Source organism: Pinus tabuliformis, chromosome 8 (assembly GCF_031772625.1).
Source record: "Pinus tabuliformis cultivar Carrire ecotype Pingquan chromosome 8, CPIR1, whole genome shotgun sequence".
Lineage (NCBI taxonomy): Eukaryota > Viridiplantae > Streptophyta > Pinopsida > Pinales > Pinaceae > Pinus > Pinus tabuliformis.
This window is the reverse complement of record NC_142294.1, coordinates 1,436,105,859-1,436,221,878: the sequence shown is the minus strand read 5'-3', so window position 1 is coordinate 1,436,221,878 and position 116,020 is coordinate 1,436,105,859. Positions and strand designations below refer to the sequence as shown.

At 40.3% G+C, this 116,020-nt stretch overlaps 1 pseudogene; it reads left to right on the top strand.

Moving 5' to 3' along the window:
* Positions 1 to 17,375: 17,375 nt before the first annotated feature.
* Positions 17,376 to 98,190, top strand: LOC149241071 (uncharacterized protein At4g18257-like; annotated as a pseudogene).
* The last annotated feature ends 17,830 nt before the right edge of the window (positions 98,191 to 116,020 follow it).

The following is a 116,020-nucleotide window of genomic DNA, read 5'->3' as shown; positions in this document are numbered from 1 at the left end:
CCCAACCAAACTCCCTTCAGACATTCCAAAATTCGAAGGGAAGAGTGGTGAGGATCCGGGCGACCACGTAACCACATTCCATCTGTGGTGCTCATCCAACTCCCTCATCGAGGATTCGATTAGGTTGAGACTCTTTCAGCGCACCTTGACTGGTAATGCGGCCAAGTGGTATATAGAGTTGCCAGGGGGCAGCTTTACATCGTTCGCCGACTTAGCCAATATTTTCTTAAATCACTTTCAGTTGCCTGTCCGCTATGACGCCGGAACTGAACTTCTGGCCACCTTTCGTCAGGATAAGGCTACTCACATTTCCGATCACATTCAGGAATGGAGACGGAGAAAGAGGCTCATTAAAGCCGAAATTCCTCCGGAGTACCGTCTCGAGTGGTTTTTGAAGTCTTTACAACCCGAGATCTCCAAGGATGTCTCCATGTCTGGGGTCTATTCTGAGGAGCAAGCCATTTTTAGGGCCCAGCAATTAGAATTGATCTACTCTCAGTCTGGGATCCTACAAAAGTACTTGCCAGATGCTCCTGGATCTAAGGTTGATTTAGCTAAGCCGAAGCCAGGTCCGCACGCGGATGGTATCGTTGGGTCAGTAGACACATCTACAGTGAACTTGTTGAATCAATTGTAGCAGTTGTCTTTGAAAACTGCTTCTAACAACCAAGTCACATTGTCTAATCCTCCCGCTTCCCAAACTTCTTCAATTAATGCCGTCCAATCCGATAACCCCAAAGGAAATCAAAGTTCCAATGGGAAAAAGAAAGGACGTGGTAAGAAGAAGAACTTAGATGGGAAGCCCGATGCAAATAAATCCGGTAACAACGCTGGTGGTGGTAAAGGTGAGTCGAGAAAGAAAGTTAAGTTTCCTTGCAAGTTATGCAAAGGAGACCATCTAACTCATCTTTTCCCGAGGATTGAAGACGCTCAGCGCTTGTTAGGACAGTAAGGGACTTCTAGTTCGCAAGCTGTGTTAACTAACCCGTTTCCCCAAGGGCAGCAACTTCTTGCTGGCGCGAGTTCAAATCCTGGGACCTCCTCAGGGGGCAACCAGGAAGGGGAAAAAGCATCAAATGTTTTTATGATGGGTTCAAATGTCCATGTGTCTACTCGGTCATGTGATTATGGTGAAGCCGAAACATCTAAGGATAAAACTGTTCCCGGAAGTACTGACCTTCAGATTGAGCAACCCCCTGTTGAGACTATACCTCGGGTGCCGAAAGGTTCCGCTAAACGCGCGACTATCAACCCTAATATTAGGGCAGCCCAGAATTACTCCATTGTGGAGGATCTGGCTCAGAGTCCATGTGCTATGTGCGCGTTAGAGGTTCTCCAGTCATTGCCTGCTCAACGAAGTGCCTTGCTATCAGCAATGGGGGCAGTGGATCCAAGTAACTCCTTAGCTCTCACTTTTGATATGAGTAATGTCAAAAAGAGACTTCCTCATCACATGGCTTTCCAGATAAAGTCTACCTACCAGAAAACGAATATTTTTTGGACGGTTGTAGATGAGGGAGCTTCCACGTGTGTCATGTCTATGTCATGCTGGAAGGCCATTGGATCACCGTCGGTTGTTCCTTCACCCACCCTATTGACAGCATTTGATGGTCATTCTCATAGGCCATACGGGATTATCCCGGCTTTTCCTGTATGTGTTGGAGGAAAGGTCGTTAATATTGAAGTAGAGGTCATAGACGCTAACCTAGACTATAATCTCCTATTAGGAAGGAACTGGGTATACGAGATGGAAGCCGTGGTTTCGACTCTGTTTCGTGTCATTTGCTTTCCTCATGAGGGGAAAATCGTTAAGGTTGACCAATTGGATTATTGTCCAGTTGATCCTCAAGCAAACTCTGACTCTACTATTCCTTTAGTGGGTAACCCCCGTCCGCCTACCGAGAGTCTAGGAGTCGGGATGTACTCTTCATTGATGGGTACGTTTAATCTTCCCCCTCCTACAGCTGGTATAGATACAATTTCATCCTCCAAGGATCCTTTACGGAGGGAGTTTGTCCAAACTCCTTATTCTTCGAATCCTGGAACCTTAGCTTCATCTGCGACCACATCAGGTGACGACAAGGTGGGTGGAATAGAATCTCTTATATCTACAGTAGAACCTAGATGTGAATCTATCGATAACTCTGTAGATAACCATTCTACTATTTCCTCTGGGAAAGAAATAGATGGTGATGTGGCTCATTTTCGGACCCTTGATTCCACCTCTGCATTGGATTGCGCGGATATTGTTTTTCCATCGGATGAAGTGGTATTCGAAGCAATGACGGCCGTAGATCGACCTTTCGAATATTTACATCGTCGGTTACACTTTCATTCCCCTGTGCATGAAGTAGAATCTCAGTCCTCCAGTTCGACTAGTGATGTTTGTACGGTCCCTTTGGCTCCAACACATTCATTTGCCGAAGAGAGTATATTGATTGGTTCGATCGTCGTACCTATAAACATCCCTAGGAGTAAGTTGGCGGAGCCCCCTGACGGGCTCTACCTCAAGAAGTACTTTGCTTAGTTTTACCAGGCAATGACTTCTTTGTACTTTATGTATATATTTATACATATATCGTCGAGCGTTTTCTGATATCAGTGCTTTTTGGTCTGCTGTGATAGGTGCTGATGGATGATTTGGTCTATTTTGGGTTCGCCGATGGTGCTAGTCGACACACCCGGAATCTTGCTTCCGCAGCTTGGGTACTTTATTATCCAACTGGTCAATTGATGGTATCGAGAGGCGTGTGTATCGGTCCTGCTTCAAACAATATGGCCGAGTATACAGCTGTTATCAATTTATTATCCGAGGCAATCTCTTATGGGATTGACTCGTTGGTAGTATATCTTGATTCTCAATTGATAGTGTCTCAATTAAATTACATTTATCGGGTTAGGGATCCATTATTATATCGTCAATATTTAAGGGTGAAGTTGTTGCAAAGATCATTTATTTACATTAATTATTTGCACATTCCAAGATCTCAGAATTGGTTAGCTGATTCTATCGCTAATCAAGCATTAGACTGGCATATCAATCATTCATCATCATAAAATCATACATCAAAAAGTCAAACTTTATATATATATATATATATATATATATATATATATATATATATATATATATATATATATATATATATATATCATAAAACGCCTCGAGTGTACATATGTGTCCAAAAATATACAAAATTGGGACTCAAATGCCCATAATCATGTCAGGCATATCTAACGCCTCGGCTCAGGATGAGTGTCTAAGTATGTCACTATAGCGTTGGCCACGCGCCGAAAGACGCGAACCCAGTCACGTGGCATGCCAACCACATGACGCTGCATATCCGGAGGAAGGTCCTCTATCTCAGCCATCGGTACTCGGCAGCTCAGTCTCGCCAAGTGTCATTGGACGTTGTTCAGGGTCCGTTCCGTATCCGCAGCCGCCTCTTCGGCTCCTCGGCCACGCCGTCCATGCCGCGGGAATCCATCTGGTCGTACAGGCCCAATGTCTGGAACATGATCATCATATTAGTCATTTGAATCTCATCAAAAAATATTTTTCAAAATTCATCATTATATTTGAAAAATCCAAAAAATCATAAAATAATAAAAAATTCTTACCAATCTCGCCCCATGCTGCATCCGGTGGTAACACTAGATCAGGATCTCCTCGGAAATCCAGCCCAGCATAGGGGTAATCATCTATGGCGATGATTTTATGCTCCCACCAGGTAAAGAAGTCATCGTCAAATGCATGCCTTGGGACTTCCCCACCCCCCAGACGTTTCATCAGGTCAGCCCACCGGCCCATGCGTGGATCACGTGGACTACTGATGGCAACTGCTACCCTAGGGCGGAGTGCGGGAACCTTCTCGAAGAAGAAAGTGCACAAGATGGTTCCGAACCCAAAGTTCTTGGTCTATCCCCTCCTGATAGAAGTGAGTTGTTCCTTTATGTTAGTAAGGAGAGGAGTACACCAGTCAAACACAGTAGTGAGACAGTCCACTGCCACGCTCATGTTTACCCGTGACGCCTGATGTAGTGAGGATGATCCGTTCACTCGAGCTATGGTGAACAAGATTATCCTGAGTGACAAACTCGCCACATGTGGGATAGAGATCTGGCTCCCGACCTTCCGATGACCCGGGCAGTAAATCTGTACATAGTCATCTACACTGAGGCTATTTCGTGTCCTGCCCCGGGAATGTACTACCTCTCCCCTTCGGGAAAGGCCCGTGATAAAATATATGTCTTCCACTTCTATCCTGAGCGGCATCTGATCAATTATGAATGCTTCCTCATCGACATCCCAATAATCAATGAGCCTCTCGAGCAGACGCGTGTTTGCTTTCATATTTGGCAATTTGAAGAATTTAAGCAACCCGCATCCCCGTAGGGCATCTAATGCCTCATCATTGCCCATAACTTCATTATCCACGGCTGAGTGCTCTCTTTCACGCCATGCGATAGTCATCCTGGAAGAAAAAATCATTTTCATCCGTTAGTTTTGTTTATAAAAATAGTTCGCTGCGCACACGCGGGTTCATATATACACAGTCGCGTGTAGGGCCGTCGTATACGCGAGTTAAATATTGCCAACCCGCGTGTACGCCGCGAAAGAATTTTTTGCAAAAATCCAACGGTAAAACATCAACTAAAATTCCTAAAAACTATCACAATTAATTACAAGACAAGTTTGAGGCTTACCTGGAAGTTTTCGGCAAGTTTGAACGGTTGAATTGGTCACAGGGAAGTTTGCTCCTTTTGCTCCACAATTTTTGCTCTCCAAGTCAAATGGTGAAAATGGTGAGTCAAAAATGCCTTTTATAAGTTTTGAAAATGCAAAATTTTTTCAAAATTTTATTTTATTTTGCCTCATGTGACTTTTAACTTGGGAGCTTGGAATGCCAAGCTTGGTTTGTTTTTCAGGACATTTTGGACATTTTTCGACAGTTCGAGACGGTTCCATGACCGCTGACCCGTCATGGCAGGTATCGTGTTTTCACTGGCATATAGGTTAGGGACACCATTTTTTCCGTTGCATTATGCATACTAGCCTCCATTTGACCGATACATCTGCCATAGGGTCCACCCCATCGTGTTATGGTTCGTAAGCCATTTTCACTCGCCGATTCTTTAAATCATGACATGATGGTAGAGCCATCCCTTTACATGGGCATCGTAGTTAGCACCTCACTGACATTTGTTGCCCATGCTGCTTCATTTTGAGTAGGCTCGGGAGTCCTCTGTAGTCCCACCATGACTTATGCGTTGAAGACTCATTCCCCTTTGCTTCTTCGCTTCGTTCTGGCCTTATACCCTAGAGGCTCCTATGTGTGTTGAGTTGTACTTCTGCATTGCATGTTGACCATTCGCACCTTTTGGCCTAGAGCCGGCTTCACTTGGACTCGTGTTTAAGCCAACTTTTGACCATGACATCTGCAAAATCAACCTTGCATACCCTTGACTTCTGTAGCTTGACATACCCAGATCCGTGGAAAGAACATACCTCTGAGTGTCACTGACCAGTTTTCACCTCCCTGCATTGAGCATAGGAATGTTCCCTTCCCAGGAACTAGATCATCTGTTTCACTGACACTCGTTATTTCCACTGTACCATAGCATTCTTTTATTCTTTTTCCGGCTTAACAGAAAAAGACAAAAAAATTAAATATTCCAAAAAAGAGCGGGAACAGGGACATTATTTCCATTTATTGTTGGAAGCTACAGTCAGTCGTGTCGCCCTTGAACAAAGCACTCAAAACAAAGTCTCCTCCGCATGGGTGGGATTTAGTTTAACTTAGGTATGCCATAACCTTGTTATTGAGTCAGTTCTCCCCCGATTGGTTATCTCTTCCAATCATATGGAGGGTTCGTTCGTGCCTCCTGCATGGCGAACTTATACAGAGTCATCATATGCTGCCACATAGTCACATTGAGTCATGCTTTTGTTCAAGGGAAGTTAGCCTAAGTCAGCCTCTCTGCGGTGTCTCTTGACTCATTTTCAGTCGGCCATCCCTGGTTGTCAGTATCATGTCTATCATCACATCATTTATATTGGTCCTTTACTCGTGCCGGTTTGAGAAGGTCCCCATTGACTTCTTGCTGGTGGGTCTTGTCCTTATCGACGACGACACCTTGCTCTGAGGACAGGCCTAGAGCCACACCCTGGCCCTATTTTCATTATTGATAGGTCACCTTGTGCTCAGCATCGATCAGTATCATGGGTCTTTGACTGAGTGGTTTCCCTTGTGTTCGACATCAGCATACATTATCACACATTGGGATTTGTGCAGTACCTTGGTTTCCATTTGACCCTATTGGTGGATACCTCGCCTCTGTGTCAGCTTTCATTATTGGTTGGTTCAAAGGGTTTCTGCCGTGCGCTAGTCACATCTTGTGTACGCCGGAAACGTACTTCGGTTGGGTTACTACATCTTTTTCGTCCGATTCCTTCCACATTATTGGCCTACGGGTTACACTCGCGCTAGATTGATGGAGGATGCCTTAATGCCTTCCTTCTAGCAGATCTTTCCCTATCGACTCCGACTCATTGCTCTGGGGCAAAGATCTAGAGTCCATTTGGCAGTACCTTGGGGTTTGCAGTCATTAGTGGCAGATTCCTCGCTATCGACAGTGGGAAACCATCATTGTCTCCTGATCGATAGATTCTTACAGGTGTTCGACTTCAGCTCATCTATTCACACTTGTTAGATTGTACTGGGTACCTTGACGCTCATTATCATTATCGGTGAGTAGTCTCGCGTTTGTTAACGGTATACATCAATGACCGGTAATCAAATGATTTCTCACATGGTCGACTTCAGATCATTTATTCCCATGGTGTAGAAATGTACCACGGCGGTCGGTGAAGACCTCAGGTTGTATCAGCATTCATTGGTTCACTTGACAGTTGCTCCTGTTGCTGCTAGTTGACACCACTCCACCTTATATGTTGCAGTCAGTCATGGCGACATTCTATATGCTGGCACCTGAGTTTGCAGTGTAGTACCATCCTATTCCATCACGTTCAGTTGGTACCTTTTGGGATCAGTCTTTGATATCAGTGATCCGTTGCATCTTTCAGCATCATTGACAGTCTTATATGTGATATTCAGACATGTACTTGCTCATTATGATCAGATGATCCATTATGTATCTTCCAGTCATTTATACTTGTATACTTAGTGGATCCGCTTGTACTTGATATGCGGACATGCTTTACTTTTTCTGAGCATGGGTATGCCCGCCTTAGACAGTGTTTCTTTCTGATCTCCTTTTGGTGGCTTGGCAGGCTGAATTCTGGTGAAGTCCTCCTCAGGTTTCTCGATAGACTTCCTTTCCATGTTCTTACATAATATATTTCGGCCATCATGTTCCCCTTCTGACCTCATATATTAAGGGGCATCTGTTATAGCTCCAAATCTCACTCTTATGGTTTGTGATGCTGCACTCATGGCCTAGGGCAACCCCTCCTTCCAGACCTGGTCCTAAAATTTAAAAAACAGTGTTTTATCCCTTATACGCGATATTGCCCTAAGTTAAACGCGTGTACACGCGGGTCTGTGTATACCCAACCCGCGTGTATGTATTAAAACACTTAAAAAAATAAATAATTCCTTATTTTCGGGCGGAGATCGTGGGTTTTACCTGCTGATCACCTGTTAGTGCCCGTGGCCCAACTGTTCCCAACCAACTCCTAACTAAAAAACTACTTTGGAGATGGTATAAAAAGACATCAAAGGGAAGGCCTAAGAGAGAGAGAAAAGAAGAGCGAGATTATTATTCTAAGATTTTCCCCTTAGACCAGGTCTGAAGTCCTTGGTGCCTTCTGCACTTCCCCCATTTTGCATAGGAAACCCTTGTTTCCATGTGTATTGGTGATCATTCATCCTTTATATCACCATTGAGTAAGGCTTGGAAGGAGCTCTTGTTGGAGGCTTGAGGCTGGAACGAATCCAGGAGGAAGCTTTGCTTGGAGCCTGCTGAAGGTGTTTCAGGTGAAATCTTTCTGTTATATGTACTTTACTTGCCTTTATATAAAGAAACACGTCTTGGTTCCCGAAACAATCTTTCTTTGTCCTTATGAGATTCTTGTCTTGAATTCTTATGCAAGTAGTTACTTAAAGATTTTTATAACTAACTTTATAGCATGAAGATGGTTTTCATTAAGTATTTGTCCATGTACTGTTGTGTTCTTTGATTTGTTTGTTTTACAGGTCAAAGGAGAAGAAGGGAACTCCAAGAAGGGTTTGGACCCTAAAGGCCTTCTCAAATGTAGGACCTTAGGTACGTACCCTAAAACATTAGAATTTGCTTATAGTAAAGATAATGGCTGTGTGTGTGTTTCTTTGAATAAGCAATTTTCAGTCTGGTAGAGTCTTAACCCAAAGGACCCTAGGGGTACTTTCCCCAGTGGTGTTGTGGGGAAAAATGCCTATGCAAGACGATCCTATCCACCTAAGGTGTGACAGTGCCTTAGCAACAAACAGAGACAGCTATTCTAGTATTCTTCCTTTATGAATTAAGAATGAGGAGAGATGGATGGACTAACCGGTGTCTTCCGTTTGTCCCTCGATCTAGTTTCTCTTCTCTTGGAGAGTTCCCAGCTACTTGCCTTCTCGCTCGCCCAGCTTCAACAGGTTTCTGCAAGATCACAAGAGAAGAACACTACACAAGACATAGATTCATATTCATAACTAGTTCAGGATTAGAAGTAAACTAAACATACTAATGCAATCATACATCAAAGATACATCAGTATATAGGAGAAACCAAGATAGCTTTATTGATGAATAACAAGGTTCAGGAAGAGATACAACCCAGAGGGCTCCAATCCAGCATCTCCTTCCCAGCAAAATGGAATTCCTATCTTCACCTCCCTTCAAAGCATTAAGCACCCAATGATTCTGATCTCAAACCAACAGCAATTCTTTGCAATAACAAAATTCCAGCCTGTAGATCTCATGGAGGAGAGATCCATATATAGATGTTTGGAGAGAGGATGAGTCAGCTTGAGATCTGACTAGTGTCCTCTCCCTCTATCAGTTCTTGATTCCACTTGGAGGTTCTTGCTTCCACTTGGAGATTTGGAACCTCTTACTCATCACCAGTCGAATTCCCTGAGGCAAGTGTCATTGAGGAAGATTTTGGAAGCTTCCTGGGATCTGACACCTCGTGGAATGAACTTGCCACATGTCAACTCTCGCTCAGCGCAGGTAGCCAGTGTTGCCTTTGACATTCAGCGCAGGTAGCCAGTGTTGCCTTTGACATTCAGCGCAAACAGCTAGTGGAGCCACTGAATTGATCCTGAATTGACTTGTTTTTGAGCAGTTTCTGGTGGAGAACTTCTATGAATTGCTGTGGTTTGTTAGCCTTGTTCCTCTAGGGGTAGGAACAACATGTTTAGGGACTTTGGATCCCTTAGATTATGGACATTTTATGCTCAATGCTGTAAGGCACAAAAATGTCTATAACAGTTGCCCCCTAAAGTATGAGGCTGTTTATCGGGTGAAATGCTTTATCAGGGGGATCCAAAGTTCATCCAATGTTGGGAGGAGACCTGTAATAAGATACAATACAATACATTATTTTTCATACTGCTTTCATGATCTAGCTGAGGCGGGCATTCCCATGCTCAGCTTTATAAATTCATTTTTCTGTACATAGAACAGACAATCGTCTGATGGTAGACTGATAATTTTGATGAAATTATCATCCTTTGAGTAGGATGATTATCTGCTGCAATGATGTACATGTCAATGTCTTTATTTTTCCTGAATATATATCACAGCCCGGATGGATGAAACTAGATCCGGGGTCTTCAAACTCGTTCAATCTTCACTCTAAGTACAAGTCGATCCATGTGAGAAATGTTCTGAAGTCGAACATGGAAAGACATCGCTTGATTACCGGTCAATGAGGTAAACCCTTAACAAGCGCGAGAGGAATCACCGATAATGATAATGACCCTCAAGGTACTGCAGTACAATTCACGTGGTGTGAATAAAGGACTTGGCGTCGAACACCACGCAAAATCTTTCGGTCGAAGGTCATTGATGTATACCTGTCGCCGGAAGTGAGAAACTTGCCATTGAGGCATGCAAGCTTCAAAGTACTGAAGGGGTTGTTCCTAGATCAACTTCTTGGATAATGAGCTGATGTCGACAAGAAGCGATCCGTCAAAGGAGGGCCTTAATGAATCCCACATCAGTGACACGGAACGGAGCTAATGATTTTGCTGGAGGTGAAAACGATCTGTGATATATGATTTAGGGTGGCGGTCATGAAAGGATGAAGGATAATGTATGGTAGTGGATGGGACACGGTTGACTTTTCTGAACGACTTCTCTTGAACATATGGCGACACTGATGCGATGGATCGGTAGCATTACCCCAAATATGGATGGTATGGCGAGACCATGGTGATGTGACCGGTGAATGAAACAACCCAACCCGATTGTGGTACGGAGGAAAAGTGTCATGTTCAAGAGCGACTTGCTACCATCAAAGTTTTCTTTAGTTTCTCCCAATTTTTCCCCAGTCATTGCTGACCAGTACCTCTTTATTTTTGTCAAGCTTGAGGAGGATAACATATGCTTGTTCTATAACTTGCCCTTTGGGCAAGCCCATCGCTATGTTTTAACGAGCCTAGCGATAGTGAAACTCGTTCTCGTCTAAAGACAAGTTTGTCGCTATTTAATGATTTTAACGTGTCTAACGACAAAGACAACTCGGTCCCTTTTCATTTTTAGAGAGTCTGAAAAGGTACGTAAAGATAACTCCAAAAGTCCTTTTTCGTCATCTAATCCCTTAAGTCCGAAAAAGTATAAAACAATATAGAAGGGATGAGTTTTCGATAGTTTTAACGAGCCGAACAAAACAAGCGCTCGATCTTTTTGTGCAATAATCCCTCAGGTCCAAAAAGATTAAAATCTAGAGGAGGGATAGCACTTCCTGTCCCTTTAACGAGCTGGAAGGCCAAGGACTCGGCAATCTTTTCATATTTTACGAGTCAGATGAAAAGAGCTTAAAGAAGACTCGTCTTTTGAGGAACGAGTGATGAAACGGGTTAGCAGCTGATTCCAGGTACAGGTTGGAATTTTCCAATCACGGCAGTGTCACAAGGATGGCTAGTGAAATCACTCTTCGCAGCTGTTCCTCAAAATGGGTAAACAAACATATGGAGGTGAATGATCGGCCAAATGAAAAGTGGAGGTGACGGTGCAAACACGACCAAGGCTTTAATGGCGGATAATGTTACATTCACAGATGGTTATTTACTAGAAATTGGTTCATTTTTTATTTTAAAATGAGCTTAAACGCTGGTGGAAACACTTGCTCATTGCTTATGCTTATTTTTTAACGAGCATGAATTCCGCGTTAAAACTGCTCGGATCTTGCATTTATCTTTTAACGAGCATGAACTTTGTGCTAAAACTGCTCGATTAATCCAGTCATATGATAAGAGTGTCTCATTGAAGATGCTATTTTTTAGGGAGCTTAGATCTTACGTAAGCTTTGCTCCGGATCCTTTCGTTATGCAAGTTCGGAAACGACTAATCCTACGAGTTTAAAGGGTTAGAGGTCCTAAAAATTTAAAAAATAAATAGCCGCCCCTTGCTTGCACTCCAAAAGGTTTGCATGCCCCCAGGCATAAAGTATGATTTCAAGGTTACCTCTACTTCATTTCCATCAAAACATTCGTTTCACCGAGAGAGGCCTACCTCTTTCAGGTTACCCAAAGATTGTCTCGTTAATCTTTCAAACAAAACACTTCCTCGGCAATGTCTACCGAAATAGACAAAGGTGAGCGACGTAGCCCGCCAACTCACATAACTTTGACAAAAGAATCTTATTCTAGAATAACCCCTCTTCCTAGACGGACGGGGTACAAACTAGTCATATTCTCCCGCGGAAACCTACTCTATACCCAAAGTTTCCCTGCCGAAGCAGACCAGGACGCATGCCCCCTGGGTTCCAGTCATATCCTCCTGGATTACTCGCGCTCATCAGGAGGACGGACCGTGGGTTGAGACACTTCTTGCGTGAATAGACCATTTAGGGATGGTACATGACTATTTGCGATGCGTGATCCGGGAAATGAAAGTTGGTCCACGAGCTTGACCACTCTTCCTTCGTGCGGAAAACACATTACTCTAAAGAGTGAGGAGACGACAACTCCCATGCAATATATATAGTCGCGTCCAAGGAGTAGGTTATAATCCAAGGGTCCTTGAACGACCATCACGTTCATTTGAACGGTCTTCCCTTTCAATGTTATGGGCACATTGGGGAGGATCCCTAAAGGTCGACTGGTTCCTTTATCAAAGCCTGATAGATTTCTCATTTCAGGCAAAAGCGCTGGCAAACCAAGCGCTTTCCAAGAAATAGAGGAAAGGATACTCACAGATGCCCCCTCATCAATGATGGTGCCAGCCATTACTATTATGTATATTTGAACGATAATTCGGAATGGTATGCTGGCTGGCAAGCGGGGTCTGCCTAGTTGGTTCCAGTCTAAGGACACAACCAGGTTGCTTGGTGGTGGGACCGAATAGATGGTCGGATATCGCTCTGACGAACTTCCTTCCTGCGATAAAGGAATGGGTGCATTGCCCCCTTGTTCGTCGGAGTCTGTGTTGATGAAGAGAATTTGGACGGTGTCGTCTTTATTCTCCTCTGTGATGGTATCATTCGAAGATAGAGCCTCTGAAGGCAAAACCAGGTCAACTGCTGTTTCAACCTTTTGACTTTCGTCAGGTATTGATTCAGACGATTCATCCTCAATGATAGGTGCTTCGGTTGACCACTTGAGCGGGCCAGCCGGGTTCTCAACTAGTGAAGGACTTGGCAGGAGTTTTTGATATCCAGGAGGAAGTTGCGCTCGTAAAATCGAGCGATCTTCCAAAACTCTTTTAGCCTCGTCTAATAAGGGACAATGGTGGATGGCATGGTCGCCTTCACACAGTTTGCAGGGAAATCTAGCTTTCCCTCTCTGTCCTGGGGCTTCACTTCCACTAGTTGACGGTGTGCAGTCAACATGGCTATCAGAGGTTGATGCCACCGAATTGTGCAAATGGGGAGACCAGTCCCTTAGTATCCGAGGGATTCAGGGACAATCTCTGTGGAAGTGGTCTCCCTTGCATATGACGCATGGCGATTTAGGCCTTGCCAATGCTGTGTGTGGATTTTTGTCAAACGACACTTGTTTGCCCCCAGCCGCTTTTGGCTCCTTCTTCTTCTTTTCCTTCTTCTCCTTAGGAACTTGGTTTTTTGTTTTACCAGTTCCGTTAAGCGAAGATGAAGGAGGAGAGGAAGACTTAGATGAAGTAGAAGGTTGGTGGGCGACTCTGGTCTGGTCTAACTGTTGACTCGACTGTTCAGGAATAGTGGTGTTCTGAACGACATTGGTTGAAAAGAGCCAGACCGGCAGGCCAATTGTCAGTCCTGGAAGCGACAATGTGGCCATATGGGGCGCACCAACATGTCCCCAAGAGGAGAAGGGACTAGGATTTCCACCAAGGGGAATTCCTTGGTTGGTGGGCTCCATTTTTTCAACCTAAAGATCAACGCAAGAATAAAGGGTGATTGTTCCGTTTAAAATAAATTTTTAACGACGCTTAGACACAACTTGCTTTTTCAATTTTAAAGAGTCGGGAAAAAGCTAAAGATGACTCTAGTCCCCTTCGATGTTTTAACGAGCCCGAAGTGACAAATGCTCAGCTGGACTTTTTCTGTTATAGAGTCTGAAAAAGGCCAAAAGAAACTGCTCTGGAGTTCTAGGCAGAGGGTGTGCCAAACTTTTCGCAAAACCGCAGAATACTTTTTAAGGTACGGGCGGTCAATCTTCCTGAATGCTATGTTCAGTGCATTGCGATCAGTAGGGCGGCTGACACGGCTTCCTAAGGATAAAGGTTATATTCCTATAGGGGTCTCCCAATATATACGCGACGGTACGTGGGAGCACAATCCGTACTGGCGCTATCGTCCCTCAGGAGGAATCACCCACCTTCAACGAGATCGACAGTCACCAGGCTTTACGACGCCGGAACACGTCTCTAGCCTAGACCTCTATGTTGTGCGTTATGTTGCAAAGCGTTGTTAAGTTCATTCAGTTTATTTTAAGTTGATCTTTTTTAGAAGTTTGCCTTTCTGGATCACCACGAGATGTATGGTACAATTCCTAAATGCAGTCTAAAGATGATAAACAAGCTTTATATCTTTTCAACTTTGAAAATCCTAGCTACAAAGGGAAAAGAAAGACACCATCTTTTCTCAAAGAGCAATCAACACACTCTAATGCACTTTTCCTAAATCAAGCATGCAAACTATCAAAATGCAAATGCACAATGCAGGTGTTTGTTTTCCGCTTTCTTAGTATTGATGCCTACAAAGAAAGCTTTTTGTACAACTTTGAATTTGCTTTTAAATGACAAATACAAACAAGTTTACTTTTTCGAAATCAGAAAGGGTAGAAGAGATTACAACACTTTACGACTTTCGAAATGAACACTTGTTTCGACACTTAAAAGAGACAAACTCAAACCAATAAGCAAAAGTAAATGTATAATCAACTGTAAACAGCCAATGAACTCTCTCCTAAGATCACAATGAACAGATCTGAATCAAGGGATACAGGATGATTATTTCACTCATGCAAAGGAAAACTGTAAATGACGCCACAAACACATAAAAACACTCACAGTCTTTTTGTACAAAAGGAGGCGGAATTTAAGCAGAGAAAAGGAGTTATCAGACTGGTACCTATGCTGGTTACAGGCTGCAAAAATCAGAGATCAAAACAGGGCAAAACAGAGCAGAGAACCCCAGCTGCACAAGGCCAAACTGGATCAGCGCAACCTCAACACAGGGGTTTTGACATTCAGCGCAGGTAGCCTTCACGGGACCTGCGTTGAAATGCAGAACCTCTTCACAGGGTTCGCGCTGAAGGAGAAATGAGAGTTTCTCACTGGGTTCTGGGTCACAGATTGCTGATTAATCAACGGTTTCAGGCCAAATAAAAGCAACAAGCAAGGTACAATCAAAGGGATGCTTTGAGGGAGTACTAAGATCTATCACAAAGGATCATCAAATCATTTGTGAGTCCATTGTTCAGATCATAGACAAATCCAGTGATTGGATCAAAGTAGCAACTGTCTACTTTGCATCTGAGAATAGTAGAAGCAGTTCGATTGTTGCTATTGAGTCTATGAAACAAACAATGATAGAGACACAAATAAAATGACTAAACAGATCTCCCCAGCGGAGTCGCCAATTTGTTGTGGGGAAAAATGCCTATGCAGGACGATCCTATCCACCTAAGGTGTGACAGTGCCTTAGCAACAAACAGAGACAGCTATTCTAGTATTCTTCCTTTATGAATTAAGAATGAGGAGAGATGGATGGACTAACCAGTGTCTTCCGTTTGTCCCTCGATCTAGTTTCTCTTCTCTTGGAGAGTTCCCAGCTACTTGCCTTCTCGCTCGCCCAGCTTCAACAGGTTTCTGCAAGATCACAAGAGAAGAACACTACACAAGACATAGATTCATATTCATAACTAGTTCAGGATTAGAAGTAAACTAAACATACTAATGCAATCATACATCAAAGATACATCAGTATATAGGAGAAACCAAGATAGCTTTATTGATGAATAACAAGGTTCAGGAAGAGATACAACCCAGAGGGCTCCAATCCAGCATCTCCTTCCCAGCAAAATGGAATTCCTATTTTCACCTCCCTTCAAAGCATTAAGCACCCAATGATTCTGATCTCAAACCAACAACAATTCTTTGCAATAACAAAATTCCAGCCTGTAGATCTCATGGAGGAGAGATCCATAAATAGATGTTTGGAGAGAGGATGAGTCAGCTTGAGATCTGACTAGTGTCCTCTCCCTCTGTCAGTTCTTGATTCCACTAGGAGGTTCTTGCTTCCACTTGGAGATTTGGAACCTCTTACTCATCACTAGTCGAATTCCCTGAGGCAAGTGTCATTGAGGAAGATTTTGGAAGCTTCTTGGGATCTGACACCTCGTGGAATGAACTTGCCACATGTCAACTCTCGCTCAGCGCAGGTAGCCAGTGTTTCCTTTGACATTCAGCGCAGGTAGCCAGTGTTGGCTTTGACATTCAGCGCAAACAGCTAGTGGAGCCATTGAATTGATCCTGAATTGACTTGTTTTTGAGCAGTTTCTGGTGGAGAACTTCTGTGAATTGCTGTGGTTTGTTAGCCTTGTTCCTCTAGGGGTAGGAACAACATGTTTAGGGACTTTGGATCCCTTAGATTATGGACATTTTATGCTCAATTCTGTAAGGCACAAAAATGTCTATAACAAGTGGAGTCGCCAATTCTGGTTGAGGGGAAAGTACCCCTAGGGTCCTTTGGGTTAAGACTCTACCAGACTGAAAATTGCTTATTCAAAGAAACACACACACAGCCATTATCTTTACTATAAGCAAATTCTAATGTTTTAGGGTACGTACCTAAGGTCCTACGTTTGAGAAGGCCTTTAGGGTCCAAACCCTTCTTGGAGTTCCCTTCTTCTCCTTTGACCTGTAAAACAAACAAATCAAAGAACACAACAGTACATGGACAAATACTTATATGAAAACCATCTTCATGCTATAAAGTTAGTTATAAAAATCTTTAAGTAACTACTTGCATAAGAATTCAAGACAAGAATCTCATAAGCACAAAGAAAGATTGTTTCGGGAACCAAGACGTGTTTCTTTATATAAAGGCAAGTAAAGTACATATAATGGAAAGATTTCACCTGAAACACCTTCAGCAGGCTCCAAGCAAAGCTTCCTCCCGGATTCGTTCCAGCCTCAAGCCTCCAACAAGAGCTCCTTCCAAGCCTTACTCAATGGTGATATAAAGGATGAATGATCACCAATACACATGGAAACAAGGGTTTCCTATGCAAAATGGGGGAAGTGCAGAAGGCACCAAGGACTTTAGACCTAGTCTAAGGGGAAAATCTCAACATAATAATCTTGCTCTTCTTTTTTCTCTCTCTTAGGCCTTCCCTTTGATGTCTTTTTATACCATCTCCAAAGTAGTTTTTTAGTTAGGAGTTGGTTGGGAACAGTTGGGCCACGGGCACTAACAGGTGATCAGCAGGTAAAACCCGCGATCTCCGCCCGAAAATAAGGAATTATTTATTTTTTTAAGTGTTTTAATACATACACGCGGGTTGGGTATACACAGACCCGCGTGTACACGCGTTTAACTCAGGGCAATATCGCGTATAAGGGATAAAACACTGTTTTTTAAATTTTAGGACCAGGTCTGGAAGGAGGGGTTGCCCTAGGCCATGAGTGCAGCATCACAAACCATAAGAGTGAGATTTGGAGCTATAATAGGAACCGATGAACCAACGCCTTACAGACCTCCCTGAGTTGGTACAGGAACCCCAAGAGAATCTACCACTCTAAGTTCCCAACCCCTGAGTTAACCTAGCCTTCCAATGAATTAAACCCCCAGTCGCTCCCATGACATGGGCATGCATGTGACTGGGACCCTCTAGTGTCTCCCACAATGCCTACAAGGGAGAGACTGTAGTATTTTTCAGCTAATTCTGTTCCAGAGACTGCGAGATTTAAGCCACTTTTTTAAGGATAGTCTCCAAACCACTGCCTGAAACTTCATGATACTTACCAAGGCAATAAATGACACTAAGACAAAGGCTCTAACATAAAACTTGATAAAAGGCTTTACCTAACCAAGCATAACCATGACAGACATTCCGTAGAACACATTGTGCACACGTAATCTACAGGTCATAACAACATATCTGAGCATAGGGGTGTCATACTTATCTGAGATTCATAAGAAAGCATTGATGCATTATCACATTAGCTGCATTATCATTTATTAGGTCATATAATCATTGTTCATTCATTTACAAATCAAAACATGATGAGAGGCATACATCATCATTGTCATAAAACATACTCATAACCAACATATAACCGATAAAAATAACAAGGATACAATAACCTTAAATACCACATATGAACTAGTACATTTACACATGAAATACCAAGGGGAAGGAACTCTTATTAATGAATCAAAAGGCTAACCGGGTATGGGACTTTTGCGAACTAGCCAACCATAGATTAGCTTAACCAAAATTTTCTTCTAGTGAATCACCCCCGTTCCATATTCCAAGCATGAATGTGGGACTCATAACCAAAACTCAACCAGTTCTTCCCGAGGCTACACAACCTCACCCTCATCACTAGATCCAGGATTTACCACAATCCTCACTAGATCACTATGCCAAAACAATAAACATACAATACCAGGATTTACCACAATCCCCACTAAATCACTAGGCCCTAAATAAGCACGAATGCCACCAAATTTCCCCACCTAAACCGTGAGGAATTTTCTTATGTCCTAGTCTCTAGGCTTTACCACAATCCACAATCTGATCCCAGGATCACTAGGTCATAATCAAGACACCAGCCTCTAGGATTTACCATATATCTGCCAAAACTAGAAAGGAAACCATACATGCAACAGAATGCCTGCAAATAATCTCATTGTAGCCGCTTGATCCTGCTCTTCTTTTCTTGATCGTTACTTCCTCTTGCCTTATTTTCTTTTCTTGATCCAATGTTGAAGTGTTCCAAGAAAACTCTAAGTGTCGAAGAGTGTGTAAGAGAGAGAATAGAGAGAGAGATCTAAAACTAAACTAACAAAAATATATGAACTGGTCCTCAGAAGCCTTTTTATCAATGAGGCCTCTATTTTCTTCATTTTCCATTATTTTCATTCATTTTCCTCCTCGCATGCAACTTGTGACCGTTAACCTTTGTTTTGTCCTAATTTCCATTATTTTCATAAATAAAATTCCAATTATTGTTATTTTCCCTTTCCAAAGCCTTTGAGATTTCCTTTTCCATTTTCCTTTAGCCATAATAACCGAAATGAACACCCACTAGGATGTTCTCCCAACATTAAGTGTGGAATACGTGTCCCATGACCTTGGTCATATATATTTTTTTACATGAATTTTTACTAGGGTTGTTACAATGGGTTGCTGGGATGATAGACAAAGTCAGGGGTGATGCCTAAGAAATAGAAGGTCATAAAAGGGGTGAGTGTATCTTTGTTGTTAGGATAGAGGGCTATGCCCTACAGAACCCAAGAGGAGGCCAAGTCAAACAAGGATGTTGCCCCTAAAATTGATTTGCATCGTGCAAGGAAGAGGAACAATTCTCCTCATAATATCTTCTTCAAAAAGAACTCTGGCATTGAATATCAATCTCATAGGGATAAACTTCAACTAAACTTTGAAAATGATGGATTAGTTAGCTATGTAGCGTTGAAGAAGAAAGTAGAACTTTATGCAAAACTTGTGTGTGGAGAGCTTCCAATTGATGAAGAAAATGAGAAATTTTATGTGTATTTCCTTCGTAAGGGTACTTTATAGGATGATATTGAAGGGTTGAAAGGTATATATTTTAGGGTTTTAGAACCTCACGATGAAGATAAATTCACATTTGGCTGGTTGCATATGACAACGACAAAAACATGGTAGTGATAAAGAGTTGCTAAAGTTGAATCCTAGAGAAGCTACAAAGAGAATCACAATTGTGTTTGGTGTGAAGTTGATCCCCCAATTCAAAGAAAATATGGATCCAAGATTTAAAGCTTGAATACGATAATGTGAACATTATTTGAGGGTTGGGAAAGGGATCAAATCATATTTCTATTTCAATAAAAATTTGTTAGAATCCTTGGGAAGTAAAGTAATTTGTGTGCTTGATATTATTTAGAGTTTTTAAAAAACGCATATTGAGCATAATCAAATCAATATGTGGGTGTATGTTTGTTAGAATTGACTATAACAATTTCCTAAAGTATGGAACTCCAGGATGAAAATTGAACCAATATGCAAATAAAGATGTCTAAGATGAAACATTGAGATTCCTAGTGTGTGAATGATTGTAGAAAAATATGGTAATCTTATCACTATGTATTTTATCTCTTTCTAATAATTTGTAGCATTGTAATCATTCATGAATCTAGATAGTAAATAAATGGCATAGCCAAAAGGGAGTTCTACCTATGTGTTTTACTCCTTAAATTGATAGTTGAATTTTCCACTATAAGTCCAAAATGGAAGGTGCAAAAAATGCAAGATTGAGTTAGATAAATCCCATATGTAGACTACTTTCCTAAATAATTAGCGAGTACAATGGATGGCACCCATGTATCTTCATAGATGGAAGTAGGTCCATGGCTAAATAATTAGCGAGTACAGTGGATGGCACCCATGTATCTTCATAGATGGAAGTAGGTCCATGGGTGGCCAATTACTCAATCTTCATGGTCAGTTGATGTTAGGCCCTAAAGTACAATAAGTTTCAATTCAATTTAAGGTATTAATGCTATGAATGATTTCGAGCTAGTACGTGGTGACAATTCTTCAGGTGAAGGAAGGAGCATGGACACTTTTTGAGGTGGAAGTGAGTTGCATTTTTCTTTCCTAGGAAAACCAAGTGTTGATTGCAAGTTGACTTTTTTGGAGTGAAATGACGAGTTTGCAACAAGGAGGACACAGAGGTTCTTGATACAACAAAGAGATCTTTGGAGCTTGGTCCAAGAAAAGTAGGTGATAGTGTTTATGGAAGCATCATGGTAGCAAAGGATATTAGTTGTGGCAACAATAGAGATTAGATTATGACGGACAAATAAGGTAAATTTGTGTGAGTTGAATAGTAACACACATGAATATATTGTAATGTGAACCACACATCGTAGTTGTAGCAAGTCTACATATATTGTTTTGTTTTGATTTAGTGGTCCTTGAAAATTTTGTACCTAATGTCGGTCGGATGAGTCATTCTTGCGGACAAGACCGACCTCCCTAGTATCTAATGATATCTAGCGACAAGCAAACCAAACAAATTCTATCTTTCTCTAAATATGCAATTTATAAATAAAGGTAAACAAGTGTTTTAGGCCTACCTTGGGTCCAGTGCTAGTTTGTGGAAGCCACGCTCCGTTGATCCAAATGAGCTCCCTTGTGAAGAATCTGCAAACACAAACAAGCACACACATTAAATAGCACCTGAAAAGCCAATATAATAAAGCATATTTATCATGATGATCAAGGAATTCATGAAACAAATCACATAAGACAATTTGTTGAGAAAAATGAATCTGATTGTATTAACTTAAATCAAAGAAGAACTTTACAACCAGCCCAATGCCTTAATTTATAGTGCAATGGAGGGAAGTTACTAGGTCCACCTTCAAAGGGATAAGGCCCTCCTTCAAAGGGATAAGCTCCTCTCATCAAGGGATTAGCTCCTTCAGTTTTGGGATGCATGAACCACTTAGGAGCGAACCATCCACGTCAAGATTCCTTCTAAAATCATCTAGAATTAACCACAAGTGAGCTTTTAAGAATAAACTTGCACCTTTTTTACTTTCACAGGGGTCCGCACCCACTCCTTTAGAGACAGAGTGGGCAGGTCCGCAGGTAACATGATCAAGGGGTGCGGGACCGCAGGCAACAATGAGAGAAAGTGCGGAACCAGAGCTTTATTGATTTTTAAGGTCTTTCTCTCATTTTCAAAGCTTGACATGAAGAGCTGAGGTTTGAGACTTGCTAATGAGGACAGTATGAATGATGATAGACCCATACTAACTGCAAATAGTCATGGTGACAATATTTTGTGTAACAGATTGCCCCCTAAAGTGCGAAGTCTATAGTAGATGAGGATTTCATTTATCATCTAAGAAGAGTGAAGTACTTTATCATTTCGAGGATCATCTTGTGGAGAGCCTGGTTGGAACCTGTAAAAACATTCAATGCAAAATATATATATGAGATCATATCATCGCTGAGGTAGGCATTCCCATACTCAGATCAAAACTAACTAGAAAACTAACTACTGCTCTGATATAGGAATTATATTGTAATACATCACAAGTACAGACACATGTAGACATAGTAAGGACGCAGCCATCTGTTTATGAATAGTCCATTGTATAATGGATACAAAATTCCTCGCAGCCTGGATGGTGGAAACTAGATCGAGGGTCTTGATTTCTACTTCCCGAAATAGTACGATTCTATCCATGTGAATGAATGTGTCGAAGTCGAACATGGTAGAAACCACTTGATTACCAATCAATGATGCAAACTGTTAACAAGTGTGAGAGAAACCACCAGTAATGTCAATGGCTCTCAAAGTACTCAATACAATCCACGAGATGTGAATAGATGTGTTGATGTCGAACATGTCACGGAATCCTTTGATCGAAGGTCAATGATGCAACCTATCGTCGAAGGCGAGAAACCTGCCATTGAGGCATGCAGATCCCAAGGTACTGACAATTTCTAGATCATCTTTCTAGATAATGAGCTGAAGTCGATAGAAAGCGATTCGTCATAGGCAAGCCCACAACACGAAATCATAGATCAAGTTTGAAGAAATTTAGCTACAAGGACTGACTCAGGGATGGTCAAGATGGGTGACAGATATTTTGCAGATGAATGGTTTATTTGCACTGACCTCTTGAACACATAACAACACAGCAAATGGTTTGGTAACAATTGACCCAAAGTTAATACCCAGAAACCGGCTGAAGACTTGCAATATGGTTTAATCAACTGTTAGGAAAAGGATATCCCAACCCAGGTGAATAAAAAGTGTCGTGTTCAAGAGTGGTTAAAAAGTATGACAAACAGGCTCATTTTTCTCTCTTTTCCCCCATCATTTTTGGAAAGTACCTCTTTATTTTTGACAAGCTTGAGGAGGATAACATTTGCTTGATTATAAGCTCATCCTTCGGATGAGTCCAACTTAGTTTAAATTCGAACCCTAATAAGGAGTGGTCCATTCCTATTTGTAACTGAACAGGTCCTTTACTGTTAAATTTTAACGAGCCCAGTATAGGAAAAACGCGGTGTTTTTCAATTTTAGAGAGTCTGAAAAAACTTAAGAAAACTCCATGGTTGTCCTTTTTCGTAAATTTGTGTCTCCCAAGCCCGAAAAAGTATAAAATAATACTTGAGAGAACCGCTTGACCATTACGATCAAGGAGTACTTTTCATAATTAGTGCCTCTGATCCGAAAAAGTAAAAAAGTGATCAATGACACATCGTTTTATAACCAATATCGAATTTGAAATGACAAAAATCCGGCAATCTTTTCATGTTTTTACGGTCAGAAAAGGGTTGTAAGTGGACTGTCTTTTTAATTCCGTTTTAACGAGCTTAAAAAGAAAAAGTCGGCAATCTTCATGTTTTAGGAGTCAGAAAAGAGCTTAAAGGTGGCTCTAATGTTTCACTTTTTTGTAAGTTTTAACGAGTTCGAAAAAATGATAAAATGTACTCATGGTTTTCACTTTTTCGTAAGTTTTAATAAGTTCGAAAAAATGATAAAAATGTACTCATATGGCCGACTTTCAATTTAATTTACGAGCAGGAAAAGACGGAAAGAACTCGACATTTTCATTTGTTTTACGAGAATGAAAGATAGCAAAATAATCTTGGGATTTTCATGAGTTTAACGAGTCTTGAAAATAACTGAAATTGACTCGAGATAGGTTTCATTTTTACAAAAGCTTGAAACAAAGAAAAACTATGCTTCAAAGTAGTTTCATTTTTACACAAGCTTGAAAAAGAGAGAAAACTGTGCTTGATGCCCCCTAAGCATAACTGCTAGAGTGCCGCCATTTTGTCGGCCCAGATAAGTCGTTCTTGCGGACAAGACCGACCTCCCTAGTATCTAATGATATCTAGCGACAAGCAAACCAAACAAATTCTATCTTTCTCTAAATATGCAATTTATAAATAAAGGCAAACAAGTGTTTTAGGCCTACCTTGGGTCCAATGCTAGTTTGTGGAAGCCACGCTCCGTTGATCCAAATGAGCTCCCTTGTGAAGAAGCTGCAAACACAAACAAGCACACACATTAAATAGCACCTGAAAAGCCAATATAATAAAGCATATTTATCATGATGATCAAGGAATTCATGAAACAAATCACATAAGACAATTTGTTGAGAAAAATGAATCTGATTGTATTAACTTAAATCAAAGAAGAACTTTACAACCAGCCCAATGCCTTAATTTATAGTGCAATGGAGGGAAGTTACTAGGTCCACCTTCAAAGGGATAAGGCCCTCCTTCAAAGGGATAAGCTCCTCTCATCAAGGCATTAGCTCCTTCAGTTTTGGAATGCATGAACCACTTAGGAGCGAACCATCCACGTCAAGATTCCTTCTAGAATCATCTAGAATTAACCACAAGTGAGCTTTTAAGAATAAACTTGCACCTTTTTTACTTTCACAGGGGTCCGCACCCACTCCTTTAGAGACAGAGTGGGCAGGTCTGTCGATAACATGATCAAGGGGTGCGGGACCGCAGGCAACAGTGAGAGAAAGTGCGGAACCAGAGCTTTATTGATTTTTAAGGTCTTTCTCTCATTTTCAAAGCTTGACATGAAGAGCTGAGGTTTGAGACTTGCTAAGGAGGACAGTATGAATGATGATAGACCCATACTAACTGCAAATAGTCATGGTGATAATATTTTGTGTAACAGATTGCCCCCTAAAGTGTGAAGTCTATAGTAGATAAGGATTTCATTTATCATCTAAGAATAGTGAAGTACTTTATCATTTCGAGGATCATCTTGTGGAGAGCCTGGTTGGAACCTGTAAAAACATTCAATGCAAAATATATATATGAGATCATATCATCGCTGAGGTAGGCATTCCCATACTCAGATCAAAACTAACTAGAAAACTAACTACTGCTCTGATATAGGAATTATATTGTAGTACATCACAAGTATAGACACATGTAGACACAGTATGGACGCAACCATCTGTTTATGAATAGTCCACTGTATAATGAATACAAAATTCCTCGCAGCCTGGATGGTGGAAACTAGATCCAGGGTCTTGATTTCTACTTCCCGAAATAGTACGATTCTATCCATGTGAATGAATGTGTCGAAGTCGAACATGGTAGAAACCACTTGATTACCAGTCAATGATGCAAACTGTTAACAAGTGTGAGAGAAACCACCAGTAATGTCAATGGCTCTCAAAGTACTCAATAAAATCCACGAGATGTGAATAGATGTGTTGATGTCGAACATGTCACGGAATCCTTTGATCGAAGGTCAATGATGCAACCTATCGTCGAAGGCGAGAAACCTGCCATTGAGGCATGCAGATCCCAAGGTACTGACGATTTCTAGATCATCTTTCTAGATAATGAGCTAAAGTCGATAGAAAGCGATCCGTCATGGGCAAGCCCACAACACGAAATCATAGATCAAGTTTGAAGAAATTTAGCTACAAGGACTGACTCAGGGATGGTCAAGATGGATGACAGATATTTTGCAGATGAATGGTTTATTTGCACTGACCTCTTGAACACATAACAACACAGCAAATGGTTTGGTAACAATTGACCCAAAGTTAATAGCCAGAAACCGGCTGAAGACTTTCAATATGGTTTAATCAACTGTTAGGAAAAGGATATCCCAACCCAGGTGAATAAAAAGAGTCGTGTTCAAGAGTGGTTACAAAGTATGACAAACAGGCTCATTTTTCTCTCTTTTCCCCCACCATTTCTGGAAAGTACCTCTTTATTTTTGACAAGCTTGAGGAGGATAACATTTTCTTGATTATAAGCTCATCCTTCGGATGAGTCCAACTTAGTTTAAATTCAAACCCTAAGAAGGAGTGGTCCGTTCCTATTTGTAATTGAACAGGTCCTTTACTGTTAAATTTTAACGAGTCCAGTATAGGAAAAACGTGGTGTTTTTCAATTTTAGAGAGTCTGAAAAAACTTAAGAAAACTCCATGGTTGTCCTTTTTCATAAATTTGTGTCTCTCAAGCCCGCAAAAGTATAAAATAATACTTGAGAGAACCGCTTGACCATTACGATCAAGGAGTACTTTTCATAATTAGTGCCTCTTATCCAAAAAAGTAAAAAAGTGATCAATGACACATCGTTTTATAACCAATATCGAATTTGAAACGACAAAAATCCGGCAATCTTTTCATGTTTTTACGGTCAGAAAAGGGTTGTAAGTGGACTGTCTTTTTAATTCCGTTTTAACAAGCTTAAAAAGAAAAACTCGGCAAACTTTTCATGTTTTAGGAGTCAGAAAAGAGCTTAAAGGTGACTCTAATGTTTCACTTTTTTGTAAGTTTTAACGAGTTCGAAAAAATGATAAAAATGTACTCATGGTTTTCACTTTTTCGTAAGTTTTAATGAGTTCGAAAAAATGATAAAAATGTACTCATATGGCCGACTTTCAATTTAATTTACGAGCAGGAAAAGACAGAAAGAACTCGACATTTTCATTTGTTTTACGAGAATGAAAGATAGCAAAATAATCTCGGGATTTTCATGAGTTTAACGAGTCTTGAAAATAACTAAAATTGACTCGAGATAGGTTTCATTTTTACAAAAGCTTGAAACAGAGAAAAACTATGCTTCAAAGTAGTTTCATTTTTACACAAGCTTGAAATAGAGAGAAAACTGTGCTTGATGCCCCATAAGCATAACTGCTAGAGCGCCGCCAATTTGTCAGCCCGGATAAGTCGTTCTTGCGGACAAGACCGACCTCCCTATTATCTAATGATATCTAGCAACAAGCAAACCAAACAAATTCTATCTTTCTCTAAATATGCAATTTATAAATAAAGGCAAACAAGTGTTTTAGGCCTACCTTGGGTCCAGTGCTAGTTTGTGGAAGCCACGCTCCATTGATCCAAATGAGCTCCCTTGTGAAGAATCTGCAAACACAAACAAGCACACACATTAAATAGCACCTGAAAAGCCAATATAATAAAGCATATTTATCATGATGATCAAGGAATTCATGAAACAAATCACATAAGACAATTTGTTGAGAAAAATGAATCTGATTGTATTACCTTAAATCAAAGAATAACTTTACAACCTGTGCCTTGATGCTGTACAAGCTCCTCCCAGGGTCTAGCAAGAAGTTTCCTCTACTTTGACAAGTTTCAATCTCTTCCCAATGAAGCCAAAAGGTATGTAATCTCTCCTCTCAAGCTTAACTAGGAAGTCTCCATTCCACCAGCATTTACCCTAAAAAATGTTCAGCTTCTAACCTCCCTAGCAACCAGCCAAATGCCTTAATTTATAGTGCAATGGAGGGAAGTTACTAGGTCCAACTTCAAAGGGATAAGGCCCTCCTTCAAATGGATTAGCTCCTTCATTTTTGGGATGCATGAACCACCTAGGAGCGAACCATCCACGTGAGTTTTTAATAATAAACTTGCGCCTTTTTGACTTTCACAGGGGTCCGCACCCACTCCTTTAGAGACAGAGCGGTCAGGTCCGCAGGTAACATGATCAAGGGATGCGGGACCGCAGGCAACAGTGAGAGAAAGTGCGGAACTAGAGCTTTATTGATTTTTAAGGTCTTTCTCTCATTTTCAAAGCTTGACATGAAGAACTGAGGTTTGAGACTTGCTAAGGAGGACAGTATGAATGATGATAGACCCATACTAACTGCAAATAGTCATGGTGACAATATTTTGTGTAACAGATTGCCCCCTAAAGTGCGAAGTCTGTAGTAGATGAGGATTTCATTTATCATCTAAGAAGAGTGAAGTACTTTATCATTTCGAGGATCATCTTGTGGAGAGCCTGGTTGGAACCTGTAAAAACATTCAATGCAAAATATATATATGAGATCATATCATCGCTGAGGTAGGCATTCCCATACTCAGATCAAAACTAACTAGAAAACTAACTACTGCTCTGATATAGGAATGATCTTGTAATACATCACAAGTATAGACACATGTAGACACAGTATGGACGCAGCCATCTGTTTATGAATAGTCCACTGTATAATGAATACAAAATTCCTCGCAGCCTGGATGGTGGAAACTAGATCCAGGGTCTTGATTTCTACTTCCCGAAATAGTATGATTCTATCCATGTGAATGAATGTGTCGAAGTTGAACATGGTAGAAACCACTTGATTACCAGTCAATGATGTAAACTATTAACAAGTGTGAGAGAAACCACCAGTAATGTCAATGGCTCTCAAAGTACTCAGTACAATCCATGAGATGTGAATAGATGTGTTGATGTCGAACATGTCACGGAATCCTTTGATCGAAGGTCAATGATGCAACCTATCGTCGAAGGCGAGAAACCTGCCATTGAGGCATGCAGATCCCAAGGTACTGATAATTTCTAGATCATCTTTCTAGATAATGAGCTGAAGTCGATAGAAAGCGATCCGTCGTAGGCAAGCCCACAACACGAAATCATAGATCAAGTTTGAAGAAATTTAGCTGCAAGGACTGACTCAGGGATGGTCAAGATGGATGACATATATTTTGTAGATGAATGGTTTATTTGCACTGACCTCTTGAACACATAACGACACAGCAGATGGTTTGGTAACAATTGACCCAAAGTTAATACCTAGAAACCAGCTGAAGACTTTCAATATGGTTTGATCAACTATTAGGCAAAGGATTTCCCAACCCAGGTGAATAAAAAGTGTCGTGTTCAAGAGTGGTTACAAAGTATGAAAAACAGGCTCATTTTTCTCTCTTTTCCCCCACCATTTCTGGCATGTACCTCTTTATTTTTGACAAGCTTGAGGAGGATAACATTTGCTTGATTATAAGCTCATCCTTCGGATGAGTCCAACTTAGTTTAAATTCGACCCTTAAGAAGGAGTGGTCCATTCTTGTTTTTAATTGAACAGGTCCTTTACTGTTAAATTTTAACGAGTCCAGTATAGGAAAAAGTCGGTGTTTTCCAATTTTAGAGAGTCTGAAAAAACTTAAGAAAACTCCATGGTTGTCCTTTTTCGTAAATTTGTGTCTCCCAAGCCCGAAAAAGTATAAAATAATACTTGAGAGAACCACTTGACTATTACAATCAAGGAGTACTTTTCATAATTAGTGCCTCTGATCCGAAAAAGTAAAAAAGCGATCAATGACACGTCGTTTTATAACCAATATCGAATTTGAAACGACAAAAATCCGGCAATATTTTCATGTTTTTACGGTCAGAAAAGGGTTGTAAGTGATCCGGATTTAAACAGGAACGCAATAAAATACAGAGATAACCATAAATACAAATATGCAGTGGAAATAATACTTCATTTCATTACTGTAAAATACTGAAATATGCTTACAAATAGAAATGGAAATAACCCAGCTAGGGTGATGGTAGCTTATCTCTGAGAAGAGATGTGTCGGCTACATGCCTCTAAACTGTTCTCCAAAAACTGTGTTACAATGAGGCTCGAGGGCCTATTTATTGTTGAGAAACAATGGAAAACCCTTCACATTCCAAAACCTAACCCTAGAAGATGAAACGCCAAATTGTGGGCCCCGTTTTTGGGTAAGTTGGTACATCAACTTCCCGTGGTCGCAAATTGGTCGTACTATCTCCGTTTGACGCGCATGATAGCCCGTTGGAAAGATCTCTCTGAGGACTACGACGAAAAAGCTGATTTTTAGACAGAAAAATCATTGGCGATGGATTTCCCAAAAAACGTCGTTTAGGGCCTCAAAACGGCTCCGGAAGTTTAGGACCCGAAAAACTGCTAAAAATAGTAAACTGTGCTATAATTAAGGAAACAGAAAAACTGAAAGAGACAGTTGTGGGGGTCCAAATGGGATAGGTGGGTGGCCACCAACATCCACCTGGATCATTCCTCGCCCCTTAGGAAGCAATGGTCCCCATTGCGTTGAGTTCCTCCCTGAGATGAAGAAGCTTCTGCTGAGCTGGGTCTCTGGTGAGCTGTTCTGCAATCTCTTATGTGTCCAGAAATGGTGGGGAGCATGGTCAGCGACGGTCCACATTGAACACTCGGTGCAAGCGAAGGAATGGAGGAATGCTGTGCTTCAAAGCATTGTTTCCTGTAGCCTTGTTACTGGTGTAAGGACCATGTCGAAGTCGTCTGAGTTTCTGATGGGTTCTGGTAAGGCGCTCCCTCTGCAAATGTAACCAAACTTTGTCGCCCACCTGAAACTTGTGTGGTACCCCTCCAGGTAAGGAGAAGTTGTTCCTGTGTTCTGTCACGACTATATCCCTCTGTTGCTGCTGCTGTGTGGAGGAACCCTTCGCGGGGGTCATGGATGAAGCAACGATCTTCCCCTTACTTTGGGAGCGAACCAGACGAAAAATAAATTTCCTAGTCTGTGAGATGAGCTTGCTACCTTTCTTAGCAGTGATCAAAGAGGTGGCGGTAGGTGGGGCTATCTCCGGTATCCTGTATAATGAATTATCCAAAGAAATGATGACAGTGCGAGGCCTTGACTCATACACAGCATGTCACCTCCACAAGTATGGCTGGCCTAATAGTACATCACAAACATCCAGAGGTGTAACATCACACAATACCTCGTCTGTGAAGGGCTTGATGCTGTAGGGAAGGCAGCACTGCTGGCAAACTTTGAGATCTCATCCTTCGTGAAGCCAACTGATACTGTACGGCTGTGGGTGTGGTGTAGTTGGTAGGCCCAACCGCTTCACGACCTCTGCTGAAATGAGGTTATTTTGGCTGCCACTGTCGACAATGAATTGCAGCGGCGAACCCTTCACCCACATCTGTGAGTGGAAAAGACATTCCCCCTCCTCTGGATCTTCGGGCTCATTTTTCTGGATCTTGGCAGTAGCAACAGTGGCGCTGGGATCTGCATCAATGATCTGCTTCCCTTTGTCATTCCCCTTGTCGGGTTCTGACTCAGAGTCGGAACATGCATCTGATTCGGAAGCCTTCAACTCGGCCACCAGCAACTGCTTGGTCCGACACTCACTTGTGTTATGAGTGGGACTCTTGTGGAACTCACACCACTTTCCTGTGTCCTTCTTCGGCTTCGTGGTGTTGTTCTTTTCTTGCGGCTTTGACGGGTTGTCTTGGGTCACCCCGCCTTGGCTTTGTGCTTTGGGCTTTGGATTTGCAGATCCAAAGTCTCGCTTCTTCTGTTTGAACTTTTGCTCGATTTTGACAGCGTATCGGTATGCTGTGCCAAGTGAGGAGATGTTCAAGAACTCTATCTCTTCCTGGATGTATCTGTGTAGGCAGCCGCGGTATTTGAGTACCAGATGCAACTCAGAATCTTTGATACCCAATTGTGTGCGAAGGGTATGAAAAATGTTTGTGAACTCCGGCACATCTTGGTCTCGTCCCTGCCGCAGTGTGGTCCATTTGATGTATTTGTCCTGATAGCTTTTGACAGGGTAGTACTGCTCCTTGATGGCATCCCGAAATTCATTCCAAGTGGGTGCGGCTGAAAACAGTGAGCCTGCACTTTCATCCTTCTGTTCGCAGTAGGTTTCCCACTAGTCCTTGACGTGGGGGGCTGCTTTGAGAAGAGCGAAAACAATCTTTTCCCGGCTTGAAAATTCATGAACAGAAAAATACCCATCGAGCAGATTTAACCATTTATCTACGGCATCTGCGTCTATTTGACCCTCGAAGATGAAACGCCAAATTGTGGGCCCCGTTTTTGGGTAAGTTGGTACATCAACTTCCTGGGGTCGCGAATTGGTCGTACTATCTCCGTTTGACGCGCATGATAGCCCGTTGGAAAGATCTCTCTAAGGACTACGATGAAAAAGATGATTTTTAAAAAGAAAAATCGCTGGCGGTGGATTTCCCAAAAAATATCGTTTAGGGCCTCAAACGGCTCCGGAAGTTTAGGACCCGAAAAACTGCTAAAAATAGTAAATTGTGCTATAATTAATGAAACAGAAAAACTGAAAGAGACGGTTGTGGGGGTCCAAATGGGATAGGTGGGTGGCCACCAACATCGCCAGCAATTTTTCTGTCTAAAAATCGTCTTTTCCGTCGTAGTCCTCGGAGAGATCTTTCCAACGTGCTATCATGCGCATCAAACGGAGATAGTACGACCAATTCACGACCCCGGGAAGTTGATGTACCAACTTACCCAAAAACGGGGCCCACAATTTGGTGTTTCATCTTCTAGGGTTAGGTTTTGGAATGTGAAGGGTTTTCCATTGTTTCTCAACAATAAATAGGCCCTCGAGCCTCATTGTAACACAGTTTTTGGAGAACAGTTCAAAGGCATGTAGCCGACACATCTCTTCTCAGAGATAAGCTACCATCACCCTAGCTGGGTTATTTCCATTTCTATTTGTAAGCATATTTCAGTATTTTACAGTAATTAAATGAAGTATTATTTCCACTGCATATTTTTCTTTATGGTTATCTCTGTATTTTATTGCGTTCCTATTTAAATCTGGATCAGTGGTATCAGAGCGGTTTGCTTTTTCTCTGTTTTTCTTTGCACGTCCCCAACGAGGTCGAGATATAAGGAGTTAGGTCTGGAACTGGTCGAACCTTTGTAAGACCAACCTCGCAAATCTTGACGACCTCCCATGGCGAATGAGAAGAAAAACGAGGGGGCAGGAGATCCTATCAAAATCTTGCTCGAAGAAGCCCTCGAGCGACAAAGGAACGCAATAAAATATAGAGATAACCATAAAGACAAATATGCAGTGGAAATAATACTTCATTTCATTACTGTAAAATATTGAAATATGCTTACAAATAGAAATGGAAATAACCCAGCTAGGGTGATGGTAGCTTATCTCTGAGAAGTGATGTGTCGGCTACATGCCTCTGAACTGTTCTCCAAAAACTATGTTACAATGAGGCTCGAGGGCCTATTTATTGTTGAGAAACAATGGAAAACCCTTCACATTCCAAAACCTAACCCTAGAAGATGAAACGCCAAATTGTGGGCCCCGTTTTTGGGTAAGTTGGTACATCAACTTCCCGGGGTCGCGAATTGGTCGTACTATCTCCGTTTGACCCGCATGATAGCCCGTTGGAAAGATCTCTACGAGGACTATGACGAAAAAGATTATTTTTAGGCAAAAATATCGCTGGCGGTGGATTTCCCAAAAAATGTCGTTTAGGGCCTCAAAATGGCTCCGGAAGTTTAGGACCCGAAAAGCTGCTAAAAATAGTAAACTGTGCTATAATTAAGGAAACAGAAAAACTGAAAGAGACAATTGTGGGGGTCCAAATGGGATAGGTGGGTGGCCACCAACATCCACCTGGATCAGTAAGTGGACCGTCTTTTTAATTCCGTTTTAACGAGCTTAAAAAGAAAAACTCGACAATCTTTTCATGTTTTAGGAGTCAGAAAAGAGCTTAAAGGTGACTCTAATGTTTCACTTTTTCGTAAGTTTTAACGAGTTCGAAAAAATGATAAAAATGTACTCATGGTTTTCACTTTTTCATAAGTTTTAATGAGTTCGAAAAAATGATAAAAATGTACTCATATGGCTGACTTTCAATTTAATTTACGAGCAGGAAAAGACGGAAAGAACTCGGCATTTTCATTTGTTTTACGAGAATGAAAGATAGCAAAATAATCTCGGGATTTTCATGAGTTTAACGAGTCTTGAAAATAACTGAAATTGACTCGAGATAGGTTTCATTTTTACAAAAGCTTGAAACAGAGAAAAACTATGCTTCAAAGTAGTTTCATTTTTACACAAGCTTGAAACAGAGAGAAAACTGTGCTTGATGCCCCCTAAGCATAACTTCTAGAGCGCATGCCCCCCAGCTTCATTTCATTCAACTAAGTACACTGTTGGTAAGTAATAGCTGGATGGAATGAAGGTTCATTTACGAGATCATATGAAAGACCCGACCTAAAACTATAAGAAAATTATGCAAAAAACTGAAATAACTAACCTAAATATACAACTTAACATTTATGAGATCTAGTCAAACTCTCGACTCAATTAGAGGAGGATTTGTTTCATTTTTTAACGAGCTTGACACAGGAAAAGAACTATGCTCGGATCCAGTTTCATGTTTACGCAAGCTTGAAACGAAAAACTATGCTTGTTATAAGTTCGCATGCCCCCAGCATAATGACGCAAATCGAGGTACATGCCCCCCAAGCTTCATTACATTCAACTAGGTGGATGAAATGAAGGTTTACTTTCGAAATCTTGGAAAGACTCGTGGGAGTTGTTTCATTTTTTAGTGAGGTTGACACAGGAAAAGAACTATCCTCAAAACCCTTGTTTCATTTTTTAAACGAGCTTGACACAAGATAAGGAACTATGCTCATAACTACTCTCTACAATCTACCTAACAAGGAACTATACTCTAAAAACCTTGATTCATTTTTTAATGAGCTTGACACAAGACAAGGAACTATGCTATAAAAACCTTGATTTATTTTTTAATGAGCTTCACACAAGAAAAGGAACTATGCTCTAAAAACCTTGATTCATTTTTTAATGAGCTTGACACAAGACAAGGAACTATGCTCTAAAATCCTTGATTCATTTTTTAACGAGCTTGACACAAGACAAGGAACTATGCTCATGACTAACTGATTCATTTTTTAACGAGGTTGACACAGTAAAAGGAACTTTCCTTGAACAACTGATTCATTTTTTAACGAGGTTGACACAGGAAAAGAACTGTCCTCATACTCACTGATTCATTTTTTAACAAGGTGGACACAGTAAAAGGAACTTTCCTCGAAACATCCAATTTCATTTTTTAACGAGGTTGAGACAGGAACAAACTATCCTCACGGACACCTATTTCATTTTTTAACGAGGTTGGCACAGGAAAAGGAACTATCCTCGCACTCACTGATTATGGCTTCCAACTGGAAGAAAGACATGTCAATGGACACACCTTGATCATGGCTTCTAAGAGGTCTTCATCAGAAGGAAGAATAGTTCTCTGAAAGGAACACATGTCAAGGGACTCAAAAGGGATAAGAACATCGCGTTCAAGTAATCCCATAGAGTTTTCCATGTCAATTACCAGATCTAAATCAAAGGAAGATGAGCAAACAGTGAGAGGCTCACTTACATCGGTAACTGAAAACATGGGACCAATTGCCACATAATTAACCCGTGGCAGGGTAGATACCACTTTAGAATCAGGAACATTTAGGGGTGTCATGTTATTGGTAGTTGAAACAAGACTAGGGAACGAAAGCTGGTCTACAGTCACAATATTTGCATTGTGAGGGAAAGACATCACGCGAAAGAGTGTCGATACGACAGCTTTCATTGCATAAACATAGTCTCGCCCAAGGAGTAAATTGAAATCCAAGGGACCTCGAACTACCATAAGATCAATATAGATAGTTTTACCTTCCAAGGTAAGAGAAAACTTAGGAAGGATCCCTAAAGGTTCACTAACGGTTCTGTTAAAAGCTTTCAAATTTTGCGTAATAGGTGCAAGCTGAGGGGAACCCAAAGCTTTCCAAGCAGTTGAGGATAAAATACTAACAGAAGCACCTTCATCTACCTGTGTGCGGTGCATGTCCCTACCACCAACCTTGACAATGATTTGGAAAGGGATGGAGGAAGAAAGACGAGGTTCTGTCAGTCTATTCCAATCAAAGGAAAAGACCTCAGTACTTAGAGGGGGTTCTGTAGAAACAGGTGAAATGCCCCCCGGCGTAGAGGAATCTGATGTAACAAAAAGAACCTGAGCGGTATGAAGTTCACTCTCTAAAGGGAGAGTGGGATCGACCGAATGTGAAATTGAATCGACCACTTGATCAACTAATGGATCATCAACCTGAGTGATATGAGTTTCACTCTCCAATGGAGGAGTGTGATCGACTGTACTTGAAATTATATCAATCACTTTGTCAGTTGACGGTAGGTTGGGAGAAAGTTTACGGTAACCAGTTGGAAATTCTGGCTGTGGAACAGTAAGGTTTTCCAACAATTTTGAGTCTTCATCCATGTGAGGGCAAATGTGAGTTTGATGACTCCCTTTGCATAACTTACAAGGAAACCTAACTTTACCCTTTTTCACAGGAACCTGACTATCACTGGTTGATGGATCAATGGACAGTTGACGAGATTTCTCTGACCATACTTCCAAAACCTTTGGAATACCAGGACAATTGATAAGGAAGTGGTCACCCTTACAAAGCCTACAAGGGTATTTTGGTTTATGATGCATGTTGGAGGTTTCCTCGACACAACTAACACTTACAGCCATGGTTGGTTGGTTGACCTCTTTCTTATCTTGCTTCTTCTTCTTCTTCTTCTTCTTCTTCCCTTTCTTCTTCTTCTTAGCCACCTAGTTACTAGCGTCAAGGCTTTTACCAAGCGAAGAGGAAGAAATGGAGGAAGAAAAATTAGGCAAAGAAGGTAAAGGGTCAACAGAAGGTTGGTGATGTTGAGATGGTGAACTCTGTTGAGGTGAAGCATTCAGTTGAGGTGGAGCAATTGGAGTATTTGGGGCCAACGAAGTTGAAAATAACCATATCGGTAAACCTATTGTAAATCCAAGTAATGACAAAGTAGCCATATAAGGAGGACCAACATTTCCAAAGAAAGGAAAAGTACTAGGATCCTCATTAAGAGGGGTTCCTTGGTCGGTAAATTCCGGAACAGTTGCCATTATATTTAACTTTAGTGAATTTTATTAACAATTTAAAACTAAAATTAACAATTCACAATTCACACCTAACAATTAAAATTCACAATTCACACCTATGGTCTCTAAAAGTAAAAACAAACAAATTAACACGCGCTATCAAATCTAGGAGTCAAACCACACACAAACAGTAACTTTCCGTACTAAAAACACTAGTTGGTGATGAAATCCAACGTCGCAGAATTCAATACAGAAATGGTGGTTGGAACAGTTACCCCGACAACCTGCTTAATGAATAGACTGGCACAAGTTTCTCCACTAAACCGTCTCGAGTGAAGAGAACCCCCCAGAAAATCCAAGTGAGTCTAGTCGATGTCTGCTCCAGGTACAGTGGGATCTTCCCTCCACCGTCACCTTAGGAAAGAATCCTATAGATTATGGTCACTATGGTTACCAATAGAAACAAATATACCTGGGGGAACAGTCTGTGATCCGACACACACGCAAGGGCAGAGTAGCAAGCTCAATCCCCTTGAAGGCTCCTTGACATAATCCAAGGTTTACCAACAAGTGACCCCAGGCTCCTCGACAATGGTTAATCCGAGGTTTACCATTTTTAATACGTGTATATCTTCTATTGTTCCCAATGAGGAAGGATTGATTACCTCACTGGTTCAGATATGATCTCGTGCTTCTCCTTTAAGAGGAGCTTTCCCAGAGCATAGATGTAACAATTGGAATTTCTCCCTACCGCAAGATCAACTACTTGTTTGTTTTACTGTCTTGGAGAGTTAACTAAAACCTATTCCAAGACACTAGCCTAAGCTAGATTGGTGGAAAGAGCCCTAAAAATGTAAAAATTACTAGATGAGTTTTAATTAAGCGTTGTGTTATTTAGGCTGTTATTACTCAAAAGGGTAAATGGATATGAAACCAATGGTGTTATGACCCGACCCAAAACTGAATGCAATCGAATATGATAATGTAATCTTTTCAATTCGATGAATCCTAACTAAAGTAAGGAGAGAGTTTCCATTCACTTCCAACAATGCAAAAAATTGATCACTAAGAGAAAATATAACAAATTCTCTAATGCACTAATTTCATCAAGAAAAACTAATGCAAATCAATTCCAAAACAGTTTTTATTTTTATTTTTGTGTGTTTAAAACAAGAATAAAAATATGTAAATTCAAATCAAAGAAAGTTGATCTAAATCTACGATTGATTTTTCAGAATGTAAACTATGCAATTGTAATCTATGCACAATTCATTTGAAAAGTATGCAAATGTAATCTATGCACATTTTCATTCATATTCTGAAAATGAGAATTCTAATTATGCAAATGTGATCTATGCAAGAGAATTCTCAAACACAAAATGATTCTAATGTAATCTAAGAACCAATCAAGTGCAAGTCAAGAAAATTGGGTGAGAGTTCCAAAGATCAAAAAATAAAAACACTCAAAGGCGATTAACACTCATACACAATTTACCCCCCCCCCCCCAATGAGGGGGAAATTTTTTTGCAAAAACAAAAGCAAAAAGATGCAAAATTGTGAAAAGACTGAGACAAACCTCCAAGTAATGACCAAAGGAAATCAAATTAAGAATTTCTCAAAAAAGAGACTCAAAACACCCAATTGATAAAAGCTTAAAACAAGAATGCCAATGGAATTAACATAAGAAAAGTTCCTGACAAGTCACGTGCAGATCTGGTCAGAGGCTAAAAACACATAAACAAATCCTAAGCTGGCTAAAAGAGAAAATCTTAAGTTTTTCAAAATTTTGACAGGGTCCGCAGGCCCCCAGTATACCCAAGTGCGGTACCACTCTGTTTGTAAAGCAAAAGTGCGGGTATGTTCGCACTGTGTTACAAGAAGAGGGTGCGGTCCTCTTCCAAAAGTATGAAAAACAAAAATAATTCAAGATCTACTAAACTTACCCAATCCCACACACATCAAGCCAAAAACAGAAACAAAAACACAGTTTCTCAAGTCAAAGTAAAAGCAAGGAAAAAATCAAAAATTCAAGTCCCCAGTGGAGTCGCCATTTTGTCGGCCGGATAAGTCGTTCTTGCGGACAAGACCGACCTCCCTAGTATCTAATGATATCTAGCGACAATCAAACCAAACAAATTCTATCTTTCTCTAAATATGCAATTTATAAATAAAGGCAAACAAGTGTTTTAGGCCTACCTTAGGTCCAGTGCTAGTTTGTGGAAGCCACGCTCCGTTGATCCAAATGAGCTCCCTTGTGAAGAATCTGCAAACACAAACAAACACACACATTAAATAGCACCTGAAAAGCCAATATAATAAAGCATATTTATCATGATGATCAAGGAATTCATGAAACAAATCACATAAGACAATTTGTTGAGAAAAATGAATCTGATTGTATTAACTTAAATCAAAGAAGAACTTTACAACCAGCCCAATGCCTTAATTTATAGTGCAATGGAGGGAAGTTACTAGGTCCACCTTCAAAGGGATAAGGCCCTCCTTCAAAGGGATAAGCTCCTCTCATCAAGGGATTAGCTCCTTCAGTTTTGGGATGCATGAACCACCTAGGAGCAAACCATCCACGTCAAGATTCCTTCTAGAATCATCTAGAATTAACCACAAGTGAGTTTTTAATAATAAACTTTCACCTTTTTGACTTTCACAGGGGTCCGCACCCACTCCTTTAGAGACAGAGCAGGCATGTCCGCAGGTAACATGATCAAGGGGTACGGGACCGTAGGCAACAGTGAGAGAAAGTGCGGAATCAGAGCTTTATTTATTTTTAAGGTCTTTCTCTCATTTTCAAAGCTTGACATGAAGAGCTGAGGTTTGAGACTTGCTAAGGAGGACAGTATGAATGATGATAAACCCATACTAACTGCAAATAGTCATGGTGACAATATTTTGTGTAACACCTAATATATCCATTAGATGGAGTGTTTTGTACCCATATCTATGTAACATGAAAAAGGCATGTCGTTATTAGACCTAGAGAGGCATGCATACCCGTTTATTGTGTGTTCCCTAATGACTGGATTGCTTCTATAGTTTAGTTCAATGACCTCTATTAGGGAGTTCTTTAACACTTTGAGGAGTAGGCCATGTGTGGCTAGATATGATATGGTGGGCCATATTGTTAGTTTTAGACTCTAGGAGGTGAAGTTTTACATTCAAGGGGTATTCATCAGGAAGTTGAATGAACCATGTACGTGAAGGGATATTCTACTATACCAACACTTGTAATTATTATATAACCATGCATTCTGGTGAATGGTTATTTATTTATAAGGACATTAATATTTTGGTGATGTGTACATGATCGAGGTATAAAGTGAAAGTGCCAGATTGGACTAGAGATAGATTGTTCTATTGAGCGGGTTCTTCAAGTCATAGTGAATTATTTGCTACATAGGAGACGATATTGAAGAGTTGAGATGATGAAGATTAAGACTCTCGTAGTTGTGAAGGGGTGATGTTAAAGTATGTAACTCCTACTTGTCTTATGTGTGAGATCATATTTAATTGTTGAGCTTATTGGTCATTATTAGGTAGAGTTAGTCTATATGAGGAATCTATTCCTAGTTTTTAGGAAGTGGTTGTAAATAGTTGGATGTGAGAGATTCCCTCCAACAAGATAATTCCTAAATTAGTGTGTTGTTAAGATATTCTCTCAACTAGTTGAGTAAGATAGTTGGAAAAATGTATTATGAGGGATCTAAAAAAATGGAAGAGATTTATCATATAATGTCAAACTTAAAGAAACTTTTTATCACTAAATGGATATCATGTGAATTGAATAAACCAACTTTAGTCTTAATGATCATCAACCATCATCAATTATGTAATCTTATAACTCAGTTTCTTATTTTGATTATTTTGAGAAAACCATAACAATTTTATTACTTTTATATGTACAATATTTAATTAAATGACTTTTTAGAATAAAATGATAGTTGTAAAAAATATTATCATTTACCTAACCTATACAAAGGAAATTTTTCCAAATTTAGAATGACTTTTTACAATAAAATGATAGTTGTCATTGATTATTGTGGGAAAATCATAACAATTTTATTACTTTTATATGTACAATATTTAATTAAATGACTTTTTAGAATAAAATGATAGTTGTAAAAAATATTTCCGTTTACCTAACCTATACAAAGGAAATTTTGCTAAATTTAAAATGACTTTTTACAATAAAATCATAGTTGTCATTGTTTATTTTGAGAAAATCATAACAATTCTATTGCTTGTATATATACAATATTTAATTAAAAGAGTTTCTAGAATAAAATGATAGTTGTAAAAATTATTTTCATTTACCTAATCTATACAAAGGAAATTTTGCCAAATTTAAATGAATTTTTACAATAAAATGATAGTTGTCATTGATTATTTTGAGAAAATCATAACAATTTTATTACTTTTATACGTACAATATTTAATTAAATGACTTTTTTTTGAATAAAATGATAGTTGTAAAAAATATTTTCATTTACCTAACCTATACAAAGGAAATTTTGCCAAATTTAGAATGACTTTTTACAATAAAATGATAGTTGTCATTGATTATTTTGGGAAAATCATAACAATTTTATTACTTTTATATGTACAATATTTAATTAAATGACTTTTTAGAATAAAATGATAGTTGTAAAAAATATTTTCATTTACCTAACCTATACAAAGGAAATTTTGCCAAATTTAAATGACTTTTTACAATAAAATGATAGTTGTCATTGATCATTTTGGGAAAATCATAACAATTTTATTACTTCTATATGTACAATATTTAATTAAATGACTTTTTAGAATAAAATGATAGTTGTAAAAAATATTTTCATTTACCTAACCTAAACAAAGGAAATTTTGCCAAATTTAAAATGACTTTTTAAATAAAATGACATTTTACAATAAAATAATAGTTGTCAAAAATACTTAAAAATAGACCAAAATAAATCAAGTTGTAAAGTTCAGGTAAATTATGTTAATTTGATCTCACTAAACAATAATTATTTTATAATAAATTCCTCATATTAGGTTAATTTGATCTCACTATACAATAAATATTTTATATTAAATTTGCCCAAAAATATATTTTATATTAAATTTGCCCAAAAATATATTTTAAAAGAAAAAAAAAATTAAAACAATCACTCCATATATTTATTCATTATAAAATATAACTTTATTCCAGGTCATAACATAATTTATTCTCTTATTTTCCTGGAAACATAACTTATTCTCTTACCAAAACTATAATAACTTAAACTTTCATTTACGCTATATTTAACTATTAAAATAATATTCGTTGAATCTTTGAGTTGACAGAGTAAATATATCTGTTTCGATTGAAATCATACGTCATCGCCTAAAATCCAATCAAATATTCTACTTTAATAAACAAATAGTAACCTACAAACAGTAACCTACATATTCTTGTTGCAATTTATATTTATCTGTTACTTAAATGCAAATTCCTCTGTTATTTTGACGCGAATTCTTGTAGGCATTTAGATCCACGGCTGTTTAAACCTCGCTTAACTTTGGTTCAAGTGCTCTAATTTTATAATTTCGTCACTAGAGTTATACTATATACAATTCTTATTGCTATTTTCATATCTTAGTCAGATGCAAATTCTCATATACTTCAAATTCATAATTCTTACGGTCATTTCGATCCAAAACCTTTAAAAAGCCTTCTAATTTTGTTCAACCGCCATAATTTTATAATTTCGTCTGTAGGATTGAAGGCCATGAACATTTTGTTAAAGGCCGATGAATCTTAGAAATATTTATAGAAGAAGTTCGGTGAGTTAAACGGATGTCATTCGGAGGCGTCTGATGCGCTTATGTGTCTGAAAAACTTAAGTGTATGTATGAACAATACACCGTAGAGTTTCAGCTTGTGATTCGATCTCGCGACACCGGAATCATGCCATAAGATTAGACTGGATTTTGTTCCAATGGCTTCGTTGCAAAGATTTTTAATATCGAGTTTCAACCAAGCACGCAATTGCTGTTCCACTCGGGTGGCAATCCTCTGACTGTATCACGATTCTTGGCAACTAGTTTTGCATTTTTAACTATTATTATCCCAGTTATTATTAATATATATTTTATTTATTATAAAGAACTTTCAATGCGAACTATGGTTTATAAGGATCAGTTGGAGTCACCTTCACGAACATCTCTCCTGTATCTAAATGTATTGGTAACGAGAAGGATGCAAAGGTCAAATCTCGATCTCCATTATCCTTTATTTAATTTCATGGATAAAAGTGCACACTTTAAATTTTGGAATTACTTGTATTTATTTATTTATTAATTTAATTATATTATTTAAAGAATATTTAAAGTATACTAATCTTTCCCGTTTTCGTTATGGAAACGCGGCAAACCCAAAGGTGTCATGGTAGTTGGAGCTTTGTCTTTTCCATGTTGGAAAGGTCGAGCCCTGAAACCATATTTTATCATGGGTGAATTATGTTATTATTCTTATTATTTTATCATGAGAGAATTATATTTTTATCATGAGAATAATTATTATTGTATATCTCATTTTCAATTCTCGTTTTCGTGATCGAAACGCGGCAAAACCAAAGGCGTGCTAGTAGTGCGAACTGGAGCTTTGTCTTTTCCCACGGTAGAAAAGGTGGAGGACTGAAACTTGATTGTATCACGGGAGAGTTATATTCTTATTAAATGCCCCATTTTTAATTCATAGTGTATCAGTTATAAAGTTGGTTGAGTGGCTACGTCAATAAGTACAAATTGAGACGGGTCCACTCCCGCTGGATCCACTCCCATCCCACTGGATCGAGGACCCTCACCATATGAATAGTGAGTGACTCCGTCGATGGCGGCCTTGACAGTCGAGTGTGCTAACGCACCCTTTAGGGGGCTCGACTGTTAAGGATGCGTAAGCAGGCTCGACCATAGCCCCCACCCAATAAGTAAATTGAACCTTTAGGTACTCGACCATAGGACCTTTAGGTACTCGACTATTAAGGATGCGTAAGCAGGCTCGACTGTTAAGGATGCGTAAGCAGGCTCGACCATAGGGCCGCCATCACCTTTAGGTACTCGACCATAAGGGAGAGGAGAGGACCCTTTAGGGGGCTCGACTATAAGGGAGAGGAGAGGGAGAGGAGAGGATGGAGACGGAGGACGGATACGGAGGACGGAGATGAGACGGAGGACGGAGATGGAGACGGGTCCACCACTCCCACTGGATCCACTCGATGACGGATCCACTTCTCTATTTTATGAAGCCGCAACTACCATATGCTCATATATAACTACCACCATTTCACCATCAATTAGGCGGTTTATAGGTACGATTCGCTCGAATCATAATATCGTATACAAAGAGATATCTCATTCATGCATAATGACCAGCAGTCACTTACTCATTGTCTTGGTCGGCATTCATTATATACGTAATTACGTCATTCGAGATAGGAACCAGAATCACCCACCCCTCATCGGGAAATCCTGCTCATCGGGGTGGGAAATCCTGGTTCAGGTGCTTTATGTTCCGGCGGAGGTTTTGGACCTTCTCCCAACTAATTTGGCCATTTTAGTTTGGCGGAGGTTTCCCCTTCTTCTCCCTCACCATATGAATAGTGAGTCCCTACCGGGCCTCGTCCTGCCCGCAACTAAACTCAAGGGACGGAGTCACTCACTCATTCCGATGCCCCCCCACCCAATAAGTAAATTGAACCGGCAGGATGCGTAAGCATGCTCGACTGTTAAGGCCGCCATCGGCTCGACTGCTAAGGAGAGGGACGGAGTCGCTCATCCATTCCGATGGGTGAGGGTTCTTTTTCTTTCTTTATTTCTGAAATAGATGGAAGGAAGGTGAAGCCGTACATCCATTGTGGGCTAGGGCTAGGGTGGGCAAGGAAGGCAAAGTCTTACATCAATCACACTTAACCATGAATGGACTACGGTTGCATACGGTCAAAATATGCTTATTTCCTTTTTACCCTTCTGCTACCTCGTCCTCAGAGAGCTTACTATTTCTATTTTTTGATTGGACGGAAAGACGGATACCATGGTGGGAAGGAAGGCGAAGCCGTACCTCCATTCATCTATTTACCCGCCTCATGACCGCTGTGAACCACCCGCTGTGAATCACCCGCCTCATAACCAATGTCAATCACCCACCTCATGACTTGTTTACCATTCCAACGTCCAGCCAACATCCAGCGTGGGAAAGCCAGTAATTCATTCGTGGTTCCAGCATACATATTGAAACCACGTGCACGCCAGTTTCTCTATTGCGGTAAGTACTGGGCAGATCCGCCATAAGCAGTTCCAGATCCAGATTATGATGTTGATCCAGTAGATTAAGCGAGTGATGCAGACGTTGATGCTGTTAATTCTGTTGAGTCAGTCCGGGGCTAAGCATTGGGACAACTAGTAAGCTAGTAGAGTCGCTTACCCACCATCTTGTCCAGCGTACTTTCCACCTAGAGAGCTAGAAGTGAGAGAGGCACCAAGAGCAGTGGTAGATCCAGCAGCATCCATTGCTAGAGAGTAAGATTCTTATGTTCTTGATCGTGATAGGGATTATTACTTTATAGAGTGAGACCCTCGTAAGCGAGATTATGATTCATATACTCGTGGTCCAGATTCTAACCTTTATGAGCGAGATCCAGACCCATAGCCAGTCGCAAAGCATGGTAAGCAGCTAGCTAGACTAAGTTCAGTACCAGATACACCAGCAGCATCTAAGGCCAGATCCGAACGCACGAAAGGAGCAAGGGTGACCAGAGTAAGCAAGGCCAGGTTAAGGTTCTTTCTTGATCGTTGCAATGTAATACCTCTAAATATAAGGGTTATAGCCCGTTCCAAATCAAATCGATTATTCCATCATTAGAAATGAAGCACTAATGGCGGGAGAGGAAGCAGATCCGTAGCGAGAACCACCAGCAGGAGTTTCCAATCCAATTTTCGATTTTAGTAGCCTCCAGGGTGGACATTCTTCTATCCTTCTTGACTCAGGTTCCCTAATAAGGTTATGATGAGGCATGCTCCCGGGCATAGGTAAAAACAAGGTCATTGATCCAAGGTTCATATAAATAATAAGGTGGTGGTGGTTTTTCACTGGTGGCAGAGGAAAAGAGGTGGTTGTTCACGGGACTGGACTGGACTGCAACCACTGGACAGCACTGCAGAGGTTGTTGTTGACTTTGATGGGCTTACCCACCTAGGCGGATGTGGGATCGCTGGCAAGGAAGGGAATCTCTGCCAACACTGCTGGGCTCACCCCACCAATAAGAGGCTGGGATCGCTTGCAAGGGATGTAAGGATATAGAAAGACAGCACTTTATCCCGCATTCCCGCTCTGTTAGCTTATTGTTGTTTACCACGAGCCGGTCACTACTTCAGACTACGCTTAACCCCCGACTCTTAGCTAAATGGGGGTTAGCTCGGCTTCGTGTGACCTTTTCTTGCTTTGACCCTCTCTAACCTTTTACTTCTTGCAACCCAGATAAGCCATACGACTCAGATATAAACCCATACGTCGTCTAATACTGCTCTACCTATTATCACACCTGATTCTTTGCTCTACCCTTCTCACGTTACTAAAGACCCGCCCAAACCCGCCATTCTAGTCGTTCTATTTCGCCCAGGATGGAGGGATCGAGGGAAGAAGGAGATAGATTAATGGAGCGAGATTGATTGAGAGAGACACTGTTTGAGGTGTAACCGGGAGTGAGTCGTTTGTGGGGGCGACCATAGCAATCACAGCACTGGGAAGAGATTGCCTTTGATGGAGGGATATTGAATGGAGGCTGATTGATCGAGAGAGACACTGTTTGAGGTGTGCCCTTACCAACCCTTTCTCACCCGGGCCCCCTTTACCCATTATGGTTCGTTGGAGCCCAGTAAGCACACATACCCCAGCATGGATGGAAGGAATAACGATACCCCGCTTTCTATACTGCCACCATTACTCCGCTTTATAGCCTTTCCATCTAACGCCCTCTACTCCTAAGGTAATCAGTCAGTTCATCATATAGGTATAACAGTTATAGCTAATAACGTCAATAGCTTGACGAAATAGGGTTGAATCCTTCACTAACTTGCGCCTAGTCAAGATGATCAAACAGGAAGTAAAGGTTCTTTTAGTGCCGAAAGCTAAGAAGATAAAATAGGCGTGAAAGTTATTGAAATGCCACCAAGGAAGTTTGTTCCCTGCCCTTTTTTCCGTATTCTCTCCGATCTCTGGCTGGTAGGTGCTAGCTCTGTTCTAAGGAGGTTATTTCTTTCCCTAGCTGTCTTTGTTCCCTGCCGTAGGGGCCCCGTTATAAATATACAGTACCGGTGTCCGGATATAAGTATGCAGTACCAGTCTAAGTCTGCCCTCATCTTGATGATCTCAGTACCAGTCTAAGTATGTCCTGTATATTCGGGTCAGCATGATTGTACGCACCCATTAAGTCGAAGTCCCAGTCGTAAGTCTCAGTAGTGGTCGCAGCTGGATGGGGCTAGCTATACGTAGGGGTAGGCTATCGATTAATGGGCCCTTTAAGTCAAGTACTCTGGGCTAGGGCGCTATCTAGATCTGCTAATATTCCATCCTCTTAGTGCTGGTACGGTCACAGATGTGCTTCTGGCCTTACACACCTAGGCTATCTCGATACGCTAATATGCCAGCCATATTATTAGTCCTGTGTCCCGTGACATATGAGATAAGGTATACGAATACTAAGGGTTATACATAGATTGCTTAGATAAGGGAACCAATGGTTTAGGACTTCAGGAAGAAGGAGAACTAGGTGATGTCATGTTCCTTGCCTCTGTGAGGTTCATTATTTATGTGTGCACAAACCGCTCTCTTGGGGCTTTGTTGAGCAGTTGACGGTCCCTTGCCTTGCCTGCGTTCTCCCCCGGATAAGGGCGAAGTGAACCGAGTTCTGAGCTGCCCCTGCTATTGATGCTTTTGTTCGATCAAATGTTTCTAGATAAGCTGCTTCTTCAACTGGGTAAACTTCACCCGGTCCTGAAGCTACTTTTACTCATACTACTGGCACCCCTGCAGTTTACACCCTGGTTGCTTGATCTGCTTACGCTGGTAGATCAACTTCAATTGCTGAATCAACGAATTCAATCGACAAACCATAATTACATATATAATATATGCATTCAGATTAGTTAGAGGAAGTGGCAATATCAGCATCCCTTTATTAGATTCTATTATGAATGAAATGAGATTCTAACGCTGTGTTATCCCTAACATGTGTCTAAAGTGGTGATAGAATGCACGGAAACAGCGCATTCTTTCAGGGGCTTCTAACCAGTCTGAATGTCATCAGGCCAATAGAGAGTTGGAGGGCCTTCTTGGATGTCCTTCCGTCTCCAATCGAGAGAGTGCAGAGGCCAATCATATATTATATATGTCATTATGGTTTCTCATTTCTTTCTTCCAGTCATGATGCGCTTTAAGGCTCAACCATATGCCCCACCACCCCATAAGCATCAATGTCCAAAACCTCCGCCAAGATTTCAGTGGGCGCCCGCTGGGGAAGAGGCAGAACCCCTACGGGCAGCAGAACGAAAAAGGAAGTTCAATAGTTATTCCATCTCATTTGAAGTAAGGGCTCTATTATAAGTTGCTGAAGAAATGCTTAAGCTCTTCATTAGGCGGTGAGATATGACTCGACCCATTAATCAGCGAGGCTCGAATTTCCACCTATCCGAACACTCGACCAACTTGATGGTGGTTCTTTACCTCACCCACCGACAGAAGGAACAAGGTATTCCCAGGAAGGTAAAAGGATGCCACCGAGGTACTGATGTAAGCTCATATAGCTACTGATATTATTGGTAGAGAGCCAGAGGTACTCGTACAAGTGCTACAGCTAGAGGTTATACAAGCAGACAAATACAATCTTACTATCACCCAGACAAAGAAGGTATTCTCTCTAGTATTAGTCAAGGGCAGAGATCAACCTAGTCAACGTATCTCTGCTCAAGCTTGTGTACGGAGGAGGTAAGGCTCTGGTCAAGGGAGAAGCGATGGTAAGGCACATCTGGGAAGGGAAGGGGAATAAGAACAGAGGTAGAGGTGGCGGTTACTGTTGCGGGTGCTTTTACTGTTTCGGATGCGGTTGCTCTTGCTAATAAAGGATTGAAAGACCGCCTGGCTATTCTGATTTCGATTGAGAATATGGAAGAGGCTATGAAATAGAAGAAAGAAGGTGAGTTCGAACTCTAGGTGGGACTGGGACTTGTTGCAAGGGGCTTGGGACAGGGGGCCAGTGGGTTAGCGGTCTGCGTGTGTGTAAAAGAAAATGTCCTTTCTCTTCTCTTGTCTTTGGAAGTTATCTTCTCTCGGACAAGCTGAGCAGAATCCATATATGTACTGCTGGTCTGAAGTGCACTCGGGAAGGGAAGACTTGCTCGAGTTTTTCATATGGAATAATCGATCGAGTGCCAACTTCCATCTTTCGAGTTCCGGTCAAGGGCACAGCAAGGGCAGAGAAGAAACCAACCTACGCGATGGCACAAGAGAGCTACCGATATGGAACAAAAGGTTCCCTCTCCACTTAGTGCAACGGCTATCCAGACCCGATAAAGAGAAAAAGTCCCCATGTTCTAAACAGATGAGAAAGAAGTAACCCATCGTTCACTCCAGACCGGATAAAAAAGGACCCTATCGCGCCACCATACCCAAATGAGAATTAACCATACCCCGGCAAGGGAATATTTGAAGTGAGTGGTGAATGACTTCTGTCTGTGTTTGAACGGATTCTATGTGAAGTGAATGGCGCGGGGGTACATGCAGTGAATGAATGGCTTCTGTGCGCAGTGGGTGAACCACTTTCTGTGTGCAGTGGGTGAACCACTTAAGTTAATGGCTTATTTGAACGGCTTTCTTTGAACGGCTTCGTGCAGTTAATGACTTGGGAGTAGGTAGGTGATGCTGTGAATGGCTTATATGTGAAGTGAGTGAACAGCTTCTTTGAATGGCTTAAGTGAATGGCTTTCTTTGCGCTGTTAGTGGCGAATGTGTGTGTGAATGGATTCTATGTGAAGTGATGTGAACGGAACGTTAGTTACCCATGTTCCCACCGGAATAAAGAGATGTGCCCGGTCTTGCCATAATCTCCAAACCCTCTCACCCATACCCTCCAGCCATATCCCCTCCAGTTCAGCCCCGACAGATGATTTACGTTCACCCATACCACGACTTACCGCTACGGAAGGAACAATGGAATGTTCCTACCTCGAATTGATGGATGATGCATTACATACAATGCACCTATTTAGGATCATACTTTTTCATAGCCCAGAAGCAACAATTGACAGGAGGTCATTCCCAGCCAATCATTGCCAATAGCCAATCATTGACAAACAGTCATATAGCCCCAGCCAATAGCCCATGCCAACCGGTCTCATTGCCAGAAGGTCACATAGTCGATAGCTGATCATTGCCGTAGATCATTCCGGTCATTGCCAGTGGTCGTAGTAAGCCAGTCATTCCCAGCCGGTCATGGCCAACCAGTCATAGCAAGAAGGTCGGTGCCGAGAGAAGAAGACCCCCACATTCCCACCAGACGAGATCGATTTCTCAATGGCCTCAGGTTCGACCCAGACACTAAGGTTGCTTGGACAATATTATTGAAAACCTTGCTCTCAGAAGAGCAAGCGACTACGTTCCTCTCCTCGACCTCCTCGGCCGAGTCCCTCGACCTCATAACCTCAGTCGAGTCCCTCCGCACCTCACTTCTTTGGGGAAGGTGAGCTTCCAAATCGATGACGGCCTTGACAGTCGAGTGTGCTTACGCACCCTCACCATATGAATAGTGAGTGACTCCGTCTCTACGGGCCTATTGTCGAGAGTTCGATTCCTCTCCTCGACCTCCTCGGCCGAGTCCCTCGACCTCGTAACCTCAGTCGAGTCCCTCCGGACCTCACTTCTTTGGGGAAGGTGAGCTTCCAAATCGATGGCGGCCTTGACAGTCGAGTGTGCTTACGCACCCTCACCATATGAATAGTGAGTGACTCCGTCCCTACGGGCCTATCGTCAAGATTTCGTCCCTCACCATCACCCTTGCTCTCCTTTTGTCGAGCAAGCGACTACGTTGATGGCGGCCTATTGTCGAGAGTTCGATTCCTCACCCTTGCCCGATGCGGACAAGCGGGTAAACCTCCTTGCCCGATCCGGACAAGCTACTTCGTTCCTTCTCATTTTGTTTTTTCTAATAAAAGATTCTCTTTTGGGGGTACGATTGCCTCATCGGGCCACTCAAACTTGATTTTATTATTCATTAACATGGCTATTTCAGGACGTTAAGCACTATTATGGCAGGATTGAATCAGTTGCTCGGTCAGCGCTTTGACTTGCTAGAGGTAGCTGTATATATGTATAGGGGCGGGAAGGAGCAGTGGACAGAATTATTGATCTTTTGCCTCAGGTTTGGCGCATACACTATTGGGTTACACGGAACAACGGCTTAAGTTCACTATTTCAGTGAGGCTTCGAAGATCAGTATAGTACGGCATGCTATTCACCCTTTACCTTACCCTAACTTCAGTGCATGCTACCTGTTTCACCAGAACTTGACTTACTGCCTGCTCTTAACAACCCATTGATGAAGCCAGGAATGCCTAGTGGGTAGACACTATTGCTATTCACCTTTACCCTTCCTTCCCTTTACCCTACTACCGAATCTTTACTTCAGTGTTTCCACTAACCACCTCCCATATTTACTTACTTACTTACCTATGCACCAACCTACCTGCTTAACAAACCTCTTATATTGACAACTTACCCCACTTAAGGAATGCCCCAAACTTACAGCGTAGCGTTGAACGGACGGGGCTTCCAATAGAGAGAGGATAGGAGCTGTTGGATGGGAGGGATAAAGAAAGCAAGGCTTTCAAAAAAACTTGCTCGATAAATGCTTTATGGGCGGGATGGGTAGGCACTATTACTTGACTATTGACCTTATGCCTATTTACCTTTACTTAATTATTCTCTACCAACCCTCCTTGCTCTTTCTTTAACAACCTATAGATAAGAACCTTAGACTTAGAGCATTGGATTATTGTACGGATCTAAGGGGCTAATTCTTCGGATTCAGGATTAAGGGGCATACTAAGTAAGGAATTCTTGTGGGCTCTTTATTAAGGTGCGAAGCCGCTTTCCCGACATAGGAGGGGAAGGATTTTTAGTAGTCTTTCTTGGGTGAGACCCTTGATTTTGCCTAATACCCTTAGTTATGGATGTAAGGATTTGTACACCAATGTATGTTCAGTGGTAAGCTATACCATTGGAGGCAAAGATCTGTCACAGTTGGGCTTTTGGACCCCAATGGGCTGCTCTCCCAAGGCGTATATATGCGCTAGTTGGGACATGGCCAGAGTATGTGAGACGGAGAGTAGCCGGATTTGAGCCCTATGTCCATTCGTTGTGTCTGTAAGCGCTGTTCTTCGTGTCTTGGGTTGAATGTGTGTGCTGGGGACCATGCGCTAGCTTTGCTTGTGTTTGCAGTAATAGGCGACTGCTAGGAGCAATTTCCCAGTAATAGAAAGGGGGATCTACGACTTCTTGTTGAAGGTAATGGTTCATTAAGGTGCGAAGCCGCTTGTCCCTCCGGGGGCAAGGAAATACCCCTAAACTCGACTGCATACCTAGTGGCTCTATCACTGGTCCTCTGCAGTCTAGTCTCCCTAATCTGAAGGGTCCTATCCCTCTCTATCACAACACCGATGAGTCACCCAGGATCTATTCCATACCATCTGATGGTGTCATCTACAGCAACCCTAGCTAACCCCCTCCTCTATAGTGCCAACTATCCCTCTAAGAAACCCTAGCAATGTCCCGGAGGACTCTTAATCTCTGTACCTGTCGGTACCACTGGACCCAATGATACATTCCTCGTAACCCTAATAACCTGTGACTGCAAAACCTCACTCAACTGGCGCTCTCACAAGGAATCCTCCAAAACTCGTATCCTAGCATCTCGTTGAGATAACTGGGCCTCAAAACTGGCAATGTGAGCATCCCTGTCCACAGCAGTAGCAGCCATCTGCGTAGAATCACTAGGACCTGCCCCTGTCTGTCTATCACTCAGCAGTGTATCCACCTGTGCCTGCAATGCTGCCACCTGTCCTTGTAATGTAGCTATCTCACCCCTGGCACTGTCCAGATGGGCCCTCCACTGAAGATATCTCACTAAATATCTCTGGCGAGCGAGGCGAGTCTTAAAGCAAAGCCACTCCAGTACGCACCAACAGTCAGTGGGCCTCCTCTTGTAACCCACTGTAGGGGCGATCTTGGTTTTGTTGCATCTCTCTCGAAAGGCAGGCAGGCCGAATATAATGGATAAGGCAGGCAGGCCACTCATGAATGTCACTTTACTGCCAACAGATAAGATAGGAAGACAGGCAACACCCCTGCTCCCTTATCTTCGGTCACCAGCGCAGGCCCGAAAAGAATCTCTTTCCTGTTTATGGCCCACTGATAATCACTCTCTTTCCAGCCAGTGATGGCTTGTCAACTCTCTTTCCAGTAACATCTCCTTTAGCCCTTCGGTCAAGTGAAGTAGTATACAAAATCCTTCCTGCTAGTAATTACAGATCATATTCCAACCAGACCGGCCCCACCAGACCTTCACCCACGACCTTCGGTGGCTGGCTTTACCCACCCATATTTCTCCACCCATCTTTCCTTGCAGGCCTAAGATAGAAAGGCCGAAGATATTAGTAGGAAGGCAGGCCGAATATAGTGACATCCCTTATAGTAGTTTGATAGCCAGCTATAGCGGGGGCAGTTTTCCATTCTGGGGAACCCGCGGCTATAGTGGAGGTAGAGTCCGAACCCCCACCAAAGGCAGAGGCGTAGAAGGTAGATGCAGCTACGTTAGCGGAGGCAGCAGAGCAATCAAATTAAGAAGCGGAAACATAGGTGGTTTCAAAACCATGCAGATCCAACAAATCCAGTAGCAGAAATTAGGGCAGGGGGAAACCCCGTAGAAACAGAACCATAAGTGGGTTAACTAGTTCCGTGGACCTTGTTGACTTGGAATCAGATCCTATAGCTTCAGAAGCGGAGCCCCCATCGGTAGGAGTTTCAGTTTACCCCGCAGCGGGAGAGACAGCAAAGACAAAGGAAAAGGTAGTGGAATATTTATTGAAGTGGAATTCTCATGTGCTTCGATAAGATCTTGACGTAGAGATCAATGTGTATGGCGTGCGGAAGTCCTTGGGTCCGTTGTTGAACTTATCTCCCGAGCAATAAGGACCCCGAGCAACTTATACTGATGCTGGGTCTCAATCTGGCTAAAATACTAGCTTGTATGCTGCAGGATCTCAATCTATAACTGGTAGCTATGGATCTTGCGCTGGAATTGGATTTGCACCTGAATGAATCCGCTCGGACTGTTTTGACCACCTTAGCTGATACCTTAGCTGCAGGATATACTGCAGGGACTATATCTAGAACCGGGCGAAGGAAAGCTGGAACTAACAAGGATGCTAGGCAAGGTAGTGGTGGGGAAGCTGGGGCATGAACTCGCTCCACTCATCAGTTCATGAAGGGTAGTGCCTGTAGCTCATAAGTTCATGTTTCTGAGGGTATCTAGGTATGCCCGCCCTGTAGCTCCAAAGTGAGTAAGTTCCATCCCAGTAGCTAATCAGTTCAGTTCCTGAGTCCAGGGTACCGATCAATCCCCGAAGGGCACTCCCGAAGGGTACTAATGCCCCTTCGGGTATAAAGAAGGGAATTCTATAGGACCGATCTACTCTACCATCCCTCCCTCCGCTCATCAGTTCATGAGGAGGGTCGTGCCTGTAGCTCATAAGTTCCTGAGGTAGGAGGAGTGCCTTCCCTATAGATCTAACCCCCCAGCTAGGGCCCTTACTTCTTCATAGGGGTCACTCACTATTCATATGGTGAGGGATCATAACCTACCCAGCTAGGGCCCTTACTTCTTCATAGGGGTCACTCACTATGAGTTAAGGCACTTTGCCGATCAGTAACTGAACTGACTTATATCCATATGGAATGAAATGACGGACAACTACCGCAACATATATAATGAGATGATGGAATCTCGCTACTGCAACTCGAAGAATTCAAGCCGAGGAGTCACTTAATAACAGGCCTGGAATAATAATGGTAGAGGGCTTTACACAATACACCGGTTCCACAACGATATTTGACATTGAGGTTAGTTAGGACGTTTGTGAGTGAGTCATCTCTTTTCGACTGCCTTCCGTTCTATCCAATTCACCCAGTACAACAACGCTTGCCTCCATGTTTGCTAATGAGGAGAGCGAAAAAGAGACCGCTTGCCGGAATGGTTGCTATTGATCGCTATCGCTTTCCCCATGTAAGGACAGACATGGCAAAGCATAATTTCCTATATAATAGGCATGATATGACATTGAGAGAGCCCATTGAAAGGGTGGACAAAGAAAGAAAGGGTCCTCTCCTTAACAGTCGAGCCTGCTTGCGCATCCTGGAATCCGGATTTACATTACCTTGTATGGAGGGTGCGCTATCCATTCTAAATCTACCCTACCAGTTCGACGTACCCTGGAAGAAAGTAAGGTTGTGGTGGATTCTATTTGTGTTACCTTTCTCTTGCCCACGTGCCCTGGTAGTGAGGAGGTTAGTTCAGTGGGCAGTACCGATACGTTCAGGACGGTGTTATACCTGACCAGTTTAGATACCATGTGCTCAGTCAGCGAGTGTGAGGTGAGGTTCGAGGTTAGAGTTGGAGGTAGAGGGTCAAGGGATATGTATGTCATTTCTAGTTAATGACCGCCTCCTGTTGATGCATGGCTATTGGCTAACCAACTAGCAATGACTTCCCGTCAATGGCTATCTATCAGCTGGCTGGCTCTGAAGCCGAAGATTCCATTTTCTTAATTGAATGTCTGGATTAGCGCCGACACTTGATTGAACCGACAGAATCTAAAGCTGGATCTGGATCATCTGCTTAGCCTTAACTTTCCTAAGCCGGGGGTAGCGCTCAACCCTTTCAACCCGCCTAACCAAGCAATCCAAGCAAAGCGAAGTGGTGCTTACAAACTCTATGCCCTGCCTATGATCGATATTAGTGACTATACTGAATTGGCTCCTGTACTTCTAGTATCCGGCCTGGCTACCTGACTTACTGACTTACTGACTTACTGACTTACTGACTTATAGGGTGGGAAATCAGGCCTGGCTCCGGTCTTCGATTCTTACGCCATTGATCGTGCAGCCCTGGCAACCGCATGCACATGAGTGGAGTTATATGTCTTTCATTTCCCTCGTCCTATCACCGAAAGAGTGGAAATACCAGAAGGACCGAAGATGCTTCAACCATAGTGGAACCTACAAATATTCATGAGGCAAGTGAAGTGTGCAGGGATAAGTCAGTAGGTTTCATAAAGGTAAATAGTCATAGTGATATGGTACCCCCGAAGTAAGGAATATGTCAGCAAGTGTGTGTAGTCAAACGCCCCCCGTATACAAGGATGCTCTGTCAAACGCAGGTCCAGTCCAACCAATGCTTTTGCTTTCTGTTGAAGCCCTTTTCCATTCAATGCAATAAGGTTGGGGCATTCTAAAGTAAGGTAAGTGAGTAGTGAGTAACTAGAGGTAGGTAAATATCAAAGGTTGGTAGCACAGTTGCACTTGAAGAGTCAAGGGGCAAATAGTCTAAATAGCGGGTACCCAAGTACGATGAATTAAGTAAGTGTTCGCTTCGCGCCTATCGTTTGGATACGCTACCTTTGAGTACTGAATTTACCCACTTTGACGAGCGTTTGAACTCTTACTATTAACATAACTATATGCCACCTTCTCACTCTACAATTTACCACCTCGATAGGCCATGTTTGCAGAGGAGAATCTACCATCCCTCTCCCCCTCTCTGTTATTGGGGGGAGGGGGAATGACGTAGATAAAGAATGATTAGTAATTAGATATATCTCTTTGTATACGAGATTCTGGTACGATCGATGAAAAGAGCTACGATCCCATACGATAAGAAAGCGTAATGACATATATAATTCATTCATGCATAATGACATATATAATGAGATATCTCTTTGTATACGATATTCTTCTCCAGTTCCTCTCCTGTTAGTCGAGCCCTGCCTTCATTTTACTTATTGGGTGGGGGGGCGTTGGTCGAGCACTCCGTTCCTCGTGGGCCTGTGTTATCGTGAAATAAAGGCTTTGCTTGGCTTTGGTGGGCGTGAAACGAAGCAAGACCCGACTTAGATATGCTGATTACTGCCTAAATACCCGACTTAGATGATATGGAGAGATCTCTTTGGGCTTAGTTGGTTGAAAGCCCTTTCTCCGCCAAATAAGGTAAGGTCCGGAGGGTCTTGCGCTTCCGAGTGCAAGGAGATGCCAAATATTGAGGGACCGGGAAATCTATAGAAAGATAAGGCGATTATCTATGATTAGATATCTCCTCTCCTCTCCTCTCCCTTATGGTCGAGCACCTAAAGGTGATGGCGGCCTTAACAGTCGAGCCTGCTTACGCATCCTTAACAGTCGAGCACCTAAAGGTCCTTATCAGTCGAGCCCCCTGTCGGGTCCTTGCACTAGGAAGCGCAAGCCCCTCCGGGACCTTCTATCCCACTGCTATTTTTAGCCCCGTCAGTTGAGTCGTTAGAACGACACTTCCTCTCCCTCCTACTACTTATGAGCAGCTTCGCACCTCAATCTACCCTCATTTAACACCCTACCCTTAATCCATAACTTAACTGATCCTGCTTGAATCTGAAAGGCCTTGCTTCCTTCCCCTAGCTCTGCCTTCCCGGAAAAGAGAGGGGCTTATAAGGAGGAGCCTGACATTCGTTACACTTAGGAAAGCTATGTTCTTTGTGAGAGCCTTATGGAAGATCATCTCGATCCCCAAACCGCAGTTTTGATTAAATCAAACTGGCTTTTGAGGCGGTTTTCAGATAGCCGTTGAAATCAATTCATTCATTCCCCGTGCTCGTCAGGCTAAAAACACCCCGGCCAACAAATACTAGACCATTTAGGGAAATTCTATTGTACCGCAGCAACATATATATAAGAGAATAACCGCGTAGCTGCATTTGTTAGGTTTTTGTCGAAATGAAATATTCTCCCACGGAACCGGAAAAACCCCAGAGACCGGCCAAAGCAATCTGGGCTGCTAGCGGATCCATACGAGAGTGAGGTCGAGATCCCAACAAGGTGAACGTGGTCGTATCTACTCCAGTGGTATTCTCCTTAGACAAAAGGGGAACAGCGGGGACAACTTTCTATTTCTTCCTCTCCTCTCGATGGTGGCCTTAACAGTCGAGCACCTAAAGGTGATGGCGGCCTTAACAGTCGAGCCTGCTTACGCATCCTCTCCTCTCCCTTATGGTCGAGCACCTAAAGGTCCTTATCAGTCGAGCACCTAAAGGTCCTTATGGTCGAGCACCTAAAGGTCCTTATCAGTCGAGCCCCCTGTCGGGTCCTTGCACTAGGAAGCGCAAGCCCCTCCGGGACCTTGATGATAACTAGCATTATGGGTACTGAGTGCACGTGACCCATTGGATTATCCCTTTTTTGATTCTCAGAACTTTGATGAACCAAGAAGTATTTCACTTCGAGTTACGGGCCCATGCATGGATCTCCGTGCCCTTTCTTTATTGGTGTCGTTCGGTTCTGAAGTGACATGATTGGTTTTCATGCTGGACTGGTGGAGCAATCTGAGGTCCACCCGGACCACTTCCCTGACTGAATTCGATTGGGACCTTCCATCTCGAACTGAGAAAGGACCACGACCAATAAATGAATATGTCGGAGTCAAAGAACAACCAGATGCGGTCGGAGCAGAAGAAATTGCTAGAGATTGCCCTACTCCTTATAGAAACGGGATCAGATGAGTAATGCGTCCGGCTCTACCAGGTTCATAGTTCCGAAAAGCCGAACCTACACCGCCACACATATCCTCTACTCGAATACTTAGTACCCACAATTTCATTTCAATTTAGTTTCGTAATGATCACGGGGTCACCGCAGGGAAATAGGAATGAAGTAGCTAAGTCTGGCCTACCGGAATTGCTATTTACTACATTCCAATGATGTGTCTCATTTGAGTCAGGTCATCCAGCCAGGGTTGACCATGCAGAGCCAAGGTGTTGCGCATTACTGGTGTTGCTACCTATTCCCCCATCCCACTCGCGATTTCCGAAACTATCCCGGAGCACATCGACATCCTCTTTATCACTTGGCTTGGGTGAAACAGAAGCTCGTAGATTTCTTTCGGTAGCGGAATCGGGGCTTTCAATAACTATTTCTTTTCCTTGGAAACCTCTAAGCTATCTCAACTACTCTACCCGGCCTATTGAAAACAATATTGACAGCCCGATCTATCTATCTATCTATTGAATCGGCCCTATATTGGATTACTAACCGCTCGCTATTAGATTCTCGCTATTGGATAACTAACCAACAGCCTTGCAGGGCAGGAATATTTGTATTTCTCCTCCACCAACGGAGACAGCTAGACTAACCATTTGAGCTTAGAAATAAGAAGCTTTGCACTGAAGCCTGGGCGGGTGCCTTACCTATACTGCGGTGTTTATGAGGAGGACCTGCTATGGAATCTAGGTTCAATTATTTCCCCCCCCCTCCCTATCCAATACGGACGAGGATGAACCTCACTCTCACAGGGATCAACCTCTCCCTCTCTGTACTTTACCAAGGTGACCAAGAGCCTTGCTATGACCAATCTAATTTGGTTGCATAATGGAATATATAACGTTGTATGCTAACTGAGATAGTGTACATCTCACACTCCTCTCACACTCCATGAAGATGTGGGAATGGAGATAACAGACTGATGACTCTCAAAAGCTCTTATCGGTAGATCCACTACATCAACTAAGCACACCTTAGGTGGGGTAGGCATGCATACTCTATCAGATTCTAAACAGAAAGTGGAGTGGGATCATACTCTACACAGTGAAGTTCCTATCCACCTACCACTAGTGCTCATCAGTTCTACCACCGAACCAATCAAATCCCCTTCGGGCAAGAGTGCCTTCTCTTCTACACCACCACGATCACTACACTACTTTCTTGGGCTAAAAGTGTGTAACCTGGATCATATTCTATCATATTCTAGTTGTACATTAGTTGAGTTGTCTCCTTCGGGATCCCCTTCGGGCCTTATGGGCTAGTATCCTTCCTACAGGCTAGTCCCCTACGAGCAGGAGAGTCCCTCTTTCCTTGTCTTGGACTAACAGCGTATGACCTGTGGATCATACTTTAGATAGTGAGAATCAAACTAACCTAACGTCGTGACGACTGTGAGGCTCCTATCTACCTACCCTCGTACTACCCTTCGTAGGATGTTAGGCCAACCCACTGACTGGAAGCATCTATACAGTCAATCCAACCCTCACCTAGCATAGGATGGATGTCTCACTCCCCCCACAAGTCACCCCACCACGGACACTGAGTGAGGATGCCCGCGGAACTCGAGCCCGTCGCGGATACGGCGTGATGATTAGCAACGACCGAAACCAGGGAGGCTAGCCCATAGTGGCAGCGGCAGGTAAAGTAAACCTGTCTACCTCTAATCCAGACTGGACCCTTCCTATGAGCCCAGCACAGGCTATCACCTCACCCCAGATACCAACACAACAGGGTGGGTGAGAACCTCGGAGAACCCCATAGGGCAGAGTCCTCACACGCTGACCCTAAGAAACTCCCAATAGGACACGGATTGGATCATGAACGGACTATGCTCCTTATATACATCCTCAAATGAGCATAACGGTAGCGACGATGAACTTTACGGCGGGCTTGCTGCTTGCTCGCTGGCTGGCTTTGCGGGCTTTACAAACATGGATGGCTGCTGGGAGAATGAAACCGGGCTGGTCTAATCACCCGGGGCTGGAAGGAGATGAAATGAAACGAGCTGGGTAATAACCGGCTGGTTAGCTGGCTGGGTTATAGCTTGAGGCATGGTTAGCTTGATGGCGGGTCTCGCTTGCTTGCTGCTTGCCGAAGGTAGAGATCTTGCTATCCCTCCTGGAGATGAAGAACTTTGGTTGCTTGCTTTCTCATTGCCCCCTATTTCCCACCAGAATACATTGAGCATGTTGTTTACTTACGAGCATATCGAGACATGTTACCAATAGATGAGATTGATTGAGTTCAGCAGATAGAGAACTGCATCTGATGCTGCTGCTGGCCGGATGGAGGAGCGGCCAGGGGGAGGTGAGTCATCCGCCCACCAGATGAGAGAAAAGGACTTACCAACGGACGAGTGAGAGCCAGGTTGTGGCACCAGACGAGAAAAGAGAAGTCTGCCAAGTTCCCGACAGACGAAGAGAGAAGTTCCCCATCACTGGCCGAGAGGAGAAGAAACCCAAGTTACCACCAGATGGGAGAGATTAGGCCAAGTTGTTCACATATGTGATTTCAATTTACCTAAGTTATTGCCATACGGGAAGGGACACATCGAACCAACACGGGGACGACACGGTACGACACGGAATGATCGACACTGTGAGTCACACTGCTTGCTTATCGGTTGAACTTGCTGCTTGCCGAAGGGAAGTCTCTTGCTTTCTCGATCTTGCTATCCCTGGACGAAGGAAATAATAAGCTTGGCGCCAGGGCTTGTCAAGTGATGCTAGAATGTTTGGCGAGACAATTGCGGCTAGACGTGTGGATTGACGAGACAACCCGAGCGAGGCTGGCGCACACATAACCACAGTTCCCAACATAGCATAGTGAGTCTGGAAATAACAGTTCACCTAGCATATCAAGCACCCATTTCACCCATCGATACACAATATTCAATTTCTTTTTTCCCATATTCCATGATACGACGGGACACATCGAACCACCACGGGGACGGGTATCCTGTGATGTGAAATTCTTTATCATGTATCCTGTGATGGTTAACTTAACCGCTCTCGGATATCCAGTGATGTGTTCCTTTTCTCGTGGTCTGGCGGTAAGTATACTTCCCTCCTATCGTCTGGTGCCACCCGCTCTGGCTCAATCGCTATGCTCACACCTGGTAACAACGTGAATTCCCTCACCATATGAATAGTGAGTCCCTACCGGGCCTCGACCTCGTAACCTCGATCGAGTCCCTACCGGGCCTCTCCTCGTCTCGTGTCGACTTGGGGAGAATCATATCTCGGGTATGGTGACTCAATAGGTGACTTCTCCTCTCTCGGTTATGTTGAACGCGGGGTAAGGTGAACGGCTTAAGGCTTCTGGCTTATGGTGTGGCTTCAGTTTCAAGGCTCAAGGCTTATGGTGACTGGTGACTGGTTCGTTGAGCCCCTCCAAGAAGACTCAATCCCCTCCATTCCTTCATCCTCCATTAAGAAACCTTTGCACCTACCTATTGAGATCAGTGACGAAGGGCAGGGGCGGAGCAGGTAAGTCGCAACTAACTTCCCCCAGCTACGCCCATTTATTGGACGGTGTGCTACAGGGCATGAGCCGCAGAGGAGTTTCACAACACAAGATAAACGCGAAGGAGGGGCAGAATCCGAGCTTCAGCCGTTGATACTGGGACTGATCCGATTGTTCCTGTCCATCATGTGGTAGCCGAGGTTCCATCCATGGCAGCCTAGGATGTTCCGCGTAGCCGAGGAGGATTAGAAGCTACTGCTTTTTGTTCGTCGGGAAGGGCAATCGCTAAGAAGAAAAGCTCCATACCTTGTCGACGGTCTGGGATGAGACTAATTGAACCGCCCCGGGGGACCTACGTTCGGAATCCGATAACCCGGTAGGCATCAGGTTGGATTGTAGCAATTTAGACCCGCCACACTTGACTGGTAGGCTGAATGCGATATCTGATTCACAATTACTGCACACGATTCACTATGAGGGATACCAAGAGCCTTTATTCAGCTTAGGTACCCCGGATTGACCTGATCCACGTGGAAGCGGGCCGAGCGCTCACATTATATATGATCGAGCGCATACTTGAATAGGCAAGCGTAGAGCTTGACAGGCGTTGACGCACCGGCCCCTGTGAGTGAGATTGCCGCAGGGTTCTTTCAAACGTTCTTACGTTATGAAGGGCCAGATACTACCACAAGGAGAATATCTGGAGAAAGCTTCCAAGTCCAGCCACAGAGCAGCCTTGCCGTTCATTCCGCAGCGCATCTGTGACCTAACGATAATGCCGAAACGCTCCGGATGCTGAACCAGGTGATAAGCCCGCCAAATAAGAACTGCTCCTCCCGAGTCTTAATCCGTTCATACATACGATTGAGTGGTTTCCTTATTCAAGTACCCCCCCATTATGAGGTGAATAAAGTAAATACCGAAGTTAGGTAGCACTCTGTTGGGAAAGCTCACCATGAAACCAACGGGACGTACTTTGGAAAAGAAGGGAAAAGAAACTTCTCGTTCAACTGGTTTGGTGGGCTGGCTTGAAACTCACCGATCATAGGGCTCTTAGCTGGACATTCTATCCTTCTTTTTAGGGTCCACCATGGGATGGAATGCAATGCAATGGAGAGATATTCATCAAGACAAAAGAGGTATTATGACAAGGAAGCAGGGAAGGCAGAGAAGGAGGAGTTACCTTAGCGTAGTGACCTGAGCTATGCTTAGGCAAGGGTACGAGGCATAGGCACGATCCATAGGCACCTTAGGAAAGGGCACGAGGCAAGGACACGAGATTGAAAAAGACAGGGGATTCTCTTTTCAGTCGCGTAATCATCCTTATACCCTTATTTGGCGGGTATTGAGGCTTTATACCTCCTTCCTTATTTGGCGGAGAAAGAAAGGTGCGAAGCCGCTTGTCCCTCCGGGGGCAAGGATGACTTACTTTATTTAAGGAAAGGGACGTCACGAAACACCTTAGCCCCTTCAACCCTTAGGCCCCTTAACTCTTTCCTTCACCCCTGACTACTTAAGGAATGGAATGGAAAGGCTTACCGGAAGGGACCGGGCGTTAAGGCCATTTGTGAACTTAGGGAATTCACTTAGGTGAGCTTAAAGCCCCCTTGCTCTTACTTAGACAACCTGGACCCGGGGGAAGAAATAGAGAAAGAATTACATATATATAACGACTTTTCTCATTTCGCAGAGAGAGAATAAGGCCAAGGATACCCATACATAACTACATAGAAAACCTTCCATTAGTTCACGAAGGAAGAGGTATCAATCTGACGTCAACCCTCCATTGAAAGGGCCTTGCAATGACCAGACATGCCCTCGAAAGGCCCTTCGAAAGGCTCTTCTTCGCTACTACATTGATACCTCCATATCCATCCCACTCTCCTCTTTGCAATCTTTCTTAAGGCTAGTGAAGTCCCGCATCTTTATTTCTATGCATTCTAAGAAGGCCGAAGTGAGCCATCCCACCATCCTTAGTCAAACTTCCAACTACGATAGCTAGTTACCTCTCTACGATTCTAAGAAGGCTAGTGTGATTGAGTTCCACTTCTTCCTTTGCATGCAATCTGTCTTGATCCATCCCATCCTTAGTGAAACTTCCCACTACGAGTCTAAGGCTAGTGAAACCACACACACTATATGAGTGAGCCGGGCACTATCTATTCTTTCCGGAACCGGAATCTATTCTATCTACTAATAAGGCTTAGATGGTGCCTCCCTTCGGTCGGGGAGAAGTTAGTCTTTATATGTCCCTCTCTTAGGCTCTAAGAAGGAAGGCTACGTGCTCTACTAGCTAGTTATTATCTAATCCCACTAAGCTACGTGTTCTACTTTTCTTTCTCTGCATGCGGTCTAGTCTTAGTTTGCTACGTTCTCTACTAATCCAGGCTAGCTAGTTAGAACCTAATCTTTATAAGAAGGGTAGTTTTCTTTTTCCAGCTTCCCATCCTTCTGAAGTTAGTAGTCCCGCATCTTTATTTGCATGCAATCTATTCTTTGCTTTGTCTGTACCGAAATATGTGCTTGTCTCTCTGTGTCTGTCTGTGAATCCCTGTCTGTCTTGTACTCTCTAAGCTTATAGTCCAGGCTAGTGAAACCGCAAACCACTATATTGCTAGTGAAACCAGACGCGTAGTGGTGCCGGCCTTTCTTGCTTGTATTGACCGGCCGGGTGAAACCACACACACTATTTGGTTCCGGTCCATCCTTAGTGACACTTACAGACTAGTGTGTAACAACAACCCCACTGCATTGACTGGCTGGCTAAAGCCCTTCCCCGGACAGACTAGCTGAACGACCGAAGGGAGATAGTAAATCCTAACTAGTAAGCCCGAAGGGGACAATAAAGCTGTCAGTAAAAAAGACTCATAGAGACTAGTGTGAGGCTTCATCACTTCCCGTAGCTACCTTTATACTGGATAGTGCGTGGATGAAATAAACCTTCTTATAACCTCTCTAAGCTTCTCTTAAGGCTAGTAGTGGATGGGGGACAGTCTGGCGCTTATCAAAAGGCAGTCTGGCGCTTCTATTGAATATGTACCGGAATCTTCTTTGCACAGTGCCAAAATCTTTCTCCATTCTTCCAATCACTGTGCCAGATGTTTATTATCTAATAAAAGCGCCTGACTTGTGCTTTTCTTTGCATGCAACCTGTCCCAGTCCCAATGAGTACCGGAATATCCAATCACTGCGCCTGACCTGCTTCTTTCTTCCATAGGGAGGTCCGGCAGGGTGCGTAAGCACGCTCGACTAATAAGGCCGCCATCGGCTCGACTGATAAGGAGAGGGAAAACCGCTCATTGAACGGCTTTGCTATGCTGCAATGGATGGCAGGCAGAGGGTTCGTAGTACCCTACCCCGACCGAGCCAGGGGAAGCACTAGAGTGATCCAGTAGCCAGCCGGGAAGGGGCCTGATACTGCTTGACCTTTGTCCGATGTGTCCGGCAGGGTACAGGGCCTTGTGATCTCTAGATGCATGGCACAAGGGCCTCGAGAAGAAAAGATACAGCTGCCTGCCATCAAGGCCTGCCTCTTAGGTAGGGAGCAGTGTTCATTCGTTCATGCACCCCGAAAGAACAGAGTCGTTAGTCTCGTTCGTAGAGATTGACCCCGCTTTCCTTATCCCATTCATTCCAGATAGGAACAACTGGGAGATTCCTACTTCTCCTCTTGGTCATCATAGTCTCGCGCCAACTATAGTTGCGAATATACTCTTTTCTTAGAAAGAAATACAACTGGGCTTTCTGTTGTTGGGTTGGGGTGGGTTTCCAGCCGTGGCAGGACGAGGTTGGGGGTTTCGCCTTATCAAATGGGGTCTCGTGCCGAAGCTCATTCGTCTATTACATGCCATGCGCGTAATGTATAAATTAGCTAGAACAATTGATTCATGGGGAAACAGAATCGATTCACCGGGAAGTGGGGAAATGAGGGTGGCTAAAGATAATGCGCCTACTGTGTTGGATCGGAATGCAAAAGTATCATATGAATTGCTTTCCATTCATGAACACTGAGGGGGGGGATGAAGCTTCTTGTTCATTCTATCCCCTATAGATAGCCGAATGGAGGGAACAGAAGCGCGAGTAGAACGACAGGGAAACAACGCCCTATTCTATGGATCTTCCCAGTTCTGCAGTGAAGGGGATGCATCAGATCTACCGGGACGTTCCATTGGATCGGACAGATTGGGCTTACCATTGATAGGCATCTAGTTCGCTGTCGTTCACTCACTGCACTCCATTCCTAATCAGATTCTTTTTTCTTTTTTTAAGAACACATCTAAGGTTCGGTGAGGCACTTCGATCATGTGGTTGGGACGGAGGGAGATCGACTGGTCAATGGTAGAATACGGGAATGACTTGTGGCTAAGGGATAAGCCGCCCTAAAGGTCCATTATTGACAATTGGACAACTTGCATCGTGTTAGCAAAAAAGACCATTTCTGGACTGGAAGAGAATAGTTCTCCATCTAAGGAAAACTGAGCTGTCAGTCCTTTCTAACAACAGCTCTTGACCATGCTTATTGGATACTTATTGGCAGGACCATCTAGGCACCACATCGCCAGTAACCAAACCCCTCCTAAGCTTCCCCTTTCTGCGTGCTTCAGGTCTGACCCAACCATTCTGACTAATGGAAAGACCGTTGGAAAGACCCAGGCTCTATCTAGGGACTTTAAGACTAAGGTGACTAAGAGAACAGAAAGGTTATCCCAAAGACCTGCTTGTTGGTTTGAAAGGTCTAGCAATTGACTGTCCAGATAATAGACCCTACCTTAGGCCCCTTCAAGAGGCATGCCTGAGGTCCTATATGAACCTGCCTTGCGGGAAGCATGCATTAGGTCCTGAGATCAACCTGCCATCAATAGGAGGGCGTGGTCCTGATAGTTACCTGCCATAGGGAGCAGGCATGGGAATATAACCAGCACAATAGAAACACGAGCGAGGTCGGGAAGATCACCACCAACAACTGCTTCAATGGCTGCTGGGTGGTAAACTGACTCAATATCGGATAGAGTCAACAGTTTAGGCTTAATATTCTCAAAATACTGAATAACCAGAAGGTGGTGGATAAGCTGGTGGTAGTGACGGTGATGAATGATTAGGTAAGGGTAGTAGCAAAGGCTGGCTGGCTTTGGCTTAGATGCTGGCTGGCCTAGAGCTGCTGGTCCTGGATCAACTGGTTATGCTTAACCAACTGAATTGACTGCTTTGTATATTGAGAAAACTGGTGCTGGTGCTTAAACTCCTGGTTCATCGACTGGGTTAACTGGTGAAAAGTAAGAAACTGCATCAACGGAAACTATTGGTTCTGGTTTTGGAGATCCAGCCAGATATATATATATAGAGAGAGATAGAGATGGGTAAAAATAGCAGATAGAGATAGAGACCCTGCCTTTTATGATCGAGACCCAGAAGCAGAGAAAGGAATGGCTTCATCAATCACATCTGTCACCGGCTGGCATAAGTACTGGTCAATATTTATATGTTAACCTGGCGTACGATATGCGGAAAATCTCGCTAAACTAGAAAATGATCTGGGAATTTAGACTCTGTTCACATGGGGTGGAGATCTTTCATCTCCACTGGCTGCTAGTTCTCGACCTGGAAGAAATGCTGGAAGCTGGTTCTCTAACTGGAAGGGATGCTGCTGTTGCTTCTGTTGCTGGTACTGGTAATGGACTTGGTCTAGCTGCCCCTGCTACTGATGCTGTAACTACTGAAACTGCTACTAGTGCAACTATATAAACAGAATAAGCTCAATAAACTACTCGGTCTACTGATGTTAATGCTGCTGGATATGCGCCCTTATGCTGCTGACTCTCGATTTGGGATTAGCGCAGGTTATGGCATTGGCGAGGATGCTTCCTTTGCTCAATCTTCCTCTCCCGGTGGTCGAGACTAGTTCCTTCCTCGCATTAGTCCAAAGAGAAAGTCTTTCCATTAGTAATAGAGTACCCAGGAAGAAGCTAGGGTCTTTGCCTCTGTGAGATCTGGATCAATTGGTTCAAATGGATAAATAACTGGGATTGGATAATGGGACTAACCCTAAGTTGGATTTCTCCAATGGAACCAAGCGATCGAGAAAAGGGGCTAAAGAAATCTCCCATCTTTAGGGGCGGAGGGGGATAGCACAACAATTGAACATCACTGGAAGGATTGCTTATGGAACATAGAGGGAGGCACAATCAAATTCTCTCACTCTAGTGGCTTTGGTGGCTACACATCAGGCAACATTCTATTGGAAGGACCTAAGGACGGGGACTAATGGGGCCTAAACAACCATGACTATGGATTTGATGGCTCACACCAATGCTCTAGCCTTAGTAGCGGGGGCAGCTGACTATTAGGCTATCCACCCTGGGACTTAGGGGGCTATATATCCAGCCATTTGATCTCGAGCAGCCTGAGCTCGGATGGCAGGAGGGGCTAACTACCGAGCAACTATCTCTTGGACTGACCTAATCACAGCGGCGGTGAAAGGGACTTGACTTTCACTATAACTCCTATAGGTAGGGCCCACACTAATGACTCTCTACTTCGGGTGGGGGAAATAGCTAAGTGGATGTAGGGGCTTGAAATCTTGCAACTATAGATCGGGTCTACACAGCTAAGGATTAAGGGGCTATCCAAAGGTACACTCAAACCAGGGGGGGCGGCCTTAACAACGGTGGCTCACTGGGGGGGTCTAGAATACTACTGTGGTTTTTAGGGATCCTACCAATGACTCTATACATTGGCCTACTAAGATTCACATTATTATGGGGAGCCCATTTGACAGGTTATCTCTTCCCGGAAGGAGAACACCTTTTGCCTTAACGAGTGCATACAACAGCCATCATCAATCTGGGACTGGAACTTGCAGCGTATAAGCCGGGCTACCCGGACTAGGTTGAACAAAAGGGAATGTCAAAACTAGGTACCTCCCATATCTACGCGAGCTTCATGAAGGAGAATCTACCATCTCTTCTACGCTAGGTTCACCGAGCAGTATTTTCCAGTACCCGGCTAGTAGCTTCATGTAGAATACATTACCATATCATATGCCAAGTGAGCAGTATTTTCCAGTACCCGGCTAGTAGCTTCATGTAGAATACATTACCATATCATATGCCAGGTTATAAGAGTAGGCTTTTGCGATTGCTATTGATTTATACATTTCTATTTATACATTTCTATTTGACGAGTGCCCATAGCTGAAGCTGCTGATCCACCAATTTATGATCCAATGCCAAGAACAGGGGAATTACCCGCATCCCCGCAGCATTAGATTTAGGGGTCCTAGGTCGAGATGGAGATCCATAGCAAAAGGCAAAGGCGAGGCACTGAAACCGGACGAATAGAACAAAGCCAGGTTATCGATATAATGCTTTATTCCTTACTATAGTATGAGCATGACCTTTAGCCATATCCGGATTCTGAGTTTGTTGAAAGAAGCACCTTAGCGGAAGTTATTTGTCATTCCCCTCTGATTTTGGCTTATCCCCCTAGCGGAGAAAACACTTGTGACAACCCTTGGTTTGGTTACCCACTTTTGAATCATAATCGACCTTATCGGAAGTTCTTGAAGTTTGACTTCTTCTTTTTGCCTATCACCTTAGCGGATCACACTTTTGACAACCCTTGTTTACCCACTTTGAATCATAATCGGCCTTATCGACTGGGGGTTTGAGCCTTTTTCCCTCTTCTTTTGGCTTATCACCTTGGTGGGTCAAGTGGTCTATTTAGCTTAATCGACCTTGAACTCACAAACTCCTACATAACTCAACAACACACTTTCTTTCTTATTGAATTTTCATCCGACCTAGCTCGTAGTTTTTTTATAGATCCTGCCCTTACGGGCTTTTATGGTGGAGATTCTAATATATGTGTACCCTTCTTTCGTGTTCTCTCTGCCATCCCAGGAATAGCGCAGATGTTGTTGTGATACCAAAATCGAGCAACGAACTGACGATAACAAAGTGGCGGTCGGATAGCTAGGTAGTCCGCCAATCCCACGTAAGATTGGAAAGCGCAGGTTCAAATCCTGTTCGCCACCCGAAGAAGAAATGGAAGACTGCATCATTACGAGGGTGTCACATATATAAGGCAGTTGCCACTGGGTCTATAGTGTTCCGTTGCGGAGTGTTAGGTTCCATTTGCTACCGGACGGGAGAATTCGAACCGCCCCGTTGCTGATCGTGCTGGCTGGGCGCTTACTGGGCAGTACCAGACGATTGGGAGAGGCGGTGAGACCTTCCACTGGCAGTATACTATTTCCCTAGCTGTGTTACGAATTTCATAATGGGTTTATTTGACTTTTCCCTTAGCGAATTGGTATACCAAATCGACTTTTAGGTAAGCTGGGACTATAAACCCTCGTTCGGAACTAGGAATCGATCTTCTTTAGTTCTTTTTTTTCGTGCTAAAAATCAATCCTATACGAATTGGAATTAATATCTCAGTAATGAAATGAAGTTTAAGGCAAGTGAAAGCATTCACCGCGCTTAACCAGTATTCGTTTTGTACCTACTTATCCTTCCCTGTCCTTGGTGGAGACTACGTATCCAATCATCTATATGTCACTAGCGGATTACCTACTTACGCTCAGCCAATCCTATCAACCCAGCTCTCTGTGTACGTATTCTATCCCGTTTTCCCCCGTTCTTGATGGCTGTACGTTCGCTTATTCGGTCGCTTGGGCGTAGTTGATTGATTAGAGACAGTGATAGCTTATAACCGACTCTCTGTTCTATCCTGTCTCTCCCCAGTCACCGTAATCAACTTTTCTGCGGGTGATCCTGCAACCATTTTGTCTCCGTTTAGCCAAGTTTAGCTAAAGAAGGGGCAGGGCCGTATAGCCGTGTACGATGCCAGTAAGTCTGATTTGATGCCTTCACAACCTTTGCCAACCTACCTACGTATCCGGTAAGTGAAGTGTCTCAGCCAAGGATTGGTGTCTATAGCTTTCACTAGCGGAGAACTTAATCTGTAGTTGTCCTTGCACCCCCGACTCTAGAGATCGAAGAGCCAAAGAAATACCAGTACATGATTGCCTTTATTCCGGGCATTAACAACCTACTTATTGGTGTATCTAGCTTGAACTAGTGCTATCATCATCACTCTTTCTAGCATTACAACCTTTGTATGATTCCGGCCAATAGTAGTTATAAGCATACAGCTGAGCGGAATCGACCTAGCTTTCTTCTTGATGACCAACACATGTTGACTCCCAATCTGAGTATTTGGTAGTGATACAGTTGAGTTAACCGGTTAGTTTCAGTGATCGATTATAGCCACGATTGGTGCTTTAAAGATCGGAACGTAATGCTATAAAGTAGAACAGCGGTACTAAACCTGATGTTATGCCATCCATTCTATGTACCTACATCCCTTACTCTAGCTGAGTGCACGACAGCGGAGAATCACACCTTGATGGCAGTATCCCAGTCTATCTGTTGGTGCCCATCCACCTTGATGATTAGAGCCGTGTTGGTTTAGCAGCTTACGTATACGGTGATCTACTATTGCCTTCATTCCTACCTATCTACTTATCTCAGCCAAGATCCATCGACTCATTCGAAGCATTGACCTAATAATTCCTAAGATACTTTGACTACAGTAAAGCAGAAGCTAATCCGTCGAAAGACGTCATTCATATTCTCGACGACGCCTGCTGTTTATGGATCCTATATACCCAGAAACATATATTCTGTCCAGCCAGAGTGACTTCTGATACAGATCTCTCGGGCCACTGCTAGAGTGCAGAAGATACAGCTGAGTGCAGATAGAAGATACATCTCCCACTGCCTAGTGACCTACAGAAGATATGGAGTTACCTACAGAAATAAGATCTTCCACTTCCAGCTAGCCTAAAGATATGATTATGTCTGTTGGTGGGGGATGGTGCTGCGAAGAATCAAAAAGTGATCGGGAGTTCGGAATGAAAAGAGTACTTCTTCATTACCCGCCATGAGGAAAAGAGAATATGCTTAACCGAACAGGCATGCATTATGTATTTACCGAACAGGCTTATATTAGGTCAAGGAGCGGGGGGTTACCACAGAAAGAAAGAAGCCCTCGAACCGATGATATTCTTTATATATGTCATTTCGGCCTCAGGATGCATGCAGATGCAGGAGGCCCCCTGCTATAGATTATATAGGGGGGGCCGGCAGCGGGGGCTGGCTTTTGAAGCATCCCATCTCCCTTCTTTCTCCAGATCATTTAGGATTCTCCCCCACTCAAGTTCTTCCTATCCGATAGGCCTTTCAATCTATCTAGCTAGTTACTACATCCTTACCTTTCTTGATGTATGAGGGGCAAGCCTCCTTTTTAGGCTTTTCTTCCTTGCCCCCGGAGGGACAAGCGGCTTCGCACCTTGGGCCAAATCAATATAGTAGTAGATAGGAGAGTGATCTAACCCCTCATTCCACTATGGGAAGGCCCTTACCCCTGCCTTCTGCCTATGGGGAATAAAGAGTTTTTATGTCTAGCCTGAGTTAGCGATCCAAAGCACAGGACAGAGAGCGCTGGGAAGGTCTTGAAATGTATATTAATCTACGTTCTATGGAGATTCTTGTCATCTTTCCTTATAATCTCCAGGATACGAGCCTCTAAGGTGGCCTGCCTTCAAAGCCATGCGTCGTAAACCGTGGATCATTCAATTTCCCTCTCTATTCAGTAATGGCTGCCCTCGATAACTATGCATGCAGAGAGAGAATAAAGAGAAAACCTCCATAGAAAACCCAAGTCTCTTAATCTTTGTGTATTCTAGATAGAAAGAGTCAAAAGCCTCTATATAAACATAGAAATAGACCCGTACTTTTCATGGCAAGTCAACTTCCCCTAAAAAGGTGCGAAGCCGCTTGTCCCTCCGGGGGGCAAGGAATAATCCCCTATTTAGGGACAGAATGGATATACTTTACCTTGATAAACCTTGTCAACACTGACTTAGAACACCTGAACTTATAAACACGTTATATAGATGGGTGTTGTACTATATACGAGACCAACGTCCAGTATTATGGCCATACGATTATGTGAAGTTCTATGGACCAGGACTGCAAGGACCCACGGTTCCCCATTCATCTTTCTAATTATGAACAGAAATATAGAGCTGAGCATTGAAATGAAGTGAGATATGTTTTGGAGAATAACCCCGAAAACCTTTGGCGTTGGGACAACGACGCTAATGCTGAACCCGTGGCAGAGAAAAAGATTGTTAGCCCTCCCCAGAAAAGGAACCTTAATAACCAGAGGCGAGCTAACCGTTTTTGGGGTAGGATGTGAGATGGAAATGAGACTTTATCAAGTGGGAACAACACCCAACGAAAAAACCAACGGAAGGGGAGAAATCCCCGCAAAATGGGGGCATACCCCCAAACCCCAGCCCGTATTGGCCTGTCCCCAAATAGATATTCCTCACTAGTGGAAGGAAGGAAATATTTGCTTTCATTTCCCAATCATATATATTACATAGTCGCATGAATTAGCATGGCTGAAAGAAGGGATGTGTGTCGCATGATCTAACGTATATAATATGGAAAAATAGCGCAATATACTTGCTACAGAGGGGGGAGTTATAATTAGAATCTATATGGTGAGTCACCCAATAGAATATATATTAGGATCATGTGAAAAGAGTACGATCGACTGCTTGCCAGTTTCAGGGCCCTTACTTCTTCATAGGGGTCACTCACTATTCATATGGTGAGGGTTTATGCGTTCAACCGGTCAATATGGGTTGAACCCGCCTATCCACTTTGGATATCTAGCAAGGCCCGTGTAAAATATCTCTCTCAGTCATATTGGATAGAAGATTGGAAGGAATGCGAACCAGGGAAAAGTATTCTATTTTGTTTGAATGAATAGTCAGTAGCATCTCCCAATGTCTGTCTGATGGCCGATGGCTGGTATTTGAATTGAGAAGCGCGAGGGCCTGCCGACTAGGCGTCACCGGTTCATAGGGATCTCTTTCTTAGCCATAGGGATTTTGCTCCAGTTGGTTAGAGTCGGTCAGTTCATAGTCCTATTTCCGAGCTTTGGTTCCTAGGGAATGACTAGGCGTAACACCGAGGCGTAAAGGAAATTCCGAGGCTCTCCTATTCCCGAGCTTCGGTTCCTAGGGCCCTTACTTCTTCATAGGGGTCACTCACTATTCATATGGTGAGGGATTTGATTTGGGAATCTCTTCGTTGACACTTCCGTCGGCCTTCTCTCTCCGAGGTCATTTATGTACTACGAGGGCATTTCTTTTCCGATTTAGCATAAGCGAACTAACTGCACTGAGATGGCCACATGAATCTATCTCTCTTGCTTCCCACTGAACCGAGTCGCCCGAATCCCTAGGTATTTCTACCCTACCCTTATTCTGCTTACAGATGTGCGCGGTGTGGAGTTTGGGTTCTTGACTGGCCCAAATTCCATGCCAGCAGTGACGTTAAGCCTAGAGACGGAATGGCTAGTGATTGGAATATATATTCTAGTCAGAACATAAATTATGGGGTTCGAATCGTACGCCAACCCAGATGCGCGCCATGACAAGTTTGCGGGTCTCTCCGCTGGTCCGAATCCGTCCTCTAGGCTAATTATCACCACGGCCCCAGCTGGGCTCTTATGCGTGTTAGCTGGCTGGTGGCGATGTTTAGTTAGCGAAGTGTGAGCTCCGGTCGTGTCTGGAGCTGGTACCGGTTACTGAAGTGCTACGAGTGGGCCTGGCTCCTTCCAATCAAAATATCCATTAGTCAGACCTCCCGCATTGAGGGTAACCAAGAGGCCCAAAGTGATAACCATCAATCCAATCAAATATCCATAAAGAAAATCTATCCTGCTAGAGCACCTAGAGGCAAGCTCTTAGGCGAGTAAGTAACAACTACTAGGCAAGCTCTTAGGCGAGTAACAACCCATAGCCTGGCAAGTCATGAGGCGGGTGCCTAACGTGAAGCACCAGCGTTCATGGGGCCAGAAAGAATATCGTTCATGAGGGAAGTACTCGAACTACTATCTGTGAACCTGAACTACGGAACTAAGGCAAGTCATGAGGCGAGCTGTACCTATATACGATCTCGCTCGGTAGTATATCTCGTTTGGAGCGGTATTGGGCGATTTCAGTTAGCCAGAGGGAAATGATGTGTGGGATAAGATGAGCGGATGGTATTGGTAGAATAAGTATCCAGCTAACTATGCTTCACTTACTCTGGCTCACCACTTGTCGATGCAGATAGGGAGTTCACTGATGATAGTGACTTGCGTGAAAGCGAAGTGTCCTTCTCTCTTTTCTTTCTTCTCTCTCTCTAGCTAGGAAATCACTGGTCGAAATGACATATATAAGAGTAGGTTTTTCGACCAAGAAGACTAGAGCTAGTGTCCATGGGCTCCAGGCGGGACTAACTGGAAACTGATAATAAGCTAGTAGTCTCTCTTTAGGCTTGTTTCCGAAGAGAGATAATTTCATTCTCTGCGAGCTCCTTACCTACGCTTCGGTTTTGGGACCTTCGCTATCGGTAAGTAGCTCTTCGAGAATTTCATTATCTCAGTTTGGGTTTGGCTTAAATTACGTATATAGAGAGAATGGTATGTCTTGTCTTGTTGTTCCTTTTTTTTCAAAACAACCATCCCATCAAAGAAGCAGATCAAAGATACAGATAAAACGGAAAGGAGGCGATCTGACAGGCTATAAAGTCATTCAAAACTTGATCGGGGAACCAGCGTTTATTTAAAAAGCAATGGAGTCGATTACCGGAAGTACTAGTTTCAAAGGCTCGTTGGAATTGATCCGCTACGAGATTGACATTATACGCCACGAAAGCACCTAAAGTACTAGACAGAATAGGTATTGGTTCGGTAATGGTTGGAGCAGCAAACTCAGATTCGGCAAGAATCTCATTTTTGGGTGGTACGGAAGGGGGATTGGCCCGAGAATTGGATAGGGGGTCAAGATGCAGCCTAGGCTTACTCAAGTGCCCTCCGAACCGCGCGAGATGGTCGCCTATTACACGGCTTCCTCTTCCTGGTTGAATGGGTGAGAAGTAAGTGGAGTTCTATAAGTGGGTGGGTATAAGGGTGTATAGGAGGGAATCAAATGAAAGGGGCTATTAGGGCTCTTACTAGGAATGCGGTGGTTTTTTTTTATCATTCCTCAAGTACTTGGGAATCGCAAGATCGCTCGACCGTATGGGAGAGGAATCTTAAATAAAGCATCTATCTATAAGGCACCAGATCTACAAAGCGAAGCTCCAGACATGCTTGATATCCTAATGAAAGGTTCAATTTACTTATTGGCCCCTCAAATAAGTAAAAAAAAGGTCGAGCCTGCTAGTGCGAAGCGGTATAAGCAATATATAAACCATTCGCTCATTTATCTCGGTGACACTCTCTCGCCTTTATTTCGGGCTGTTTCTCTATCTATTCCTATTGAAAGGCGGCCCTATATTGATTGGAAGGAAGAATGAAAAAGGCTCTTGCTCGAATGCATGCATGACCCATCTCCTCGTAGTATCGTAGGAGCATCACATCATTGTTGCAGTTGCACGCACGGGAGCAACACGCTGCCCCGCCGCCGGCCGTAGGTGGTTATCACCATCATGTATGTGGGCGGGGACGCCAGCGAGAATACTGCGACTAGGGAGAGTCAGTCCTATTGAATGGAAATGAATGAAGGTCCCGGAGGGGCTTGCGCTTCCTAGTGCAAGGAGGTTATGAAGCGTAACGTAGCACCGGCCTTCACTCTCATCTTGCTTTCTTTCTTGAAGGAAGTACTGACAAGGTCACCACTATCACTGAAGAGCTGTGAGGTTCAAGCTGTGACCGAAGAGCTTTCTTTCTGGACAGTTGTACTGACAAGGTCACCGTTCTATAACAGCTTTCTTTCGGTACTGTCAGGTAATGACAAGGTCACAACTTACAGCGTTGGATTGACTTATAATCCCCAAATAAGAATGAAAACTATTTCATCCGTGAAAATATCAGAGACATCAAAAAGATAAGAGACATCATGGCCACGCCCACATTCTTTGATGGTTGGCTGAGTGATATACAAAATGAAGCTCTTATGGGTTACTATCCAGGTTCAGAGAGCACTTGTGTAGCCTGCCTGATCCCACCTTACTGACCGCTTCGATCTTGCTACTTGCTTTTATTACTTTTATTATCACTTGCTTATTCTCTTACTGCGGGCTGATCCAATAACCCCGGCTGAGATAAGAAATGGCGGGAGGGCGCTTTCCTGTAATCAGGGAAGGGCTTACTTACTTTCTTTCTTATCGAATAACTGCTGCGGGCTGGAACAAAGAATGAAAAGGCAGAATGCATTCATGATCGATTTCATTACACCAGAAAATGCATATATTATATATGTAATTACGCTTTAGCGTCGTATGGGATCGTAGCTCGAATCATCGATCGTACCCGTAATATCGTATACAAATAGATATATATATCATTATATATGTCATTATGCATTTCTTCCAGTCATGATGCTAACGCAGGCTCGACCATCAGGCCCGGTAGGGACTCACTATGAATATGGTGAGGGCCGCCATCGCCGCCATCGATGTCTCTAATCCTTTATAGGATCTCTAATAAGGAGGATAGTGGGTGCCTCCCTTCGGTTGGAAAACCTTCTTATCCCCCTAACCTTCTTAGAACCGTAGTGGCAAGTTGAACCAGCTCACTAGCCTTCGTAGGAGCATACAGATGTGGAACCAGCTATCGTTGTTTGAAGTTGAACTCACTCACTCCACTGCTACAGTGAGTTGCCTAGCTCGTGGGTGGAGCAAGCAAGGGGCGCGAATACGCAGTGAACGACGGCTATGTGCATGGGACCATGGCTATGTGCGTGGGAAAGGGCTAAGTGAGACCTTCTCACACCAAGAGCACGATAGTCTCCCATCCAACAAGCTACCCCTCCCTCGAAGAGCTTTTTCTTTCTCTATTTCTCTCTCAGATGGATTACTTTGGATGTTGATGTACCTCACCTGCAGATTTGATTATGGATTAGAAAGGGCGCTTTGAGGTGCACTCTAGCAACACGTCTAGCCATTCTCTCATTCGTATGGCACATGGGGGAAATCTCCTATCTCTCGGGGTAGTAACGATGGGTAACCTCACTCTTTATCGCATATGTTGTAAACTTGGTTTACATATTTATATCGCATATGTTAACAGCTTGTCTCAACTTATTTCTAATACCAGAGCTAGCCCACCAAAGTCCTAAGGTCCTAAGCCAAGCCATCCCAACATCATATGGTTCTATATAAGCAACAGGATCAACAACTGGTACGTATGCTGGTAAAGCTGGACCAACTTATGCTGCTGGGTCTACGTATGCTTAATCTACTTCTGCTTGACCTGGTTCTGCTGCTAGATATGCTGTTGCTGGGTATGGATATGGATCTGCTACTTGTGCTGGTGGTTTTTCCTTCGGATGAGAGAAGAGGTTATTCCTTTGGGTTATGTCTACAATTGGGAAGGTAGCCGAGCGAGTTGATGACTCTTTGATGACTCTCGAGTTGATGACTCTCAGGGTAGGCTTCGAATAGTCCAGTGGTCCTGAGAGGACCCTTTAGGGGGCTCGACTGATAAGGAGAGGAGAGGAGCGATCACCTCTTTCGACTGCTGGCTGATCCCACTGCACTGACCCTTCTATGGCAGAAAGCACCTAAGACGACGGCTGCTTTTCTCTCTGAACTTCAGCCTTGACCAAAGGTAAGAACCAAAGTAAGAAGGTCCCACCAAGTAAGGCTGAGTTTCAGGCGTGGCCAAGAGGGCCCACTTGGAGACTCGGGATCTCATAAATGCGAGAATCAGCTAGTTCTGAGTAGGCTCATGATAGATAATACCCGAACGATACCCTGAACTGGGGAACCAAAGCTAACGCAGGTTACCTTTTTCCCGGCCCTCCCTTCATTTCATCGAGCACCCGTCCATCCTGCCTAAAATGGAAAGAGACATGATGAAAAGGAGCGAAGCCGCTCGACCAAAGGACCGGCCTAGCATAATTATGAATTAGAGTAGTACAAACCACTAACTTGACTAGTATTGTTTCAGACAATGGGCAACTTAATTAAGCTTGCACTAGCTATTAACCTCTTTTTTCCAGATAACCTGCTAATTAACATGGTTGGGTTTCATTAGTGAAATTCCCACTTTTAAGCCAGCCATTGAAGTTCCTGTTAGTCAGTTAGTCAGCCAGAAAGAAAGCTAGAAAGAAAGCCAGCCATCCAACCAGGGCTAAAAGGTCTAGGTCAGATTCCCAAGTGGATGCAGTAATAGAAGAGCTAGCTTATGGCTCAATGGGTTGTCACCAGTCGAGGGGGGCCTAACATGGGCATGGGAGATGGAGCAGGAGAGAGGACAGATTGATAAGGGACAGGGAGGGCTTTTCTAATCGCTTTTCGGTGTGAATCGAAGGTTGAAAGCTCCGTAGCCAAGTAGTATACTTACTAAGGTGACCGACTCTAAGTAGGACGTGACGCGCATTACTTACGAGCATGGTGGGGCCTATCCTTGGGGCCTCTAATGTTAGGGGGGAAGGCGCAAGCCCCTCCGGGACCTTACCGATCTAATAGGCAGGCTCCTTGCCCTACTTACGCTTCAACTTGAGGTGGTCCTTATAGAAGGCTGGTAGTAACGCTGAAGCTAGAAAACCTTGAGGGGTTCCGGATTACAACTGCCCAATCTTCCGAGATAGGCGACCCCACCGGAAAAACAGGCAACGTCTCTGTCGAATGTCACCACACACGGGACGGTACGGGGCGGCACAGGATAAGACGGTTAGGATCATTGGATCAGCACGACCTTGAGCTATGGGCCATCCAAGAGGTGGGCCACAAATCTCACAGTCTGGACTGATGAGTTGGTTGGGCCCGTATAGGGCCTATGGTGCCAATACCACCACTTGTATGTAAGCCGAAGCAGCCTAAAGGTTCAATTTACTTATTGGGTGGCCCCTCTCAAATAAGTAACTAAAAAAGTCACTAACGTACCTAATTGATAGCCCGGTGAAATGGTGGTAGTTATATATGAGCATGTGGTAGTTGCGGCTTCATAAAATAGAGATAGAGATGTGCACCTCCTTTCCCAGTACGGCAAGAGCTCTTAATAGGAGAGCTCGAAAAAGAATGCATCTGAACAAGGCTTACTCCATTGAGGGGCTTTTAAGCCGTGAGAGTCGTTTAGACAGACTCCAATGGTTGCCTAAAGCGAAGGTGAATCAGAGCTCTTCCATCTGAGATTTCGAACTTAGTAGAGTGCTGCCTGCCCTTACCAACCAATTCATTCAGCCAGGAATGCTCAGTTAGTGGGTAGACACTATTGCTATTGTTGGACGGAGGAGACAGGCGCTTTACCCGGCCAGATACTTTTTCTTAATTAAGGACAGCATTGCTACGATGCGCAAGCAGGCTCGACCTTTTTTTTACTTATTTGAGGGGCCAATAAGTAAATTGAACCTTTAGATGCTGGAAGGATGAATGTTTTACCATGCTACCAACCACCTGGACACCCACTTTGATAGACGACCGGCTGATCTGAACTTAGATATTGCAGGCTTGCTTAGTTAGTGGGGTCCGTGGGCACAGCATTGCTACCTTTACTCGCATTACTTAAGTGTTACCACCAACCTAGATTTACGACTTACCCCACTTAGGAATCCCCAAACTTACAGCGTTGGACGGACGGGGCTTGGCAGAGGCATCATGGGCAAAGGCATTTGATCGAGTTGATCTAGCACCACTAGTAGCAGCTCGAGAGCCAGCAACAGATCCAAATCTAGAAGCAGAGGTAACAGGTCGAGTGCGGCCGGCCATACTTGCCTACCTCATCCATACATACTGAAATGCCTCACCCGCGGCTTAAGCCATCTTTTTCCTGCACCCCCTGCCCTGATTGGATGGGAATCATCTTAAATGCTTTAATGAATAGATTTACCTAATGAAAATGAGAGTTGGGTCTTCTGTATTGATCCGTCCGTAGTCCCACCCCAAGCCACCCCACCTGTAGATGGCAGTTGTATGTTGGCCTCCATCCTTTTGTGCGCAGCAGCCATGTAGGAACAAGTCAATGTTCCGTACGTATAAGTGACGGGGGTGTTTGTTTAGAACGGGTATCGTGTGTGAACGGCGTTATGACTCTCTCTCGGGTCTGTGGGCAACTCCCCTCCCTTATAAAGGGGAAAGAATGCGTACCAGGCCATATAAGAAGGCACTCACTATCTGGAGCCTACTATAGGGAGAGAGGAGGAGAGCTATGACTATTTCCTCCTTAGGAAATATCAATCCAGAATGGAGGGGATCACTATCCCTACACCGCTCGTACCCAATGAATACCCACACCCAGCCATCACCTTTTTAGGGAAGGTGAGCGATAAATCCCTCGACAACCGCTTCAATTACCTGGATTCTAGAGTGTCTCAAATGTATTGGGTCTATTGATAATGACTGCCACCCTCTGGCAATGACCTCCTTCTTTCAAAGTAATAAAAAAAAGAAACATTGACATCGAACTTTACATACATCTGGTGGTTTTACTGATGCTTATGATGGCTTGGATGGCTATGGGTCTAGCCAAAGTAATGACATATAGAGCATGGCATGGATGGTTCTTCTCTTTAGGGCATGGCTTTAGGGACGGACGAAGTGGTTAAGCGAAGCGATTCTTATGCCTCAACGTAAGCTTTCTTATTTATGCTTTACTTGCTCCACAAGAGATATGTGCTATGTCCAACCAGCCATCAAAGATTGGATAGAGATCGTTGGGGACCCATAATTATGAGAATCCAATACAAACAAATAATTGGAGTAGATTCTCAGACGGAGAAGATGGATTATGGGAGTGTGTGACTTGAACTATTGATCAATTTACTTATTGGGTGGCCCCTCTAAAATAAGTCAAAAAAAGGGCGTTCTTCGCAGAAATAACATAAGGCAGAGTCATCAAGGCTAGGTAATATGCAAATAGGCTATTTCCGCCTGAAAGCAGAGATATAAGGAAGGATAAGGAAAGGATGGATAATAGGAATAAGCCGAAGAAGCCTCCTGGGTCGAAGGGTTACCATAATTGACCTTGCCCGATGCGGACAAGCGACTACGTTGATGGCGGCCCCCTTGTCGAGAGTTCGATTCCTCAAAAGCAGGGACAAAGGCAAGGGGTAGCATCTAAGGTGGAAAAGATAGCAGCAGAAGCTAGGACCAGCAGCACAGGCAGAGGCATATGTAGATTGCGCATATTCACTTTGATAAGATCTAGTTAGTTGGCCGAGTGAAAGTATCTAACCAGTCGCGTGGATGCTCATAAGTAAAAGGTTTTTATGCCTCTCCCGTTGGTCGAGAGTTCGACAGGCTCACCCTCATGTTTTTAAGAACAGAAATATGACCCATTGTATACATATCGACCATTGCAGCTGAAGAAGGTGAATGAGATAATATCGACTGAGATAACCTACGATTCAGAGTAGAAGGAAGATGAAGTGAGTCAATTTTGTTGTCCCTCTCATTTTAGTCAGGCGTCCTTATGCTAGTAAAGCTTAAGCTGCTGCTGTTGCTGGTCTTGGTTAAGATGCTTGCTTTGATGCTCCCACCTTTGCTTCTTATAATGATAGTTCTTATGCTTCATCGACTAGTCAGGAAATATCACCGCTCCGTGGGCTTCTTTCGCTGCTCTCTTAAGCTATCGCTCGCTTTACGAGTGCAACCAACAAGAAACTCTTAATTAAGAGAATAGGTATTGGTTCGGTAATGGTTGGAGCAGCAAACTCAGATTCGGCAAGAATCTCATTTTTGGGTGGTACGGAAGGGGGATTGGCCCGAGAATTGGATAGGGGGTCAAGATGCAGCCTAGGCTTACTCGTGTTTTCAAACGCTGGTGAATGCTGTATGAAGCAATGCTCTATGTGAATGGTGCTCTCTAAGTTCAAGTAATTGATCCAGGAGTACGCGTAAAGGTAAGGTTAATACTAAAGGTTCTGAGTATAGGTAAACTACCATGAATTCATCGTGTAGGCTTCAAAAGTTGAGGCTCTGTTGTGCTCGGTGAGAGAAGAAAGGCCCATGAAAATGCGAAATGAACCATGCATTTGAAAGGGGTAACATGTCCCATGCTTTAAATTTTATATATATATATATATATATATATATATATATATATATATATATATATATCTATATATTATTGCTGAGTTAGTTTTACATATATATATATATTGCTGATTTATTATTTTATATATAGAGTCATTTTATTATAATAATAATAGACAAATGAATATAGAAAAATGGAATTTCATTTTTTATTAAGTTTTAATTAGTCTAATTTTTTAATATATTTTTTCAATGAACAATTCATTTTACTTATTCAAGGCTCAAAAAAATATATTGTAACTGGCTCATTTGTGGTGGTATTTATGAAATAGTTGTACCTACTATAATAGTGATAGCGGATCTTCAAAGTTAAATATTTTCCAAAATTTATTATTCCATTTAAAAATAAAAATAATAAAAAATTTAATTGCAAATAAGATAACAATTAGACAAAAATTTCAAACACTAGAGCTTATCATAATCAAAGATCTATACATAGTGGCAAAATATCTTTAAGAAATTTCATCCATTTTAAAACCACCCAAATTTTGAGAAATCCAATTACAATAGAGATGTATGTCAAAATTATAGTGAGCTTGGGAGGCTTCTCTCCATGCTTTTGAGCATAGGAATAAAATCTTAAATCAAAATAAATAATTTGTTTCTTTAGGTCCAATAGACCAATGTTTGGTCTCAGCGAACATTAACCACCATCATCATCATCATCATCATGAAAAATTTGACTTTTCATATCACTATGTCACTTGATAGAATTTTGTTACAATATTATGCAACTCTCATAAAAATCAAAACAGAACAAAAATAAAAGAATGATGACTATTTTATTTGTCATAATCTAAATTATATTGTTTTTTTCAATCATTTAAAATAATGAAAAAAACTAGCATTTTTAACCTAAATTTAATAAGAACCATTTTGAATTAACAAAATTACATAATATTATAAAATAAAGATTAAAAAAATGAAATTGCCGTACTTCAAGGATCTAAATCCATTTTTCAATTAAAACTAATGATTTTAATCATCTAAATTTGTAATTTAGATTAAAAAATAATTTCAATTGAAAAATTTAGATTAAAAACATAATTTCTAGGTTGTAGAGATAATAACAAAATTATTATTTATTTTGTTACAGAGATTATTTCTATCCAGTTTCAATACGCAATTGTTGGTCCAGTCAAGGTTGGGAATTATGTGCCTTATTGCAGATTTAAAAATATTATTATTATTATTATTATTAACTATCTTTTAGTTATTGCGAATGGATGGAGAGAAATTATTTTATTTTAAAAAAAGTTGATTAATTAAAAAGATCTTAGTTTTTATAATTTATGTAAATATGAAAAATATTTATTAATTTTAAAAATAATAGTATTATTATTATTAGTATTTTATTTATATTTAATTATTAAAAATTATGTTATTTTAATTATGTTAAGTGTTTATTTTGAAATAAAATTTTAATTTAATTATTAATTATTAAATAAATAGTAAAGATTTAATATTTATTGAATATTTTTTATAATAATTATAAATCAAAAATTAAAATTTATCTAAAAAATAATTTTTTTTTATTTTTTTAATTAAATTAATTAAGTAAATAAAGTATAATATAATAAATTCCAGCCAAAACCACTTAAGGCTCAATTGAGGGTGGCATAAAGACACAAGGGCCTAGTTAAACTTTTGGGAGATCAACGAAAATGATGCATTGCAAAACATAAATAACATTAAAGATATTGTTACTTCTAAGTTCAAAGAAAAAATGTGGTGTGAGACAGATTTAGCGGCTATAAGAAAATTAAGTTATTATAAGAAGGTCATCAACCCCACCCTAGAAGATCAAAAGTATCTCTCTATTTTAACGTATCTCTCTATTTTAACTAGCTCAAAGAAGAAAATTAATATAGATGAACGAATTCTCATGAGCTCCATAGTGAAACAGGTAATTGAGCAGTTCCTAAAACTCCATGGATGGAAAGGATCTGCCATATATGTGAGAATAGGAACATCGAGGATGAAAACCACTTCCTCCCCGCGTACAACCACATTAGATCTCAGTGTCACAATATTTGTTACAAAACTGACCTTCCTAACCTTTTACAATGTCAAAATTATAGTGAGCTCGGAAGGCTTCTCTCCAAGCTTTTTGAGCATAGGAATAAAATCTTAAATCAAAATAAATAATTTGTTTCTTTAGGTCCGATAGACCATTGTTTGGTCTCAGCGTATCATCATCATCAATAAATTATGATATTAATTTGCAATAAATCTTTATCATAAAAAAAACTTATTATACATTTTTAAATTATATATGTATATATTATAACGGGTTGTCGTTGTAAAATAAATGTTTTGATATTTGAAAATAAAATTACATCAATAAAATCACAAATCACAAAACAACCGATAAAATAATATCATGTTCCTTCTCTCGAGTTGCACTCCGGTCGAAGGGACAAATTATCAGTTGCACTGCGGTCGAAGGGACAAATTATCAGTTGCAATCCGGTCGAAGGGACAAAATGATAGGCTAATTGGCGGTTTTTTTTTATCCTTGTTTTGTATTTTTCGACGCAAACAATCACTCGTTTATCGGACACCCAAAAGATGTGGCATTGGTCGCGGGCTTGTCTCTTACCTAAAAGATGACGGTGGTTGTAGCCTTGTCTTTTCCCTGAAATAGATAAGGTTGACTAAAGAAGCCTGAAATAGATAAGGTTGACTAAAGAAGCCTGTATTGTGAAAGAGTTGGCGGAGTTACCGTATAGTCACCCAAAAGATGTTGTATTGGTCGCGGGCTTGTCTGTTGCCAATAAGATGACGGTAGTTGTAGCCTTGTCTGGTAGCCTTGTCCTTTCCCCGAAGTACATGAGGCTCACTAAAGAAACCTTTATTGTCGGAGAGTTGGGGGAGTTACCTTAAGGTTATATCTATTTAAATTATGTTAGTATAGATTTAGTTTAAATAAAGATGTAACATAAATTTAGGGGATTTAATTTTTTCCATTTGGAAATTTTATGTGTAAATATTATTTAAATATTTCGTATGTTATTTAATGTTTTTAGATTTTTTTAAAATTATATTTTGGTTGATATGAGCAAAATTTTATTTTAATAGATATAAGTAAAATTTCAATTTTGATAATAGACAGGTTTACACATCATATTAAATTGTAGAATAAATTTATCGACTCAATAATATATAGTTTATATTGTATTTAATTAAATAATTTATATGTGAGAAAAATTAAAAATATATATTTTTTATATTAATTATAATTGATTATCAATTAAATTTAATTTAAGTAATTAAAATAGATGTTATAATTTTCTTTACTCAATTAGATCTTTACATGTAATATGAATATCTCTTCTGAAAAATATCAATATCTCTTATATGATCTCTATGTAATATGTATATCTTTTAAGTAATTCCTCACAAACTAAAATATATATTTAAGTATTTTCCTTAATTATTATAACCCCCTCTAACTTTTGTTCATGTGCTCAAATTTTATAATTTCGTCCCTAGAGTTATACTATATACCATTCTTATTGCTATTTTGATATCTTAGTGCTTCATATTCACAATTCTTACGGGCATTTCGATTCACAGCCTTTAAAAAGCCTTCTAATTTTGTTCAACCGCTATAATTTTATAATTTCGTCTCTAGAATTGAAGGCCATGAACATTTCGTTAAAGTCCGAGGAATCTTAGAAAGATTTATAGAAGTAGTTCGGTGACTAAAGTAGACCTAATCGCTGTGACGTAAATTTACGGATGTCATTCGGAGGCGTCTGATGCGCTTATGTGTCTGAAAAACTTAAGTGTTCTGTGTCATATGTATGAACAATACACCTTCGAGTTTCAGCTTGTGATTTGATCTCGCGACACGGGAATCATGCCATAAGATTAGGCTGGATTTTATTCCAATGGCTTCGTTGCAAAGATTTTTAATATCGAATTTCAACCAAGCACGCAATTGCTGTTCCACGGTGGCAATCCTCCGACTCTATCACGATTCTTGGCAACTAGTTTTGCATTTTAAACGGTTATTATCCCAGTTATTATAAATAATTTTTTTTATTATAAAGAACTTTCAATACGAACTATGGTTTCTAAGGAGTTGGAGTCACCTTCAGGAACATCTCTCCTGTATCTAAATGTATCGGTGACGAGAAGGATGCAAAGGTCAAACCTCGATTTCTATTATCCTTTAATTAATGTCATTGAGAAAAGTGCACACTTTAAATTGTGGAAATACTTTTATTTATTTATTAATTATATTATAATATTTTATTTTATTTTATTTTATTTATCATAATAAATGAGTTATATAAAGGATATTTACTCTATACTTATCATTCCTGTTTTCGTTATCGAAACGCGGCAAACCCGAAAGGCGTCAGAGTAGTTGGAGCTTTGTCTTTTCCCATGTAGGGAAGGTCGAGCCCTGAAACAATATTTTATCATGGGTGGATTGATTATTATTATTATTATATCATGAGAGAATTATATATTACTATTATTGTATATTAAAATTCGATAATAATAATTATAATCATATATCTCATTTTCAATTCTCGTTTTCCTGATCGAAACGCGGCGAACACAAAGGCGTGCTAGTAGTGGGAACCTGGAGCTTTGTCTTTTGCTATGGTAGAAAAGGTCGAGGACTGAACTTGATTTTATCATGGGAGCGTTATATTCATTTTTAATTCATAGTGTCAGTTATAAAGTTGGTTGAGTGGCTACGTAAATAAGTACAAATTCATCGATCTGTTATCGTATCGTGGCTGTTTAACAAGAAATTTATCTATTTATTATTAATTATATATATACACACATTATGGTTGAGCTATTATTATATATAGCTATTTTATTATAATAATAATAGACAAAACGAATATAGAAAATGGAATTTTATATTTTATTAAAAAAAATTATTTAGTATAATTTTTTAATAATTTTTTGTCATGTGAATAATTTATTTTACCTATTTAAGAGTAGAGATATATGAAAATTTTGACTTTTCATATCACTATGTTATTTGATAAAATTTTGTTATAATATTAAGCAATTCTCATAAAAATCAAAATAAAACAAAATAACAAAAATAAAATAATGATGAATATTTCATTTTGTCATAATCTAAATTATATTGTTTTTTTCAACCATTTAAAATAATAATAAAAAAACTCACATTTTTAACTAAAATTTGATAAGAACTATTTTGAATTAACAAAATTACATAATATTATAAAATAAAGATGAAAGTGTGGTATTTTAAGGATCTAAATCAATTTTTCAATTAAAAGTAATGATTTTAATCCTCTAAATTTGTAATTTTGATTAAAAAAATAATTTCTCTTGAAAATTTTAGATTAAAAATATAATTTCTCTTCAAAAATTCATATCATAAAATGTATTTCATTATAATATACTGATAACATATGTTAAAAATTCATATTATAAGAATAATTTTTACACACATTCTTATTTTTGTTAAGTTAATTTCATTTTTGTAAATTAATCCACTTTTTATATTTACTACTATAAAAAAAATTATTACAACCATATGGGAAGTCGGGCCTTAAACCGCTTTCAAAGGTATGTCACTACATCTACCTTACATAAAGAGGTTAAAGACATCAAATGAATCAAAGTAAGGCGTATAAATCATTCAAACGAGAAAACAAAACCTAAATAGAGACTAGTATATAGTATGATCATACTAGTGGTGGAGAAAAAGGGCCTAGCTAGCCCACAGTTTTATTTTCTTTGGCTTTCCCCATCATCGTCTCTGGTCCCAGTTTGTCTTTAATGATTATGAGGGTTGCACAACTATATATATATATATATATATATATATATATATATATATATATATATATATATATTAAAGATATCCAAAATTTTAAGGTTATGTATGGGAAAATTAAATCTCATTTCCTATACTAGTTAGTGCAATAAGTGCTTCTCCAGACTGGTGATCAAAGAAATTGCCACCACCCTTCACATGACTCTCTCAGGTGTTTAATTTACTCCTCGATGCGTATAATACCCTATGTTGGATAATTGTTCATGTTGTAGGAAGGCATATGGAACTAGGATATAGTGACTACGCTAATAGACATGTTTATGGTGGAAGCGAAGCACCTAAAGAATGCATTCCAATTGTCTCTTTTATGCAACCATGGAATCATGTCATTTCATACACTGCGTCTCTAAAATCAACAACAAGGCGTAGTGTATGCAACCTAGATATGTTGGGCCTTGAACTTTGCCCAACACAGTCCTTGATCCTAGTTGTGGACGTGAATGTTAACTTAAACCATCAGCTACTCTGATGAGGGCTCTAGGTTAGAATCTACAGGCAAGATACAGACATAGAAGCTCAGAACATTGCAGAGATGAGAATGTCATAGCCATACCAAACTTCGGCAACAAGTTAAGAGTTTTGGGTTCAAGTCCATGTCCAAGTTATGGATGTAGAAGACCAAAACGTTGAACAGATGAGGATTTCATAATAGTGTTATGGGTTTTAGCACCACAATCCATTTTTTGACACTCTTCAACAACCTGTAATAAAAAATTTAAATAGTGTAAAAGGAAGGGAGCGAAGCGTAAAATCTATCGTCAATAATATAATCTGATTGTACCTTGTGAGGTTTCAAATTCTGTAATACTAACCGAGCGACATTTGTAAATGGAAAGCTCTGAGAGCATCCAAGAAGTTCTTTCTTGTAGAAAACACAGAATAAGGCGAGCTAGCCTAGGAAGTTGACAACAAAAATGGCGAGCTTGCCTAGCAAGATGACAACGACCTTTGCTGCAAAGTATTCATCATCCTTAGCAATAATATTGGTTTCCTTGCAAATTTGAGCATCAACATCAATCATGGGATGTAAATCATATCATTGCAAATCAGATCATTTGCAGCGACTTAAGGTAATCCTTTTCCTTCATTCTTGATAAAGGTGCCTAGTCTCTCCCTGGCCTTCAATTGGGTGGAGTTTATTAGTGGCTCTATATTCATTGCAATCTCAGTATATTTTAAAGATTTTGGAATATTTTGAAATTTTGATAAATATGAATAAAGCTAAACCTAAGTTACTAGATCTTCAATTGCTCTATATTCATTTCAATCTTAGTATATTTTAAAGATTTTGAAATATTTTGAAATTTTGATAAATATGAATAAAACTAAACTAAATAATATATTAGATTTTCAAAATATTCCAAAATCTACCTTTAAAATACTCAAACAATACATATATCTTTACTAAATGATAATTGATATACATTTACAAATCGAGGGGAACCTTAAGAAGTCATTCCAATTCCCTCTCCATCCATCAATCATTATAACAATAACAATGATGATGAACGTGTTGTTTTTCCCGTCTTTCAATGATCCTAGTGCTCAAAGCCATCTGTCTATCATTATAACAATAACAATGATGATGAACGTGTTATTCTCACCGACTTTCAATGATCCCAATGCTCAAAGCCATATGTAGATCATTATAACGATAACAATGATAATGAATGTCTCGTTTTCACCGACTTTCAATTATCCCAGTGCTCATGCTCCTATGAAGTCTCCATTGCCACTAGTCACTCATGATTCTTATTTGTTGTAATGTCGTTCAACGGATGCAAAAGGAAGCCATCCCCGCCAGTGAATCTATGACTCTGTAGCCAATAGGCAATATGTCTGAACCCCCTACCTTTAAACCTGAAATTCATGGTCAACCTCCTAAACATTACTTTATCTCGGGAAAGTTTAGTGCAAGCCTCCCTTACCAATAAGCCCTGTCTAATACACCCCTACCTCTGTGCACTAAGCTATTGCAATCTATGCTCTCTATACTTTTATTGCATGTATTGCCTTTAATATAGCATGTTGTAATTGTCAATTTGTGTAGTCTAAGTGGCAAGTGAAAGTTGTATCCTCTTACTTATAGTCAAATCATAATTTATAATATATTTATTTAAACATTGAACCAATTGTTGTATGTTCATAAATTGAGCTAGAGTTAACCCAATCTGAATGTTGCACTACTTATGGATGAACTCTTCATACTAAAGCTATTTAGCAGCCCATGTGCTTGAAAGCACCCAACGGCCCTCGCCCTCCATATGACAAAGACCATGGTAATAATAATCTTTCAATATTCCTAGTACAGGGTGATTGAAGGCATGAGAGGATGTACAACACACATATCCAAATGATAGACAATTTCTCACATCTAGAGTTTAACATTTGAACTATTTTTTAGGTAGGGATAATGGAACATAGTATTTGTCATGGAGTCTTGTTTTTTATGACACAAAGATTATCATAAAGGCAATAGATGCTTTAATGCAGAAGGGTGTTAAACTTATCTTTGGTCTTTAGTTCCAACGCTTTAAGATGGATCTTAGGACCCCTTTTCCCTAGTGTACATGTAAGTTGTGGTTATTATAAAGTATAGTCAGTTCAATTAGGTTTGCTTTTGTCTTTCTATTGCTAATTATGTGTACTATGTTGCTTCATTCCAATTCTCATTGCAAGGCTTCTTTAAGGTGTACAAGAACCAAAAATGATGATGCTCCTACAATTGATGATTTTCATTGCTCTATCTTGATTGATAGTCAACAAAGTTTGTATTTGATTGAGAACTCGATTAAACAAGAACAAGTCTCCTAGAACAATGAGGTAGTGAATTCAGTTATCCGTGGTTTTCTGCCATGCCTTAGCTTTAGTTGTACCACAACTACTAAGTTTTACACACTATGGCATGTCAAATATTTTGTGGCCAATGCTATTCTAAATCAAGAGCAGGATGACAGTAAGCTTTGGTAGCACTTGACAATTCAGAAAAGTAGAGCCACCTCCAAGTTATTATCAGCTCTTGCATGGGGGCATTATCCTTTCAAATGCTCTCGGCGACTCTCGTGACAACCTCGGTGATATTTCAGAAGTCATCGTCGAATCTGGATCTTATTCCACTCTAGTTATAGGTTTTAGTCATGAATTCAAATTCTACTCTTAATCAATTTTGGTTTTTTCAAATTTTGCATAAACCATGGTTCTCCACTCCAAATAGGGTTTGGTTTTCTTCATGGAAACCTAAATACTATTTATATAACCTTAAGGCTATGACTCTTCAAATGCAAGCCTAGTGTTTCCTCCTCATAATCTTTATATAAACTTACAACTAACTATCATTAGCTAATAAAAAAATAAATAGAATTGTAAAAACCAACTCTAACACAAATAACTTATATATGAAATCTCTCATATACTTTTATAAGAGCATTGCAATAATATTAGTGCAAACTCACCTCACCCATTACTTTTCATAATTTTAATTTTAATTCATTTACCTGTTTATATATAAAATCTTCATGTTATACCCCCTTTAGTATCTTCACAAACATGGTGAACATATTTCAGGACCCTCTACCAACTTCGAATTTATCCTTGAATGTCTACATAAGTTTACTAAGCTTCATCTTATCCACACATAACAAATTCAAGATGCTAAATATCTTTCACGGCCCTCTAATAACTCCATCCAATAACTTTGAGCTTATCCTTAAATGTCTAGATAAGTTGACTAAGCGAAATATTATTGCCGTAGTCTAATTAGCCAGAGGAATTGCCTGGAAAATTATGGAAATTCCGGTTATATTTAGAGAAAATTCAGCAAGGATTTCTGTAAATCCAAGTTATAGTTGTTAAACTTCAAAATTTTAGGTGTCTTAAATGTTTTTGATGGTACTGAATCCATTTCCACCATCAAAAACACGATTCAAACACTGCCTCTATAAGATTTTTTGAATTTTTTTTGCCCAGATTACGACTACTTTTAGTCGTCCGGGCAATTCCCCCTCTGCCTCGATATACGACTCCAATATTATCCACATATCAGAGCTCATCTTAAATGTGTAGATAAGTTCACTAAACGTCATCTTATCCACATATAACAAATTCAATTCGTTGGCCATTAATAGTCGGTACCATAATGTGAGCATATTTTTATTGCAATGGATAACGTTTTAGGTTTCTTTGTAATTTAATATACAAATGAAATATAAAATTTGAAATTGAGTTTAATGTTTCCTTTCTTCTATTTTAATTGCGATATTTCTTTACATTTACGTTAATAGATTAAATAACGTTAAAAAATATATTATAATTGTTTCCATTAACATTAAATAAATGTATTTTTTAACTAATAAATATTTTAATTGTAACTCTTTTTTTCATAATTATGAATTTATTATTATTATTTATAAATTAAAATTATTATAATTAAAATAAAATTTGAAAAGTTTATTTTTTCTATTTTAGAGTGATGGGTTAATGGAAAAGGTGGATTTGCAGGATTTCTAATAGAGCAGTGCACTTTATAGATTAGTTAATAGGGAAAATTTTGAGAGAGCTTAATTTCTGCAGTTTTTGGTTAAATTGAGCCCAACAAAAGCCTAGCTAAGGGTTTTTGACTGTTCTAAAGTCATTGGGGACATAATATTTACATTATGAGCACTATAAATCCATGTAAACACAAATTTGAGCATTTAATGAAAGAGGCCCAACATTGTAAGCTAGACCAAGAGATGTAGCCCAAGAGACGGGTGAACTCCTTTATCATTTTCGTTGTTATGTGTTTATGATATGGTATATTGTCTCTATTATTGTTGTTAACTAAGTTTAAAAATCATTATTTTATGTGTTTTGTAAAGTGATCCATTACCCAAAATACATAAAATTTTACTTGCAATTTTTCCATCACCTTCAAGTTTTCATAACAGATCAATTTGGTATCAAAGCTCAAGGTTATTTTCAAGGTTTGATTTTGTTTGCAAGTGTTTTATGATGCTTACAAGGTTGAAGCTTAAAAGAGGAGAGGGAGAACTTATCGAGCCAAGATCTCAAATTATTTCAAGGAGAACACTCATACCTCAAGCTTCACTAGTCATGGCACATGAAGAAGGTCCTAAACGGATGTCTGAAGATGAAATAACTTTTAGAAAATATTTCTTTGAAATGTTTGAAATGGTAAAAGTTATTTATGAAGAGAGGAACTCAAGGCTGCAAGGGGAGAGCTCAAATTCTCCAAAATGAGATGGAGGAAAAGGCGACACGCCTCTGAAAGGGAATGGAGGAAATGGTGACAAGCCACCACCTTCACCTCCATCCTCATCCTCGTCTTCATCCTCATCTTATTCTACATCTTTTACCCTTTAAAAAACACCTCCAAATTCTCCAAAAGGACATGGTAAAAGTCCTTTGTTAAAGCTTGACATAAAATTTGAATTACCTATGTATGATGGAGAGGTAAGTGTTGAGAAATTAGATAATTGGATTCGTCAAATTGAAGTGTATTGTTGGATACAAAGAATCAAGGATGATGAGACCAAAATTCAGTTTGCTTCTCTTAGGTTGGAAAGTACATCACTTATTTGGTGGGAGGACAAAACTCAAGAGGACATGAAGAAATATGGTAAGGTTTTATCCTCGTGGAATGATTTTGTTGTTGCAATAAGAAGGAAATTTTATCCATTAGCATACATGCAAAAATCTATAATGGATTGGAAAAACTTTAGGCAAGCTAAGGGTCAAAATGTGCAAAGTTATACTCAAGAATTTTGAAAAAGAGCTTTGATTTTGGGTATAGATTTTTCCTCCCAAGATACTCTATTGAAATACATTTGAGGATTACATAGTTATTTGAGATACATTATTCTCATGTTTAACACTACAAATCTAGATGAAATTTGTGTACAAGCAACACATTTAGAAGAAAGAGGGAAGAATGTTTATGAAGAAACTAGCGAGAAGTCATTTAAGTATGGAGAAAAAGAAAAAGGTAAGTTCAAAGGCAAGAATAAAAGGAATGCTTTAGTCAAGAAGGAGGGAGAAAAACTCACATGTACGCACTATTCAAAAGAAGGCCATGATGAAGACCACTGTTGGAAACTTCATCCTGAGATGAGACCCAAAAATTTAATAACAATGAGAAAGAAAATATTGTTGCAACTACACATCAAGATCTAAGATCTAATTCCGGAGATGACACAAAAATCATAGCCATGGGATTGAAAGATGAGGATTCAATTGCAAGTACTAGTTCTTCTAGAAAACCCATCGAAACTCAAAGTGAAGGAGAAATAATAGAGCTTTTCTATATTAGAGTCATCATAAAACATAACAAAGTAGATACTTTGTTTGATAGTGGATCATAAGCAAACCTCATTTCACAAGACATTGTCAAGAAACTAAATTTGGAAACCATTTCTCACCCTAAACCTTATCCTTGGGGTTTGGTATGTGACAATGACAAATTGAAAGTGACAAGAAAATGCATACTTAGATTTGTCATCACCGCAAATTTTATCGATGAGGTAGAACTTGATGCAGTACCACTTGAAATTTGTGGGATTGTTTTGGGAAGCCCATACTTATATGATAGTAAATCCATCTTTCATCACCATGAGAACAAGTATCATCTGTTTAAAAATGGGATTGACTATAGTTAGTGCACATAGCAAGAAGTTGAATTTATCACTTGTGAATGTTGGACAAATGAAGAGGTTCATAAATGGTACTCTGAATTTTGCATTGTTGATGATTAAACATAAAGACGTTGATGAATCTGAAGCCTTCCAAGAATGTGATGCAACATTAAAATATGATTTAGTTGAAGTGGTTAACACATGTGATAAGATGTTTCAAGAATCTAATGGATTGCCTCCCAAAAGAGGTAAACAACATGAAGTTCATTTGCAGCAGGAAGCATCACGTTTGAACACTGGTTTGAACAAGATGTCAGTGATAGAGAATGCAAGAATAAGGAAGAAGATGCAAGAGCTACTTGACAAAGGAAACATTAGTTCTAATACATCTTTTTTCTAGCTCTCCTAGTGTTTTGGCTTTGAGGAAGAATGGTGCATGGCGATGGCGATCACATTTGGTGAAGAGTCAAGCCAAGTATGAGCCTAAACATGATAAGCATCATGTTGACCACAGTTTTCAGGTTGGAGATGAAGTAAGGCTTTGCATCAGCAAAGAAAAACTTTAAGGTAAAAAGAAACTGAAATTGGGTAAGCCTCCTTCGATTGAAGACATAGGAGAGAATGTTCAGATTCTTTCAAGAGACGTTTTCTATCCTAAAAATCTTGAATAATTGCAGCAATATCTTATCCTTGACAAAGAAACAAGAACTTCAAGAAGAAGGAACGTGAGGCACTTTCACAAGGGGCTCAAAGGTACAAAATCAGGCAAAGCCAAATGTATTGAAAAGGGAATGGTGAGGGAATTGTACCCTCATCTATTTGTTGACTGGAAATAGTCTTTTGGAGGTCCAAAAGCTTTTAGTTGGGAAAATGAACTAGGGGATCAGTAAAGTGCTCAAAATGCAAAATGTTCAAAAGTGCTCAAAACTTGTACTAGAGCGTAGATATCGATGACCTGAATCCAATGCAATTTAAATCGTTAAAAATCGATATCGTATGCTACCGATATCGCGTTCTGATCGATTTCATAAACAGGTAAAAAAATTGCAGGTTGGATGCAAGACTATTGACTAGGTAGTCTGTATGCTGACTGGGCAGGCTGACTGTACTATTTGGTCCAATGAAAGGCTACCACATGGCCTCTCCATATTGGGTCGAATTTATTGTGCATTTCATTGGTTAAATGAGGTTATGAGTTGGACCAATGGTGGGATGCCACGTGGCCAAGTAATGGGCTTTCACGTGGCACCCCAGGGCACATGGTCATTCTTAACTACCATAGTTCCAAATTAGTATTTAAATTTTATGTCGTTTGAAGTTGGGGGATGGGGCCGGGGCTAAGCCCTGGCCCTCAGTCACCCCACACCCACGATACTACATGAAGGGAAGTCGAGGGCTCTGGGTTAGCCCCGACCCAAGGTTCTGGCACCTGCGATAATAAACCATCAGATCAACGCCAACAGACGGAAGCACCAACAATCGTGAGGGGGTGGAACTTTGGGGACTAGCCTCGGATCAAATTGAGCACTTGTAACCATAGTCAGAGATTTGGGATCTAACAGTCGAGGGGCTTGAGATAAGGCACCAGGTCGAGGTTCCACGGCCTACCATATGCCAACACGCCAAAGTTAAATGGAGAGGAATAGTTAGGGGAAAAATTTTGGGACCAGCCCACTCTCACCACGGAGCATGGAACCACGACAAATCACTATGGAGGGCTTAGATTTTAGGCACTAAAACTTATGGAAAGGCCCCAGTTTCATGGGCTCCATGAAACCAAAAGCCAAATATCTAGGGGGCTATGCTCATGGGCACGGGCGGTTAGCTCATGCCCTTGGGCGCATGGCCCCATGTGGCCCTAGTTTTCCGCCTACAAGCCTTACTAGGCAATTAAAGTAGGCGACATCTGGCACCCAATCCAGTGCGAATCTCACCGGCACAGAGTGAAATTGTCGCTTAATGAGCCCAGAAAAGGTGTATTCATAGGATAAGTAATAGTGCAGTGCAGTTTGAAGATCAATTAGCAGAGAAAACTTTGAGAGAGCATAACTTCTTCAGTTTTTGGCCAAATTGAAACCAACAAAAGTCCATCTAGGGTTTTTTTACTGTTCAAAAGCCATTGGAGACATAATATTTACATTTTGAGCACTATAAATCCATGTAAACACAAATTTGAGCACTTAATGAAATAGGCCTAACATTGGACATTATTTAAGAGATGTAGCCCAGGAGAGGGGTGAACTCCTTTATCATTTTTATTGTTATGTGTTTCTAATATCGTATATTGTCTCTTTTATTGATGTTAACTAAGTTTAAAAATCATTATTTTATGTGTTTTGTAAAGTGATCCATTACCCAAAATACATAAAATTTTACTTGTAATTTTTCCATCGCCTTCAAGTTTGCATAACAAATCAACTACTCCAAGAAGGTCAAGTTAGATGTCGAGATCAAAGTTGACAAAGAGAAGCCCAAATGGGATTTGATCATTAGGAACAAGATTTTTGAGGGCCAGAAACTTGTAGCAACATTGGAGGTTGGAAGGGAATAATAAAACTAGAATCTTAGACAATGAAAGTAAAATAGATGGTGATATGTCTTTACATATTGAAATAAAAAACATGTGGGCATCGGTTAGACTCGATTTCTTCTGAGCTGGAAGTGGGAATAAGAGACTACTAACAGAAGTAAAGTAAGATACCACTAAAGTTATGAAAAAGTTCTATGGTTTAAAGAAACAACAATAAATTCATGTTAAAAAGAATCAAGAGAAATTACAACAAGAATTTTTGAAAAACGGATTGTGATAATTCGAGACACAACACAAATGCAGACATAAAGGGTGCTAAAGGTTTTGAAGAATGATCATAAATGCAATAGCATCCCCAATAAAAGAATTGGGTGTAACACCCCCCTCCCACATTTACCCAAGCTAACCGATCCACCAGGGTAAACATGTGATGAAGAGTTACTATGATATGATTCAACTCCATAAGTGTAGTTAAGGAAGTGGAGCCAATGAACCAACACCTTATAGACCTCCCTCAGGTGCTACAGGAACCCTAGGAGCTAATCTACCATTCTAGGTTCCCAACCCCTGAGTTAACCTAGTCTTTCAATGAATTAAACCCTAATTCTCTCCCATGACATGGGCATGCATGTGACTGGGACCCTCCAGTTGCTCCCACATGCCTATAAGGGAGAGACTGCAGTCTTTTTCAAACAGTTCCGTGCCAAAGACTGCGAGATTCAAGCCACTTTTTCAGGGCTAGTCTCCAAACCATTGCCCGGAACTTGATGATACTTACCAAGATAATAAATGACACCAAGACAAACCCTCTAACGCAAAACTTGATAAATGACTTTACCTAACCAAGCCTAACCATGACAGACATTTCGTAGAACACATTGTGCACATGTAATCTACAGGTCATAACCACATATCTGAGCATAGGGGCCTCATACTTATCTGAGATTCTTAAGGAAACATTGATGCATTATCACATTAGTTGCATTATCATCTATTAGGTCATATATTCATTGTTCATTCATTTAAAAAGAAAAACACAATGAGAGGCATACATCATCATTGTCATAAAACATACTCATAAGCAGCATATAACCAACAAAAATAATAAGGATACAACAACCATAAATACCACATATGAACCAGTACATTTACACATGAAATACCAAGGAGAAAAAACTCTTACTAATGAATGCAAAGGCCAACCGAGTATGGGACTTCGGCGAACCACCCAACCATAGATTAGTTGAACTAAAATTTTCTTTCAGCCAATCATGCCCGTGCCATATTCCAAGCATGAATGTGGGACTCATAACCAAAACTCAACCAGGGCTTCCCGATGCTACACCACCTCACCCTCATCAATAGATCCACGATTTACTGCAATCCTCACTAGATCACTAGGCCAAAACAATAAACATACAATACCAGTATTTACCACAATCCCCACCAAATCACTAGGCCCTAACACAAGCATGGATGCCACCAAATTTCTCCACCTACACCATGAGGAATTGATGGTCTGATCCAGGGATCACTATGCCATAATCGAGACACCACCCTCTAGGATTTGTCGCATATCCCGTCATTCACCACATAGATTCCTAGGCATGATCAAGGGTAAACAGCTCTAGGCTTTACCGCATATCCCGCCATTCACCGGTTGAGGATTCCTAGGCCCACCGAGGCACACAATACCTAGCTTTATCGCAACTCTTAGTCTGGTTTAGGGGTCACTAGGCTATTGGCTTTACCAAAATCCACAGTCTAGTTCGGGGATCACTAGGCCATGTATTATTTCATTCAGAGATCTACCTCATTCATCTTCCAATTCATCCGACAATCCAGCTCAACCAAAACATGAAAATCCCATCACACCATGGCTATCTGGAAATGGCAAGGCAAGGAATAAGAACATTGTCACACTTGGAAAAACCCATGGTCATGACAACAAGAGAACCAAATACACACATGCATAACCATGCATGCCAAAACTAGCAAGGAAACCATACATGCAACTCAATTCTTGCAAATAATCTCATTGTAGCCGCTTGATCCTGCTCTTCCTTGCTTGATCGTTACTTCATCTTACCTTCTTTGCTTTTCTTGATCCAATGTTGAAGTGTTCCAAGAAAACTCTAAGTGTCCAAGAGTGTGTAAGAGAGAGAATAGAGAGAGCGCTCCAAAACTAAATTAACAAAAGTATATGAATTGATCCTCAAAAGCCTTTTTATCAATGAGGCCTCTATTTTTTTCATTTTCCATTATTTTCCTTAATTTTCCTCCTCAGATGCAACTTGTGACCTTTCACCTTCCTTTTCTCCTAATTTCCATTATTTTCATAAATAAAATGCTAATTAATGTCATTTTCCCTTTCCAAAGCCTTTGACATTTCCTTTTCCATTTTTCTTTAGCCATAATAACCAAAATGAACACCCACTGGGATGTTTTCCCAACATTCAGCTTGGAATACGTGTCCCATGACCTTGGTCATATATATTTTTTTACATGAATTTTTACCAGGGTTGTTACATTGGGTTTTTGGGATGGTAGACAAAGTTAGGGGATATGCCTAAGAAATAGAAGGCCATATAAGGGGTGAGTGTGTCTTTTTTGTTAGAATAGAGGGCTTGACCCTATAGAACCCAAGAGGAGGCCAAGTGGAACAAGGATGTTGCCCCTAAAATTGATTTGCATCATGCAAAGAAGAGGAACAACACCCTTCATAATATCTTCTTCAAAAAGAACTCTGGCATTGAATATCAATCTCATAGGGATAAAATTCAACTAAATTTTGAAAATGATGGATTAGTTAGCTATGTAGCATTGAAGAAGAAAGTAGAACTTTATTCAAAACTTGTGTGTGGAGAGCTTCCAATTGATAAAGAAAATGAGAAATATTGTGTGTATTTCCTTCAGAAGGATACTTTAGAGGATGATATTGAAGGGTTGAAAGGTCTATATTTGAGGGTTTTATAACCTCGCGATGAAGATAAATTTACATTTGGTTGGTTGCAGATGACAATGACAAAAACATGGCAGTGACAGAGAGTTGCTAAAGTTGAATCCTAGAGAAGCTACAAAGAGAATCATAATTGTGCATGGTGTGAAGTTGATCCCCCAACTCAAAGAAAATATGGATCCAATATTTAAAGATTGAATACAATAATATGAACATTAGCTAAGGACTACGAAACCGATCAGAGCATATTTCTATTTCAATGAAAATTTGTTAGAATCCTTGGGAAGTAAAGTAAATTGTGTGCTTGAATTTATTTAGAGTTCGTAAAAAATACATATTGAGCCTAATCAAAACAATATGTGGGTGCATGGTTGTTAGAATTGACTACTCTGACAATTTCCTAAAGTATGAAACTACAAGATGAAGATTGAACCAATATGCAAACAAAGATGCCAAAGATGAAACATTGAGATTCCTAGTGTGTGAATGATTGTAGAACAATATGGTAATCTTATCACTATGTATTTTATCTCTTTCTGATAATTTGTAGCATTGTAATCATTCATGAATCTGGATAGTGAAGAAGTGGCATAGCCAGAAGGGAGTTCTACCCATGTGTTTTACTCCTTAAACTGATTGTTGAATGTTTCACTATAAGTAAAAAATGGAAGGTGCAAAAAATGCAAGATTGAGTTAGATAAATCCCATATCTAGACTACTTTCCTACATAATTAGGGAGTACAGTGGATGGCACCCATGTATCTTCATAGATGGAAGTAGGTCCATGGGATGGAAAATTACTCAATCTTCATGGTTAGTTGATGTTAGGCCCTGAAGTACAATAAGTTCCAATTCAATCTAAGGTATTAATGGTATGAATGATTTCTAGCTAGTACATGATGACAATTCTTCAGGTGAGTGTTCAAGGAGCATGGACACTTTTTGAGGTGGAAGTGAGTTGCATTGTTCTTTCCTAAGAAAAACAAGTGTTGATTGCAAGTGTTTTTTTGGGAGTGAATGATGAGTTTGCAATAAGGAGGACAAAGAGGTTCTTGATACAATAGAGAGATCTTTGGAGCTTGGTCCAAGAAAAGTAGGTGATAGTGTTTATGGAAGCATCATGGCAGCAAAGGATATTAGTTGTGGCAACAATAGAGACTAGATGATGACGGGAAAATAAGGTAAAATTGTGTGAGTTGAATAATAACACACATGAACATATTGTACTGTGATCTACACATCGTAGTTGTAGCAAGTCTACATACATTGTTTTGATTTGATTTAGTGGTCCTTGAAAATTGTGTACCTAATATATCCATTAGATGGATTGTTTTGTACCCATATCTATTTAACATGAAAAGGGCATGTCGTTATAAGACCTAGAGAGGCATGCATACCCTTTATTGTGTGTTCCCTAATGACCTGATTGCTTCTATAGTTTAGTTCAATGACCTCTATTAGGGAGTTCTTTAACACTTTGAGGAGTGGGCCATGTGTGGCTAGATATGATATAGTGGGCCATATTGTTGGTTTTCGACTCTAGGAGGTGAAGTTTTACATTCAAGGGGAGTTCATCAAGAAGTTGAATGAACCATGTCCATGAAGGGATATCCTACTATAAGAACACTTATAATGATTATGTAACCATGCATTCTAGTGGATGGTTATTTATTTATATGAACATTGATAGTTTGGTGATGTGTACATGATCGAGGTATAAAGTGAAAGTGCCAGATTGGACTACAGGTAGATTTTTCGATTGAGGACATTCTTCAAGTCATAGTGAAGTATTTGATACAGAGGATAAGATATTGAAGAGTTGAGATGATGAAGATTAAGACTCTGGTAGTTGTGAAGGGAGAATGTTGAAGTATGTAACTCCTACGTGTCATATGTGTGAGATCATATCTAATTGTTGAGCTTATTGGTCATTATTAGGTAGAGTTAGTCTACATGAGGAGTTTATTCCTAGTTTTAGGAAGTGGTTGTAAATAGTTGGATGTGAGAGATTCCCTCCAATAAGATAATTCCTAAATTAATGTGTTGTTAAGATATTGTTTAAACTAGTTGGCTAAAATAGTTGGAAAAATGTATTGGGAAAGATTTAAAAAAAATTTAAGAGATATTAATCATATATCATCAAACTTAAAGAAATATTTTATCACTAAGTAGATATCATGTGAATTGAATAAACCAAATTTAGTCTTAATGATCATTAACCATCATCAATTATGTAATGTTATAACTCAATTTCTTATTTTGAGAAAATCATAATAATTTTATTACTTATATATGTACCATATTTAATTATAAAAATAACTATAATATATATATATATATATATATATATATATTCATAATTCTAATAAATATTATATTAAATTAGTAGTTGAAAAAAACACACATGGACATATTTAATTATAAAAATAATATTTTGAGAGAAGTAATCTTTTTATAAATCTAATAAATATTATATTAAATTGGTAGTTGAAAAAAAACACATAAAAATAAGAAATTTCTTAAAACTTATAATATAACCCAAAAAATGAAAATGAAACATATTTATTTTTAACAATTCTCTATATTAGTAATATAAAATATGATTTTACACAATTATAATTATTTTTTTAATATTTTTTAAAATATTAAAATTTTAATATTGTAATTATTATTTTCATTTACATGGTATATACATCTGGCTGTATAGTTTGGGGCTGCAGCATCTCCAGAGAATCATGGAGAAAGATTGAGCAAATCCAGAAGCGTTTTATAACTTATAACCTGAAAATTAAAAGTAATACACCCTATCCTATTCTCCTTATAGAAGCGGGTCTTTCTTCTATTGAGAGCCTAGCTATGCTCAGGTTTCTGATGTACAAGCACAAGCTCAATAACATAGACAATCATAGACTTCCTAAGCTAGCTTTAAATTCCAGCCAAAACCACCTAAGGCTTAACCGAGGATGGCATAAGGACACAAGGGCCTGGTTAAACTATTGGGAGATCAATGAGAATGATGCTTTGCAAAACATAAATAACATTAAAGATATTGTTACTTCTAAGTTCAAAGAAAAATTGTGGTGTGAGAAAGATTTAGCGTCTAAAAGAAAATTAAGTTATTATAAGAAGGTCATCAACCCCACCCTTGAAGATCAAAAGTATCTCTCTATTCTAACTAGCTCAAAAAAGAAAATTAATATAGCAAAGATTAGAACGAATTCTCATGAGCTCCATAGTGAGACTGGCCGCTGGGTAGTTCCTAAAACGCCATGGATGGAAAGGATCTGCCATATTTGTGAGAATAAGAGCATCGAGGATGAAAACCACTTCCTCTTAGAGTGCCCTGCATACAACCACATTAGATCTCAATTTCACAACCTTTGTTACAATACTGACCTTTCTAGCCTTTTACAATGCCAAAATTTTCTAGCCTTTTACAATGCCAAAATTATAGTGAGCTCGGGAGGCTTCTCTCCAAGCTTTTTGAGCATCGGAATAAAATCTTAAATCAAAATAACTAATTTGTCTTTTTAGGTCCGATAGATCATTATTTGGTCTCAGTGGACGTTAACAACCATCATCATCATCATCATCATCACAAAGAAAATTTTGCTAAATTTAAAATAAATTTTTACAATGATAGTTAAATATTAATAATAATTTTAATAAATTAATAAAATAATATTATTATTATTATTTTTTTTCAAAAAATTAGGCGTTTAATATAGCCGTTACTTAATAATATTTGTTTTTGATATATTAATATTATAATTTAAACATTATTGTTCAAATATAGCCGTTACTTGAAATTATGTCTCAACATTGCTCTTTATTTAAGCCTTTGCCATGGTCTACCTCTTCATCTGGCTCTGATGATGAACCACACTTGTTGGTTCAAAACGCGTGGGACAAAAAATTCTCTCATGTGATTTCTACCAAAAGACTTTGTTTAATTCATTATGGATATCAGAAACTTGAATACAAAAAAAAAGATAGTTATCCAAAATATTTTGATTTACGTAACATATACAAAGGAAATTTTGCTAACATTTTACAATAAAATGATAATTGTCAAAAATACTTAGAAATAGAGCAAGTTATAAAGTTCACTCTATCAAAAATTAGCTTATGTTAATTTGATCTCACTAGACAATAATTAATTTATAATAAATTCGCCCAAAAATATATTTTAAAAGGAAAATAATAAGTTAAAACAATCACTCCATATATTTATTCATTGTAAAATATAACTTTATTCCGGGTAACATAATTTATTCTCTTATTTTCTGGAAACATAACTTATTCTCTTACCAAAACTATAATAACTTAAAACTTTCATTTGCGCTATATTTAACTATTAAAATAATATTCGTTGAATCTTTGAGTTGACAGAGTAAATATATCTGTTTCGTTTGAAATCATACGTCATCGCCTAAAATCCAATCAAATATTCTACTTTAATAAACAAATTGTAAACTACATAAACGAAATTGATATTCGACGAAATGAAACGTGTGTCGTTAGCAAGTTAAGGGTGGAAATTATTCTCGCGAAAATCTATTGCAGAAATTTCCTAACCCATTCGAAGTATTTTTTGGCGTTCATTTCGCCCAAAAAAAACATATTTTTATTTATATTAAATAACTTATTATTATTATTATTATGATGGTTGAGTTATTATTATTATTATATATAGTTATTTTATTATAATAATAATAGACAACCAAGTGTCAGTAGCGGGACGTTCTGTCAATCGGGGAAGGGACCTGGAGATATCAGAAGTGAGAATGCTGACATGAGTAACGATGAATCATGTGAAAAGATCGCCTGAGTTCATCAACTTGAAGAACTAAAACCATCGCCGCCATCAATTCGATCATGACGATCTCCCTGCCTGAATGAGATAGGTAATTACGCTTTAGCAGATCATGCATATATTATATATGTCATTATGCTTTAGCAGAAAATGCATATATGGGCATATGTAATTACGCTCCTACCTACAAGCCCTCTAACCTGCCAAGCCAAGCCATCGAACCATCCAATAGCTATAGATCAGGGAGAGCGGGTAGATCGAGAGACTTTCAGTGAGAAGGGACTAGAGAGGAGAGAGACATTCAGAGAAGGCAGGTAGGGCCTTTCACCTTAGGCCTAGAGCTAACAGCAAGGCATTGTAACAGGTACTTTTATGGTAACCCGTTCACCCCATGAATCAGCGCAGCAGCGATCGAACCAGCGTATAGTTCATGAAAAAGGAACAAAAAAGACCTCTGTCACTAGAAAGGAAGGAGGACATGGAGGGATGGATATATGAATTTCAATTATATCCACCTCTAAGTAGCTGGACCAGGACAAAGAAGGACCAAGGGAAAAGGCGCCGGCCCACCCCAATTGATCAATAGGAAACTCTGCTAGCTCACCTAACAACACTAGCTTTGGAATAGACACACCTGATTACCTGTATTACACCCTTCAGACCAAGACAACGAACTTTTTATTTATATTAAATAACTAATTATTATTATTATTATTATTATGATGGTTGAGTTATTATTATTATTATATATAGTTATTTTATTATAATAATAATAGACAAAATGAATATAGAAAAATGGAATTTCATTTTTATTAAAAAAGATTAATTAGTTTAATTTTTTAACTTTTTTTTATGTGAACACTTCATTTTACTTATTCAAGTCTTAAAAAACATGATGTAATTGGCTCATTTGTGGTGGTATTTATGAAATAGTTGTATCTAGTGTAATAGTGGTAACCGATCTTTAAAGTTAAATATTTTCCAAAAATTATTATTCCATTTAAAAATAATTTTTTTTTAATTGCGAATCAGATAATAATTAGACAAAAATTTCAAACACAAAGATCTATACATAGTGGAAAAATATCTTTAAGAAATTTGCTCCATTTGAAACCACCCAAATCTTCAGAAATCCAATTAGAGCAGAGATGTATGAAAATTTTGATTTTTCATATCTTATGCCACTTGATAAAATTTTGTTACAATATTAAGCAACTCTCATAAAATCAAAATAGAGCAAAAATAAAATAATGATGAATATTTCATTATGTCATTGTCTAAATTATATTGTTTTTTTTTCAATCATTTAAAATAATGAAAAAAAAAAACTCACATTTTAAACCAAAATTTGATAAGAACCATTTTGAATTAACAAAATTACATAATATTATAAAATAAAGATGAAATTGTGGTATTTTAAGGATCTAAATCAATTTTTCAATTAAAAGTAATGATCTTAATCATCTAAATTTGTAATTTAGATAAAAAATAATTTCTCTTGAAAAATTTAGATTAAAAATATAATTTCTCCAAAAATTCATATCATAAAATGTATTTCATTATAATTATAATGATAACATATGTTAAAAATTCCTATTATAAGAACAATTTTTACACACATTCTGATTTTTGGTAAGTTAATCTATTTTTGTAAATTAATCCACTTTTTATATTACTACTAAAAAAAAATTACAACCATAATTATCTAAATCCTCCCATAAAAGAAGTCGGGCCTTAAATTGCTTTCAAAGTTATGTCACTACATCTACCTTACATAAGGAGGTTAAAGATATCAAATGAATCAAAGTAAGGCGTAGAAATCATTAAAACAAGAAAACAAAACCTAAACAGAGTCTAGTATATAGTATGATCATAGTGGTGGTGGAGAAAAAGGGCCTAGCTAGCCCACATTTTTCTGTTCTTTGGCTTTTCCCATCATCGTCTTTGGTCCCAGTTCATCTTTAATGATTATCAGGGTTGCACAACAATATATATATATATATATATATATATATATATATCCAAAATTTTAAGGTTATGTATGGGAAAATTAAATCTCATTTCCTATACTAGTTAGTGCAACAAGTGCTTCTCCATACTGGTGATCAGAGCAACTTTCACCACACTTCATGCGACTCTCTCAAGTGTTTAATTTACTCCTCGACGCGTATACCCTATGTTGGATAATTGTTCATGTCGTAGGAAGCCATATGGAACTAGGATATAGTGACTACGCTAACAGACATGTTTATGGTGGAAGCGAAGCAACTAGAGAATGCATTCCAATTGTCTCTTTTATGAAACCATGGAATCATGTCATATCATACATTTCATCTCTAAAATCAATACCAGGGCGTAGTGTATGCAACCTAGAAATGTCGGGCCTTGAATTGTCCCCAATGCAGTCGTTGATCCTAGTGCTAGACGTGAATGTTAACTTAAACCATTAGCTACTCTGATGAGGGATCTGGGTTAGAATCTATAGGTAAGATACAGACATAGAAGCTCGGAACATTGCAGAGATGAGAACGTCGTAGCCACACCAGACTTCGGCAGTAAGTTAAGAGTTCTGGGTTCAAATCTGTATCCAAGTTATGGATGTAGAAGACCAAAACATTGTTAGAGATGAGGATTTCATAAAAGTGATATGGGTTTCAGCACCACGATCCTTTTTTTTTACACTATTTAACAACCCATAATAAAAAAATTAATTAGTACAAAAGGAAGGGAGCGAATCATAAAATCTATCATCATTAATATCATCTGATTGTACCTTGTGAGCCTTCAAATTCTGTTATACTAACCAAGAGACAACAAAGATGGCGAGCTAGCGTAGCAAGATGACAATGACCTTTGCTGCAAAGTATTCATTATCCTTGGTGATAATACTCGTTTCCTTCAAAATCTGAGCATCTACATCAATCATGGGATGTAAATCATATCATTGCAAATCAGATCATTTGCAACGACTTAAGGTAATCCTTTTCCTACATTCCTGATAAAGGTGCCTAGTCTCTCCCTTCCCTTCAATTGGGTGGAGTTTGTTAGTGGCTCTATATTCATTGCAATCTCAATATATTTTGAAGATTTTGGAATATTTTGAAATTTGATAAATATGAATAAAGTTAAACTTAAGTTATATACTAGATTTTCAATGGCTCTATATTCATTGCAATCTTAGTATATTTTAAAGATTTTGGAATATTTTGAAATTTTGATAAATATGAATAAATCTAAACCAAGTTATATATTAGATTTTCAAAATATTCCAAAACCTATCTTTAAAATACTCAAACAATACATATATGTTAACTAAATGATAATTGATATATATTTACAAATGCAGGGGAACCCTAACATGTCACTCCAATTCCCTTTGCATCCGTAGATCACTATAACAATAACAATGATGATGAATGTGTTTTTTCCCCGACTTTCAATGATCCCAGTGCTCAAAGTCATCTTTCTATCATTATAACAATAACAATGATGATGAACGTGTTGTTTTCACCGACTTTCAATGATCCCAGTGCTCAAATCCATCTGTAGATCATTATAACGATGACAATGATGATGAATGTGTTGTTTTCACCAACTTTCAATTATCCCAGTGCTCATGCTTTGACTGGTTATATTGCTAGTGAAGACCCTAAGTGTGTGCTCCTATGAAGTCTCTATTGGCACTAGTCACTCATGATTCTTATGTGTTGTATTGTCATTCAACAGATGCAAAAGGAAGCCATCCCCACCCATGAATTTGTGACTCTGCGACAAATAGACAGTATGTCTCAACCCCCTACCCTTAAACCTCAAATTCATGGTCAACCTCCTAAACATTACTTTATCTCATGCAAGTTTAGTGCAAGCCTCCCTTACCAGTAAGCCCTGTCTAATACACCCCTGCCTCTATGCACTTAGTTGTTGCAATCTATACTCTCTATATTTTTATTGCATGTCTTGCCTTTAATATAACATGTTGTAATTTTCAATCTGTGTAGTCTAAGTGGTTAGCGAAAGTTGTATCTTCTTACTTATATTCAAATCATAATTAACAATATATATTTATTTAAACACTGAACCAATTGTTGTATGTTCATAAATTGAGCTAGAGTTAGCCCAATATTTATGTTGCACTACTTATGGATGAACTCTTCATACTAAAGCTATTTAGTAGCCCAATGTGCTTGAAATCACCCAACGGCCCTCGCCCTCCATATGACAAATACCATGGCAATAATAATATTTCAATATTCCTAGTACAGGGTGATTGAAGGCGTGAGAGGACATACAACACACATATGTCCAAATGATGAACAATTTCTCACATCTAGATGATTAACATTTGAACTTTTTTTTATAAGTAGGGATAATGGAATAAAGTATTTGTCATGGAGTTTTTTTTTCTAGGACACAACGATTATCATAAAGGTAATATATGCTTTAATGAAGAAGGGTGTTAAACTTATTTTTGGTCTTTAGCTCCAATGCTTTAAGATGGATCTTAACACCCCTTTGCCTTAGTGTACATGTAAGTTTTGGTTATTATAAAGTATAGTTAGTTCAACTATGTTAACAGTTATCATAAAGGTAATAGATGCTTTAATGCAGAAGGGTGTTAAACCTATACTTGGTCTTTAGCTCCAACGTTTTAAGATGGATCTTACCACCCTTTTTCCCTAGTGTACATGTAAGTTGTGGTTATTATAAAGTATAGTTAGTTCAACTATGTTTGTTTTTGTCTTTCTATTGGTAATTATGTGTACTATGTTGCTTCATTCCAATTCTCATGGCAATTCCTCTTTAAGGTGTACCAGAACTAAATATGATGATGCTCCTATAATCGATGATTTTCATTGCTCTATCTTGATTGATAGTCAACAAAGGTTGTATTTGATTAAGAACTCGATTGAACAAAAAGTATCCTAGAACAATGAGGTAGTGAATTCAATTATCGATGACTTTGTGCCATGCCTTAGCTTTAGTTGTACCACAACTACTAAGTTTTATCACACTATGGCATGTCAAATATTTTGTGGCCAATGCTATTCTAAATCAAGAGCAGGACGACAATAAGCTTTGGTAGCACTTGACAATTTAGAAAAGTAGAGCCACCTCCAAGTTATTCTCAGCTCTTGCATGGGGGCATTATCCTTTCAAATGCTTTCGCAACTCTTGTGACAACCTTAGTGATATTTCAGAAGTCATCGTTGAATGTGGATCTTGTTCCACTCTAGTTATAAGTTTTAGTCATGAATTCAACTTCTACTCTTAGTCAATTTTGGTTTTTTCAAATCTTGCGCTCACCATGGTTCTCCACTCCAAAGAGGGTTTGGTTTTCTTCATGGAAACCTCAATGTTATTTGTATAGCCTTAAGGCTGTGGCTCTTCAAATGCTAGTCTATTGTTGCCTCCTCATGATTTCTATGTAAACTTACAACTAACTATAATTAGCTCATAAGGAAATGAAAAGTTAAAACTCTAACACAAATAACCTATATATAAAATATGTCATTTGATAAGAGCATTTCAATAATATTAGTGCAAACCCACCTCATTCATTACTTTTCATAATTTTAAATAAAACTTTCAATATATGACCATTCTCTCATATTCAATTATCTAAAAAAAAAATTGTAATTAATTTATCTCTTTATATGTAAAATCTTCACTTTATACCACCTTTAGTATCTTCAAAAACATGGTGAACATATTTCATGACCCTCTACCAACTTTGAATTTATCCTTACATGTCTAAATAAGTTTACTAAGCTTCATCTTATCCAAAAATAAAAAATTCAAGATGTTGAATATCTTTCACGACCATCCAACAACTTTGAGCTTATCCTTAAATGTCTAGATAAGTTGACTAAGCCTAATATTATCCACCTATCGGAGCTTATCTTAAATGTGTAGATAAGTTGACTAAATGTCATCTTATCCACATATAACAAATTTTTTATTATTATTTATAAAATTAAAATAAAATTTGAAAAGTTTATTTTTCTATTTTAGAGTAATGGGTTAATGGAAAATGGGATTCGTAGGATGGATAATAGAGTAGTGCAGTTTGTAGATCAGTTAGCAGAGAAAATTTTAAGAGAGCCTAATTTTTATAGTTTTTTGCTAAATTGAGCCCAACAAAAGCCTAGCAAGGGGTTTTTGACTGCTCTGAAGCCATTGGAGACATAATATTTACATTATGAGCACTATAAATCCATGTAAACACAAATTTGAGCACTTAATGAAACAAGCCCAACATTGTAATCTATACTAAGAGATGTAGCCTAGGAGAGGGGTGAACTCCTTTATCATTTTTATGTGTTTATAATATGGTATATTGTCTATGTTATTGTTGTTAACTAAGTTTAAAAATCATTACTTTATGTGTTTTGTAAAGTGGTCCATTACCCAAAATACATAAAAATTTACTTGCAATTTTTCCATCACCTTCAAGTTTTCATAACAGATCAGTTTGGTATCAGAGCTTGAGGTTATTTTAAAGGTTTGATTTTGTTTGCAAGTGTTTTTTGATGCTTACAAGGTTGAAGCTTAAAAGAGGATAAGGAGAAATTTTGGAGCCAAGATCTCAAATTATTTCAAGGAGAACACTCATACCTCAAGCTTCACTAGTCATGGCACATGAAGAAGGTCCTAAAGGGATGTGTGAGGATGAAATAACTTTTAGAAAAGCTTTCTTTGAAATGTCTGAAATGGTAAAAGTTCTTTATGAAGAGAGGAACTCAAGGTTGCAAGGGGAGAGCTCAAATTCTCCAAAAGGAGATGGAGGAAAAGGAGACAAACCTCCAAAAGGGAATGGAGGAAATGGTGACAAGCCACCACCTTCACCTCCATCCTCATCCTCATCTTCATCCTCATCATCTTCTACGTCTTCTACCCTTTCACAAACACCTCCAAATTCTCCAAAAGGATGTGGTAAAAACCCTTTATTAAAGCTTGACATAAAGTTTGAATTACCTATGTATGATGGAGAGGTAAATGTTAATAAATTAGAAAATTGGATTCATCAGATTGAAGCGTATTGCAGAATACAAAGAATAAAGGATGATGAGACCAAAACTTAGCTTGCTTCTCTTAGGTTGGAAAGTGCAACACTTTTTTGGTGGGAGGCCAAAACTCAAGAGGACATGAAGAAACATGGTAAGGTTTTATCCTCTTGGAATGATTTTGTTGTTGTAATAAGAAGGAAATTTTATCCATTAACATACATGCAAAAATCTATAATGGATTGGAAGAACTTTAGACAAGCTAAGGGTCAAAATGTGCAAAGCTATACTCAAGAATTTAAAAAAAGAGCTTTGATTTTGGGTATAGATTTGTCCTCCCAAGATAATATATTGAACTACATTGGAGGATTACATAGTTATTTGAGACACATTATTCTCATGTTTAACGCTACAAAACTAGACGAAATTTGCGTACAATCAACTCATTTAGAAGCAAGAGGGAAGATTGTTTCTGAAGAAACTAGTGAGAAGTCATTTAAGTCTGGAGAAAAAGGAAAAGGTAAGTTCAAAGTCAAGGATAAAAATAATGCTTTATTCAAGAAGGAGGGATAAAAACTCACATTTACGCACTATTCAAAAGAAGACCATGATGAAGACCACTATTGGAAACTTCATCCTGAAATGAGACCCAGAAAGTTTAATAACAAGGAGAAAGAAAAGATGGTTGCAACTACAAAATAAGATCTAATCATAGCCATGGGATTGAAATATTAGGATTCAATTGCAAGTACTATTTCTTCTATAAAACCCATTAAAACTCAAAATGAAAGAGAAATAATAGAGATTTTCTATATTAGAGTCATCACAAAACATAACAAAGTAGATACTTTGTTTGATAGTGGATCACAAGCAAACCTCATTTCAAAAGACATTATCAAGAAACTAAATTTGGAAACCATTTCTCATCCTAAACCTTATCCTTTGGGTTTGGTCTGTGACAATGCCAAATTGAAAGTTACAAGAAAATTCATACTTAGATTTGCCATCATTGCAAATTTTATTGATGAGGTAGAACTTGATGCGGTACCACTTGACATTTGTGGGATTTTTTTGAGACGTCCATACTTATATGACAGGAAAGCCATCTTTCATCGCCATGAGAACAAGTATCATTTGTTTAAAAATGGGATTTATTATATTGTTAAGTCACATAGCAAGGAGTTGAATTTATCACTTGTGAATGTTGGACAAATGAAGTGGTTTGTAAATGCTAGTCAGAATTCTGCACTGTTGAATCATGATTAAACGTAAACATGTTGATGAATGTGAAGCCTTCCAAGAATGTGATGCAACATTAAAATCTGATTTAGTTGAAGTGGTTAACACGTGATAAGATGTTTCAAGAATCTAATGTGTTGCCTCCCAAAAGAGGAAAACAACATGAAGTTCATTTGCAGCAGGATGCATCACTTTTGAACATTGGTTTGAACAAGATGTCAGTGTTAGAGAATGCAATAATAAGGAATCAGATATAAGAGCTACTTGACAAAGGTAACATTAGTTCTAATACATCTTTTTGTGGTTGTCCTAGTGTTTTGGCTTTGAGGAAGAATGGTGCATGGCGATGGCGATCACATTTGGTGAAGAGTCAAGCCAAGTATGAGCCTGAACATGATAAGCATGGTGTAGACCATAGTTTTCAGGTTGGATATGAAGTAAGGCTTTGCATCAGCAAAGAAAAGCTTCAAGGTAAAAATAAAATGAAATTAGGTAAGCCTCCTTTGATTGAAGAAACAAGAGAGAATGTTCAGATTCTTTCAAGAGAATTTTTCTCTTCTGAAAATCTTGAATAATTGCAAAAAGATCTTATCCTTGTCAGAGAAACAAGAACTTCAAGAAGAAGGAACGTGAGCCACCTTCACAAAGGGCTCAAAGGTACAAAATAAGGCAAAGCTAAATGTATTGAAAAGGGAAGGGTGAGGGAACTATACCCTCATCTATTTTTTGACTGAAAAATATTCTTTTGGAGATCCAAAAGCTTCTAGTTGGGAAAGTGATCCAGGGTATCAATAAAGTACTCAAAATTCAAATTGTTCAAAAGTGAAACTTGTACTAGAACGTAGATATCAATGACCCAAATCCAACGCAACTTAAATTGCTCAAAATCGATATTGTATGCTACTGATGTCGCATTTTGATCGTTTTCCCAAACAGGGAAAAGATTTGCAGGTTGGATGCAAGACTGTTGACTAGGCAGTTTATACGCTGACTCGACAAGCTCACTGTAAAATTTGGGTCAATGGAAGGCTTCCACTTGGCCTATTTGTATTGGGTAAAATTTACTACGCATTTGATTGGTTGAATGAGGTTATGAGTTGGACCAATGGTGGGATGTCATGTAGCCAGGTAATGGGTTGTCATGTGGCACCCGGGGTTCACTAAAATTATGTTATGGCTGGATAGGCCTCTGGGTGAGTCAAACGCATGACCTATGGAGCAGCATTGCAACACCTTACTGCTAGTGTGCATGGTGGTTCTTAACTACCATAATTCTGAATTGGTAATTTAAATTTTATGTCGTTTGATGTTGGGGGACGGGGTCGGGGCTAAGTCCTGGTCCTCAGTCACCCCACGCCCATGAGATTACAGGCAGGGGAGTTGCGGGCTTGGGCTTAGCCCTAGCCCAAGGTTATGGCACCTGCGATAATAAACCATCGAACCAACACCAACAGACGGAAGCACCAACAGTCGTGAGGGGGTGAAACTTTGGGGACTAGCCCCGGATCACATGGAGCACATGTAACCACAATCTGGGATTTGGGAGCTAATAGTTTGGGGGCTTGGGACAAGGCACCATGTCGAGGACCCATGGCCTACTATATGCCCACACGCCAAAGTAAAATGGAACAGAATAGTTAGGGGTGGAGTTTTGAGACCAGCCCACGATCACCACGAACCATGGAACCATGGCGGATCACCGCAGAGGGCTTGGATTTCAGGCACTAAAACGTAGGGAACAAACTCGTTTTCAAGGGCCCCATGAAACCAAATGTAAAAGATCCAGGGGGCTATGCCGATGGGAAGGGGTGGTTAGCCCCAGGCCCCAGGTGCATGGCCCCATGTGACCCTAGTTTTCCACCTATAGGCCTTGCAGGGAAATTAAAGTAGGCGACATTTTGCACCCAATCCAGCGTGAATCTCACTGACACCGAGCGAAATTGTCACTCTACGGGCCCGAAAAAGGTGGATTCGTAGGATGGATAACAAAGCAGTGTTGTTTGAAGATCAATTAGCATAGAAAACTTTGAGAGAGCATAACGTCTTCAGTTTTTGGCCTAATTGAGCCCAACAAAAGCCCAGCTAGGGA